Source organism: Ostrinia nubilalis, chromosome 21 (assembly GCF_963855985.1).
Source record: "Ostrinia nubilalis chromosome 21, ilOstNubi1.1, whole genome shotgun sequence".
NCBI lineage: Eukaryota > Metazoa > Arthropoda > Insecta > Lepidoptera > Crambidae > Ostrinia > Ostrinia nubilalis.
Window position 1 is genome coordinate 12,712,658 of NC_087108.1, and position 121,896 is coordinate 12,834,553.

A 121,896-nucleotide genomic window follows, 5' to 3' on the forward strand; every position below is an offset into this window, starting at 1 on the left:
ACACTAAACTTAGCTTCACGCCTCCATGTTAAATTAAGAATATCAAATTATTTTACATCCATAATTCGAGTTGACAGTTTAAAGAAAAGCAATTATTTGCAGATCGTTCGTGTTCAAGGAATTGTTATCGTAGATAGAAATTAACGAAATAATTCCATTGTAAACTAATCAGTGCTATCTCAATACCGCAGTGTATGATGGAAATATATTCAGTAAATACTTTTCTTGTTGCTATATTTATTAATCGACTTGTATTTGCTTAAGCGTCAAAATTTTCAGACATTCTCGTGGCTAATTAACTTGATATATTCATAACTACTAGATAATACTAAATAATAGTTATCTAGCTAACCTACAATCAAGTCTTGACTAAACTCAAACAATGATAAAAATGTCAGAGGTGGATTCAGTTGGACATATTTCCATGGTAAGGATCCAACCCACAACTACACTCATTATTGGGTTTGAAAATGAGTCTTCTTCCTCTAATTTCAGTATGTCTATACACTGACGCATTTTATTATTAGTCGCCATTTTAAACATAATTTATCCTTATGTTTATTGCATTAAAGTCGAAAATCTGGGAATTCTAGAGCTGATACCTACTTAAGTAAATCTTTTTAGCTTTTATAATTGGTTTTCCCATTATTATCAGAATTATAATTAGGGTGATTAGACATTTTAATTAACTTATAATCTGAGATTTCAGCGAACAAAAATTACGCTTAACTGTAAGGTAATTTGTTATTTCCGCGATATTTATTATTATTTCACACGGTATGATGTTTGCCGGTCACACGTGTGTCAAGATTTGCCAACATTTTTGTACAAATGTTTTTCGGAAAGTTTTAGTTTGCATTTTCAACTTCCCATAACGCATTCCGGAAATATTTTGGAAGAGCTTTTGCAAAGACAAAACACGTGACAGAACTGAACGATTCAACAGATTCTCACTTAGTTACACAAAAGCTTTTGTGCATCTTCGCAAACAGAATAATACAGGTCCAGCATAAAACTAAAAATCCAATAAAGCTCCTCGCTCTACCACATAAGATTCTGCAGATAGAAGCGGTAGTTGAAGACAAAACAAAATCGCAAATTGCACTGATCGCGCAGATAAATTGAAGACAAAACACAATCGTAAAACGTGACGAATAACTTGTGCCTTCTGCATAGAGTAATAGAACGCCACGTTCTCCAAATAAACAACTTGCGCCCTTCTGTCAAATATAACAAAGCTTCTTTTCGGCCACAGATCGGACAGCTAGTAGAAGACAAAACACAATCGCAAAAGTTACGAATAACTTGTACCTTTCTGCTTGAAAAGAAACCCTCGATCTCCAGATAAACAACTTGCGCCCTTCTGTCAAATAAAACAAAGCTCCTTTTCGCCCACAGATCGGACAGCTAGTAGAAGACAAAACACAATCTTAAAACGTGACGAATAACTTGTGCCTTTCTGATTGAAAAGAAACCCTCGATCTCCAGATAAACAACTTGCGCCCTTCTGCCAAAGCCAATAACCCTCATTTTCGCCCACAGATCTCGCACCTAGTAAAAGACAAAACACAATCGCAAAACGTTACGAATAACTTGTGCCTTTCTGCTTGAAAAGAAACCCTCGATCTCCAGATAAACAACTTGCGCCCTTCTGCCAAAGCCAATAACCCTCATTTTCGCCCACAGATCTCGCACCTAGTAAAAGACAAAACACAATCTTAAAACGCCACGAATAACTTGTGCCTTTCGGCTTGAAAAGAATCTCCAGATAAACAATTTGCGCCCTTCTGCCAGAGACAATAACGCTCAATTTCGTCCACAGATCGCGCAGTTAGTGGAAGACGTGCGCCGCCTGCAAGCGTCGCTGGCGGCGCTTCAGGACGCGCACGCGCAGCAGCTGGCGCGGCTGGAGGAGCGGTTGGACGAGAAGAAACAGCACATCGCGCGGCTGGAAGCGCGCATCGACGCGCAGCGCGACTACGACGACATCAAGCGAGAGATCAGGTGAGTATTGGACTGGCTGATCTATTTGCACTGCACCATCTATAACCATCACTGTTGGACAAAGGATTTTCACAATGACTGGGCCTGGACTGACCGAATTTAGGCTGTTCCAGCAGCCTTTATTAGGTCGTCGATCCCCTGAGTGGCAGGGAGGCCTGGATAAAGGCCTTTCCCAAGGATTTCTGTAACGACTGGCGCTTTCCAACCTCCACCTTCAACGTCTTAGTTCATCAAGCGGTTCAGCGCATCTTCGTTGCGTGGTCGCCTCTCGAGCTCTGTCCCAACATCCATCTATTCTTCTATTCTACGCTTAGTTAGGTATACCACTTTGATTAGGCCATCAAAGAATGTAGAAATGGCTACAGAGAAAGAAGGAACTACATAGAAGCTTGATGTATCATCATATCCTAAATACACGCACACAACACACATTATTTGCCTCGACACAATGAAAAATCCTTCGGAACTATTAGATAACCCTCCAATCTCCTAAAGATTATTTCATAAGCACTTGTTCTTGCAACTGTCAAAAACGGATTTTAAAAAAATGCTCACGTTTAATTACTGACATGTAACTAATCGTGCTAAGACAATATTAGTAGAAAACGAGCAGTAATCAACATCTAAGCATAGAGAACTTTCTTCGCCCCTGTAGTCTGCCAACAATAGCGTTTGCGTTGATAACGCGCTTATCGTGCGCGCACGCAGCGAAAGCGACGCGTGTTTGTATGGCAGCCTTCCGAGGTATTGTTTTGATACATGACTCAGTAGTTCAGGGTATAGTTTCTACAATTTCTACACGTTCAGGATTTTTAAGAAAAACTTTCAGACAAAATTTTACAGAAAAAAGGAAATCTGATTGAAACCACTAACAATAATTAATTTTGACATATTATGTTGGGGCGTAGTGTGCCTTAGACGGGCCCCGTGTCATCTTGGGGGGACTAAAGTTAAAGGTCAAGATCAAGGAAGCCCTATTCATTCAAAAAGGCACTGTGGGCCAGAAGCCTCGTATCGTTGATAAGGCAGATATGGCGGAAGCTACGCAAACCTTCTATTCTAGATCATTATGCTTAAATAAAATTGTTTTTGATTCTAACTCAGCCTAACCTCGACAGCTATTTGCTAAATGAGTATCTCTGTGCGTATTTATTAGAGTCACTGCCCCTCTATCCAAACACTGACACAATAAAAGTAATCAAAAGATCCAGCAATGAATCACAAACGCAGCGGCGCTTGTTGACAAGTGCGTTTGCTTTGGTTTCCTCACACTAAGGGCACGCTGACACGAGAAGCTAGAGATAGTCAGTTCAGAGCTGGTAAAGACATTGCAGCTTGAATATGACAGATGGTAAAGAACTAGCCTTTGTCCATGACTTCGTCCGCTAAAATTTCAATAAAAGTAGCCTTACTAATTAGTCTATGTCTAGTTAGACAACAACATTACAATTACAAAGTTGCATTAAAATCCGTCCCATATTTTAACGAACTTCCACATAACAGACCCATCTTCAAAGAGAGAGTGTGCTTAAAAGAATTGACTCAGAACTTGGCAGCAACTTGACGCTTAACAACAGTAGATAGAAAGCCAAGTCACTTCTTTAATGCAGAACAAGAGATTTGAATGAGGTAAGTATCTGACTGCAATCGCACCTGATGTTAAGTGAGATGCAGTCATTCGTTTGGCCCCATAAGTGCCTATTCACTCTCACCTTGAAGAAGCAGATAGTGTAGTCACTGCTGAATGCACAATGTCGCCAGTGTGCCCCCGCCCTAGCCAGGCCTCGGCCACATTCAAGGCTTGCCCAACCGCAAACAATGTAATCTCGGAGGTGAACGACCTGATAGTGATAATGTTATCAGCACGTAAGCTTAGTGTGTTCTTACAGTCAGCAGGATTGACGAGTAGGAAGCATTTTCTTTACTCTACATTATGTATTGACAAACATTACTATGAGGTCTCACAGTGCGCGTGGACGCACAGAGAGACACACGAACCAATCACAGAGCTCTATTGAACGCTGTGCGTTCGATTTGCTGCTTTACTTAAGCAAGCATCATTTGTGAATACGGGCGTTAGTTTTTTGTTTTTAAAGCGAAAAGTGACTCTATTTTCTTTAAACAGATGAAATTAGCTGTCTTCTGAAGAACATTACGTTTTTTAACAGATGTAGAGTTCTTGTAGTCATGTTATAACTTAATTGCATAGTTCAAAGAACGCTTAGACAATGCCCTGACATAATATTTATGTGTTCTCCAAACAGTACCAAGGACTTGTCCAAAAGGACGTCTCAATCGGCCGCGCACTCGCACATAAAACTTAAGAAAATACAACTCAAAAGGACGAAAAGGATGTGGCGGCAAACACAACACGTTTAATTGACTCAAAAACTGATGCAAGCTGTGAAAACAGGCGGTGCGGCTTTTATCTGTTAAGTACCTCGTCAACGACAATCCATGAAAAGACAATCAATCTCGGAATAAATAGAGATTTAAAATCACTAAAAGGACACGGAAATTATGTAGTTTTTCAATCGGCCTCAAAAGCAATTTATCGATTCCCAAAAATTCTCGATGACGTATTAATTTCACATAAAACCCTTCCCGAACGCTTTGGGGGTCCGTAATTTTTTTTCTACGCTTTTTTTGCGGCGGTACACTTATGTCACTCCCACACCGCACTCGCGTCTACACGCTAAACGATTCGAGATACGGAATTTAGCATCCACCCCCGAGTTTGGACAATCTATTGATACAGAATCGCTCCCTGAGAACGTTTAGCTTTTTTTATTTTTCTTTTTTTATTTCCTGCCAGTGGGAAATATAAATACGTTTATCGGGGGAGACTTTTTGCCGGAATTAAAAGATAAAAATTTATCGGCTTGGGAACGAAACTAAAGATTGTGAATGGTGTTGATTATTTAATTATTTATTTGAATTGATAAGAAATCGAATAGTTTGACGATTTCAGCTTTCTTTATAGAGTCAGGTGGAGATTAATTTTAGTCGTAAGTGTCGTAACAATAATGGCCTAGATTTCCAGTAAATTGGATTATCAGAGGCTTCAGGATGATGCATCTATTGTTGCGCAAGGAAGTTGACTGATCTCCCCTTATCGCTGATTACCAAACTTCGGGCAAAGACTTATAACTGTGGGAAACTATATCGGAGGCTAATATAGGGTTTCGTAAGGATACTCAGAATGAAATGACTCTATCAAGGTGGACCGACGACGTCATAAAGGCAAGAGGCGCTAGATGCAGGCCGCTACCAACCGGCCTTAGTGGAAATCATTGGGGGAGGCTTGTGTTCAGCAGTGGACGTCCTGTGGCTGAATGATGATGATGAGATGAGTCTATCAAAGTCGCATGATTTTGTTATACAAACTTTGTCAGTCTATAACTTCTATACCCCATTGATTTCGACATGCTTTCGGTGAGGTAAAATGTACTCTATAATGAAACTACTGATACCCATTTAATCCTAATCGATTCTGTTTTTTAGGGACTATCTCTTTTTTATTTTATTTTAAATTAAATTAGATCCTCCTAGACTGCATTTCACTTAACACCAAAATACCTGCCTGGGTATACATAAAAAAGATACCTACCTACTTATTTAATTTTTAACAATAATTCCTGAAATATTTGTAAGTATCATGATGATAGGAATAAATCCTCGAACAACGCCGCGTGTCTTCACTACAACAAATCTATACCTAAATAGACAAAGCCAACCATTTCTCCTAATAGAGACATCAATGAGCGTGCTAAATATAACAATGACAACACGCTGTCCATAGTTTAATGTGTTATTTTTCCCAAAATGGCGGCGCGTTTGAACTACTTCAAAGGGCGCGACATAAAGTAACGCCTGGGCAGCATAAACAACCCGTTGGGATGGCAGTTTATTATCGATCTATTGGTATATAACTATAGGTACGCTTAATTTAGTTACCCTTATGTCCATACTACAAGGTTCGAGACTATATTGATGACAAGGATGCGTGGTCAGTTCAGTCTGCACATATTTGATGTACTTGAATTTGGTTATTCTTACCGTTAGATAATTCCTGGTAATTAGGGATGACTGAGTTTGTTCCGGCGTTTCTTCTCAGCACTTGCCATATGTTTGTCTCGAAGCGCTGGTAGGGCCCAAAAGATAAGGAGACATGTAAAGTGCCCAGAGCTACCTTTTCTTTTTTATTATTGACTATATTTTGACGTTCATAAGTGCCACTTGTGGTCTAGACTGAATAAATATTTTTTAGTCAATGCCTGAGATATGGGAGCGGCACGCGAGGGTGTTTTTCAGATGTCAAACGAGACACAACAAGTATGACACTTGAGATATGCTTCAGATTTGTATGCTCTGTCACGTCGTAATGTCAAAGTCACTCCTCATCCCATGCTGCTTTTATAACTTACACCCGTATTCACAAACATCACTATGAGGTCTCACAGTGCGCGTGGACGCACAGGGTGACACACGAACCAATCACAGTGCTCTATTCAACGCTGTGCGTTCGATTTGGTGCTACACTTAAGCAAGCATCGTTTGTGAATACGGGTAGGTATTAGTCACTGATTGAGTTAAGCACTACACTTATAAATTAGTAACTATAGCGAATTGTAATAGAAAGACAATCTACTTACCAGTACTAACTGAACTAGTCTTGTCTATGCTCGGTAAATAACCGACAGATGAAGGTGACCGTTAATATTGTCGTTGAATTGAGTTTATGGCAAAAGCTCAGAATTAGGGATTGCAATTGCTGGATCCAGCATACAGCAATCCAGCTGGATCCAGCGCCTTTTTAAACATGCTGGATCCAGCATACATTGCTGGATCCAGCGATGCGGATCCGCAAACGTATAATTTTCTATTGCTTAGTTTCGAATTACCGCCATTTTCAAAACGGCGCGGTGACGTTGCCGTTCTGTTGTTTTGTGCGTTGAACGGCGCCTCTCCGAAGTTACTGGTTACGTTAGTGTGATTGAAAAATCCAAAAAAGTATGAAGAAGCCGTAAAAAAAACTGTCTATTTTCCTTTGCCAAAAAAAATGCGATGCGACAGGAGATGAAAACTTTGTATAAATTAAAATATTGTAGAGCCGGTGCAAGAAGATAAAGATATCATGGAGTTAGAAGAGAATGGTCTAAACGATGACGCAGAACTCGTGAAAATTACTTTAGAGCAAGAGCTTGAGATGGAACTTAAAAGAGAGAAGGAGAACTTTAACAAACAAAAGCCAAAGACAAGTGGTCAATTAGATTACGAAAAGGTACTGAAAAAAGAAATGAGCGTATATGAGGCAGAATGAGTGCGAGTGAACATTTATCTATGGTGTACCTATGACTATTTAATAATCCTAAAACCGACCAGTGTGGAGGCCGAAAGGGCATTCTCAGTTCATATGCTGTTCTGTGAGGTTGTCAGTGCAGAATATAGATAAAATTTGTTTCCTAAGGTCTTACTTCCAGAGGATTAAAAAAAAGACAATATGGTCTCTTGTCGTCAGATTTTAAACTGCCTAATTATCGCAGAAGATTATTTCGGATTCGTAACTTCTATTGATACCAAAAATTGATTGAAGACTAAATTACCGTCCTTTTCGTAGTTAATTTTATAAGAATTTGTAATGGTGCGTCCACACTGGGCGAAAGGGCTCCCGCGGCACGCTTGTCATCCTGCTCACCCTGCTCTTGAGTGAGTAGGATGTCGAGTTTGCTACGTGAGCCCGTTCGCCCAGTGTGGACGCACCATAAGACTGTTTGTCCTACTGATTAGACGTATTTCATAGATTATCGTAAAAATTACAATAGGTAAATATAAAAATGAATCGCAAAATGTGTTGGTAAGCGCAGACCTCAACAACGCCTGGACCAATTTTTTTTAAATGTTCGTTGAAGTCCAAGGATGGTTTTTACGGCGAGAAAAATTCGAACAATGTCTGGGAAAACCCTAAAAACAGCCCTTTTTTCACACGGGCGAAACCGTGGGCGAAAAGCTAGTTACTTAATAAAAAAAAGTCTTAAAAATGTCGTCTTTTTATTAACGTTCCACATTTTGCTGGATCCGCGCAGGATCCAGCTGGAATCAGGTCAATCCAGCAAGAATCCAGCTGGATTGAAAACGCCGCTGGATTGCAATCCCTACTCAGAATGTATTCGTAACTTTGTTATTTCATTGCTGTTATAAAAGTATCAATCGCGAAACAAAAAGTATCACATAAACGACTTACTCATATCGTTTTTGTATCACTGTCATTACAACATTCGAAGAATTAATCCGACATCAAAACTAGCAATTTCCTCGAAATCCTTCGACAATGAGTCAGATCGCCCCAATCCTGTCGTTGAGGTAACAACTAACAACCGACGAAATATTATCGGCCCACACGGCAGCCTGATAGAAAACAAGCGAACACAGTGGGGGTGAGGGTAGTAACACCTCGAGTCGGACGGGATAAGGCCAAGCAGAAGAAAAAGAAGAATATTAGCATCTTTTACTAGTTTAGCACATTTCTCTCTGCTATCTTTCTTCAGTTTCTGCTACAGGCTAAAAAAATATAGCCATAGGCAAAGAAAACATAGCCACAGACTAAGAAAACATGGCCACAGATTAAGAAAACATAGCCACAGATTAAGAAAACATAGCCACAGGCTAAGAAAACATAGCCGCAGACTAAGTTAACATAGCCACAGACTAAGAAAACATAGCCACATACTAAAAAAACATAGCCACAGACTAAAAAAACAGTCACAGACTAAGAAAGCATAGCCTCTGTGGCTTAACGAAAACTAGAAAACTTTTTAGTTTTCTTTTTACTCGACTGCACCAGAATTACCTATATTCAGAAAGACTGGGTTTCAATTAATGGTGCCTTGGTTTAAATTTTTTTATAGAATCATTATAGAGTAGTAGAGTTTAATTTTCATCTAATCTTGCCTTGGTTTCGCAACAATTTGTAGAGTAATTGTAAATCTGAGTTGTAGAATCTTCCCAACTGGGCCTTCTGAGCCCACGTCCGTTGCCCAGGCGTGCACAGTGGGAAAGATCCCGCCGTTTCAATTATTGCGGCGCGCACGCGACGGGCAACACTCGGCGGTTCCCATGATTTTTCCCTAAGACGCCACTAATCTGCGGGATTGCTTCTAAACAAACCTCGGGGTAATCCGATCAAATTGTATTGATACATTCGGGGAAAACTACACAAATGTAGTTAATATAGAGCTTAGATATATAACATTGTTAACATCAGCTCATAGGTCGATAATTCATTCTCTTTTGAGTTACCTACTTACTCTTAAACTCATAGATCGACAGCCCTTTATTAGATAAGTTAAAGAACAAAGAGGTTCCATCAAGATCTCAAGAATCAACAAATCGATGCGAAAATCGGCTTAACATCGAACCAATAAATCGGAGCGTCCCTACAAACGGTTGGCAGCACCTGTACAGTTTATAGCTTATTTATTCCTCCTAAAGTCCGGATTAAGTTATAGCCAGCCCCCGAGATTAAACATTAATGGGGGTAGATAGATTGATTTCTAGACGATACCGCCCAAAGCTACTCAAATCCGCGTACTGATTAATTTTCGAATTTGAATGTTCCCGAACGACGCTCTTGGCGGGAGTTTTATGTGACAATTCGAATTTGGAACAGAGATTTGAATTGATTAACTTTTTTTTTGTTTTGATAGAGTCGAATCTTAATTTGTAGTATGCCAGTACGAATTATTGTATAGGTTTGCGTTTGACAATTGAAAAGGAAAAAACAGATAAAACAGATGTTTTGTATGCTGTTCTTTGTTGGATCTGTCGTAATTATGTTAATATCTAAATTAAACATTCGCCTCTACTAATAGACAATGTACATCGTCCTTTACGTTAATCGCATAAAACAAACATTATTAAAATGCAGCCATTCGTTCGTAAATAGGCATGTTTACATACACCATGTGACAGTTTTACATTCTTTATTTGAATCTGTAAAAGTTTATCTTCAAACGAATTTCGAAAATGTTTGCTCTCGTAGTCAAAATTTAAAAAGGCAAATAGGGAATCAAGAGCCGCTTATCTTGTGTTTAATTAGCTTCTAAGCACACTGGATTTACATATTTCCCGAGAGCGTAAACACAGGACTCGCCCATATAATATAATGCCCGGAGCCACATATTTGCCTCCTATATTATATCAATACGCGGTCCTATCGCGGACACCTGTCTCCATTTGCTTAGGCGGTGTTTGAGTTACATTTAACGAAAGTTTAGCCCAACACTGTCACACACAAATTATCAACTAATTTACGTACGTTCTCCGGTTTTTTGACGCCATAAAAAGAATGCTCGCTCCTAAGCTTTTTACAATGTGTTGACACGCCGCATACAAATTTGAATAAGAATTCTGAAAAATCCGTTTCGGTTATTTGATTTTTTGAACGAAGAACGTTTTGAGATTGGAACGCGGGCGTTGGCGAGTGGCCGGGCGTACCGTATTGACCGATCGATCGGTCGCGATTGGTCAGCGCGCGGTGGGCGGGGCCTTATCGACGGCCGATGATTGTTGATAGATAATGCGTTCCGATTACTGGCGTTCGAAATTTCAAACTTCGAATGTCTTCGTGCAAGAAGTATCTTATCTTGACGATGTTTCGCATCTTGATGGACGGATACGAGTTGTTCTTTTGTTTTAAATTTTAAAATAACTGAATTCTATGCGGCCAGCATTCAAGTGGACAGCTATCTAACTAGTGAGCTTTTCTTAACACAATTTGAAACTGTTCCTATCATAGTTATGATTGAAATTCTAAATTCAAACCCCAAATATAGAGCTCATACATATTTCAGGAGTGGGCATCGAAAATGTTTAATTAGCGGCCCCCCTGAATCAAAGACATATTTCTGACATCGGGGGTGTTCGATATAATCATTACGAATTCCGTCGGAGGAGGAATTTGGGAAATTAATCGATTCCTCTTCAAAGGGAATACTTTTAAACTCCGAGTGCCTGTTGCGGGGCATCTGATATTATGCATATTTTACGGTGTTTTACGAATTATGTGGGCTCTGGGCTCCCTTACTCTTTGATGACTGTGTAGGTGATTTGAGAAGTAGCGCGTTGCAAGTGTTCAAAACAAATTTTTATTTGATTCTTATTGCTTTCAAATAAATAAATATCCTTGGATTAGACACTACGCCTCTAGTCCCAAACTAAGCAAAGCTTGTACTATGGGTAGGTACTAGACAACGGATATAAACATACATAAATACATACATAGTAACACCCAGACCCATCACAAAAATTAAAATTCATCATTTCAATTTCTGCCCGGCCGGGAATCGAACCCAGGACCTCTCGACATAGTAGTCCGTTCTGAACCACTACACTAAACGGCCGACAATGAAGTGAAATAAAATCAAAATACAATGTTTAGTAAAATTTAAAATGACTTAGGACTAAGATGTTTATTTCAATTTCAAACTAGGATTCAACGTTCACCGAAGCGTACGTATTAAATATAAAAATGGAAAAAAAAACACATTTAATATCGACTCTACTATTTCATTATGTTAAAAACAAACATAAATTACATAAACTATTTCTAACATTTTCCTATAAACTTCCCCATAATTTTTGTAAGGACTAAGGACCAAGTTTAAGCGTGATCTTGGTGGTGTATCTACTCAAGTATACTTCAGTATAGCGTTCAGAAAGTGTGTCACATAGTTATGTTTTACCGGAGTGGGTGAGGGCATGATAGCCCGAGTTTTAATAGCGAGGCACAGGGGAGCTGTGGAGTGGCTATGGCTTATAATATTTTACAACATGGAATCTGAGATTAGACTAATGTAAGTTAGTTTTCTGTTGGTAAAGTATCTGGACAAAATATTGTTTCTTCTTCGTAAATAAGTAAATCTATGTCCTTAAGTCCTTATAAGTACTCTATATTCAATCGAAACCAGGAAGATAATATAAGAGCTCAAGGAGAATATAGTTAAATTCTCAGATAGAGCTCAAAAAACTTTAATGAAATCACAATCATCATGATATCCAACATCCTCGTTGTGAACGCTTTTGAAGAAGAATACTATGTGATAGAATAATAAGTCACTCTAGTTAGTAGAATCCTTCTTACATACAATATACAATCCGTTTAAAGTAGTGGTAGAGCAAGCTATGTATATTTAGGACGTGTAGAAGTACCCTGGAAAGGGCCTATGTGCTGAATAAAATATTTGAATTTGAAAGGCAGGTCAGTATAAAATGATAACCTTAGCCGTATTTCTTATTACTTTGACTAAATTCCAAAACTTTACTCTTTATGTCGACTCCACGCCTCCTTTAGTCCATCTGAAGCTAAAAGCATCTTTGTCTTACCCAAAACCCATTTTAAGGCTGCACCTGAATCCTTCATGAGTTCGATCAATTAGACGCGATCACGCTTGACGCTTTTACAAGTTAACTGTTAACACGTTCGCTTCTACAAGTTAACACGTTCGCTTCGGTTTTGGTTTCACGTGAATTCGTTATGAGTTTGTATTTATTAGGTTTGCGGTACTTTTGAAGTTAGGACAAGATTGCTAGATTATGTTAAAAAGTTTAATAAGTTAATATACATAATAGGAAAGAAAACAGAGTCACAAATGAATCATAATTACATAAAAGATGTGAGCTAAATCCTTAATTTGAACAAGAATAACTACATTAGGTAATTTATCTTCTATCTAGTCAAGTAAACCTTGACTATTTGATACTTTTACCTAAAAGTAGACTTATGCCCGTTTTGACTATCAATCCCTAATTTTTAAGTGACCCCTATGAAAACAAAATTCCTGTTATGTGTTACCATAGGGGTCACTTAAAAATTAGGGATTGATGGTGAAAACGGGCGTTAAACCCTAAGCTATTCTAACCTAAACATACATTTTCTTAACCTAATCATAACAAACTGTGGATTTTAACATCAAACTTTCATGTCATTCTTTACATCATTCACTTTAAATGTTCACAAACCCTTTTCTCCAATTCAAATGTCAATACAACTACAGATACAACTACAAAAGTAGCACAAATAATCTCATAATAACAAACCTAAAACCTACTTTCAGTTATAATTTCTAAACCAATATAAACCACCAATAATGAACCCCATAACCCTGATACTTTAAGTCCCGGAATCTTATCGAATACAAATTAAGAGACTGTCCCGATATCCCATAAAACGTCCCAAAGAACCGACGTAATCAAGGTGACCTTACCTTAATAAATTGAGCCGGTGAATTGATTAAAACCATTTCAGGTGAATTAATTAAGTATCTTAATTAATAGGATATCCCGTGCCCTTATTGGCAATATTCCTTTCATAAATTTATTGGGACGCCCTTTGAGATGCGGCCTCTGATAATGACCCAAAGGTATTTATTAATAACTGTACTTAGTTAATTAATATGCATTTTGTATCAATTGTAACATTTGTAACTTAATTGCAAAATCTGAATAATGATTTGTCAAAAAAATAACTTATCAAAAATTCCTACATCAAGAAAACCTCTACTAAAACACCTTACGAATATATAGGGTAAACCGTATAGCTATTGCCCACTTAAAGATTTCAAACACATTGAGATGAAAAATTAAAGAAAGCATTTTAATTATCGACCATTTATGACTTTTTTCTTATAACTCAATAAACTGTTAAACAGAATTATTAAGAGTTTTTAGTTAAAACTTACGTAACTTAGAAAATATTGAAATAAATTTAAAATCCTCCAAAAAGTACAGTCATTGCCCATTACTTACACTAATTGCCCACATCAAAGCACAGTAATTGCCCAGTATCTTAAAACAAAATAATCAATTTTAAAATGACAAAATAGGCTTTAAATAAACAAAACAAAACATTAAACTTAAATTCTAGTAATACAGTCTTCAAAATTTCAAAATAAATTGCGTTTGGCTTTATTAACATATTATCAAATATTTCTTGAGCTGATGTTGATGAGGCAGAATCGGTAGAGACAGAATCATCTACTTCAAAACATAGATGACGCAAAAATTTGAATTTTATATGAAAATTTTATATGTATTTATTTTTTTATCTCCTTTGATATCAGTTTAAGTGGTTGCTCAGATTGTTCAATTAGCTGTTGGTTATTCTTCCCTAAAGTTGTATCTATTTCCTTACAATTAACATTTTCACTAGTAGATTTAACGTAGGATTTTCATTTTTTGTATTTGCGTTTGAATTTTTATCAATTTTTTCAAGCCAAACCATATTTTTCAGCAAATTTATCTTGTAGATAAATTGTTGGATACATCTTGTACAGCTTCGATCGCTTTTTGCAAATTTTCTATGCTATATTGAACTTTTGGAGTCTTTGGCATACTGAAAATGAAACATTAAAAGCCATTTTAATATTTATGCCTGTAAATTGCAAAACAAGTCTAGCAATGAGCAACTTAAACAGTGCTACTGCATGGTGGCAACACTCTAATAATAATTGCCCTGGGCAATAACTATACATTAACATATGGCAATAACTGAAATGATGGTGGGCAATAACTAAAAATATACAGATTTACGTGCGGTGATTACCCACCGTTAAAATGACCGTTAGAAATCAAATTTTATCAGTTATTTTCATTGATAATGGAGAAAACACTTATAATTTCATCATGACTATACACCATTAGTTGAATATTAAATAACTTGCAAAAAAAAATTAACCTCTAAGCAAGTAATTCCTTCGTAAAATTGTTAAAGTCTTTACCTGTTTGAGTAACATTTTCACCCGTCTTGACAAAATCCGCCATAACTGTTTTTTTAGTGTTTCCTATTGTAAATTTTAAATCTACTGTACATTGATCTCGGAGCCATCTACTTAGTAAATTCAAATCTAACTAGAGTGATTCAAAGTCAGCACCTGACAATATTATTCTTAAAGTGGGCAATCACTACCGGTGGGCAATCACTCTCTGGTTTACCCTACGATGTTTTAAAAACATTTAAAATAATGAATATACAGTAAATACCTCACACCAATTACATTACACTAACTACACCCCCAACTTATACGCATAAGTTAATAAACGTATTGGTACTAAATAACTACTAATAGTTGAACAATCAGCCTTAATTACGGCATTGTTAGCGAAAGACCCGACGCGTCGGCCAACCCGTCGCAAAACAAACGACTATCCGGGCCCGAGTCGGCGTATGTCGGCGAAACAAGCGAGCATCGGGCTCTCGGTGGCGCGATTTGTCGGCCAAGAGGCGGAGTTTGCCGACTAGTCGCGCCGAATATCGATTCAATACAAGATTTTCACACCTCCACAGTTGCACGTTAATTACAATTTAATATATCGCCAATTAAACCGTTGATCGGTATAACCCGGGCGTGTTCGGAGGTCGCAGGTTGTCTAGTGATGCTGGAGGGTGTGTATTTTGGGACAGAAATGCAATAATTTATGTTTGGGACAATGTAAATAGCTTTTGTGGTGCCTAGGAGAACGCTGAACGATTTCAATCAATCAATCAATCAATCAATAATTATTATAAGTGTCCATCACAGTGATATGAAAAACAAGAAAAATAACAAAAACGTAGGAATTTCAAAAACTAAGATCTGAGAGACAATGAGACCATTTTGAAGCACTTAATGATTTTAAGCTTCAGTGTCCTTCATATTCCTTTGGAAACCTAATCGAAAGCCTACACACACAACTTGAGAAAAAGTTTTTTTAAAATACACATAAGACAGTTTTACACTACAACCTAATATTGAGATATATCTATAAATCTAATGAAAAGCAATGTCCCACACAATCGGGACACTTACAGCCACAAACGTTCGCTCTCGGTCGACTGATCGCAGATACTGTTAGCATAGCGAATGCCCCAGGCGATGCTCACAGGTAGCAATCGTCTGCAACTGCTGGATTGCAACATTTCGCCGAATTCACAACTTTGCGACGTGCGCGATCAATTTCGATGGCAGTTAAATTTGTGCAGTTTGTATCAACGTGTTGTTACTTCGGGCGTTTGTGAATAGATTTGTGTTGGGGAACTTTATACACATTTAGGGACTAGTGTCCGACCGAAAATAGTTTTACGACCGAAACCGAAACCGAAAACGAATTTCGGCAACGGTGTCTCTTTCGGCCGAAACCGAAACCGAAACCGAAATTTCCTTACAAGGCTCATATTTTGAGGGATAAATAAAGAAATGCGAAAATGCACTGCCTGAAAGAATCGCACAACCTACTCCGACTACATGACTAGCCGCGCTATGGCACCGGCTGGGAAGGGGTATCTTTGTTCAACAATAGCTTCGAAAGTAATAGACGTAGACTAATAAATTTACATGCGTTTTGTAGAATAGCTCAAATGCTAATAATACAATGCAAATAAAACATACTTTAACAACCTGGTTTTTCTTGTGTTGGAAAATAACTGAAAAAGAAGTGAAAAATGTCATGGTTTTTCTACTTAAATCCATTCCTACTCCCTTAAAATGTATGAAACTTGTGTCTGTTTTCTACTTTACTAATAGATCATTTTATCAGCTATCGCATGACATAAAATATTTGCTCATTAGTGTTAAGGTGCCGGGCACGCAGTCACTTGTTTTTGAAGGAAGAGGTGAATTCTAAAAATTAAAAACTTAAAGCCTAGTAATTTTTTGAGAAATGGGTCAAGCCCCAAATTTGAAGTATTTTCATCGATAAAATTGTCCATAGATCACGCCCTTAAAGTTTGATCACTACATGCCCGGACACATTGTATAATACTATAGATTAAGTATAAACTATGATCGTAATGCACATTCGGTTTCGGTCGTAGTTTCGGCAAGTTTGCCGCCGAAAACGAAACTAAACCGAAACTCGTGTTTTTACCGAAACTCAACCGAAAACGAAACCGAAACCGAACATTCGGTCGGACACTATTAGGGACAGTTTAAAACGTTTCATAACAAATTGCTAACTCTATTTTTTTATTCTCATCTTTGATAAGTAGATCAGGTATTGCTATGACCTAACTGACGTCTGAATCTTCTAGCACACTTACACCAACATCATCATCATCAGATCATTTAGTCTCCACTGCAGAAACTTAGCTCTCTAACTCGTGGAACCCTAATGGACGCTTGAGACCGTAGCGTCAATTGATTTCTATTGTCTCGACTCGCTGGTACTTGAAGGGCATTTACCAGAACCATAAGGAAGTTTCTCAGCTATAGAATCCCATCAAGTGTGCAAGCTCTATCTCAAATTCTAACCAGCTCTTTCTTCTTGTTCCAGTATGCTTAGAGCGTTGGACCTCGGAGCGGGTGAGCGCTCACTAGAGCGGAAGCCCGAGCCTCTCCGCTCGCCGGCCATCGCGCCTCCTATGCGCGACGAGCGGAATTCGGCCGAGCGCGAGCGCAGCTCGGAACGACGCGACACCGGTACGTACAAAAGTAAATACTCAACAATGTATCTTCTTAAAGCCGTATACTTATAGAAAAAAACGCAAGAGAATGAAATCATTTTCTGAACTTGAAGGTAACCCATCATGATAAGCAGTGATTTTTATGAGTATGCGGTTTTAGACCCATTGCTTCCAATCTGCTCTGATCACACCGGTATTGGTTCAGTCAGTCTATGAAGACTCCGTCCACTAGTTTCAGTCGACCCCGGCCAGTCCAGCACGCTCGATGTATGTGTATGTCCGTAGCTAGTACGTGTTCGCTTCCTTTTCGGCGCGGAGTACGAGGATTCCCGCGAAGGATCCCTCCCCCTCCCCTCCTCGTGTTCCCGCGTAACCGTGCTTTCACCGCAGGTGCGGAGGAGTGGCCCAGCACGCCGCCGCCGCTCAACAACAACACCACGCACCACAACAACAACGGGCCGCTGCCGCTGCCGCCGCCCAGCCCCTTCCGCTTCGACGAGCACCGGCCCTACCGCTTCGCGGAAGACATGGGGCCGCTGCCGCCCGGCGCGCTCGTCGGCCGCCTCGGCGACTCCCTCATCCCCAAGGGGGACCCCATGGAAGCCCGCCTCCAAGAGATGCTCAGATACAACATGGACAAATACGCCAACACCAACCTCGACACGCTCCACATAAGCCGGAGGGTCCGAGAGCTGTTATCGGTCCACAACATCGGCCAGAGGCTGTTCGCCAAGTACGTCCTGGGGCTGTCCCAGGGCACGGTGTCGGAGCTGCTGTCGAAGCCCAAGCCGTGGGACAAGCTGACGGAGAAGGGCCGCGACTCGTACCGCAAGATGCACGCGTGGGCGTGCGACGAGGCCGCCGTCATGCTCCTCAAGTCCCTCATTCCCAAGAAAGGTACCATCTTACACTTATTTGACGCATTTGTTCATAGCAAACCTCGAGACGACTTCGCTTACGTAATTACTTCAATGCAATTAATTTAATCACGAAATAAACCTAAGCGAAGTTCTCCTCGAATTGCACTAAACGTTTTCAAAATTGGTTAGGGCAGAGCAGTGAGTCTGGCTGTTGACGAAAAATTGATCGCTATTTGTTCCCTAATTTGAATCAAGTTCTTTGCGGAGGTCACGGCTCATTGCTCCTTCTGAAAGGTGCCCAATCTTCCGACCGGTTTGGCGCGTCACCGCTATCGTAATTATCAGGCACCTGACAATAGGCCTCATCAATCAGCGACCGTCCACCAGCCATCTGGGCGAGATATCGCAAACGCTTCACACTGCACGAGGCTCGCTTTAGCACTATTTTTATTTGTTAATTTTTGTTTTACTCCTCACCTTGTCCTTGTCCAGTGAATCCTAGACCTTCCTCGTTTCGTCGCGTGCGGGAAGCGTGCCCCCCGTGCCCCCCGGGGGTGGGGGACACGGTCAAGCGAGTGCCCGAGTCGTTGTATGGCGCCAATTTATCGTTTTAATACGTGCTACTTCTGGCGAGCTCCCGCGTCTTTTATATCCGAATTATTAAGCGAAATTTTTTATATTTTGAAAAGATAAAGCCCGTTCCAGCGCTGCTTTCGAGCGGGTTCTCGTTCCGCATAATATTTATCGAGCTGGGGCAATGGGAGCCGCAGCGCACGCAGCCAAAAGAGGACAGCCGGCTCATTTAGAGCTATGATTAAGAAAACTTGCATCTTACAAGTCATTGCAGTGTGATATGATTTGCCTGTATTTTTGTGCAACTTTTCTGTTTTACTAGCTCATGTCAAGATACTCCACAAGATTATAAGGTATTTACTATCATAAGATTACATTTAAGTTCAACAACCAAGAATGAGCACATTTTACTCGTACACAATGACTCAAGCATCTTAGATCTCTTGAGCGATTTCAAGGCACCGAATCGCGTCTTGCTAACTGAAATCAAAGCTTTTAAATTTATATAGACAAAAAGTGACATTTCCGTCAACAATTAACATCCAAGTTAAAATCTGATGTTTTTTTAAGATAATTTCGACGGAAAAACTTGCGTCTTTTGAACTCAAAACACAATGATCTGGCTGTCCTCTCTCGGCTGCGGCGTCCGAAACGAGCAAGTGTGGCGAACAATGAAAAGTAAGCGGACACGCACCTAGCCGGGCACAATGGCTTAGCCGGCGGACCTAGACGAAACTCAACCCTGTGTCTAGGCAATAAAGACCACGATCCACGCGGCGGCTGCACGACGCCGATTAGCAACGCATTGTCCGAAAGACATTTGACACTTGTGAGGACCTTGGATTCGCAGCTTTGTATGGGGGCTCTGAGATAGAACTGCTGGGTGTAAAGTTAACTATCCTATAGTATGAATAGGCTGTAGGCACAATACGTTGAACTTATAAAGAGATACAGACAAAGCAACGTTTTATTTCATTACGTCACATTTTTAATTTACGTTATTTAATTTTTTAACACCTATGTAGAGTCTTCATCAACTTACTATACTTCCATGATTCCTATTTTATGTCTATTTCTTTATAATGCAATTTAAATTGTAAAAAATCCTTCATAAGGTAACTGATCGCCATCTAATAAAGCAATTACAAAGCGACCGCGCACAGACCCCTTCACCGAATAAGACCGGCGCAGAAATTCGGAGGAATTAAAAAGAGCGGACTCATTGTAAACCGGTGTACACATTAATGACAATGCTGGACAAAGTATAAATCTGTGGAGACAATAGCCTGCATTAGCCTTTGTCATCGATGGGGATGAGCGGATAGATTGAATTTCAGATACCGGAGCTCTTCTTATTTCGGATGAAATTATGCATTTGTTTTTGCGATTAGAATTCCTGGGTATTGTCCCGCTCTTTTGTAGGGTGCAAGCAATAAACATCCGAAAAAAGACTGCTTGAACTATGACTTTGAATGGTTACGCTTTGGACGTTGTTTCGTGTAGAATTGGGTTCGAAAGGGTTAGAAAATAACACTTTTTGACATGACTTAGTTGTCCATTACAAAAAAAGATTCCGAAAGTTTTGGATAACCTATGATTTTAGTGTAGTTTTTCTAAGGAAATTCTCAATCTTGAATCGGACATTCCTCTCGTATGTCCCACTTTCCCGTGTAAGCGTCCGGTAATAACCAGTAATGGCGGGCCCGTCACGCCACCGATAATCAGCTGTAATACGCGCGTGGGAACCCATCACTACGCCTTTGCGCGGTTGACAACTCCAGAAAAAAAGTAATGTCAAAAGTGCGAAACGCACCTTCTTTGTCTATGCTTTAGACGAGAATTAAAAAAGAATCCAAAAGTACGCTACTACCATTTTTTTAAATATAGCAATACTGCCAACTTTTAAAATTTAAATTGAAACTTTTTGTGTTAAGATGGTTTTGTTTAATAGAGAAGCGATGCCAAATCCACAAAAACTATGCTAAAACTGTCTTTTCAATGCTAATTTTAACTGATACAACTTTTAATTGATTTATAGTCTTTTTAGTTCTTTTCAACAACAAATAATGGACATATTGTATGTATACTCTACCATAGAGCACCAGCTCTATCAGTCTCAGTATTAGCAATTGTCTCAGCTTACATTAGAGGCATAGACACAAATTAATTATTACACAACCGCCCACCGGCCGATAACAGCACTTGCGGGCAATTCCATAGACCAGCGGCCGTAGTCTATGGTCTATACAATCCGCAGTATGTCATTTGCGTTGTTATGGCATCGCATTTCCACGGTTTCCCAGTTCCCACGATATATATACATAATGCATGTCGTCCTGTCCGTTTGCGAAACGATTGTACTTCGACGTTCGCACGTGATGGTTTTGAGGTTAAATGACATGTATGTGTTTTCTGTTACATACAAGTTACATTGTCGGCGTGGACAAACGAGTGTCTCAACGGATAATGGGTAATTTTTCCCCAAACAGTTCAGCACTTTTCTAATTTTCAAGCAAACGCCATTTCAGCTAGAACTATAAAAGCATGGAGTACATATTTGAATAAAGAATGATAAATTGCTTTAGTTATCCAGGTTGAACTTATTACCCTGAATTGGAGTAGAATTATGACAATATCATAACACAATATGACCGCATAATACTTAATGACCGGCAAACAGCCCCGTCCCATATTAATTACTATATCTCATCGCGTAATTACAAAAACGCATATCCCTATGCGAGCCATAGACAATAAAATCAATTACTCCACACGACCGCCCATACAATTTGTTATTAACTAGATCCGAGCAAGAAACGGCGTAAAAACAATTATGAATTAAAGTAGGAGGGATTCGCGGGCTATCAGCGAATATTAACTTTTTTCTGTTGGCAGACATGAGCATTACTTGACTATCGTTTATCGTAATACCCGACGCATGCAATCCTGGCTAAAATGCTAGATTCCATCGCCGGCACTTTAAAAAAAAAGTAATCTTCGGGATGTAAAAGACGATAAAATTTATTTTTCGTAAAATAGGAAAGAATGTGCGTTTTAATTTAAAATGATACTTCCAATAGTTATTAGATTATGGTAATCAGTCCACTTTACGATACATTTCGCTACCTTCACGCACGCGAACACATCATCGATCTATCACCGTATATCAATTTTAATTCCGTTCCGGTACAATAACTATGCATTTTTCCACCCCCAAGCTTCGGTTTAAGTTAAGCGCGTTTTATTTATTCACTTAATCCTTCGGTCCAATTAACCTTAGTTACGGCTGCCATAATTATTGCTCTTATTACTTGCAACACGGTTCAGTGATGAAATGCCGGCACAAGACTTTCGCTACACTCCCCGTGATCGATACTCAATGAAATTCAACCTTATTTCGTACGAACAAACCCCCACATCGACATTTTAGCAGCAAATTAAATTTGCAAACGCCACCATTCATATGACTCGAAAAGACGCGCCATAAATAGATTGGAAACCATTTTAATTAACGTGTCCATTTTAAAATTAGAACGCTTATTTGAAAAAAAAAGCACGCGACTGGCAGGTTTTATTTAAAAGATAACCACTATTCAGCAAAACGCCAATCTTTATTTCGATCGTGACGTCAGCGCGTCAAAATGGAAATGACAGCTGTCAGTTCCGCTTACGCGTTCGGATTTAGTGGGGTCTGAATGGTTTTCAATAGTTTTTCGTGAGGTGGAGAGAAATGTTGGCGGCAATATTTGGACAAAGTTGGCCCCTCGGAGCGGCCGAGGCGTGGAAATCTATTTTCAATGGGCACTATCGGCCGGCGCAGGACACGCTTTACGCCCGAAGTTGGGCGTTGCTCCTTCGCCGCCCTTGTAGTGCTCTCGACGAGCGTTAAGCAAATTTTAATATTCAATTGTGCTCGGATTTGTCGAGCGCTTCAGATTTTGTATTAGGACTGCTCTAAGCGATTAGTGTTAAGTGTGCTGATACGAAGTTGGCGAAAACGGTTGTTTTGTTCTGTTCAGAGTTTCGGCGGTTTGATTTTGTATTTTCTCTCTCATTACTGTAAATGGGCTTGTAATTAACCAATTTAGTCCGATTGAAATATGAGTTAAAGACTGGAGAATAGATGGTAAGAGCAGTTGCAAGTTGTGCTTAACACAAGGACCTTTGTCCGTGAACATGCGAACTTATTAAGTACGCAAGCCCCGCGCGAGAGCAATAAGTTATCGACGTGTCCGGCGGCGCGTCAGAAGCGTTTAGACGACTTAAGACCGGCGTTAGGGCTGCACACACTATGGAGCGAAGCGAACTGTCACATAAGACTACCTCTTTTTGGTGGCAAGTGGAGCAATGAGATCGGTTCGGCATATCAGAAAGATAGAGCAAGAAGTTCTTAGTTTACAGCTTTTTCGCAAGCTTTTCCCAAGTGTATAAGCGCCTTGTATTGGCCTAAGTATGTATTGTATAAAATATATACAGGTATATGTTCCATCCTAGACAGCATCTCACTTAACATCAGGTGCGATTGCAGTCAAATACCTGCCTACCAAAAAAATCTTTCGACTCTTTTGACTTAATCTTGTTGTAAATAACTATACGCTTAGCATACTCTACATCAGTCTTTCCCAAAGTGGGCGATAACGCCCCCTTGTGGGCGCTGCAGGCTTAAAGGGGGGCGGTAAGAGACCCAGAAAAAAAATCGGGACGTTGTGTAGAGGTTTGGGAGGCGTCATTTAGTAGGAGGACTCTTAGACACCGACTGAGCTCGACTCTTGACTACAAAAATGGGGGGCGCTAAAAAATAATTTATTCTCAAAGTGGGCAGTAGACTAAATAAGTTTGGGAACCACTGCTCTACATAGAGTCATCTCAAGGTGTAGCAGACCTATCGTCGTTACATGCCTATTTAGCGTCTCTACAATGGCTATCAATGTGATTTGTATTTCTAAGGTTGTTTGTCGCTCCGCTTAAAATCGCTACGACAAAGCCCTAAGCCAAATTCCGAGGACATAACACTCCATCGAATGCAGAAACCTCGGCTAACTTTGGAAACGATTTCGGAACGCTCGCTCGGAAGGACATCGGACGCAAATTGATTTCGGCTACCTAAACTTTGAATTGTCTTATCTGGGATAAGTGAAGGATGTTACGCTGAAACTCTTTAAAACTTGCATTTACAGTCATTCAGTCAGTCTCTTTTGCCTGAGAAAAGTTCAAACACATATCAGTCTATTCTGATTCAGTAACTCAATCTTATGGCTCTGAGCAGATAAAACTCTCATTACGATCACAAGCGAGGGTCTGGCAGTCTGGCATGTCAATTAAGGCCGGGTAGCAGAGAAAATGGCGAAAATGAGGTTTTCATTTTTCATTTTTGAGGTACTAAACAGTAAAATTAAAGGCTAAGATTTTTATTGGGCATAGTTGAGGATATTTTCTAGGGCTATTAACGGATGGAAACACGATTTGATGAAGTTGACTCGATAGAATAAATTCCCAAAGTTACCTCTATTCGTTTTCTAATTATGGTTTTATTTTTAAAATAAGCGATTTGAGATTCTAAATCTTTTACTAAACTAAAGTTCAGAAATAACTTGAGGGCTTTTAACGGATGGAATTTTTATATTGCGTCTTATTTAGTTACTATGTTAAAAAATGTGGAAAAAATCGTCCATGACGGCTTGGACAATCTCAATCAGTCGCGCGGTGGCGCTTACGGAGGACGGACGCGTGTCAGTTTTTTGGACGTGACAGTTCGCGATTTGTCAATATTTTTGACAATGATGACTTTGATGAGTCACAGTATAATAATATCAGTGTTACTGGAGAAAACTAAAATATTTGATAATTAAGAATTATCAATTTTGTCTACCTATTGAAATTTAAATCGTTCGCATCCTTTTAAACGAAGACTCTACTCATGATACATAGTAAATTCCTTAAATTAAATATGAGACAAAACCAATGAGTTAAAATTACATATTAATAGTACCTACATACAATCGTCTTGTTACACTTATTAGAAGAGCACACTGATACATATAAATAATAAAAAATTAGGTCAGTGGGTCAAATATAGGGGCAGCTGCACGTCACTGAAAGACGATTCTGTTTACTCGGCATCTGGGCTGGAGAACATGAACCCTTGTTTACAGATGCAGATGTAAATGGAGTTATAACTGGACAAATTTTACATGAAATGTTTAACAGAAATCAGTTAAAAGACACATACATGGAATACCAATAAGGTTGCGGAGGGAAAGCTACCTATTATAAACTAGCGGCCGCCCGCGACTTCGTTCGCGTGGACCTTGTTTTACCCCCGTTAGATATTATCATGTTGATAGATGGCGTTTCACGGCTTCCCCTGAATGAATATTTACGAACGTCATACAGTAGTTTGTCCAGCGCTGTAGATTTTAACCAATGACGATAGGTAGATGGCGCTTTTTAGACACGTCTTATTTATTTATTGAAATTTGTTTGTCACATATCGTCATAAGTTAGCCTATATGTTAATCTGGGTTATAAACAATAATACTATAAAGTTTCAACAAAATCCGTACAGTAATTTTTGCGTGAAAGAATAACAAACATCCAGACATCATGACATCCAGACATCCGAACTTTCGCCTTTATAATATTATAGTAGGATAGGATATTCACAATCCAAACTAATATTTACTATTTAGCATTTACTTACAGTAAATATATTAGTTTGGTTTTCACAATCGAACGGGTGCGAATCGACCCGTTTGAGAACTAGTAATCGCATACTACTAGTTAAAAAAAGAGTCGATTCGCACGCGATTTTAATACTTCTAATACATCCGGGCGAAACGCCTACTAAAAAAAAATATTATTGAAAGGGGACGTTTCGCATATTCGTGCGAAGGAAAATCGTGCGAAACTACTACTAACCCAATAGGGGGTAATAGGATGTGTTGGTAAAATATGATCAGTTAAAAAAATAACACCTTATATAAAAACCGAAAAATTCTTATTCTTATATTATTCTAATTATGTAAGAGCATAATTATTAAAGTCGAAGTCAAACATTCTTTATTTGTGTGGACCTATATTAACGAGAGATTACAAGGCGTCAAATATATCAAGAAAAAAATTAAAAACTATTATAAAGCTAAATTTTGCTCTCATGGAGCCTTTACCTACTCTGACAAATCAAGACTTAAAGAAGAAACTAATAATAAAACTATTTAACTGTCCTGCAATGAAAAGCTTGATCGGGTACAACACCTCAAGTTATTTTAGAACTTGATTTCATTAAGGGACTCTGAATATCAAATCGCTTAGGTATCTAAAGTCAAACGATTCTGAAATGTCAAGTGGCATAAAGTTGGGACTAATAAATAACCCATTAAGATAGTAGCGCCCTCCTGTCAATGACATACCTGGAACGATAGAGTATCGGACAACTAATAAAAATGCTTTGTCCTAAATGACTGACGGATATCGTAGAGACCTGAAAGTTGGAAGGTGTGTTCTTTGTATGACGTAGGCATCCGATTTTCCGAAATGGGGTCAAGAAATGAAGGGGGTGAAATAAGGGGGCAAAGTAATAATAATAAATATTTTAATAATAATAATAATAAATATTTATTCACTTAAACAACCCAGTAATTTACAATAATATAAAGTAATTAGTAAAATTATGTTACTCTAGGGTTAGTTTTAATTTTTAGTGTCACAAAAACTTGGACCCCTGACCCGGAAACTAGTAAAAAACTGTATTATCAGGGTCAGTGATTCCTCAAACGGATTTAATAAAAAAAAAACACAGGACAGTGTTTAAACAACCAGGAAGTGGGTTACTGAGTTACATAAAAATTATTAAGATAACTAGGTATACAAGGAGGGAAAAGATAAAAATAAAAACAAATCATTAATTACCAAGGCCGAGCTGCACCATCCTACCCTGACTTTGACGAACGTCAAAAATCTGTCAAACTCCATACAAAAAGCACTGGTTATTGTAACTGTTACGGTCAAAATAAGGTGGCGCAACCAAGCCCAAGTATACATGAGAGCATATATTTGTTAGTGTGAATGTGTTTGTATGTGTGTGGTGTGTGTATGTGTGTGTGGTGTGTGTATGTGTGTGTGGTGTGTGTATGTGTGTGTGTGTATATGTGAGTGATGAATACTACGTTCTTTTATTTATTTATTTTAGAAGATTTTCGGTGTCTGCATAGGATAGGTTCTGGAGATATGTTGTGGCATTCTTAACCACTTCATATCTATTTAAGTTGTATATGGATGTGAATTTATGCAGTGTATTGTACAGTTTACAGGAAAGGGCATCGCACTGGCGTTTTGCAAAAGTCGTTCTACAAATTTTTAGGCTACAAACTTTGGTAGTAGAGCGTCTCTGTGAGAGAATGTTTGCATCAAATGGAAGAGTAGCGTGCTTTCGCAAAATGCACCGAAGAACATACAATTGCCGTACAGACAGGATCTGGCACTCCGCATATAATTGGTTAGTGGGGTATTGAATATGCTTCTTGGTCATTATTTTTAGGATGGCTCTCTGCGCTCTTTCTAAGTTTAGCATAACAGTTCCCCCAGCTCCACCCCAAATTGGGATACAGTATGACAGAACCGACTGACACAGTGCAAGATACACCATTTTAACGACTTCGGGCTCAGCCAGGTGTCTTATTATTTTAAATATGTATGTTAGTTTTCTTACTCTTTTTTTAAGGGCTTCAATTTGATGGTGCCATTTTAGATTGGAATCAATAAGGATACCAAGGTATTTAACATTGGAGACAATACGAAGGAGGGGGCAGTCACATTTATGATTGGGTGATGAGCAGGTATGTATCACAAGGTTGGATGCTTCCGGTGGTGCAGACGTAGTGGAGGTTATGGAAAAGGGGAGGACCTGCGTTTTCTCAACATTCAGCGTAAGTAAATTTTTTGTAAGCCAATTAGATACAATTTGTAGTGCATTTTGTGCAGACTGCCTGGCACTCTCCCAGTCATCACCATACACCACGAGTGCAGTGTCATCGGCATACACGTAGACACCGCAGTTTTGTATATTAAGCTTACATAATTCGTTGACGTAGATTTGAAACAAGGTAGGCCCTAGTATGCTTCCCTGTGGGACGCCATAACCGATCTTCTCCAAATCGCTGACATGTGAATCGATTCTAACGCACTGTGTTCGATCCAGGAGATAGCTTCGAAAAATGGACAGTTCACGACCCCGGATGCCACAACACTCCAACTTGTTTATTAGAATGGGAATGGATACCGTGTCGAAGGCCTTGGAGAGGTCAAGGAATATTCCAAAACATTTATTTTTATTGTCAAGTTTGTCCACAACATCACTAGTTAAGCTAGCGATAGCGTCTTCTGTGGAGATGCCTGCTCTGAACCCAAATTGATTTCTCGCTATTATGTCGTATTTATCTAAAAATTTAACCAGGGAATTATTAAGAACTCTCTCCAAGATCTTCGACAGGACCGGTAAAACCGAAATCGGTCTATAATTAGACACTGCTCCCCTATCTCCTTGTTTATATATGGGACTAACAACTGCTCTTTTCATAACCCCAGGAAATACCCCGGTACAAATAGCTAAATTGCACACATGCGTGATCGGAGGAATCAGGACATTTCTGGAGGATTTGATAATAGATGGGGAGATTCCATCCCAACCAGGGGCACAGTCATCGCGGAGGGCACAAACTATGCGTTCTATATCAGCATGGTCAACTTCAAGCAAGGCCATGGAGTTAGGTTGAGAAACTGTTGCTAATGCGGATACTGTAGTAGATGCAGTTATCTTAGACGCCAGATGACCAGCCACGCTAGCGAAGTATTTGTTTATAGAGTTTATTGCAGCATGAGGATCTTCATGTACGTTGAGAAGGGCACTTGGGGGATCCACCCGTCGGGTGGAGTTTGTAACTTTTTTAACTACATTCCACATAGCCTTCGGATTTTTATTTGCCTTGTTAAACTCGCTTTTATAGAAGTCACGTTTCAGTTTATGTAAAAGATTGTTGAGAAAGTTGCGATATCTGACATAGGTTACCTTGTTAATATGGTTGTCTGGGTCTCCGCGAAATTTTTCATGGAGCTTGTCTCTATTTCGCATGCATCGAAGTAGACCAGGAGTGATCCATGGCTTCAAAATTATTTTTTTTCTCGGGGTTTTTATTGTTTTGGAATGAGCTTTTATGGTGTTACTAATCTTAAGGACTAGTTGTTCAGCGGCCTGGTTCACATCCTTGGCACACATAATTGGGGAAAAGTCGGTTTCATCAAGGGCCTTTTTTATAGCATCAAAGTCTACTCTAGTTGCTGTCCGGAGTGGTCTAGAAACACTGTGTGAAAGCGCATTGTCAATGCAGAGCATAGTGGGATAGTGATCAGTAATCGGGGAATCAAAAACAAGAACCTTGGATGCTAAGTTCGTTCTCAGAAGAATGTGATCCAGGCAATTGTTTGCCCTGGTGGGAAATGTGTGAGTCGGTAGTAAGCCCAGGGCTGTCACAGAAGTAAGGTAATAGTCAGAACGCCTATCCGTATTATTGGCTTTGATATCGATATTGATATCACCTAATAAGGCGATATTTTGAAAAGATTCTAGGCCAGACATTAAACTATTCAGACTAGTTATGAAGTTGGTTATGTTTGAGAAGGATGGGGATCGGTATATACCTATAAGTGCGATTTTTTTATCAATAGCGCAAACCATACAATTTCCATCTTCAAAGCTGGGTTCCCATACAGTAACATGTAAATCCCGCTTGGTATAGATCACAACTCCGTCGTTCTGTAGTTTGTTGTGGGAAGAATGATATGAACTATAGCCGTCAAGTTGCGGTATCCCAGTCGAGTCCTTTAGCCAGCATTCGCTTAATATAATGATATCGGTATCAAGGTTCATAAGACTAAGAAAAACTATAAATTGATCGAGGTTTTTATTTATACTCCTAATATTAGCGTGTATAATTTTATAATACTTGCACGGATCACCTAAAATTTGGATACATTCATTTGGTGAACACTTAAAGGGGCTAGCAACGTTAAACGAGTCCAGTTCCTTTGTTACATTATTTAAATCGAATTTTGTTTATGTTTCTACGAGGATCTTGCAATGAAAAGGGGACCTGGGACTCAACTTGAACCGATTTAAAGCCAAGTATATAATCTTTTCTAAAAGTCTTGTAATAGAATAAATGGTCAGACTTAGAAGTGGTAAGTAGCATTTTAATGTGCATAAGATGTGTATGTGGTGTATGTTGAATGTTTGACATTAAGTGTAGATAAATGTATAATATGATTTGATTAAATTGTGTGTGTGTTAGTAAATAATGTAGTCGTTTATTTGGATATTTCTTTGTGAAAAAATATATGTGTGTTTGTTGTGTGGTGTTGGTTCTTACGATATCCTCTAAGATAAAACTCGAAAATAGTAGCACAGGTAAACTAAATACTAGTCATTGTTTGGGTTCTAAATCACGTAGGCACTGTGGGGTTCTGATTAGAATTTGTTTCGTTCCCGGATCCTTGCGAAGAAATATCCTCGAGCTCGACGACCAACAGAACATATATCCCTTCTGCTTGGCATAGACACGGGCTTCAAAGAACAGCTTTTTCATCGATGGTGACAGGTGTTCATCAACGTAAACGGGTTTCTTGTCACCAGGCAGGCCAATGTGCTGGGAATTGAGCTTGTCCGCCGGCTTCCTCGATTTGTTGAAGTTGCGAACAGAAGTCAGTATGTCGTGTTTCGAATGTACCCGGCTAAATTCTACAATAATATTGCCATGGGAGCCAGGTTTAGAAGGTCCACGATGGATATCTCGTACATCCTCCGACTGAAGGTTGAAGTTTATGGCACTCCCTATTTTGGATACAGTACTGAGGAGGTCAGCAGTAGTCTCTTTTTCATTTTGGGGAATATTACGAATCTCAATAGTCGAGGAGCGAGTCATCCGCTGTAGCTCTTGGATTCTTCCCTCCAAGGTAAGTAAATAGTCTCGGTTTTCAATTTTTTCCCTTTCCAACGTCTTTATTTTGGATTGCATTTCTTCATACTGCGTATTTATAAACTCCAAGGATCTCTCAAGTTCTTGATTTGACTTTTGAATGTCGGAGCATTTTGTCTTGACTTCTGTTATGTCAGATACGAGCTTTTTAAATATGGAATCTTGGTCCGACTTCCACTGAGCAAAAGCAGAGTCTTGTTGAGTCTTCCATGAACTGAGCATGTCTTTAATTTCATTCGTGAAAGCTGTGTATCTATCGGGTTTATCCGGTGAGTCGGTACACAGGCGCTTGCTCCTAACCGACACGTAAGATCTTTCAAACTCCTGGTCCATTTTAGAAGGAATATCAGATTCTGACTGTACCTGTATGTTTGCAAGTGAGTTAGATGCATTAGGTGAGCGTTGAAGTGGCATTTTATCGTCCTAGGTGCACCGCAACAATTTTATTTCCACACGAACCGAAAAGTTTGTATGGGACAGTGATTCTTTGGTTCAATCTACTTGAAATTTTGCTTAACAATTCCTTAATATTATAATTTATGACAAACGTGTAAAAGGGGTAGAAAGTTATTTTGGGAGTCTTACTGCTTTTGATTTAATTACTTTTTATTTTTACAAGTGTTTGAAAACTCCATGTCAGATTGCAATCAATGTCAAGTGAAATCTCAAATTGAAATGTCTCAATTTCAATGAGGCTCTGCATTTATTCCTAGAATTCCCCTAACACCGTCAAATTACCCTTTCGAATTCAAGACAGTGCAGTTTCCCATCAAAATCTGCTTCGTAATGACTATAAACAAAGCTCAAAGTCAAACTCTAGCGACCTCTGCATAAACTCCCATGAGTGCTCAGAGCGGGTGCCTGCGGCAGGTAACCGCGTGTGATGCTCATAGTGATTTTCAATACAGAGCCCCGTACATACGTTTTACATAAATTATGGAAAGAAAACACCCAGACCAATACAAAAAAATATGTATGCAATTTTAGTATGATATTTTTATTTATTAATAAACAAAAAGACTGAACAAAATTGATGCGTGTACTGATTAATGTAATTAACCACATGCAAAGTTTCGTGAATTGCAACAACTATAATTTATTATCCAAGCTCTAAATAATCGCTACTAAGAGTAACTGATCATAAAATGTTTTTCCAATCGCTCAAGCTCCCGAGGACCTAACGATAGGTCGGGTGACGTAATCTTGAAAATTCCGGAAGGTCGGGTGACGCCACGACTCTTTGAACCGTGTTTACTTTGGCAGTTATATTTTATATTTATTCGATTCTAAAATATATTCCCAAAAATTCTGAAAGTTGTTTTAATTTGTATCACTTGGATATGATTTGTATTAGAAAGTGCTGTGAGTGTGACGCTTGAACGGAAGGAAGTCAACCTAACCTAACCAACTGGTATTTCTATACTGTGTAGCCGCGAGAGCTCTTTGGCGCGCTGTCTACGGCGAAGTATTGCGCGCGCAGATTTTGACAGCGCGAAATACCTACTTTAGCAGAAATACCAAGCCTTAAAAAGAAATTGAAAACGTAAGACGTAACGACATTCACACTGTCGCTGTCACATCCTGTAATTAAAATAATTCAAATTTAAATGTGGAACAATGGAACCTTCCGTTGGTTCCGTTTTTATTTCAAATCAAATTGCATTCTGGAACACAATATTCCGCCTTTGTTCGAATCGTCCAGCCAATTCCAGATCGGGTGAATGCAACTGGCTAGAGGCAGCCATTGTAGGCAACCTAATTATGCTGGTTCGTCATTTTCTCTTTATTAATCAGCTCTATTTTCTTCGAGAGACAATATAATAAGCTTTATTTGACAGAATTGTCCGTTTTGTGTTCAGTTTCACATCTTTACATACAACTGTCATGTCAGAAACTATTAACCATAGATAAAATCTTTCCATGGCCAAAAGTTAAACTTGAAACTGTATGTAGAGTTAAAATCAACAAATAAACCTTTAATAATTTCTTATCTGGCATTGACATACAAAGGGTCTTTTTCGTTAACAAAATAAATCATGTGAAACAAAGCCTACACGTTTTCCTACGAAACACGAGCTACCGCATCATTATTAATAATGTTAATCAACTATCAAAGGGGCACGGTTTTCGACATGTCGAAAATAAAACAGGTCAATCCCTCGTAAATCATAAGTTTGGGGGATAATCGCGTAATAATCGGCGATACGCCCTAATGGCCGACACAGACCGAACTTTCGGCTCGCGCGTGTTTTGTTTACTCCTGTCAGCGGCCGAACGAGAGGCACCGGCTTTTAACGGCCGCGCGAACTCACTTAATTGTAACCCTAATTAACACTGTAATGTCTTTAGAACAAGACATTTCCAAACTCGAAAAGTGGACCATAAAAATCGTGTACCTAAGTGGTTTAAAAACAAAAACTTTAACATTACTGATGGTAAAACATAAACAAGCAGCGCCATCTGACGCCTAATAGCGCAACTACTGAAGCAGAATCCTGCTCCATTTATGACACTAACGAGTCCACCCGCATCATCGCCTTATGAAATTACGATCGCTTTTAATTTATGGCGTAATTACTAAGGTATTATTACAAACGACAAAAAATTAAGCGTCTCCCACTTAGAAAGCGTTTGAAAAACTAAACAGCAGTTTAAGTGCGTTTACGCTTTAATAACTTGAAAAAAGGTATCGTGAAAAAGGCTGAGCATTCGCGCAACAATGTCCTGGCGACGCCATCTGTCGGCGGGTAGCGGCACTAGGGTCAGCCTCGCGCGGAATGCCGCGGCCGCTTTGACGGCTTCCGACGAAGCAATCAGACCTCTTTACGGGAACATTTATGTTTATAATACCGTGTCTCATTATATACTTTATGATTTTATACCTAACCGACTGTTCGAGATAATAATACCTAAGTAATTGTTACGGCTCACCGCGTAAACGACCTGCGCGAACGAGACGCACGACACGCGTCCCTCTCGTCTCTATTTTTGTTGCGGTAATTACAGTTTTTATTGTTTACTCGAATACTTGGATATCTTAACATTTTTTGTGTCTAATATTGGAGGTTACAGAGATTAAGTCCATAAAAACAAAGTCAGGGATATCGGGCGTGACGAACGTATCTAATGGAACATATTGACATTGAAGCGGTTTGAATGTTTGGCCACGATTTAACTATTACACAAATAAATGTCTTTTTAATGTTGACATAAACCTCTTCGGGTTTCATAAAAAAGTAATCACAGTTAACCATAACCATTGACCTTCAAGTATTTCCGCATTAATCGAGCTTTAAAAAATTAATCCCTTAAAAATAATTGTTTTCTGCCCTGAAATTGATCGCTTCAGTTTTAGAACGCGGCTGTACGCAGCTTATGTCTTTGCCTAAAGCACGCAATGAAATGTAACGCTTTGTCTATTCCCGCGCATTTCCGTCGCAATTTACTTGAGTCCCGAAATAAAACAATTAATTAATTCGCGGAGGTGTTGAATTGCAGCCGCTGGACTTGCATTATTATTAGATGCTGGCGCTAGGGTTCGCGGATTAAGGACAATGACTTGGCGGACATTCCGCGATGACAGATCGAAACCACGTCATTGTTGCAATAATAGCTAAAGACTTACTTCTTTTGTCCAGTAAAGAAAATACAGGAATAAGAGAGAATTCTAAAACTGAACATTTTTAGTAACGGTTGTTAATTAAGACTGTTTAATTTAATTCTCAAATAAATATCTTCGGGTAGCCCTAAAATTCTAGAGCACGACAGTCAAATATATTCTCATCCTCATGCATTCTGTGTAAATGCAACAAATTTATTATTGCGCTAGAACAAGGGCGCGCGATCGCGATAATTTAGCGCGGGCTTATTTTAGCGGCTATTAACCGCTAATTGTCGGGGGCTCTCAAGGCGCTTTGCTCCCTTTACTCAACCCAATAAACTAAACTTTGATTCAATGACACTGGAACTGTTTCTGGCAAATTTCGAGAAAACCCTCACAACTTACGCGAGATTTATTGTAGACAAAAATTACACTTGCAGTTAAATACCAAAGACAATTGCATCGACCACTCAAGCCGCGTCAATTTGGGCGCGAACTCCGCCATTTTGTTTACACCAAGCTAAACTGTTTAATATGATATTAAGTGCATCCTGACATATTATTCGTCGTAATTAATAGCGCGCGTTTCCTTGCCGAGTGCGGGGAGTATATCACGGATCTGTCCCGCAGGATGGCTTGTTTAAACTGTCACATCGGACGCGATTTGTGACCGGCCATTTTACATCTTTGCTCCCTGTCTTGCATAATTAGTAAGGATTTAATGCGAGCTATGAAGGACTCGTTGTTTCGCCGTGAATTCGCTTAAGGTGAGATTTATAATGGCGGGGAAATTATTAATCGGTGACCGCAGTGCACGTAATTAAAATGCGCTTCGATAGCCGCCTCGCCTTATAGTTAATTAAAACTGTTTATTACGTCACGTGGACGTTATTTTCCTACGTAGAATACAATTGAGCCCGTATAAATAACGAGCTCGTAAATATTTCATTTTGAAGCTTTTGAAAGGCACTAAAGAGATCATTTTATTTGTGAAAGAAAATAGTTTGGTACTGGCTGAGGGGAAAAAGTTGACGCGTAATCAAGATTTTAAATTTCGAACGGCAAAAAGTGGGACGTCTAATTCGAACCATAAAGGCGGTGCGTGTTTTTTTAGTGGCGAAGGCGTCGTTCGCTCGCGTGTCGGTTCGCAATCAATCGCCCACAATCAATAACGCGGGGTGCAAATCAATGCACTAATAACGGGTCGCGGTGAAAAATCACTCCTTTGTCACGGCACCGCTCTCATTAGGCGGTTATTATTTTTAATTTGAAAATTCGAATCAATCAGCCTTCATCGCTCGTGTTTGAGGCTAATAATTTCATATCAGCGACTCTAGAAGGTTGTTGTTAGTTGAAATAAACAATTTATTGTCAGATTAAAACCTCTAACAACCGCTATTTTTCTTCATTTGACAAACGAGACTTCCTATCAATAAATAGCGGTAGTCGCAAAAGTACAAGCGGGTCGCCTATTCCACTAATTAAATGCCCTGTCGCTGTCAAAGTAACAACTTTCTTTTAATTTACTGTCCAATTACTATCTCTTTCGATATCTTTACTACCAGGCAGGTGGTTCGAAATTAATCATCGACATTTAATTTTTGCAATTGAATTATACCTTTATAGAGGCAGCAGGGCAGCTGTGTGTCAAACCAAAGTCTCACATTCTGACCCTCCGCCTGCAATTTCTTCGATAAAGTAATAAACGATGCTCGTAAAAGTTTCACAAATATTTTCTAACGAACGGTAAACACGCGGTCAATAACTAATAATGACATAAAACGGTTTATGGGCAAAGGGCACAGACCTCGGAGGTTTACGAACTATTTTTATGAAACAATTGAAAAAATCGTAACGCATTTTATAACCTTATCGACGCGACTCTACATAAAGCAAAGGGTCTTATCGCGTCAAATGCCCTTTTAAATCACAACCCAACTGCTTTTTTTGTTACAATTTTCTCAAAAAAGATCCTTCTAAAGTTCTAAACATCATTTAACTTTTCATACGCATTCACTTAATATTTCCTCAAAGTAAAATGTAAATGCAAGCAAACTTGATCAATATCGATTCTCGCTTCGCCCGCAGACGATCAGGTGCGACTAACCGCGTTAGCGACTCGTAGTTAGCGAAATTCGGTTATTTCGTTAAAAAACTTTGCTATGCTATCGTTAAAAGTTACGCGGATAAGCTCCCACGGGCCGATACGGTAGTGATGCTTGCACTTTCGCGATGCTCTTCTTTTGAATTTCGAATGCTGGTTTGAATTTTTAAAAGAAAAACTGTTCTGTTATTCGAATACTTGTCTATGTTCTAATATTAAATTATTGTAGACTGCATTACCACGTAGTTGTTATTGAAAATGTAAGATTAAAATACTATCCATTATCTTAATTGACAGAGACGAGACGTGCACAAAAATAAGAATAAAGAGAAATAAACTTAAAAATCCTAGACTTAAAAGATTTTCAAATAAACTACGAAACAATTGCAATAAAAAGACAAACATTTGACTGCTCCGAGATTGAAGAGCATGTACCTAATTGAATTACTCCTTTACAAAATAAAACTGGCAGTCGACAGCGAACTGAAAATATTTGCAACGGCCAACTGAACCGTGAACAAAGTCGTTGCAGCACTATGGATATGGCGGTCCTCTGCGGAGCTCGCAAAATTGATTATTGAATCTAGTTACGAACTAGCGACGTCCGCGCGACGAGTGCTCTTAACGTTTTTACCTTTGCCGCGGGGATTTTTGACAGGGACCGAGGGGAAAGACAACATTTTTAATCTATCGAAATTTTTACCAACCCACAATCGCCCTGACTTTTTATAATCTGCTAACTTTTAGTTGAAGGTATTCAAAAGAGAAATCATTCAAATTTTTGAATTTCGAACGGCGAATTCAAATTATGACACTGGCTTCATCTAAGCAACCAAAGAGAAAATGCTTTTGTTTTTTCACGGTCGCACCGTCTCGAGAATCCCCTCGCAGCCTATGACACAATGTAATGCGGACATCAATGATGAGTTCCCAACACGCAGGGAGTTCTCGGACTCCGAAATTGTCATGCATTATCATTATGAGAACGAAAGTACCGCCGCGTTTACTATGTACCGTGGTTTCCTTGCTTCTTGGTACCGACTTGATAGATGAGAAATGAGCGGTTTTCTCAAATCAAGAACTTATGTGACAGTATTTTTTATTACGAAAATACTTTCTATATTTTTATTTTCTCAATAGTTACGGACAAAATGCAAGCGCTTCGTAACTTTCTTTTGTCTCTGGTCAAACTTTGACAGTAATGAAACAAAGGGTGAATCATCAGCCTTATAGAACAACTTGTAACTTGGGCCCTATCATCGCTTCCTCTGGAATCAATTGTGGCCGCGCGATTGCAATCTAGCACGCGATGCCGATCAGCGCACGCACCGGCCGAAGAAACGCACGCAGCGGACTTTTTACCCGAGAGAATTATTGATCCCGAGGGAAGCTTTCCGGGATAAAAAGCTCGTGTCATTACGAACAATAATTTAGTATCTTCTAATGTAATCCAATTAGATTCTAGAAACTATTCAGCTGTATATTTTACAATTAATTACAGCCTGAATGTTTTTAGTCGGGTATAATAAACCAGAAAATATTTCTTCAACGTTTAGCCAAATAATGAGAAACGCAATACTCATTTGTACGTTTCATCGCTACGACACGTTAGCACCTAATTTTACCAGTATGCCTTATGCAACTATTTCTTTTACCCCGCATTTGCAATTCAAACGAGGCGTTTTTTCCGCGGCCGCGACACTTTCGAGCGGCCCTGACGTCCGCGCGCGACGGCGGCGCGCATGCAAATGACATCGATCTGCCCGTGACGTACGCGCGCGTCTTACCCCTTTCCGACTACCCGCCACCACCTTGATTTACAATCCCTGATACATTACCCTCACAATCGGACCTAATTATATAGCCAACTTTTTTTCACTCTGTCACAGTGACACGATAATTTAGGGCACCACCCCCTTACTTTCCAAAGCCTCTGAATATTCATACGGCAATAGCAATCAATAACAGCTACAAAGAAATAGTTTTCGCGTGCGCGCACGCGATATAATGTCGCATAAACAAATAATTTCACCGTTTTTATGTTGTCCCTGAATCCACAAGTTCGCTGGTGTCCCCGCCATCGGCGATGCCCGATAATAGTTCCGTGACCGGCGCACATTAATTGCGTTAACAGTTTTTACTCCAAACTGGCATCCATCAAAAATGCACATCGTAATGATGAAGCTTTGAAAGAAAAACAATTGAATTCAAATGGTCGAACACCGTTTCCTATTCAAACACCTTCTATTCCTATGGTTTTTACTATAATTGCTAAAGCACACCCAATACTTCGCGGGAGCTTCCCGCCCAGCGCGGCCATTTCAAGTGACGTCTCACAAGATGGCGAGTTGGCGCGAAACGAGCGCAATTTTTGACAAAACTCCGGGGCACGTATCGGTAATTTTGAACGTGCGACACACGGAATAACAAAATGTCTGCGAGAAGATCAAAGGCATTAATAGACGTGTGTTGAAATTTATCGACGTCTCGTGTGTCGAGTCGAGGATGAATTTGGAATAAACTAAATAATTGGTTATCGCTGTCCGCAGCGCGCGGCGCCTGACGCACATATTAATTTGTTTTGATCGCTTATTGGCATAACGGGTATTCTCACACCCGAATCCTTCGATTACAACTTTTTATATCGCTTCATCACGCATTCAGGATCGGTGCGCACACTTCCAAACAACATAAATTAAAAGTTTTTATATTTCGACGTGCCTATTCAATATTAATTGACAATCTGTTGTAACAAACAATTCCCGGAATGAACTGAGATTGTCCGTATTTTCATAAAAAGCTAATAAAGTGCTTAAACTTCGACGTTTTCTCTTTTTACCGAGATCCGCCTTGCGGAACCATAATTACCTAAAAGCTTAATAGAGATCGCAAGTACCAGTTTAGCCGGACATTTAAACTGAGCCGGCAATTATAACCTCAAATCACGTTTGAAGGATTATTGTCTAACGTCATTACGCCGAAAGTTGAAAACATTATGGTCATACGAGATACAATCAAAGTGCTTTGGCGGCCATTTTGTGGATTTATTTAGATCACGTCGCCTTAGTCATAATGGCGGTTTCATAAAAAATCAACTAGCCGCGTAAGGACCGGCTGTCGTACTGTAGGCAGGTCGCGAATCGGAACGTGGGAAATGAATGACAATGACATTTCGAAATCGAAGGAAAACTGTTTATTTAAACCTACTACTTAACATGTATTCGAAATATAAAGTATTCGAAAAGTAAACGCTGAACATCATTTTGGCCAATAAATTGGAATCGATAAAAGCGACAGCTTTTTCAATGTGAAATTATAAACTGGACATTGGCTACGCTCAAAGCTCTGAAAAAGGGGAACCTACTCGAAGCTTTAAGAAAGAGTTACTACCAATAAGTTGTATTATTTCCTAAGTACTTTATTTGAAGTAAGCTCTATGATGCAAGCTTTCAGACTGTTAATAAGTCTGATTTCAAAAGTTTCCGCAGGCCAGGCCTAGGTACTCCATCCTGGAGAATTCACCTTCGAAACAAGTAGCTTACTAATTCCAGGCGAGCTTGCACAAAATTACAGCACACTAGCATCGTTAGTACACAAAGTACCTACTTGTGGAGTGCTCGCACGCAAACCAGAGAAAGGCGTTGCAAATTCAATTAACGTGACGACACATCGTGTAATTGGTAATACACTGACATTCGTTAATTTGACGTGTAAAGCCAACATTCGATCACCTAGCACGTAGACTTCTCTAGAGTTAAACAAGCGATAAAGTTTATAGACACGCTTGAAACGAGTAAACAATTTACGACCGAAACGTCACGTGATCAAAAAAGAGAAATAAATGAAGAGCGCCACATCTTTTCAGAAAGGGCTGAATTTCAATCGAAAAGCTTATTAATAGGTATGGTATGCAAACCGCAAGTGCGTCCAAAATACACATTTTCCGAGTGACACCTTAAATCCGCTTTTAATTACCAATAAATAAAATTCACTTTACATACCGATAAAAGCTGAGCGGTTCGGAAAACAACTTTAGTGCACAGCATTATGGTTTTTATTGTCGATTAATCAGGGCCTGACTTTGCGTGATTCGTCGCATCTAAAATTAACAATATCAGAATAAACTGAAATCGCTAACAAACTGTCGGTTTTAAAATAAAATTTAAGGAGACGATAAACTCTTTGTGATTCCTGTAATAAGTAATAACGTTTCTTTTCTTGGAGTTATTAAGAAACCGCAGGGAAATTGGATATTGCTGGAAATCGTTTGTTGAAGCCACGTTACAATTTGTTTGGATAAGGATAAGGCACAAAAAACTGTCAGCAAATCAGCAAATGAAAATACATGCAACACTCACCATGATCAGCATCACGTAGTCTCTCCAATGCAGTATCAGTCACCATCTAAAATAGAAATATATAACTGTATTGTAAGTCACAGAAACTTTCAAGGTACAATTTAGGCAGTACTGTCTCTATAGGAATCAAAGTTCTATAAACGACTCAAGAAAATTATCAAGTGATCATAGTCTGATAGCTTTCTACAGAAACATAATTAAGTACAGGTGAACACTTCGATAATAAGTGTGACCTGAACCTTACAGGAGATAAAGTATTCACGGTATAAGTGTTGGATTTCATGCATAAAACGGCTGTTGTCTTAAAGGCCGCCATTTTGTTCGGCGATTATCGTTTCGCAGATAAGATGACGGAATGGGGCCGTCAGCTGCTGCATTGTTTGTTCTACGCCAAATTCTTTCGGCAGCCAATAAATACGTTGATATGTTTACAAACTAGCTGAAATTATGTTTGTCACATCAAGTACTTGGCATTTCAAGAAATCTAAATAAGGCCAGCCTCAAACCTCACCTAATTAGACAAAGGCATTTACGAAACCCTATAACCTTAAGCACTGAACCTAATTATTTCTTAGCCACAAACGAAATGTGAGCCATAAAACTAAAAGCTGAAAACAGATCAAAAAGCGAGCGCTATACATCAGCCGCATAACTGCTGATCCGAGATATCCTTACTAATTAAGCTGGCAATTAAACAAATGCACCTCATCAGCATCAAGCCGTTTCATTGTCTACAGACAATATGTTGACAGGATGAACGGCAGCATGGCGGAGTAACTCCCGTTGTTTATGGCTGCGCGCGCGCAGGATTACGGGCTTAGGCGACGAGTGGCCATGCCCATTCAGCGATTATCTCTGAAGCTATTCATCGCTGCGTTTTAATGACTCGCCTAATTTCAATTGTCTTAAATATAACCGTGTATTTATTACTTGGCAAGAGTTTAAGGAGGGCGCAGCCGAATGAGAACAGCTAACACATGGTTGCAAAGATGTGGACGAATTATTATGCATTGATTGAATGATTGATAATGCCGTTCGCGTAGATAGATCACTTTGAATTTAGCACACTGCTTGATCATTTAATATTTTATTTCATAGAGTTAGAATTAACTAAGTACATATTTTTATTCTTGTAGGTGGGTGATTCCCTGGTTATACTCATTTAAATTCATATTCACGTCTTGTCAGTCAATACGTGTTTAAAATATTTAATAAACATTAAAATGGACATAATTATCCTACTGCTAACGCTAAACATAAGACACAATTTCGACAGTTTTCACCGCCATTTTCCTTGATAATCGCAGTTTTAACGCGGACACGAAACGTCCTGGCCGTTTTGTTTTTGTAACCTCCAGTTTTGGATCGCATCAAGTGTGCGCACGCGCCTATTCAGCTGCAATTAAAACGCAGCGCGAGTTCAAATATTGTTGCGATATGACAGTAACGGCCCGACAATTGCCACGCCAATGTCGCCCTTATTGAGTTCAAAGTGACTAATTAGATTTCAAGATGGTATTAACATGGTTACTTTAAACCAGACTTTGTCTTAAGTTAAATGATCGCCTCAAAGATACGTCGGTTTGAAGTTAGTTATTATAATCCTGAAAATAAACTTGTAATAAAGCCAAAGACGCTACACATAGAATGTCTAGGTGTTGCAAAAGTTCATGAATCAACATAAAAAAGTCCCTAGATTTCATGAGGTCTATTGATTTGAAAATCTTTTTTCTATCAGGAAAAATAATTGTCATGTTCTTTACTCATACTACTATTGGGAATTCCCTAAACCGTTTTGATTCAAAACGACTTTCATCTGACTGAGTCATTCTATACAAATACTAGCACATTTTTTGATATCCGGAAGCTTAGTCTACATTACATACAGACGGTGACACGTCAAGCCAAACACTATGAGGTCTTCTGTAGTTGTGATAAGTTCGATAATGCAACAAAAATGTATAGTCTGATGTCTTTTCGACTTCGTTACTAAGGCTGAGTTGCACCATCATACTTTAACTTTGACAAACGTCAAATATCTATCAAAATCCATACACAAAACACCGGTTATCATCATAGTTACGGTCAAAGATAGGTGGTGCAACTCAGCCTTAGTGTGCATTCTTAAACGTCCTTTAATAGCGTAGTTCTATTCTATTCTATGTATAGTTAAGTCTAGCAGTTCCTTTTCCATGTCTAACCGTTTCTCTTCTTCCAGTGGGAACAAAAGACGGCACCGGCGCGAGCTTCGGCCGACCTGAAGGGGAGGGTGACGAGAGACTCGCGCACATCCTCAGCGAGGCCTCGCACCTCATGAAGCCCTCAGCACCGACCAACGACGACTCTAGAAGCAACGAGGACTCCAGCTCGCCAAGGACGCAGTGCCCTTCGCCGTTCTCCAATAAGGTTGTTACATATTCATTCTTTTCTTCTTCTTTTTCGTGTATTTTTTCTCGTTGTTTTTCTGGGTCTTTTCCCATTTCGTTTGGGCTCAGCCTTCGGTTCTAAGGCTACAAGACATTCATTACTGTTAAGTTATCAAACACTAAATACATCTGCATTTTCTATACCGTATGATATAAGTAGGTATTAATCGTTGAACAACAATTTCGATACTTCTAGAGTTCCTCAATTTACTCGTAATGGTTTTTGTCATTCTTATGAATAATGTATATGAGTTTGTGTCTTGAATACACACAATGCCGAATCGGTGACTCAAAAGTCAACGATTAGGGAAATAATTATGAGGAAAACATTCAGACAAATCTTTCACGAGTTACGATAATTCATCAAATTAATGTTGTAAAGAAATATCTTAAATAAAAACTTTCTTTTTCCAGGACTCGAGTCAAAATAGAAGACTGAAGAAGTACGAGAACGACGACATCCCTCAAGAGAAGGTGGTCCGCATCTACCAAGAGGAGCTCGCCAAGATCATGACGCGCCGCGTGGAGGACATGCGCCACAGCCGCGACGGGTTCCCCACGTAAGTTGCTCAAAAATCAATAGATCATTCAATCATCAACATAAAAATGAAATGTTTCCAATCTTTCAAACGAGAACAGCAAATCTTGAACTAAAGTGTAGCGTGTTTCCTCCTTTTTTCAGCGGCGGGATGCCGCCACACATGGAGCGGCCGCCGGAGGACATCCGCATGGCGCTGGAGGCCTACCACCGCGAGCTGGCCAAGCTGCAGCCCGGCGGCGCCATGCCCAGCCTGCAGCATATTCAGGGCATGCCACCCTTCCCCAACCTGCTCGCCCTCCAACAACAGGCCATGCAGCAAGCCCAGAACCAACACATGAACGGCTCCGGCGCGGTTCAGGATCTCTCACTACCTAAAGATAAAAATGCCAAAATGAATGGAATGACTGATAGCGATAAGGATAGACCAATGGACGCCGAAGAGGCTATAAGGCATGCGGGTAGCGCGTTCTCGTTAGTGAGGCCGAAGTTGGAACCTGGACAGCAATCGACGGGCTCGTCGGCTTCCAGTCCCCTTGGGAATGCGATTTTACCGCCGGCGATCACGCCCAACGACGATTTCAGCAGCTCAGCGGCGGCGAGTCCACTACAGAGGATGGCTTCGATCACGAACAGCCTCATCTCCCAGCCGACCAACCCGACTCATCACCAGCCCCCGCAACGATCGATGAAAGCCGTGCTTCCCCCCATTACTCAGCAACAGTTCGACCTCTTCAACAATCTGAATACTGAAGATATCGTCAGAAGAGTGAAAGAGGCGCTCAGCCAATACTCCATCAGCCAAAGATTGTTCGGCGAGTCAGTGCTAGGACTATCCCAGGGATCAGTCAGTGACCTACTGGCGAGGCCGAAGCCCTGGCACATGCTGACGCAGAAGGGCAGGGAGCCATTCATCCGCATGAAAATGTTCCTCGAGGACGACAACGCTGTCCACAAGCTGGTCGCGTCGCAGTACAAAATCGCGCCGGAGAAGCTCATGAGGACTGGAAACTACAGCGGAGTACCTCGTAAGTATTTTTCATTAAACACGTCATCATCTTATAATGACACAATTTCTGTAACTGGATAGTTAACTAATGATTTTCTTTTTGTCTCCTTCCAGCATGTCCGCCAAACATGACCAAGCCGATGCCCCCGACGCAGAAAATGATCTCAGACGCGACGTCCCTGCTCAGCAAGATGCAGCAAGAGCAGCTGCTCGGCCCTGGCCACCTGGGCCACCTGGGCCAGCCCACGCCGCTGCTGCTCACGCCGCCCGGCTTCCCGCCGCACCACGCCGTCACGCTGCCGCCGCAGCACCACGACAACAACAACAAGGAGCGCAAGCCGCCGCCCCCGCCGCAGCCGCACCACCCGCCCGGCGTCATGCGCAGCCTCCACCAGCACATCTCCCCCAGCGTGTACGAGATGGCCGCGCTCACGCAGGACCTCGACACGCAAACCATCACGACCAAAATCAAGGAGGCCCTCCTCGCCAACAACATCGGCCAGAAGATCTTCGGCGAGGCCGTGCTCGGGCTCTCGCAGGGCTCCGTCAGCGAGCTGCTGTCCAAGCCGAAGCCGTGGCACATGCTCAGCATCAAGGGCCGCGAGCCCTTCATCAGGATGCAGCTGTGGCTGAGCGACGCGCACAACATCGACCGCCTGCAGGCGCTGAAGAACGAGAGGCGCGAGGCCAACAAGAGGCGGCGGTCGAGCGGCCCCGGCCAGGACAACTCCTCCGACACCTCGTCCAACGACACCTCCGAGTTCTACCACTCCAGCTCGCCGGGCCCCACCTCGGGCGCGCCGTCGGCGAAGAAGCAGCGGGTCCTGTTCTCCGAGGAGCAGAAGGAGGCGCTCCGACTCGCCTTCGCTCTCGACCCGTACCCGAACATGCCCACTATAGAATTCCTGGCGACGGAACTCGGCCTGTCGACGAGAACGATAACGAACTGGTTCCACAACCACCGCATGCGGCTAAAACAGCAGGCGCCGCACGGCCTGCCCGCCGAGCCGCCGGTGCGGGACCAGTCGTCCGCGCCCTTCGACCCGGTGCAGTTCCGGCTGCTGCTGAACCAGCGGCTGCTGGAGCTGCAGAAGGAGCGCATGGGGCTGGCGGGCGTGCCGCTGCCCTACCCGCCGTACTTCGCCGCCAACTCCAACCTCGCAGCGCTCATCGGCCGCGGGCTGCTGCCGCCCGACGACCACGTCAAGGACCAGAGCGGCGGCCTGGACCTGTCGATGCCTCTGAAGCGCGAGCCCGACGGCGACGACTTCGAGGACGACGACGTCGAGAGCAACCTCGGCTCCGAGGACTCGCTCGACGACGGGGAATCCAAGACTGAGCCGAAGGCGGCCTCCACGCCGGCGGGCCGGTCGAGCCGGCGGAAGCCCGCGGCGCCGCAGTGGGTCAACCCCGACTGGCAGGACGAGAAGCCGCGGAATCCTGACGAGGTGATCATCAACGGTGTTTGCGTGATGAGGAGCGACGACTTTCGGAGGGAGGCGGAGGAGACCGTGCGGGTGGAGCCGGCGCCGGTGGCTCGGGACGGGTCGCCGGCCGCGTCGCCGGCGCCGCGCACGCCGCTCACCCCTCACACCCCGCACACCCCTCACACCCCGCGCCCTCCCCACACGCCGCCCGAAGACGTGCTCTCAGAGGACAAGATCAAGACCGAGACGGAAGACGACCGGTGGGAGTACTGAACGGGCGAGTGAGTGCGTGATCGCGACGGACGCTTATTTATTGTTAGCTAGTGAGGCCCGACGGCTCGATGCGAGGCCGGACACTCTGTACATACCCTCGGGCCGAGGAAACTTTACGATACAAAATTGCATTTTGCTTTAATTTTTTAATGTAGAAACGAGGCGTACCCTGTTAGGTACAAATATCTGAGGTACTTGTTAAGTTGAGGCTCACTTTGTGGATTCGATTGTTGTAAATAAATATACCAAATATGTATCGAAGCGTGTGAGCCGTGTACATACGTAGCCTAGGTGTAAGATACGTTGCGATAGGGGTAGCAGGTCATTATTGTTAATGAAATTTTAAAGTGCAATCTGATGTTAATGTAAGCTATGATCTATATTGACCCCAGTTGAAAAGTATTATTATGTTTATATGAACCGGTGAGGTTTAAAATATTATTATAATCGGGTTATAAGTTTATAATTAAATTATGAATGTTTATTTTATACTATAGTATGTTTTCTGTGCATTATTTTATAGCCGATGGGACCGCTCAAGTTTGTGATGCGACTGCTGCGGCGTCGCCTGCACTGTATTTGTTTTCATTTCTATTATTTTATATATTTTTAGAAAACGTACAAATTTAGAGACAAACGTATACGTTTATAACTGCTTGTGGTTATAGTTTTTATTTTATTTTAGCAATAAATTTGCTTTTAATCTTATTTCAGTTATTTTTATTTTATTTTCGCTTTCTTCCCTTATTTCCTTCTCCTTAGGGTAAAGTAAATTGTACATTATAAAGGAACCATACTCCTTGCATCGAGTTGTACATAGTCGTACTGTCTGTATATATCTAAGGAGCCGTGTAGGTAGAACGTTAGTTACCTAAGTAGGCGAATAGTGACCCCCAATTAAACTTCTAAACGGTATAATTCATGGATAATCCAAAGTATTGTCAATCTAAAGTGTATCCAAGGAAATGTATCTAAATTAATCTCCATATGTCTGTAGCTTTAGGCCCAAATATTTCGGAAATTTAATAAAAAGACAATTTGGATAATTTTTATTCGGGAAAATGAGATGACACTCTTTCTATTTACAGTTTTAGGAATACCGAACTTCATACATATCGATGTTTATATAACGAATAAGCTAGCCTAAGTTAGAGTGTAATAGTCAATATTAAATTAAAATATTAGGCTGTCTAACAGTTGTCGAATCTTTTAATTTTACTCCAAATACCGTTAAGGGAAATTTTTTAACATTTTAAATAAATATTAAAGCTTCCAATATTTAATTTTATAGACTCATTTCATAGCTTTTGCTTTCGAAAGAATATTATATGTATATGAATATTATATTGTTGTTTATATTGTGATAGATGTCTTGGATATTTTGTACGAAATAGTTATCATTGTTTAAAAAATCACACTGTTAGAGAAGTAAGTAATAGGAAACGATCAGGAGGTGTTCATTCGTTAATCACAGAAGAAACGCTAGAAATGTCTATAAAAATTGCTAAGAAGTAGCTCGGTATACTACCCAATTTCGAAAAGAACTGAGCAACGTTGTAGAGCCAAAGGAAAATTATTTTGATCTTGTTTGAAGGCCAAAGATAGTCGAAGATGTTGTGCTAGAGTGAAAAAGTAATTTCGGTCATAAAAACATACATAAGTCAGAGCATATTTTTTGTGATAACAGTGGGGGTCTAGACAAAGTGCAAATTATAATCGCAAACCAGTCGAAAAGTGGTCGAAAAGTCCCTTTTTTGTATGGAGTTTTGACGGATTCGATTTTCGATTCGATCAAAAAGTGCGTTTTGTCTAAGGGGGCTGCTCACTTAGATCAAAACGAAACAAGAAAACATACAACGCCTAGCAAGCGTTAGCGAGTGTAGAAAGCTTAATAGCATCCTGTCTAGGAGTGAATAAGTATTTTACGAATTATTTACGAAGATAGAGTTTGTTGAAGTACTTACAAAATTTCCAAACGTCTTGTTATTCTATTATTCTACGTACTGCAGCCTGTATCTATTGATTGTTACGTCTGGCTCTACCTAGTGCCCTGTACATAAGTAATGTAGCTCCATAGACGATTATCATACGTTATCTCCATTATAATAATGATAGAATTAATTATTATAGCGGTAATTATTATTGTTCATATCATAATAATAACGATGCTGACACATTGTCTTCTTTCCGAACAATTTCTAAAGTTATTAAATTAAAAATAAAGAAATTGCTAATCAGTGGTTTGTTTTATTCAGTAAGCGATAATTTTAAGTGAGAGCTTTAACAAAGATCCGATGATATTTAAAACAATACTTAGGACCTACTAAAATACAACAGCAATACCAAGATGAACTCGAAAACTTTCCAGCCACCCACCTAGAGAAAAGCGACGATACAAAAATAAAAATACATACTCCTAATACAGGGTGTTAGGTAAATGGGTATATGAGCCGACACTAGCCCATGTTAACATGGGCATATAAATGGTATGGTGAAGTCAGAAAATTGATATCTTCATTTTAATTATTTAAATTTTCATACAAATCGGATTTTATAAAAATTATTTTGTATGACAATTAAAAAAAATAAATGATGATATCAAATTTCTGACTTCACCATACCATTCATATCCCATGTTAACATGGGCTAGTGTCGGCTCATATACCCATTTACCTAACACCCTGTACTATAGATAAATAAATAACAAAAGTGACTACAAAACCTGTAAAAAACTGAATTACTTACCTAACCTACATAAAATAACAACTGAAACAAAAGTTCCGTGAAATGTTATTTCACTACCTACACCCGTTGGAAACCTTGGGTTCGAATCCCAGATTGTAAAATGTCGAATCACCGAGAAGGCAGGTAGGTACTGCCAGTACATAGTTAGGTACCTTAGATTTCTAAGATAGTTGTACGCTACCTAGACTCTATGATTTGAACAGGGCCGCGCCGACCGCCGGCAGCGCCTGTGTGCGGAACCTATGAAGCGCCTCTTTTCTAATGAATCGTCATAAAAAAACGAATTTAAATTATTTTTAACGAATATTTTAATTGTTAATTTTGACTAAAATAAATGTTCTTCAGTTTTACAGTAGGTACTTAGATAATATTATCATAAGTGTATTAAAACTGAAAACCACTTAGGAATTAGGATACTAAATAGGTAAATCCCGTTCGTTCTGCTTGCCAATTACTACGAAAAAGAAAACTCGAACTAAATTTTTACATGCTTAATACAAAGAATTGTATATTTAAATATTAATAACAAAGAAGCTTACTTGTTTCTAATCATAATATTATACTAATATGACTATTACGTACCTACCTATGCTATGTAAAAACAGCAAGAGTCTAACTTTTTTTTTATATTAGTGCTACTGAAATGCACTTGCAACTGGTGCTAACAAGAATACTTTAATCATACTTAAATTATAATACAGGGTGTTTGGCGGAAGATTAGACATACTTCGTGGGTGTATAGGTAAGGTCATTTTAAGAATACAAGTTCGCCCATTTTACCCTAAGTGGGCTATTTTTTTAAATTTATATTTTTGTTTTAATTTAATTTTTTCCGAAATTTGACCTAAAAACTGCTTTTTTTTTCTCGCGTGTTTTCAATCGCTTTTATTATTTCAAATTAATATCGAATATGTCTTAAGTCAAGTAAAATAAATTTCAGATCCAGATAATGATTGGATAGCTAGTTACGAGCCGCCAAAGTTTAACAAAAGTACGAACCATGATAAAAAAACTACTTGGAATTCTATTTAAAAAAAAATTAAAGATGACAGTGAATTGCCAATGATCTTAAAAACATCTCTAGCTTCTCTTCTTTCCAATGATATTATGTCACATGTAGCCTAATTAGATGTTGAAATTCGTCAAAAATTCAAAGTTTAGGGAAGAAAATGGAACAGTAATACAAAAGTTATCCATGCAAAGTAAATTTAGAATTTTTTTACTGTTTTTTCTTCATAATGTGGTTATTATTTTTAAATTAATTTTGAAATAAAACACAAAAAAATTAATGAAAATGAGTATAGCAGAAAATATAACGATGCTGGAAGAAGCTTTGTATGGATAACTTTTGTATTATTGTTCCATAGTAACGGAAAGTTTATTTTTGTTTAAAATAAATTTGTCGTTCCAAAGTAAAGTTATGCAAATCGCTCCTTTTCGTTAATTTATTTTTGCGAACATAACTATTTACTTACTTCAGTAGTTACTTACTTACTTAGTAGCTCACTGGGTAAAATGGGCGAACTTGTATTCTTATAATGACCTTACCTATATACCCACGAAGTTTGTCTAACCTTCCGCCAAACACCCTGTATACTGTGGTTTTGGCTTGGCTATCTCGTTCGTTAAAATCCCCGTGACGGGGAATCCCCGGGACCCCATCCCGTTTGTGTCGCAACTCGCACGCATCGCATCGGGTTGCGTTCATAAACTCACTCATAGTCATAAAAAAATTGTATTACAAACTCGGCGCCTCTACGGTTCAAAATATGTAACTAGTACTTTATGGTTCAAAAGAACTGCCGCCGTTTTGACGTTGAGCTCGTAAGTAATCTATTGGCTCTGTGCACGATTACAGCGCCAACTAGCGTCCACAACTTTGTGGGCTCTGTCACATTGACATTTAGGTCGTATATTTGTGAAAAAATATCGAAATGAAAAAATAACAAATATTTTCGACTAATAAATTGTTGTAATACCACGATTTGGGTGGAAAAAAGGTTTTGAAATCATTTTGGTCATTCAAATCAAATGAGGTAAGTCCAAAAAGTGTGTTTAATTTTGATTGTGTCAGGGTTTGTTTACTTCATTTATAGTTGTAGTTTTACAGTAAAACAAAAAGAAAAAGCTACTTTTACGGTTTCATTATATAACAGTAAATATATTTAAATGTTCCTGTATCGCTAGTAATAAATTAAATATCGTTTTCAGATCGAAATGAGTATTGTTTTGAAGACCGGGTTTGTGAGTGTTATAATGTCAAATTCCAACCACAAACCGTTTTTAAAGGAAAGTTGCTGGTATTGGCTGAACAAGTCCCGAGATGTAGAAGAATTAAGAACAAAACAAGGACAGATTTCAATAATTCACGCTCTCATCATAAGGCAAACATCTGTGCACAACAACTACTGTGACTCATTTTTGTACTACCACGTTGTATAGTCTAGTTATTACCAAATTGTAAACGGCTATTAAACCAGCCCTATCGAAATACAGTCCATTCTTTTATTTAAGTTCCCAGTAGGACCCTTTTCATGCGATTAATTAATGATATTAAAATGTGTTATGTAGAATCGCTTTGCCATTGACAGATACATCTGATGACAGAGCTTACATTATTTCTACTTTTGACCACCATGAGCGCTGCGATAGATTATGTTTCCCCCACCTAGTACTTCGCACCCAGCGAATACTTATAATAAATCTGTAGAGGTCAATTCTGTACATTAAATATATATTCAAAATAACTACCAGGGGGTGATTAGTGATCGACACTGATGCCAAAAATGCAATCAGTAAAATTTTTGTCTGTCTGTCTGTATGTTCCTTATAGAAACAAAAACTACTCGACGGATTTTAACGAACTTTGGTACAATTATTCTTCATACTCCTGGGCAGGTTATAGTATACTTAGGAATTCCCACGGAAACGGGAATTAGCGGGAAAATCCTTTTGTATAAAAAATCAAAACCGCTTAACCGCTTTTTGGCAAGCAGGTACCTTAGTAAACTTAAAACTTAGTTACAACAGGATATTGCAAAATTCCCACGGGAGTAGGCGGGAATAAACATATGTATGAAAAAATCTAAACCGCGTAAGATAGATGAAGGGGGTAAAACGGGATCCACGCGTACGAAGTCGCGGGCGGCCGCTAGTGTAAACTAAACTAAAACCCTAAGCGTAAAATGAAACCATAAACGTGAATCATAATAAACATAAATATTGAGAGACTTGTTTAATAAGCGTATTATTTGTTTTGTTGCGCTTGCGCATACTGTACCTACTTACTTATCGATATGTACTCCATTTAAAAAAAAAATAGGTGGCAGTAGCGGCGCGGCGCCCCTATTGTCTTGGCGCCTGTGTGCGCCGCACACATCGCACACAGGGGCGGCGCGGCCCTGGATTTGAATGGCATGAATCCAATATCGGTCCCATTAAAAAATGTCAGTGGCCTACGGCTCGGGCTCAAAGTTTGGACACCACCAGACAGAGTTGATGACCTCAATTTATAGTAATCGACACGTCTTATCTGTAAACTGTCTAATTTACCTACCTAACTAATCCTATATTATCTGTGCTAATACCTAAGTCATAAGAAACGAAACAACCAGGTGAGAAAACTAAGACCAAACTTTATTAAACAAAACAACGAAATAAAGACAACAACTTTTCAATCGACTTCCTCAATGACGGGGCCGTCGCTCCCGCCAGCGCCGCCGCCCCTGCGAGCCCCGCCCGCCCCGGCCCCCGCCCCATGAAGCTTCTTCATCAGCGGAGCGCACACACTGCTCACCTCCTTCAGCTTATCCTCATACTCCTCCTTCTCCGCCAACGAGTTAGCCTCCAACCACTTCAGCGCCTCCTCACACTTTCGACGCGCCTTCCCACAGTCAGGCTCGCCCAACTTCCCCCCGCTCTCATCTACCGCCTGCCGCACCCCATACAAATACGTCTCCAACTTATTCCGAGACGCCACCCTGTCTCTTTGACGGTCATCCTCATCCTTATACTTCTCAGCTTCAGACAACATCCTGTCGATCTCAGCTTGAGATAGTCTCCCTTTGTCATTCTTAATTACGATGTTCTTACTCTTTCCTGTGCTGTTCTCTTTAGCAGATACGTTAAGAATACCATTAGCATCCAAATCAAAGGTGACGTCAATTTGTGGAACTCCTCGTGGAGCAGGCGGTATACCGGTCAGATCGAAAGTCCCAAGCAAGTTGTTGTCTTTTGTCATAGCTCTTTCGCCTTCGTAGACCTGAATGGTGACGGCAGGTTGGTTGTCAGAGTACGTGGTGAACGTCTGCGAGTGTTTGCAAGGAATCTTGGCATTACGTTCGACTATTTTTGTCATAACTCCTCCAGCTGTTTCAATCCCTAATGACAGAGGGGCAACATCGACAAGTAAGACATCCTGTATCTTTGAATGACGTTCTCCACTAAGAATAGCAGCTTGTACTGCAGCGCCATAAGCGACAGCTTCATCAGGATTGATTGACAAGTTCAGTTTCTTGCCATTGAAGAAATTTTGGAGCAGGCTTTGGACTTTGGGTATACGCGTTGAACCTCCAACAAGAACAATATCGTGGATGGAAGTCTTGTCCATTTTAGCATCCTTCAATGCTTTTTCCACCGGTTCCAGTGTTATTCTGAAAAGATCAGCGTTGAGCTCTTCAAACCGTGCTCGGGAAATACGAGAAAAGAAGTCGATTCCTTCATACAGGGCATCAATTTCAATACTTGCTTCGGTGCTTGAGGATAGAGTCCGCTTTGCTCTTTCAGCTGCAGTGCGCAAGCGACGAAGAGACTTTGGGTTATTCTTTAGGTCTTTCTTGTGCTTTCTTTTAAATTCATCAGCAAGAAAGTTAACCAGTCTGCTATCAAAGTCCTCGCCACCGAGATGAGTGTCTCCAGCAGTAGCTTTCACCTCGAAAAGTGATCCTTCGTCGATAGTAAGAATGGAAACATCGAAGGTTCCTCCTCCAAGATCAAAAATGAGTACATTCTTTTCTCCCTTTAAATCCTTATCAAGCCCGTACGCTAAAGCAGCGGCAGTAGGCTCATTGATGATACGCAAGACATTCAGCCCTGCAATAGCGCCAGCGTCTTTAGTTGCCTGTCTTTGGGAATCATTGAAGTAAGCTGGGACGGTAATGACTGCGTCTTTCACTGTTTTTCCAAGGTACACCCCAGCTATCTCTTTCATTTTGGTCAGAACCATGCTGCTGATCTCTTCTGGCGCGAACCGCTTGGTTTTACCTTTGTACTCGACTTGGATTTTTGGTTTTCCGCCATCATTGATGACTTTGAATGGCCAGTGTTTCAGGTCTTGCTGAATCTTAGGGTCGTCGAACTTGCGGCCAATAAGTCGTTTGGCGTCAAATATTGTGTTGCTTGGATTGAGAGCCACCTGGTTCTTGGCTGCGTCGCCAATGAGGCGCTCGGTGTCGGTGAAGGCGACGTAGGACGGCGTGGTGCGGTTGCCCATGTCGTTGGCGATAATCTCCACGTTCCCATGCTGCCACACTCCCACGCAAGAATACGTCGTCCCTAAGTCAATTCCAACCGCTGGCATTTTTGTATTTTATAGATTTTATCCGCAATGAATTTTTGTTTCGCAATAATTTGATTATTTTGACTTAGATATTTTTTTCTAAAAATCTAATCTGTTGACGTTATTCATAACTAACTGCCAGTAATAAAAGCTATCCTCTGGTATATTATTAAAGCAGTTTCCTTTAAGCTCTGTATTATTTAATTAAATCAAATTATAATTCAAAAATATTTAAATAAAGTATTAAAACATTTATTCCTAAAGAACAATACAACGCTATCATTGTTAGTGAAATTTAAAAAAAACCAGATGACATTGACAGGTTTATTGACTTTGGCACTTGACAGCTGTGCTTGACAGTGACATTGACAATTATTTATTATTCTTTGTGAGATTTGAGATTTGCCTGCAGTTTTTAAAATTTTCCTTTTAGTAAAATAATTCTTTTAAACCATCAAATTAAAGCATTTGCAATAGTATAGTTAGCTGCATAGTACACAGCTAGGTGTTTAAACAAATAACAAAATTCAGGCATGTCAACATAACCTTTAAAAGTACTGTATTTTTGATTTTATAAAAACAAAGAACAATGCGGTATGCTCAGTTGGTTGTGGGCCCTGCAGGCAGCGGTAAAGTAAGTTAGCTAGTTGATGTAGCAAAAGCTTGTTTCAAGTAGGTACTATTATTCTTGATATGCTTTGTTCAAACATACAAACTTGTATGTACAGTGTATTGCATATCAGACTATATATTTTTGTTGCTAAACAGCACCTAATACAACTTCTTCAGATGTAGCATGATGTGCCATGACCTATCCTTGAAAACGTAAAAGATAAACGCCAAGAAAGCTCGACAGACACTATATTTTTATGTTTTCTCAGTCTACCTACTGCTCCACCATAGTGAAGCATGCGAGTGATACAAAGCGCATCGTGGAGGTGGTCAACTTGGACCCGGCTGCAGAACATTTCGACTACGAGCCACTCGTGGACATCCGAGAGCTCATACACCTGGATGATGCTATGGAGGACGATGAACTGCAGTTTGGGCCTAATGGGGGCCTGGTATTTTGTATAGAGTGAGTTGCATTTGGGATTTAAAGTTACATCAAGACTATGTTCTAACATTGTTGACACTTTAAAACACAGATTCCCATCCTTTTTAAAAAAGAATAAGATTCACAATCCTGCAATGATCCTTCCTGATGATAATATTCATTGGCAGCATGAGCATACCTAAATCTGCTTAAATTGTCACCTTCTACCTTCCAATTTATGTTTTTGAAAGTGTCCTTCATTCAATAACAAATCGAATATAAAGACTAACATGATTCTTTTTTTCATTCAAATAAAAAATTATCAGCTTTTACTGCTGAGCTTTCACATCTAAAAATGTTAACTTTTTTGGCATTATAAATACCCACAAAAATATCAATCATAGTTTTTTTTTTTTTTGCAGAACCTTACTAGAAAACTGTGATTGGTTAGAAGAACAGTTAGGGGATGTGGACGATGACTACCTGCTATTTGATTGTCCTGGCCAAATAGAACTGTACACACACTTACCGGTGATGAGGCGGCTGGTGGACCAGCTGCAGCGATGGAACTTCAGGATCTGTGTAGTATTCATGGTGGATTCACAGTTCATGGTGGATGGTGCTAAGTTCTTATCAGGTCCTTGCTGTTTAAAGTCACACTACACCTTATCACTTCACTACACTGTAAAAAAAACACTAGTCTTTCAGTTCCATCCACTTTTTAAGTTTATGCAAAAGTTTTTCACACAAAAACTGCAGTTTGCAACTACCCTCTCACTATCAAAACCTACACACAAAACTTTTTCGTTCGTTAATCCCAACTAATATTATAAATGCGAAAGTAACTCTGTCTGTCTGTTACGCTTTCCCGCTTAAACCTCGCAACCGATTTTGATGAAATTTGGCATAGAGATAGTTTGAGTCCCGGGAAAGAACATAGGATAGTTTTTATCCCGGTTTTTGAAACAGGGACGCGCGCGATAAAGTTTTTCTGTGACAGACAAAATTCCACGCGGGCGAAGCCGCGGGCGGAAAGCTAGTTCAAAGATATACCTAACACATTTATCAAATTGTCATAGTACCTACTTGTGATCCACCAATCTCAATATTTTCGTCAACTTCTTGCACACTTTAAACTAACGAAATTACTTTTACTTGCAGGCACCATGGCAGCTCTCAGTGTCATGGTGAATCTAGAATTGCCACATGTAAATATCCTGACTAAAATGGATCTGCTTAGCAAATCAGCCAGAAGTCAACTGGATGGGTTAGTATTATTTTAACCAATAGGGTACACTTCCTAGTCATTTGAGATACTTTTTATATTATGGTGTTACTACGCGCCCCATAGATTTGACGCGGCAAATTTTGGGGGGTGTGACGTCATCAGGTCGCGAACTAAGTTTCAATTCAAAAATCGAATTCTAGCTAAAACCAACGCGGGCGCACGCATGCGTGTGTATCGAAAAATAAGTATTTTTCTATACAGAAAACGTGTTTTTGCAAGCAATTGTTTCTTTTATTAGAAATTGTGAACTAAAGTAAAACCAGGCCTGTTCATCTCCGCGAGTTTACATCGAAAATAAAACACGCACGATGGCCCACCTACAGGATACTATTCATACTATTCGACAAGGCCTCACATACGAGCGAACATTGACTCACGCACGCGTATTCTTGAGTATGATGGAAGAAAATGAAGAAAATAGTGTACTAAATTACTGTGCAGTATTTAACTGCCTAAATAATATAAAAACACAGAATGTACTTTTTTAAGTTGCCTCAAGACACTGAGAGGTAAATAAGTAGTTAATATTATTCATGCTAAATCATGTATTTCCTCCGCCATTTTCCGCAGTTTGGCACCTCACGTCACATCATTTTAGCGAAGTCAGCCCTATAGCTTCGGCGCAGTGCCGATCACAGGCAAATTATTACACCATATTGTTAATGACATTGAGCATACATTTTTTTAAATACCTTCGCGAAGTAAAACTTCTGTACGTAGTACTTATTATTATTCTGTGGTAAAACTAACAAGTGTATGACGTAAAACTTTCAACTAACTGAATTTAGATAAATATTAAAATACATTTTATTTCTTACAGTTACTTGGATCCAGACCCGCACATTTTGCTAGCAGACATGAGAAATGCAAAGTCGAAGTGGCACGAGAAATACGCCAAACTAACAGAAGCGATTGGGGAGGTCATAGAAAATTTCAGCCTCGTCCGGTTCTACCCTCTAAACATAAAGGAGGAAGAGAGCATAGAGAACATTCTGCTGACCATAGACAACATTATACAGTATGGTGAAGATGCTGATGTCAAAATAAAAGATTTTGAGGAACAAGACCCTGATGATGCAGATGATGATTGAGCCAATAAAGTACTTTTGATAAAAAATAATTTGTTTTTTTCTTTATTGAAGAATATTCTTACATTTTGAATTTGCTGTAACCCAGCCTAAAACCTAATAAGACAGAATGAAATAAACATATAATACAAACATTATTTATTACAGAAATTGATATGCAACTAATGTGATCAACACAATATCATTAGACATTTCATAATAAACAGTAATTCAGGAACAAAGGATAAGAGAAGAACACATTCAGGGCAATTCAAGATTCGTATCTTTCCTATGCTTAACTGAGAGAAAATATGAATAAATACTTGGTTTTAAGCCTTCCTCTATGTTGTCAAATGCATATATTTAAAATTTATGCGTAAGAATGGAAAAAGGATTATTTACAAAAGCACAATACACAGCAAGACAACTGATAGGATACATGTAGTTCAGGCGTCTAAATAATTTTAAACCCCTTAACAAAAGTTATACATACATTCTGTTTGTATAACTGCGTAAAGAGGAAATAGTATGCTATAATAATATGACTCGAGTCATTTAGGCAATATTTTAGTCTACAATTAACCACATTTACTATGGCAGTAACATGTATTATTTAATAATAACTTCAAATCAGTAATTTATAAGCCCAATAAATGACTTATCATTATTACAATAAAATATTTGCTTATTTTGGACATCATAATAATAACTTATATTACATTCACCCCTTGATTCTAGCAATTTGGTGGTAATTCAAAAGTACAGTCGACAGCAGCAGATCAGACTATACAGGCAACCTGAATAAACTCCGGCAAACGTCACTTCGACACTACTGAATATCGACATGACTTTACTTCGACACTACACTGACAAAGGCGTACTGTCGAAGTAACGTTTGTCGGAGTTTATTTAGGTAGCCGACTATAGATTTTGTTGCAATATAGTACCTATTTGAACTACATAAGATCGGCCTGCGTATAGCTTGATTTCGTCTGTACACAGGGACATAAATACAGGATGAATATTCAATATCCTAACTCCTCAAAAAGATAACAAGATACTTAATTATAGATTCATATCAATACATAGGGGTTTACTCCCAACGCTGGGACGTTATGTCACCCTTCAATTCTGCTCCTTTATCAAAAATCCTACACATTCTTATAATTAGAATAACAATCTATTTTCCTATGTATGTTATACATATTAATTGTCACTAAAACATAAATATTACGTCAAGTCTTTCCACTTAGAGCTGTAACCACATCAAAGGCCGAAAACTTAGTTCACTGGTCACACGTACACAACACGAATAAAAAGTGCATTGAGAGAAAGTAAATCAATAGTCCACTTTTCGCCTTCTAAACTGAAAGTAGAGTTATTTGTACGCTACTGATTGTCTGAGACATTCAGGGGAGAGCTCACAGCAAAGAGAAGTTGGATTCAGTGCGCAAAACCTTAACGTAGGCGCCAGCTATAACATTACACCTCGTATTAAGCAACTACGCACAAGACGGGTTCCACTCAAGCATAGACTCAAGTCTAATGAACTGAGTGGAAAATCTAGTGGCGTTGCTAGTGGAGTATACGCTTGATCGGTTACAGAGTGAGTTACGATCAAAATGGCGTCGACACAGATTCGGGATCTACCCTCATCACGCTTTGCTTGAGTCTCGACGTGCTCTATCATAGGGCAGGCTCATCAGGCATGTCCATATACGGAAGGGCTCATGTAAGAGGTACTAACTTACTAAGATGTGGAAGTCCATGTGATAGAGAATCGGGATCTACCCAGGCTGGCAGCGTTGACTCGTATTCGTATCCCGTTATAGGGCAGGCTCATCATACGGGAAGGACGCGTTATCGGTGATTCTGAAGACAATCTCATATAGAGAGGTTATGTACAATGGCGCCGATTAGAATCTGGATCTACCCACGCTGGCAGCAGATTCTCGGCGTGTATTACAATGCAGGCTCGTCTGGCATGTCCATATACGGGAATGGGGCGTTATCTGTGATACTGAAGACGTAGTGCGCGCATCCGAAGGCCAGCAGAGCGCCGTGCGGTAGCAGCGCCGAGCCCTCCCACGCACCTTCCGGGGTTTCCGGCTCTCGCTCGGGACAGTGGCACGAGGACGATTCGGAGTCCGACATCGGGAGTGTTAGGGAGCCGTTGATCCTGGAACGTTACAACATTACTTTTAGTCCATTGATTGTATTTACTAGAGGTGATAGCTTTACTCACGCACTAGCTACAGACGATATTCAGGAAGTTTACAATTATTTTTACTAGATTATAGTGAATATTTCGAAAGCTAATGGACGTCTGTCTTGGAGAATAAAATGTCAACAGCTCAGCGCAGGAGCGACCCACGCAACACACAGCCATTGGTCCAACCAAAGTTGTATAGGTACTATCGGGGACTCGGACGCCTTGACACCTTAAGGACCTAAATTGTTTGCACACACACGCTCGATTATGCTACGCCCCTGTTCATTAATATTTCGGGTCTAAGCAGCGTCGGCGCTCCACTGTAGATGTTTGCCCTAGCAAACCAAGCTCTATGTAAAGCGTTTTGGATTGAGTATTGCTTACCCGCATCCGTAGCGCTCGCGGGACTACTTGGGTAGAAGGTTTGAAAGGAACAGTTTGGCAACGTCGCATTTTAGTCAATGTGAATCCCAATAAAGAATCGCTACAAAACAGTGTGCAGCCCCCCTAGTGTCCCACCTGTGGGCCGCCCTAGTGTCCCACCTGTGGGCCGCGTGCGGGCGCCGGCTGCCCAGCGGGAGCGGCTGCGGCGCCTGCTCCTCATCCAGGCGAGGCGAGGCGGCGGCCGCGTCGCAGGTATAAAGGACGCCGTTGACTAGTGTCCCCCACTCGGAATAGTTGATCAGCTCGAAGTGGCGTGTCACCTGATGAGAACAATGGTATATTAAGGACCTTTTTACACAAGTCTCTTGTACTAATTTTAAAACACGGGGCTCAAAATTTACTGCCGGTAAACCCAAGAGATGCGATCTGGAGTGAGGAATTGCACACCATTACGGATTGGTGCAGAGGATGTGGCACGAGTCCACAATTTTACCTACCTCGGGAGCGTCGTGTCAGAGACTGGAGGTACCGAAGAGGACATCACTTCGCGCATTGCCAAGGCCAGAGCTACCTTCGCACAACTTCGCCCCGTATGGCCACGGAAACTGACCCGAAGGGGCAAAATCAAAATCTTCGGGTCCAACGTTTAATCCGTTCTGCTCTATGGGTATGAAACGTGGAAGGTCACCGAGGTCATCTCACACCAGCTGCAGGTCTTTGTCAACCGCTGCCTTCGCCGAACATTGTACTAATTTTAAAACAAAATCCATCATCCAGTAGCTCAGAGTGAAGAGCAGTTGTCCGGCAAGCGAAAGGTCGTGGGTACGATTCCCGCCTTAGGCAGTTCGATTTTTTTCAAGTTTTTCATTTATAATTTAAGACAAAAATTCTATAAAAATATCCGATCATACGCAAGTTGAACTCGCACACCACGGAAAAATTGGACGTGGTTATTAGTCTTCTTTGCCGAAACCACAGTGTCTAATATTTCGTGTCAGCCAAAAGAAGACGTCTACTGCTAGACGATCTTGCCACGGATTTCCATAACGTCTTGTCCTGCTTGCTCCAAATGCTTCCCGCAACCATCGCTAGATCGTCAGTCCACCTCCTGTAATATCACGAGTGTACCTCATTCATGAAGATGGTAGCGTGGGAGGCCGGATACAGCGTCCCCCGGGTACAGTGTTTTCGCGTCCTATACCTCGTTCATGAAGATGGTGACGTGGGCAGCCGGGTACAGTGTCCCCTAGGTATAACGTCCCCTTGTCCCCTGTACCTCGTCCATGAAGATAGTGGCTTCAGCGGCCGGGTACAGCGTCCCCTGTGTATAGCGTCCCTTGTCCCTGTACCTCGTCCATGAAGATGGTGGCGTGGTGCGGCGCGGCGCGGCGACAGGCGGGCAGGCGCAGGCCGCAGCCGCTGTCCGTGCCCACTGTGAGAGCAGCGCGCCGCATCGCAACGGGGCTCCCGGCTAGCGCTCCCATGCCGTCGCTGAAACACGCGACATACAGGTTAAATAGCGCAATAGCTTTTTTTTTTATGTGACAGGAGGCAAACGAGCAGACGGATCACCTGTAAGTGATTACCGTCGCCCATAGACACCCGCAGACCCAGGGGCGTTACAGGTGCGTTGCCGGCCTTTAAGGTGAAGATACGCTCTCCTCTTGAAAGCTTGCAGGTCGTATCCGTCCGGAAACACCGCAGACGACAGTCCGCTGATTTCAACCTCTTTAAATTTTATTAAGATTATAATGGTACCACCAGTAACATCCTGAAAAACGTTCATCGGGTCACTGAAAATGCGTGAGCGAGCAATGATGTTATTTAGCGTCTTAGAGTTACTCTGCCATTGCGATAGGGTTGACTGCTGCAAGAAGCTATTTTTATTATTAGTATATTTTTCTTTCCACATGGATTTTCTTTATAATGGGTGAAGAACACGCGCGCCTACGGCACTCACTACTCGCTCGTAAATTCTTGGTGGATTAAACCCACCGGTGGACACGCCGCGCGCGTTTTGAGATGGCCTGCTGACACTGTCACTCGACAGACTCTGAAGTCACTGACCAAACGTGAGCAGTGGTGAGGTATAGAAAATGTACGTGTGAATTTATATGTTCGTTCGTAAATGTACTCACTGTGCAACAGGACTAAACGTAGCTCGCACATAGGCGTCACAGGGCGGCACGGGGGCGCCCCACACAGTAGGGCGGTGCCCTGGTAGGCTAGAGCGCGCCCCGCTAACGGCGCATGTGTAGTAGATACATGGGTCTACTCACTGCGCAACAGGGCTGAGTGTAGCTCGCACATAGGGTCATAGGCGTGCCTGAGACTATGCCTACCTACTAGAGCAGACCAGCTAGTAGGGCCACGTGTAGTAAATGCTTGGGTCTACTTACTGTGTACGTAGTATTGCGGCCGTACGTAATACGTAGTAGGGCGCGTCCTGCTAGAGCCGCGTGTGTAGTAAATGCCTAGGTCTTCTCACTGCGCAACGGGACTGAGTGTAGCTCGCACATAGGGTCATAGACGACACTGGCTCTTGGTGCCGGGGGCGGGCTCCCTTCCCTACTAGAGCGGACCAGCTAGTAGGGCTTGGTGTAGTAAATGCTTGGGTCTACTCACTGTGCAACAGGACTGAGCGTAGCCCTAACATACGCGTCACAGGGCGGCACAGGCGCCGGCGGGGCAGGTGGGGGCGGCGGGGGCGGGGCGCCCCACACGGCAGCCGCTATACGGCGGCGGTCGGCGGCCGACAGCAGGGCGGACGGCAGGGCGGCGCTCCGGTCGGCTAGAGCGGACCAACTAGTAGGGACGTGTAGTAAGTGCTTGGGTCTACTTACTGTGTACGATGGCCGTACGTAGAACGCGCCCTACGTGTTCTGCTAGAGCCGCGTGTGTAGTAAATGCCTAGGTTTACTCACTGCGCAATGGGACTGAGTGTAGCTTGCACATAGGGTCATAAGCGTCATTGGCGCTTGGTGCCGGGGGCGCCCTCCCTGCTAGAGCAAACCAGCTATTGCCGCGTGTGTATAGTCTGGTCGCTTAGTACGTAGAATATCGTCCAATGACCCCAAACTACCCATCCTTATCGCTCGCGCGTAATTATATTGCTGTCGCGATTGTGCGACAGGCTCGCAGTGAGTGTGCGAACGCGACAGAGACCCGGGCTTTAGTAGATACATGGGTATACTCACTGTGTAACGGGCCTAAGTGTAGCTTGCACATAGGGTCATAAGCGTCATTGGCGCTTGGTGCCGGGGGCGGGGCTTCCCTCCCTGCTAGAGCAGACCAGCTAGAACCGCGTGACCCCAAGCTATCTTCCCTACTAAAGCAGACTAGCTAGGGCCGCGTGTGCAGTAATGCTTGGATCTACTTACTGTGCAACAGGACTGAGTGTAGCCCTGACATACGCGTCACAGGGCGGCACAGGCGCCGGCGGGGCAGGTGGGGGCGGCGGGGGCGGGGCGCCCCACACGGCTGCCGCAATACGTCTCCGGTCGGCGGCCGACAGTAGAGCCGACGGCAGGGCGGCGCCCCGGTCGGCAGTAAGGCCATGTGTAGTAAATGCTTGGGTCTGCTCACTATGCAATAGGACTGAGTGTAGCTCGCACATAGGAGTCATTGGCGCTTGGTGCCGGGGGCGGGGCTCCCTTCCTTGCTAGAGCAGACCAGCTAAGGCCGCGTGTGTATAGTCTAGTCGCCGAGCACGTAGAATGTCGTCCGATGACCCCAAGCTACCCATCCTTACCGCTCGCGCGTAATTATATTGCTGTCGCGACTGTGCGACGGGCGCCCGCAGTGAGTGTGCGAGCGCGACAGAGACCGGGCTTTAGTAGATACATGGGTATACTCACTGTGCAACAGGACTGAGTGTAGCCCTGACATACGCGTCACAGGGCGGGACAGGCGCCGGCGGGGCAGGTGGGGGCGGCGGGGGCGGGGCGCCCCACACAGCAGCCGCGATACGACGACGGTCGGCGGCCGACAGTAGAGCCGACGGCAGGGCGGCGCCCCGGTCTGTTAGAGCGGACTAGCTAGCGCCGCGTATGTAGTAAATGCTATACTCACTGTGCAACAGGGCTGAGCGTAACCCTGACATAAACATCACACGGCGGGGGCGAAGCGCCCCACACAGTAGGGCGGCGCCCTGATAGGCCAAAGCGCGACCAGTTAGAGCCGAGTGTGTAATAAATGCCTGCGTCTACTTACTGCGCAACAGGGACAAGCGTAGCTCGCACATAGGCATCACAGGCGGCGGTAGGCAGCTGATAGCGGCGCCCTGGCCGGTTAGAACGCAACCATCTAAACTCTGATTTTTAATTCGACGGAATTTTGACATTTCAGAAGTGTTGTCAACATTGAAACATTCCCATTATGAATGGAGAGCATTTTCACAAATTAAAAAATAATCCTTTCTTGAATTTAAGGTTTCACTTGAAAAACTAAGGCTTAAAAATGTACTGATCATTTCAAAATGGTTATTTGAATTTTTATTATCATATTTTTGAAGTTACAAAAACAGTTGGGAAATTATTTTTCTATTACTGGACTCCCTGGTCAATAATCCATGGGTTACAAAACTTTTTTATGAAAATCCTTTTGTTAATAAAATCTTAGCTTCATAAAATAACCAATTTAACAAGATGCCAATTTTATAATCCAAGTTGATTATGACGACGATAATTATTATTGATGATCAATACATATTTTCGTTTATGATAATATGTTGTTTTACTGTGTTAAAACACGTTTTTTTCTATTTAATCTCTAAAATGTACATAATAATTAGTGTACATTGAATTGACAAAACAAAAAATAGTTCATTCTTGTAAGTTGTACTTGATGAAATTTCATTTCATATTATTATTTATTAATAATTCAAAGCAAAAAAGGCTTATCACATCTGAATTGTCAAAAAATGACAGCTGTCAGAATTCCGTCGAATTAAAAATCGGACTATAGTGTAGTAATGTCTGGGTCTACTCACTGCGCAACAGGGCTGAGTGTAGCTCGCACATAGGGTCATAGGCGTGCCTGAGACTATGCCTACCTACTAGAGCAGACCAGCTAGTAGGGCTACGTGTAGTAAATGCTTGGGTTTACTTACTGTGTACGTAGTATTGCGGCCGTACGTAGTAGGGCGCGTCCTGCTAGAGCCGCGTGTGTAGTAGATGCTTGGGTCTACTCACTACGCAACGGGACTGAGTGTAGCTTGCACATAGGGTCATAAGCGTCATTGGCTCTTGGTGCCGGGGGCGGGCTCTCTTCCCTACTAGAGCAGACCAGCTAGTAGGGCCGCGTGTAGTAAATGCTTGGGTCTACTTACTGTGCAACAGGACTGAGTGTAGCCCTGACATAGGCGTCACAGGGCGGCACAGGCGCCGGCGGGGCAGGTGGGGGCGGCGGGGGCGGGGCGCCCCACACGGCAGCCGCTATACGACGACGGTCGGCGGCCGACAGTAGGGCGGACGGCAGGGCGGCGCCCCGGTCGGCTAGAGCGGACCAGCTAGAGCCGCGTATGTATAGTCTAGTCGCCGAGCACGTAGAATTTCGTCCAATGACCCCAATCTACCCATCCTTATCGCTCGCGCGTAATTATATTGCTGTCGCGACTGTGCGACGGGCGCCCGCAGTGAGTGTGCGAGCGCGACAGAGACCGGGCTTTAGTAGATACATGGGTCTACTCACTGTGCAACAGGACTGAGTGTAGCCCTGACATACGCGTCACAGGGCGGCACAGGGGCCGGTGGGGCAGGTGGGGGCGGCGGGGGCGGGGCGCCCCACACGGCAGCCGCGATGCGGCGGCGGTCGGCGGCCGACAGTAAGGCGGAGGGCAGGGCGGCGCCCCGGTCGGCCAGGGCGCGCCCCGCTAATGCCGCGGCGACGGCGCGGCGCGCGCGGGCCGAAATGCCGCAGCGCGACCACGAGCCTACGCAGCCCTCGCCCCAGGATATCTAAAGCATAAGTTCAGTCGTAAGAGGCTACACATCAAACAAAGAACGGGCAGCAGCGCTCTCTGAAAAACATCAATCTTTTAAACTGCGATCTCCAACCCGCCTGCCAAGCGTGGAGATTATGGCAAAACCCTCCACTATAGTGGAGGAGGCTCATAGTCCAGCAGTGGACTGTAAAGGGCTGTTGATGATGATAATGATAAGTACTAATTAACGCATTGTCCCAAACCAGTATGTATTTAGCGCCATCTTTATGCAACTGTTTGTAAAGCACCATCTATGGTCAACTCCACGTTGACGTGTTACACGCGTTTTTTCGTCCTTAGGCTATAGCTGAAAATCAGTGGTTTGCTTTTAAGTAAACCAAGTACTGGACTATTGCCGTTTTGCGTTGCTGCGACACACATTTCTGTATAAAGTGTGTACCTATATTATGTGTCATAATGGGTTTTTTTTCTTTTCATACCATGCCATGTGGTATTGTCCTGAGGGTACTATTTTATCCTACCTTCGATACTTTCTGTTTGTAATGTGTATCCCATCAAAAACAATACTTGTCAAAAAAACCAAGTCTCGCAACTCAGTTGTTCTACGGTAAAAAGTTGTGAGATCCATGTAATACCAAGTCTAGGCCAGGAAATCTTTAACGTTTTACATAAATTATTGACTTGGCCATCGCACTAAATAATTTAATTTACATGTGTTTTCATGAGTTGCGAGACTTGGTTTTTTTGACAAGTATTGTTTTTGATGGGATCTCATTTCTTTTTGTATTTTGTAAACAGTTCTACTTTTTTCCTTTTCGGTACCTTCTACTTATTGTATGTATATCTAACCAGCAACGAATTTTCTTAAAGTCCTCTCTCTGACTTATGAAATTTTCTTATTTATGTAGGTAGCCTTCCGTTTTCTCTTTTCCGGTTCTACTTCTTGAGCTGAAAACTGGACCGAAATTGAAAAATGTTACTCGACTTGGCGGGGACACTACCGTGTGCCTTTATATTTAATTTTATATGATATTACAAACTTATTTAGGTAAGTAGTTAAATATTTATAAAACTGGACCGAAATTGAAAAATTTTGCTAGACTTAGCGGTTGCACTACCGTGCCGTAGTAGTCCCGTGTAGTTTTTCCTTGATTCATACACCAAACACTACTTATATTCCAAATTTGAAGCTTCTAGGTCGGCTAGAAGTGCCTTAGAATTTTGATGATCGGTGAGTCAGTCAGTCAGTCAGTGAGTGACAAAATTAAGAAACTTTGACCCGTTATAATTCTTAAACTGCTGGTTCAAATTGAATGAAATTTGAAATATACCGTGTCTTTACAATGCCTGCATGGATACTGAAAATTCAGTGTTCTAGTTTTATCCACAAGATGATACAGGGGGTCGAAAATGGCCTGAATTGCTTCGAGAAAAGGATGGTACGGCCGTGCCGCTTTTTTGCTCGACTTGGTTTCTGTTATGCAAATAAACATTTTATCTATGTTTCTGTTATGCAAATAAACATTTTATCTATCTATCTATGGTTCCTCTTCCTTACCGAACTACCGGGACTCCGTGAGTCTAATTCCGTAAACAAAGAACCATAGATGGCACTACACATGTCCGTGCTGCTTTTACATATCGATCGATCGCACGGCCATCCGGCCATCATTACATTCCTATTCAAGACACCACTGTAAACTACTGCGTGTAGAAATACAACCAACAAACAACGTCTCCTGAGTTTTCTTTCCAACACGCATACTTAATAAAAATTACATAAGTTAAATACGTCAGAATGTGTAAATTAATAATATTATACCATAATGTAAATTTTAAACAACCTTGTCTACTTGTTGTTACCTGCTGCAGCTGCTGCCAGGCCAGCAGGCGCACCAGGCGCGAGTCCAGCTTATGCAGGCGCTCGTCCACCACCTGCAACATTATTATTATTATCAGCATATTTTCTTGTCCGTGCTGGGAGCAGTTGAGGGAGAGTGTGAGATCTCTTGTCGGTGTCATTTAGCAAACCCTATCCTACGATGGACTGGAGATTGGAGATTAGCGTACTGTCATCTAGAATCTCTATAAATAAGCTCACTAATGGGCACATCTTCGTTGGTCGATACTGCTGCCTCCTTTGCGACCTAAAGACAACATAAGGCCCTGTACCTGCTTTGAGAAGGAATAAGCACCTGCAATAACTCCTCCACGTCGTCATCAGGCCGCAGAGTGAGCCGCTCGAGCTTGTCGCGCGGGCTCGAAGTCGGACCGCAGAGTGAACCGCTTAACCTATGCGGGAGGGTCAAAATTGGTGTAGATACTTAGCGTCTACGAAAGAGGTTACAAATCTTCCTTGATCGATGCAGCTGCTTCTTTGAGTCATGAAGACAGATTAAAGGCCTATGTCACCTGCAGTAACTCCTGCACATCCTCATCGGGCCGCAGAGTGAGCCGCTTAGTCTATGCTGGCGGGTCAAAAGGGGTGTAGGATCTCTAGGTATTTAGCGGGTCATCCCTGTAAAAGGAGGCTGGAGATCCTGCCATCCAGAACGTCTACGAAACATCTTCCTTGGTCGCTGCTGGTGCTTCTTTGAGACATGAAGACAGAATAAAGACCTGCCCCAGAGTGAGCCGCTGGAGCCTATGCTATGGGGTCAAAAGGGGTGTAGGATCTCGGGTCAAACACTGCAAAAGGAGGCTGGAGATGGACAAATGAGATCACCAATGAGCACATATTCCGTGCTCGATGCTGCTGCCTCCTTTGGGACATAAAGACAATAAGTACCTGCAACAACTCCTCCACGTCGTCATCGGGCCGCAGAGTGAGCCGCTTAGTCTATGCTGGCGGGTCCAAACGGGTGTAGGATCTCTAGGTATTTAGCGGGTCATCCCTGTAAAAGGAGGCTGGAGATACTGCCATCCAGATCGTCTACAAATGAAGTCACCAAGGAGCACATCTTCCTTGATGGATGCTGCTGTCTCCTGCCGTATCAGCCGTATCAATAATGGCCCCCCATTATCATAACATGAAGACAGAATAAGGACCTGCAGTAACTCCTCCACGTCGTCATCAGGCCGCAGCGTGAGCCGCTCAAGCTTGTCGCGCGGGCTGCGGCGCTTGACGGCGGCCGTCAGGTACTCGAAGTCGGACCGCCGAGTGAACCGCTTAACCTATGCGGGGGGGTCAAAATTGGTGCAGATACTTAGCGTCTACGAAAGAGGTTACAAATCTTCCTTGATCGATGCAGCAGACATGAAGACAGATTAAAGGCCTATTTGACTTACTTGACTTATGGTCCTATGTCCCCTAGATGGGGCAGAGGGCGTCCACAACAGTCCTCCATCTCGTTCGGTCTTGAGCTTCTCGCTTGATCTCGCTCCAGGTCTTGCCGATCTTCTTCGCCTCGTCCGCTACAGTGCGCCGCCAAGTTTGCCTGGGGCGACCACGTTTGCGTTTTCCTTGGGGATTCCAATTCAGAGCCTGCTTGGGGATGTGATCGGGATCCCTTCGGAGAGTGTGGCCAATCCAGTTCCACTTGCGGCGCTTGATCTGCTGGTCGATCGGAATTTCGTGGCAGCGTTCCAATAGCTCGACGTTGGAGATTTTCTCGGGCCAGTATATGCCTAGAATTCGGCGAAGGCAGCGGTAAGGAATAAGTACCTGCAGTAGCTCCTCCACGTCGTCGTCTGGCCGCAGCGTGAGCCGCTCGAGCTTGTCGCGCGGGCTGCGGCGCGGCGCCGACAGCTTGCGGCGCTTGACGGCCGCCGTCAGGTACTCGAAGTCCGAGTCCGACAGCGAACTCGATGACTCCGTGTTGCGCTCCATCTGGGAATGAGAGCAACGTGTAAATGTTGAACACTGGATGCCCTTGTCCTTGACCCTATGTTCTTCTGATTAATTTCGGTTCATCCAATGACAGTTTAACTTTCCCCCGGGACATACTTGACCTTCATTGGTTGGGTTTTTATGGCGGTCAAGCTGTAGATCCTGGCTACACAGGAGTTGCAGTGGTGGAAACGAGAGGCGGGAATAGTCCCGAACACTGGATGCTTTTAACCTATTGAAGATCCTAGCCTAGACAAAAAAAATATAGGATTTTGTGTACATAAATAAAATTAAACTTAGTCCATGGACTCTCTAACTCTCAATCAGTCAAGGTAACATGGCAGGGCAGGACAGGTTCAGGCAGATCATATGCATGGCCCTGGTCATTTTTTTCCGTCGGAAAATGCTTTGCGCATAACCATTGACCGATGGGGACAGTCAGTGAGTTATGTGGGACTCTCCTTTGAGACCATTGAAAAGGAACCGCGAGTTATTGTCCTTAAATTGGACATTCATCCGCGGTTTGAGCCCTAGGTACTGGCCTATTGAAAAAGAAGACATTATTACCCTAGGCTCAAATAGCTTTCAGGTCATCTGCAGCGTCCTCCTCGGAGGCAGATACTTTGCATGAAGCCTTGTACCGCTGGGACCTGGGCATTTGCCTAGACTGCCTAAAGGAAATGAAGACCTTCCTACCTTGGGCTCAGGCTCGGATATAGCCTTCAGGTGATCAGCGGCGTCCCTTCATAGGCGGTAGCTTTACGATCATCAGCGGCGTCCTCAGACAGATCTTATGCTTGGGAGCACCCTCGATCACTGCGCACTTTCCAAGACTGCCTAAGATGTTATTACCTTAGGCTCCGGGTCGGATATAGGGCAGGACAGGTCGAGGCAGGTCCTGTTACCTTAGGCTCCGGGTCGGATATAGCCTTCAGGTCGTCGGCGGCGTCCTGCTCGGAGGCCGGCTTGAGGCCGGGCGCGTCGCAGGGACACGGGCCCTCGCCCGAGTGCTGCGGGCAGGACAGGTCGAGGCAGGTCCTGTTACCTTAGGCTCCGGGTCGGATATAGCCTTCAGGTCGTCGGCGGCGTCCTGCTCGGAGGCCGGCTTGAGGCCGGGCGCGTCGCAGGGACACGGGCCCTCGCCCGAGTGCTGCGGGCAGGACAGGTCGAGGCAGGTCCTGTTACCTTAGGCTCCGGGTCGGATATAGCCTTCAGGTCGTCGGCGGCGTCCTGCTCGGAGGCCGGCTTGAGGCCGGGCGCGTCGCAGGGACACGGGCCCTCGCCCGAGTGCTGCGGGCAGGACAGGTCGAGGCAGGTCCTGTTACCTTAGGCTCCGGGTCGGATATAGCCTTCAGGTCGTCGGCGGCGTCCTGCTCGGAGGCCGGCTTGAGGCCGGGCGCGTCGCAGGGACACGGGCCCTCGCCCGAGTACTGCGGGCAGGACAGGTTGAGGCAGATTTTGTGCTTTGGAGCGTCCTCATCCTCGTCCTCTGAGTCGATCTCTTTGCTGTCCTTTAGGTTTTGGAGCACTGAAAAATTAAAAACAAAAGTTTTGTTCCATACCAAAAGAGAAAAATAACCTAGGTGATTAAGATCATTTTGTTTTCTTCCGTCACCATGACGATTGCAACAGTGCCGAAATATCGGAAACTCAAAATTAAGGTACATGGTAGCAATCCCGTCAGTAATAATAATAATGATAGTGACCATGAAAGTTTAAAACAATATATTTTGTTTTCTGTCTATAAGTCCTGGATAAAAAAATAGGTGATTATGAAAACGATGATTTTACTCTTCATCGTGGATGGCGTAAAAAGCCACTAAGGGAGAAATATGGAAACATAGGCCTCCCTAACCCGTTTGTCCAGCACTGCAGTATGGGAGTGTTGACCAAATCAGCCATTTGCCTCATAAATTGGAGACGGTTGTCTATTTGCCATGCAAACTAAATACCTTAAGAGCGTTTACGTCTAGCGTGGCATGTCAAGTTTAGGTAATTTCGATGCTATTTTTATTCACACTAAAATAATTATGACTGTGTGCGTGTTCTCACGCTCTATAGTCAAACCAAAATACTTTGATCCACCATCGTAAAAGTGTGCCAGGCTGTCAAGTGACAGCCCAAAGAAACTATAAAATCTTCAAATCTTCCATCACCGACTCCATACTTATAAATAATGGTATACATTAGTCCTAATCAATAATAAATACGTAAATTCTTTATCAAATAGTAAATTATCAAAGGTTTTTTACTATTTTGAGAATATTTTATACAGCCTATGTTCAGCAGAAAAAAAATTGAATTTTAATGATGAGAGATTTTTTCAAATCGGTTCTATTCAAAACAAACTTTTCCTGTTTACTATTCTTTTTTTATCCGGAAAATGCATAACATTTCATACCCACCAGCTGCGGGGGCAGCTAGTGGGTTATGTGGGGTTCTTCCTACCAGAAGGCCCCCCTACACCCACTAAAAACCTGACTGTTTCTGCCATGATCCATATGAGTGATATGAGGGAACGCGGGACATCGCCATTGGCTGTTGCCTGAAGCATTCGTCCTTAGCCGCCACCAGACACCTCCATGTCTAGCGACCGAGGCCTGTTAGGAAGGGACAGTTGGAGACCATATTAAGCTGTCCTCTTGCGCCCAGGGTGTCGGCGGCGGATAACCGGAGTGTCGGCTGAGGCCTCTCGCTCCCCCTTTCCACTGCTTCTTTCTGTGAAAGAACACTTTCACAGAAAGTAAGCACACTATACCATAAGATTATTTATACCTACTAATGTAGATATTGTTTCCGAAAGCGAGCGGGTTCATTCCGTACCTGTACGCTTCATGCGTTCTCTAGCAAAAGCTGAAAATCAGTGTTCTGCCCTTTTGAGGGTAGTGTTTATACTGAGCTCTTTGCTTTTTGCATCGCTGCGGCACACATCAGTCTGACGCAGGGAACTATTTGAAACGCTAGTCATCTTTATCTTATGTTGTTTTGTCACTTTTGTTATGTTGAAATTATTAATAACCTGTGTAACAAAATACCAGTGGTGTCACCTAGTGTGTTTCTTGACTAACTAACTTTATTTCGATATTGAATTGAATTTCAATAGCAACTATACATAATGTGTGTGTTAAAAGCATTAAAAAAAGTGTGTTACAACAAATAAACAGTTTATCTATCTATCTCACGCCTCTTCCTGATTGGTAGGGAGAGGTCATTTCCAACCGCCGCTCGTTCGCTTAGGCTGGGCACTGTTGGAGCGTGTCAGTCTGCTGCGGTGACTCACGTGCCAAGACTGCAGTGTTAACTGACAACCATCTACAGGCTCTCGGCCTATACGGTGGAGGAATGGCCCGAAGCACCCATGGCCCGGTAGAACCTGGGTCGCCCTTTGTGTGAGGCGATCATGCCGTCGCACCCACTCCTCTAATACAGGCAGAACTGCCTCTATGGTGCGACGTAAAATTTGGCTGACGGCCAGGCGTACCCTTCAGCACTCTGGGGCCTAGATCCTCAAGCCTCTACCTTTTGGTTTCCACCTCTCGTGGTGCACGTACACGTACATTTCCCCTTGGGACCTATGGTCACCTCGCAACTGGCGTCTATTCTCGGTTGTCGACACTAGCTTTGTCGCCACAGAGGATAAATGGCATAAATAATAGCGATTGTCACCAGTGGTGACACATACTTTCCCAGTTGTAGCTACAGGCTTATGGGGGTTATTTGCCAACAACCCACCATATGTTTTACTCGGAATCCTATTCCGATTCTTAATCATTAAGATTATTGTTAGGCAGTTCGAGTCAGGAAATAAAGGTAGGAAGAACACGGTGTAAGGAATAATTATTAGCGGATTGGAAATTATATTTGTAATATGGAGAGCAAAGCGATCGCGGAAGAAGTGTCACGACGACATATTTCAAATCTCTTCAACGGCGATGAGTGAGCGGAGAACGGTGACCGGCGTTGAAGCGAGACGGCAGCATACGTCTTCACGGGTGTGCGAGTGACGCAGACGTATTGTGACGGCCGCAGCACGCATGCGCCAACGATTCGTTCACGTTCCGTCAAGTCGGGGTTGGCCCAATCTCATAGGCGGAAGCGGATCGCTCCGAAATCTAGGGCGGTGGTCCAAGTTAGGAATGTGGCGGATGGCCGCCACAGGCTTTCTAACAACTTAGGTATGACAAATTAGAATAATACATCCCAATTATGCCTAGTGGGGACGTACACAAATATTGACGCAAATGTCATCGTGCATGACATACGTAAAGTAAAAGTCAAGTAAGACCAGATGAATACAAATATTATTAATTTTATTTTGAACTAGCGGCCGCCCGCGACTTCGTACGCGTGGACCTCGTTTTACTCCTTAGTTCGTAAAATCTGTTGTTTGATATCATGTTGATAGATGGCGTTTCACGGCTTCCCCCGCATGAATATTTACGAACGTCAAAAACAGTAGTTTGTCCAGCACTGTAGATTTTAACCAATGACGATAGATTGCGCTTTTTAGACACGTCTTATTTATTTATTGAAATTTATTTGTCACATATCGTCATAAATTATCCCAACTAATATTATAAATGCGAAAGTAACTCTGTCTGTCTGTCTGTCTGTCTGTCTGTTACGCTTTCCCGCTTAAACCTCGCAACCGATTTTGATGAAATTTGGCATAGAGATAGTTTGAGTCCCGGGAAAGAACATAGGATAGTTTTTATCCCGGTTTTTGAAACAGGGACGCGCGCGATAAAGTTTTTCTGTGACAGACAAAATTCCACGCGGGCGAAGCCGCGGGCGGAAAGCTAGTAGCCTATAATTATGTTAATCTGGTTTATAAACAATAATACTGTAAACTTTCAACAAAATCCGTTCAGTAGTTTTTGAGTGAAAAAGTAACAAACATCCAGACATCCAAACTTTCGCATTTATAATATTAGTAGGATTGTTGTACGTCGCCACTAATGACAATAATTTTTTTCCCATTTATCCTCAGTAGGGACATAGTCAGTGTCCACAACCGGGAATAGACGGACTGCGGATACTATGCGGTATCCACGAATTACCTCAGCCTGTGCCTCAGTGATATCATGCGTTGCGCTTTTTTGAACAGTAGGATGCTCCACGACTACACAGCACTGTGCCATACTCGAGCCCCATATAGGACCATATAACGTGCGACGCAAAAGTATAGTCAGCGACTCAGTGCAGCCGTGCCTCCGAGATTAGGCATCAACCGGCTTAGTGCGCCGGCGCTAGCCAAAAGCTTAGGGGTGAGACGATTCAAGTGACCGTCAAATGACCACTGTCCAACTAACTACAATCCGAGGTACCTACCGCAAAGTATTTCCGACTGTAATATGGCAGAGCATTCCTATTAACTATTCTGTAACCACCTATTTATGGCAAATAAATTATTAGTATTATTCCTCTTTATAATATTAGTATACATGTTACAGGAAATGTATGAAATCCGTCATTGTATACAATTCCTAGGAATTGTGTATTATTCCTAAAATCACCCGGAAATGTGTGATGTAAATTATATTGGACACATTTCCTAGGAAATTCACACATTTCCTAAACAGCAATCGGAAATGTAATATTATAAGATTTCAATGAATACGCTTGGACATGCGGTGCGAGGGGAGGGTATTGCATCATCTGATAACGCGGGGTCTCTATCGAATCGCCAAATTTTTTGTACGCCTAATTGTCTATGGCACACAAATTTTAAGGCTAAAATTTTTTTACACAAAATTATTTTTATTACCGAAACTTTTTTTTTCCGAAACTTAAATAGCGCTCGGCGGCCGCTACCGCGGCAGCTGTGTATGTGTAAGGTCGCAAGTCTAACCTAACCTAACCGAGACTTTGTTATCCAGCTACAGGAGTACTAAAACCTTCATTCCAATAATTATGTAGTTTAATCAATGAAATTTTAGGCGTACCGAGGGGCATCCGATCACGCGACCGCGCTAGTGCCGCTTAGTTTTATACATTTCCTAATACAATATTGGAATTCTATAAAATTCCTAGGAAAAGTATACATTTCCTAGGATATGTGCGTATTAAAAAATCTCTGAAGCAATATTTTATACATTTCCTAAATGGCTTTGGAATTGTATACATTTCCTAGGAATAGTATACAATTCCTAGAATTCATACATTTCCTGTAACATACATACATACATAACTTGCTGTTCCAAATTTTCGTCATTCGTTTTCGTTTCATCGCTAAAAATAACTTAATTTTATTTTTCATTACGTCTGAAATAGAATTTGTAGTAAAAATAGACTGTAATGAAAAATAATAATAAAATATTTTAATTACCACGTGATCGCAAAATCTACCACCAAGATTTTGCGGATATAGCCTGACCAGGAACATAAAAACCCTGGCGTAGAGGCGCGTCAATTGCATTTGATAGTGCAATACTGAGTACAGTCGTACCTGTGTTAAATTAATAGGCTAACTTTATGTATCAGGATTCAGGATTACGGGCTAATTTGATATTTTCATAAATTAACCAAAAAAGATGACATAGGTAACCTGGTTTAAATTAATTAAATGAAACCATCAATCGAGCTAGTAGGATTTATTTTATTATTCATCAATAATCAAATTCAGAACTTGAATATTCAACTGCAATGTCTGCTCATGAACACTTCAAACTCGGTACTTCTTTCCCAATTCCATAAAATTCAATACTTACAAAGTGACAAAAAACTTTAAAATAGTTAGTTAAAACAAACCACAGTTAATTTTCATAGTGGACTGTACTATACGATAAACATGTCAGTCAATTTGACAACCTTTGTCGGAAACATTATTCAATGAAAATATTGTCCGAACCCTTAGTATTTCTCTTTGACAAATACTTTAACACATTGTGAACCACTTTTCTTTCACGACTATAAAAAGTTTTTAGCAATTTAATTCACAAAATCAATGGACAACACGCATAAGTTGTAATATTAAGTTAAATTATGACTTAATTGAAAGTTTAGATCACACACATTACACTAGTTTTTATTTCACCTCAATCCATCCAGTATTACCGAAGATAGAGCCTCGAGAAGTTTACGGACTTTTTAAAATTTTCAAAAATTTCCAATATTCGCGCGTGACGTCACAACATGATTTTGCAGCCCCCGCACGTTAACCCATTTACCACTTTTTGTCTTTTTCCAACTAAAATAAAATTTTACCTAACTGACAACTGTTGTTAGTTGTCATCGTTCAATCACATTTCAAACTAGGCGCTATAAAAGTAACCATTATTATGCCACCTATTGCCAATTTTGTGCACTATGAAGCCATTTTTACATTTATGCACTTAAATATAAATTTTCTGGAAAAATAACCAAGTTTGTGTCTCTGTGCTCAATAACGAGTAAATACCTAGTCCAGTTATATTTTGTTAATTTTACTTGGAAAGTTTTCCGGAATTTTTGAAAATACACGCTGCCGGGTGCACAGTGTGTTATGGGACTGTATAAACGGACATTCTCATTGATTTGATGAAACGTATAGAGCTCAGTTATACAAACATGATAGTAAAACTCCCGTTTGAAAATTCCACGTAGTTTTCGCGGTATAATAATTCAAAGTTACCTATTTTTTTACTTCAAAATTATGCAAAAATATTCTCACTCGTTAACTAATAACATTTAATTCAGAATTGTTATAATACTTCATAGAGCTCTTAAAACTACACGTAATAAGCGTATTAAGTGCTTCGTAAACGCATTCAGTTAATTAGGAAAAATGATTTTAGTGATTTTTGTTTTTATTTTTTTTCTCAATTATACCTTAATATATGCAAACATTTTTAATTGCAAGATATAGTCTGATATTTAATCTAATTGTATTAATAAAATCAGCTTTAAACTCCGTGATATATTTGAGAAAAAACATAAAACGTCTTAATAACATTTTTACGAGTCTAGGGTCGACAATTTTGGAAGGAATAATTCATGTCTAAAAAGTTTCAAATCCCGCCTGTTATGTGCATAGTGTTGAAGGTTCTAAAAAGTCACATTCACATTGTTTTTAACCGACTTCAAAAAAAGGAGGAGGTTCTCAAGTCGAGTCTTTTTTCTATTTTAACACTCTTATATTAACTTAAGTTGTATGTAAGTAACTAACTAAAAAAGTATGTAAACAAATCTAGGAAGTCGAATTTATCCTACCTTTAATAATTTTCTCATCGATTTGAAACCTATAATAAATCGAATGTCAATACAATAGTTTCGTACAATCGAGCTGATGATATTTAAACATCCAAAAGAAATATTGCTATTAAAAAGTGATGGGAAATTTACAATTCTATATGGCGCATATTTTCAATTTGATTTTCCTCAAATATATCACGGAATTTAAAGCTGATATTTTTTATACAATTAGATTAAATATCAGACTATATCTTGCAATTAAAAATGTTTGCATATATTAAGGTATAATTGAGAAAAAAAATAAAAACAAAAATCACTAAAATCATTTTTCCTAATTAACTGAATGCGTTTACGAAGCACTTAATACGCTTATTACGTGTAGTTTTAAGAGCTCTATGAAGTATTATAACAATTCTGAATTAAATGTTATTAGTTAACGAGTGAGAATATTTTTGCATAATTTTGAAGTAAAAAAATAGGTAACTTTGAATTTTTATACCGCGAAAACTACTTGGAATTTTCAAACGGGAGTTTTACTATCATGTTTGTATAACTGAGCCCTATACGGTTCATCAAATAAATGAGAATGTCCGATTATACAGTCTTATAACATACTGTGGGGTGTCCTAAATGCTGAAGTATAAAAAATTCGCGTTGCTGAAGTATACTTTTTTTTTGTCTTGTTTGTTTCTACATTACATAATTTGTATCCTACTATTATTATAAATGCGAAAGTTTGGATGTCTGGAAGTTTAAAATAAAGTAAAGTAATGTTTATTTCTCACCAACATAACAGATAATATTATGATAACAAACAATCAGGAAAAACAAAAAGTAAGAATGTTGGTGGGTTGATACCTGAACTAGGAAGATTCCTGTGTCTCAGGTTTGTTACTCTTTCACGCAAAAAGTACTCAACGGATTTTGTTGAAACTGTTTAATATTATTGTTTGTAACCCAGATTAACATATAGGCTATAATTTATGCCGATCTGTGACACTAAATTTCACGCGGGTGAAGCCGCAGGCAAAAGCTAGTCGTGAAATAAATAGGAAAGTTTAAGGTTCTGAAACGTGGTCGCTTACTATGGGCCTCATAAGAAGGCTCAAGGTCACCCAAAGGGTAATTGAGCGGGCTATGCTCGGGGTTTCCCTGCGTGATCGAATCAGAAATGAGAAGATCCGCAGGAGAACCAAAGTGACCGACATAGCACGCAGAATTGCTAAAATCAAATGGCAGTGGGCGGGACACATAGCTCGTAGAGACGATGGCCATTGGGGCAGAAAATTTCTTGAGTGGCGACCACGGGCTGGAAGACGTAGCGTGGGCAAGCCTCCTACTAGGTGGACCGACGATCTGGTAAAGGTCGCGGGAAGAACCTGAATGCGGGCAGCGCAGGACTGTTCATTATGAAAAACCTATGGAAAACCCAAAGGCCTCTCGCCTTTGTCCAGCAGTGAACGTCATTTGGAACGACGAAATAGGAAAGAATGTAACTATCAAAAATCTTCTCTAAGGCAGCATTTTTCCAATTTCGCAACGAGCGCGGCAATCACACTTAACTAACAGACTAACAGAGAGCGCGAAATCTATTTTAATCACCAATTTTCAAAACTCACGGAACACTTTCCAGGTAACCACGTTAATTTGTACCAAACGACTGGACTATAACTAAATTGATATAAAAATTTGGGTACATCTTCTCAAAAACAAAAGAACTGGTGCTAAAAGGGTTAAGTGACGTTTTGACATTTGTAGAGGGCCTTGTAGAAGGGGAGGCTATGGTGCTGAATGTGGATTAACTCGAGTGTCATAGTAACTTATTAGACTGCTAAGCTTGATGATAAAAAGAAAAATATTTTATTCAATGTACATAGTCTGGTCATAAGTTCTGTCATAATATGATAATAACTTTTGAATTTTGAATGAAGCTTTCAAAAACATTTTTTACTGAATTAGAATTAAAAAGAAAAAATGTGCGGTAGTTCGAATTTTATTTTATGTGTAGTGGACGCATAAAGAAGTCCGAACTGTAGTTGTCACGTTGCATTGCTACGCGCCTAAGCAGATTTTCGTTGTGCTGAAAAAATTTAGTTTATCTTTTCATTAAATGATAGGTGTACCAGAATCTCAAATCAAATCAAACAAAAATATTGGAAAAGTGTGTCTGTCATATGGCAAATGTCTATGGCTTTATTGTCACCTGTCAACGTAAATCAAGTGAATTGTCAGTCGCTGCAGAAATTTTTTAATCTCTTCATGCCTATTTGTTATTTTTGTGAAAAAGTCGAAAAAGCTCAAGCAAGTCATATTGTTTTCAATGTGTATTGTAAAATAAGGCATAATTCAAAGTCAATCTTTGATTTTAAAGCGCGTCGTTGAGTTGACAGTAAGTTGGAGTGAAATTGGATACATTTAGTTTATTACCTAACTGCGTCAGAAGGAGGGTTTTTTTAAATATTATTCTTATAATAGCTGCTTTATCGGGGGTTTCAGGTGTACCTCACAAATTGGTGCAGAGGAATGGTGAAAATGTTATGACCATGTAAATAAAATTGAAAAAGATTTCATCAAGTAAGATGTAAGATAGAATAATTGAAATGGTGGAAGAGCAATTTATAATAAATAACTCTTTATCTTGATCATCTATTGAAGAAAAGTGAAATCCTTGGAATCGTTTTCTAGTTCTGAATGAAGTGATTAGTTATAAGTATGATACATAATAAAATTAGTTACATAAAGTAATATACGATTTACTTATTTTTCAAGACATTTTCCTATTATATTACTGACGGGATTGCTACCATGTACCTTAGTTTTGAGTTTCCAATATTTCGGCACTGTTGCAAGCGCCATGGTCACGGAGTAACTGAAGAAATTAAAACCAAACATCGTTCAGATGTGCGTTCAAAAGACCTGAGATTTAAAAAAATCCCACGTTTTGTTTAAACAGTAAGCGAAAAAAAAGTGACTTGAAAATGGAATACAAAATGATAAGGTATGGTAAATGATAAGTCTTTATCAATGAAGAAGCAGAAGTTCAATTTCATGTGACCTCCATCTAGGCTAGTTTCCATCGTCACTCAAAGTTTGTCTGCGGTCTCAAATTTGGGCTTAATTGAGGTATTTTTTGGGTGAGAGGCATAAGAGCTAATGCCGTTTTATATCAAAAATTCATACTTAGAGGTAATCAACCAGGTACAAAGTATTTCCGTGTATGTTAGTCTGCCACTCTTTAGTAAGTCCCGAAATCCCCGCTTCGGCTCCCCTACTAACCATTCTAACCATTGTACACAGATAATATCTTACATGCAGCTTTTCATGTTACTACGTCACATTTTCTAAATCCGCGCGGAAAATCGCGCCTAGCGGAAGAGCGCACTTTGAGCTTGAATATTTCAGTCATTTTTAAAGATATCAAAAAAGTAAAAATACAGTATTCATTCTAATTTTTTGTAGTTTTTTTTTGGCATCTTCAACAAAAATTGTGCGCCATGTCCATTGCACACATTTAAAATAAAGTTTGTTTACACTTTGACAGTTTAATTCTTGACATGCAAGGTGACATGTCAATGAAGTTTTCAGTTACTGTTGCCAGTAAAAGAAATTAGTACCATTAGTTTTCCGCAACATGGCGAGGGTTTTTATGTTCCTGGTCGGGCTATACACTATAAAAGTCCAGCTACCTGTCAAAGATCAACGTACGCGTGACACATGTCAGCAGATCACCGAGCGACGTGACCTCACTCTGGAACGCCTCGAGGCGGACTGAATTTGAACGATTCATGCGCGGCGTTTTATAGTACTTTTCAAATACTCATAGAAAAAAAATTACAATGAATTATTTTAAATTTCAAAGTAAATATTTTAGATAAGATATTCTTTTATTATATTAAGCTATTTTTGTGTTGAATAAAGGAAGAATATTGGTGAAAAAATCACTTTGATTTTTGGGTATTTCACGTTTTTTTAATTTGTGATTTCTTATTGTAAAATGCTTAAATCTAAAAATTTTCTCAGATAACTATTTGCCCAAGGATCTATGCTATAGGATATAAATGTTTGTTAAATCGTTTTCACAGTATTTTTATAAAAAATTCAGCTTGTAAACTGACGCTAAAGTGGAAATTTACAAAACCTGTGTGGACTTATCTTGATAGAATTCTTGAATACTAAACTAATCGCAATATTTTCTCAATTAAGAGCCATTTTACATTTTCGTGCAAATTTCTAAGATTTTGGAAGCATGAATTACTATCTTAAGCAACACCCAGAGATTATTTAATTACTGCGAAAGATAGTTCAATCCTTGTTGTTGACCAATAATGTAACGGATTTACTAAAACTCTTTTGATTAATTCTCAGTGCCCCATCTCCCACAACCATTTTACGGAAAAATTGCCGCAGACTCAATTTCAAAGTCCTGTATCTATTATTTATGCTCGTATAATAAGCTTAAAAATATATAGAAATCATCGGACATATATTCTTGTAGTCCAATAATCAAACGGATTCTTGAATTTCATTACCATTATTGAGTAAAATCTAAAAATATTTTGGCAAATTTTTAAGATTTACGTCACATTTTGATCGTGATTTTTGGTTTTAATACACAGCAATAACAGCAATAAAAGTATCCCAAAATAAAGAATATTCATTGGAGAATTGATTTCCACAGTTATTGTTTAAATATTAGTAACTACTTTGTCAAAATATTGATGTGAATATCAGTATAAATTACAATGCGGAAGCCGACATTGATTAGTACGGCGCGAGCGCCCGTCAAGGCAGGACCTGTGTCATTTTTCCCGCCATGACGTTTACGTGTGTTCGTGTCATGAAGCGGAGATTTATACCGCGACCAAATACTTTTGATACTATGCCGGGAGGTCCGTTTTGAGTCGGCCGTTTGGTGGTTCGAAACGGACTAATATGCCGAGAGGTCCCGGGTTCGATTCCCGGCCGAGCAGAAATTGAAATGATGAAATTTAATTTCTTTGACGGGACTGGGAGTAACTATGTATTTATGTATGAATTTAATTTAATAAATAAATTATAAAAAATGTTTTAAGTACATAGTATATCCATTAAGCTAGCACCCTTAACACAAGCATATTAGTTGCTTATTTTGGGACTAGATGGCATTGTGAAATTGTCCAAAGATTTGTTTATTTATTTATCCGCTTTGAGTTTTGTTTCGTGAAGAAGAAAAAGAACCGTTTTGTTTCGAGAGGGAAGTTTTGTTGTTAAATCAATAGTAATAAAAGAGGAAAGATTTGATTATTTGTTTGTTTGAAGGCAATAGGCTCCGAAAAGAAATTCTTTCACTAAATGTTTCCTATGTTGGCTATAAAATATTTTCAAAAACTTTACTCCAAAATCTTCGATAATTGGTCGTTTAATAAATAAATTAGATAACATATTAATATTTTTTTATTGTTTCCAGTACGATTTCAGTACTAGTTTTTAGAAATTCTATGATTTAACTAAAGTGTTATTTTATGCATAATTTATTAACTTCTAAAATATATTCCCTATTGATAGATGACGTGCTTCGTATTTGGTTAAAAAGGTGTAGAATGTTATTTTGAAGATAACTTGCTTCCATAGAGATATAGAAAGATGCTAAGTAATGCGCTGAGTTCGAAACTCAGTGTCAAAGAAATCAAAATATGTGCTCATTATCCACTGCGGTATCAGTATTCAACGTTCGAATAATCTTTAGTAGTATGCAAGCAATGTCTGTTTACATTATAACGTCGCTGCTGTCATCATTGCTATCACAAGCAATATGTTCTGTTTTTGGGCATATTGTTGCGACACCGGCTCCGCCCCCTTTTCACATTTCCCTTTAGTTTCTGTGATCTGTGCTTGCTTCGAAGTTGATATCAATTAAATATTCCTTAGTGCTTTTGATTTAAATTATTTTTTTTATTTTGACACGTGTTTGAAAAATCAAAAAATAGTCAATAATACAACAAATGAAAACGAAACATTGCATTGCAAGTTGCAATGTTTCAATATTGATGAGGAGATTCCATTGGAAAGTCTGTATTCATTCCTAGGATTCCCCTAACACCATCAAATTCAAGAGAATTCTAGAGAGTGCAGTTTCCCATCTCATGCTTAGGGCCACGGTTTAAAATAGCGTGGTTGCATAGAGCCTGCAACGGGCAACCGCGTGCGCTGCTCATGCTAATTTTCGATACAAAAACAAGTGTTGGCTCACGAGTTTTAGCGGAGTTCCATGTGGTAGCGGGAGTAGACTTAAGGGAAATCTATGCTTCTCCGACGGCCAGTTGTAAGTTGTATGCTCCAGAGTGTGCACACAATAGCCTGGTGATTTTAGCACCCGAAGGAAATGTTTCAATTTTGTTGTAGAAAGATATCATAATTTTGTAAGTATTCAGATATTTAAACATACCTAATAATTTGTAGGTTTTATATTAAAAAATATTATCAAATAACAAAATTAATAATTTCTTAGAATAATTTAGTTTTATTAGAACCAGTTTCCACTTCTTCGCGGAAAAAGTCGCGGGCAAAAAGCTAGTATGGAATATGTAGTATTGCCCGCGGCTTTACTCGCGTGAAATTTAGTTTGCTACAGATCGTCATAAATATATTGTTATTCTGGTCGACGCCAGGGATGGATGAGCATCGCTGTCGCTGGCGACAGGGTCTTCTGGTTAAGGGTTCATGACGTAGTTCTCAGGCAAAATGAAATCCACTCATAGAAATTAATAAACTTAGTGTATTCACGAGAATAATTACACACAGCACTAGAGTCGTATCGGAACTGAGTGAACCAACGGTCTTGCGATAGGAACGTCCGACCCGAGTGATAGTTGAACACAAACTGCCTAGTACTGCTGTACTGTACTGTAAAGCTTCATCAAAATTTGTTCAGTAGTTTTTGCGTGAATAGAACCCTATGGAGTTTGGGCTTGTGTAATTCGCCTTGACGAATACTTCGTCTAGGTAAATGATATCCAGGGTCCGATGATGGAGCTGCAAGGGGGCAGATTTTTTTTCACTATGTGACTGTCTTTATTTTGTACTTAATATAATATATTTTACATATTATACCTATTCGTGTTTCATTATTAATCGAAATAAGTATAAAAATCTTTAAAAGACTAAATAAACTCTATTAAAATTTTAAATTAATTTATCATGTTTTAATACCTTATTCTACCTTAAAATTAATAACTTATATCAAGTCTTAATACGGTCACGGCTCAAGATTTTTTTGTCCATTTCGGCGTTCTTTTTACTCTTTTGTCGTTGCGTTGACAGTTTGTAGCTAAATTCGCGCGGAATATTTTTGTGAAATGGCTCTTAACTATTTAGACGACGAAATTGCCTAACTATTTATGCCTATAACATATTTGTAGTATTACTGGTTAATGATTGTAACGAGTTGAAAAAGTACTGTTTTTGCGCCAAACGGCGTAAACGCTCTTAATGACAACGAGAACGATGGATCTGTAACTCTAGATGTCAGAAGTTAACTAGCATTTAAGTGGTTGATAATTCATTCTAGCTAAAGCCTGGTCCGTGAGCACGTAGAATTTTGTCCAATGACCCCAAGCTACCCATCCTTATCGCTCGCGCGTAATTATATTGCTGTCGCGACTGTGCGACGCGCGCCCGCAGTGAGTGTGTGAGCGCGACAGCAACATAATTACGCGCGAGCGATAAGGATGGGTAGCTTGGGGTCATTGGACAAAATTCTACATGCTCACGGACCAGGCTTTAGAAATAATTGGCACTGACACGCAGTTTATTTACTAACCTCTAGCACATCGCGTATATTCTCTTCTGGAAGGCAGCAGCGGCGGCGGATTCTTGTAGTGATACCGCACCATGTCTGGTACCAACACGCGCCCCTTTATGCCCACGGGGACCTTTATCCTGCCAAGGGGAGAACAAGGGGACATTCAATTACTAGATAATGATATGTTGGGCATAGGTTTCTTTACACTCTTGACATAAATGTCATCGTTGAACCACATTTATCTGCGTAGGAAAGAGGACAAATAGGGATCACGTTAACAGTTTTCACTGTCCTGGATTTTGTAAAAGGAGACTAAAGGACAGGCCTTCCCAACCCATCTAGATGGGTTGGCTAGCCAACGTGAAGAGTGAAGACCAAACTTTCCATTCGCCTCTCTCTGGTAAATCACAGTCGTGCTTCTGCAATGGATACTGAATTATCTTATTTCTTACTATGCTTGCAGTGGTGATGTCATTATCATCATCATTTCAGCCATAGGACGTCCACTGCTGAACATAGGCCTCCATTCAATTATTTCCACAATGGCCGGTTGGTGGCAGCCTGCATCCAGCGCCTTCCTACTACCTTTATGAGGTCGTCGGTCCACCTTGTGGGTGGACGTCCTACGCTGGGCTTTCCGGTACGTGGCCTCCACTCCAGATCCTTGCTGCCCCATCGGCCGTCAGGTCTGCGTACTATGTGACTGCCCATTGCCACTTCAGCTTGCTAATCCGTCGGGCTATGTCAGTGACTGTAAAGCCTGGTCCATGAGCACGTAGAATTTTGTCCAATGACCCCAAGCTACCCATCCTTATCGCTCGCGCGTTATAATAATTATGTTGCTGTCGCGACTGTGCGACGGGCGGCCGCAGTGAGTGTGCGAGCGCAACAGCAACATAATAACGCGCGAGCGATAAGGATGGGTAGCTTGGGGTCATTGGACAAAATTCTACGTGCTCACGGACCAGGCTTTAGTTCGTTTACGGATGTCCTCATGCGCATGATGTGGGACCCAGAATGCTCCCACGTGTGTCGCTGTGGCACGTACCTGAAGGCAGGTCGTGCGCTGCGCGCGCGGCGGATGAAGTCGGTGCGGATGGCGTGCTGGTCCACAGGCCCTGAGAACTGCTCCCACAGCGCCACGCGCTCCGTTGCAGAGATCGAGCTTACTAGCTTCCAGTCCTGGTGAGGACAAGTTGTATGTGAGGTTTTAGGCTATGTTGACAGCATGATTAGAAGTACGATAACTTTTTTATAATGCAAACAGCTAGGGACTAGAATTCGCTGCCTGTTGCTGTCTTTCCTGAACACTATAATCCGGGCCTTTTCAAGGTGAGAGTGAATAGATAGGCACTTACAGGGCAGATATGTACCATTCCAGACTGCATCTCACTTAACACCAGGTGCAATTGCAAGGCACCGCAAAAAAAATCTTTATTGCCTTGTGCTAGAAACTATAAACGCTAATAGAAATGCTAGCTTTAGAAACTTAACCTGAGGCCAATGTATAATTGAGTTTTAAGCTACATGTCTGAAAAAAGCTGTATGTTTCTTTAATAACGATAATTTAATATCCTCTAAAATGTAGCTGAAAATCCGGCTCGAAGGACTAAAAAACAAAAGACCAATATATTGAAAATCTTTGCGAGGAACCTTTATGTAGCATACACTATAAGGGGGATTAGGGGGAGAATCTTGAACTTTGCTAGCTTGAATTTTAAATAACTAAAGTTGATTTAAAAAATACTTACAATATACTGTTCGACGTGATTAGGGCACATCCAGCGGCCCGTAGGTAGCGCCGTCAGAGGCGGGTCTAGGCAGTCCTGTGGATAAACAAACAGAACATTTTTATTAAAGAACACAATACAATAACATGGATATTCTTGCATATTGTGAGTAAGAATGATTGCTCAGCAGTCGGTAGAGCAACCGAACTATGCGTGATGATTCATTTACATAAGTAGCAACAGCAACCGTAAGCCACTGATTTTGTCAACAGCAAATTTAAAAACACTGTAGCTAGCATTTCTATGTGTTGTAATTCAGGAGAAAATATTGAATCTGCCAATCAGTTGACTGAAAACTGTGCTGTCAAGATGACACTGAGTGTCCTTATTGTGGAAACCCAGTGAGAAGAGGTTTCTTTATTCCACAATGAGGAAGCTTGGCCTGCATTTCACTTGATGGAGAGTGATGATCAGGCCGAAGGTGGTAGCGAGGATCGTCCGGAATCTTCAATTTCAAAAATCTTGGTGGTGGAGATATGACTGCTTTTTACCCGACTGCGCCATGAGGGTTATTCTTATTGATATAATGTGACATGTGTGTGAAATGAGGAGATCCGTACACGAACTAAAGTCGCTGACATAGCCCGACGGATTAGCAAGCTGAAGTGGCAATGGACAGGGCACAAAGTACTCAGAACTGACAGCCGATGGGGCAGTAAGGTTCTGGAATGGAGGCCGCGTACCGGAAAACGCAGCGTGCGACGTCCACCCACAAGGTGGACAGACGACCTGATAAAGGTAGCAGGAAGGCGCTGGATGCAGGCCACCACCAACCGGCCATTGTGGAAATCATTGGGGGAGGCCTATGTTCAGCAGTGGACGTCTTATCGCTGAAATGATGATGATGACATCATACACATAACCACAGCAAGCATAGTAAGAAATAAGAACAGCAGCGGGCAGCAATCGCACTGCAGCAGCGGCCGCAGCCCCAAGCGTCACTGTCACTAGCGACAGTTGCCGGCAGTAATGTAATGTGGCACCTGGTGGAACAGCAGCGGGCAGCAGTCGCACTGCAGCAGCGGCCGCAGCCCCAAGCGTCACTGTCACTAGCGACAGTTGCCGGCAGTAATGTAATGTGGCACCTGGTGGAACAGCAGCGGGCAGTAGTCGCATTGCAGCAGCGGCGCCAGCTTGCAGGTATGCTGGCACACGAAGCACAGCTTGGCCGGCAGCGGCACGCAGCCCCAAGCGTCCACTGTGACAAGGGACGAGTTGCCGTTCTTGCTCCCCTCTGGAAAGATTTTATTTTACAAGTTAATCCTGATTGAAGTTGGTTACAGTTGATTTGTGTTGCTTATGAGCTGTGTGCAGCATACAGTTGCAGCAATTTCAACACATAAGTGACATTCGACCAATAGGGATGATGACTGGGTAATGAAATCGAAATTGTAATTAGTCCGTCAGGCAGATAATAAAAAAAATTTGGACACCTTTTTTAATGTTTTTCATAATCAAATAATTACAGTATTATATCGAGTTGAAAAGTCGCGTGACGTCACTTTTGAGTAAAAAATCTACTCAAGCATGACGTAACGCACCATTTCAACTCGATGTAGCACTATTATTATTTCATTATGAAAGAAAATAAAAAATATGAGTCTAATATTTTCTAATTATCTGTCTGACCGACAAATAATTGAAATTTTGTCATCTAGCCTATTGGCGGCCACTCTTATTTGTATGGTAGGTAGGTAGTGTAGGACTGTAGGTACTAAAGGACATAGTGCATAACACCAGTGACTGTGTTCAGTGGCCCTTTTTGGGGAACGGATTAAGTAGACTTTATGTGATAAATTATTAGAGTTTTGGCAGTTATCGGTAAGATAGCCAGTTCCTCCGTGGCTGAGGATTCCGGGTGAAGCTCGCTTCTACTTTCGGCCTGATTGTCACTTACCATCAGGTGAGATACAGGCCAAGAGCTTCCTCGCTGTGAATAAAAAAAAATACCTTTCTCCGTGCCCGGGAACACAAAGGGTATCTTCATTTCATTGGGCAGCTGGAACTGCCTGGGGTTCATGACGCGAGCGGCTCGCACCAACACCTCCATAGGAGTGAGCTCCTTCTCCGGTTCCTCTTTCTTTTTCTCATCTTCCTCTTCATCTTTGCTCTTCTTCTTGGCTGAGTTTGTGCGGTTGTTGCGTAGGGACCTAGAAGGAAAAACTATTTTTTAGACAAGAGCGAGTGATTGGGATAAAGATGTGAGATCTCATTGAAATCATAATTATCAATAACCAAAGTTAATGATTCTAAGCTACAATCATGTCATTTCTTAGGGCATATGTAATTTGTGGCTTTTAGATTCTCAGATACAGTGCTCAATGGCAGCTGGTTATTACAAGAACAACTTCGTTCATTCGTTCATTTCAGCCAAATGATGTCCACTGCTGGACTAAGGCCTCCCCCAAGGTTTTGCACAATGAACGGTCCTGCGCTGCCCGCATCCAGGCTCTTCCTGCTACCTTCACCAGAACGTTGGACAACAACAACTTACTTATCCAAAATCACGAATTTGCACATTGGTACAATTCCCGGTAGAACATAATTGGTACTGATTCAAATACTGAATATCTGTATTAACATATTTGTTCTGCAAATAAAATCATTTGATTTGATTTGTGTGACTTAATAGAACATGTAATTGAGAATGTTACTAGGTATGCAAAATCACTTGAAACCTATGTTACAGTAAAGCTTTTACATATACAAATACATTTGTTTTTATTTCATTCAAAAATACCAAGTAGTTATGATTTTATAGGCATTCAAAGTTCGCTTAAATATCGAGTCCCGCCGACGGTCACGTGACCCCGCGTGACGTACATTCACAGTGTCCGCTCACTAGACAACGGATATAAACATACTTAAATACATTTTTTTTTTGTAAATACATACTTATTATACATATTAACACCCAGACCCATCACAGAAATTTAAATTGAACCAAACCCAAACTTGATGCGATTTTGTCGTTTTATTGCGAATTTGCACATCAAACAGAGAATGGGCAGCAGCGCTCTCTGAAAAACATCAATCTTTTAAACTGCGATCTCCAACCCGCCTGCCAAGCGTGGAGATTATGGCAAAACCCTCCACTATAGTGGAGGAGGCTCATAGTCCAGCAGTGGACTGTAAAGGGCTGTTGATGATGATGATGATTGCGAATTACCTTCCAGCTACATCATCAGACCCTGATTACTATATAGAATTGAAGTACTCATCAATACAAAACGAACGAGCCCAAACTCGATGGATTTAAGTCGTTTTATTATAGAGTTCCTATGGCCACCTTCCAGCTCCATCATCAGATCAGCTCCATGTCATCATAATATTGCATGGTCATCCAAATCACATGTGTATGCAAAATTTCAGCTTAATCGGTTGCCCGGAAGTGGGTCTTAATTCAGCTTGCAAGATTCCACCCATACAAATATGAGCCAGTCACTGTACTATGACGTCACGCGCATAAAATGGCGGGCCGGCCGCCGCCCGCACTTTTAAAATTCAATATCTTGGAAACTAAATGACCTATCGAAATAATTCTTTCATGTGTATTTTTTATTTTTAACAGGGAATAGAGAAAGCTAAAAAACAAAATTAGTGAACATTCTTCATTAACATACCTAGTTTTCTTATCAGTGTCAGACTTAGAGTCTGCAGGTGAGTGCGCACGGCTGCCTCGTGCACTCGCAGGCTTCTCAGCATCGGTGGCATGGCACTCACGGCACAGCCACTGGCCTGCCGGGATGTCGTTTTCGTCCAGCGGTGGGTCACTGTAACCAAAGGAAGCTTATTGCACATGCACACTGACATAAATCCATCTACCAGACTAAGATGCTGGCTTAAAATATTATCAGTGATTTTAAATGTGAAAAAAAAGTGATTCTAAAATGCCTCAATAAGATTTACGCCCGATTCCCATATTCAATCCTTGTCCAAATCCGGATTACAACTGTCAAATTGAATTCAGTTTCAGATTATATTTCCAAAATTTTTGATGCATTTACACTTTAATATTGTTTAAATAATCTTATAAACAATATAAAAATGTAAAAACATCAAAAACCGCAGTTATTTGGCCAAAAACATATTAAAATTTGACAGTTGACAATCCAAATCCGTATAATTTGGATTAGGATTAAATATAGAAATCCAGCATTAATCATAGAGAACATCTAAGAACTGCTGTCCAGGTACTGAATATAATGGTTCAGTGGTCAGCTGGTACGCCTGGTACCATTGATTGAATCCTACAGAGATCCATGTTGTGTAAAAGAAAAGTAAATAATAACTACATATTTTTATTTATACAAAAGCTTAGTCAGTAGGGTCATTTCGCCCGTTCGCGTCCATTTAGTGCAGTTGGCAAGTTTGACGGCGATAATAAAAATGCCCCAACACTCATTTCTATGACAAATTTGTGTAATGTATTCATTATATATTCTATTTTAAGATTAACTTTTAGTTGTATTAGAAACATCTTGCGTTTTCTTTTAAAATAGACAAACTTCAGAATTAGGCGTTATACCCAGTTTGCGTCCACAAAATCCAAATTGCGTCCACCCGTGGACCATTTAGCGTCCAGCAGCTTAGAAAAGGAATATAGGGGTGATATTTTTAAGAATTAATAAAGAAAGATTGTATTTGAACAATTTCTTTATTTAACAATAAACTTAATTATTAAAAATCAACATTATCATCATTTAAAACTCACTTTAAAAAATAAAAATAATTCTTCTCAACATTGGTTTAAGTAAAAAATTCTTTATTTCTGGCTAAACATTTTTCAAACAATTTTTGACCTGGACTTGACTTGGACTGGATCTTTGAAATTATTTTTAAACTCTCCGTCTCGAAGTATTTTTTTAACAGTATCCAACAATTCTTGCTTTTTACTGGAAATCCACATTTAGAAATGTTAAGAAGTCATTCAACTACTTTTGTATTATTGTTCCATTTTCTTCCCTAAACTTTGAAGTTTTGACGAATTTCAATATCTAATTACTACATGACGTGACATATCATTGGAAAGAAGAGAAGCTAGAGATGTTTTTAAGATCATTGGCAATCCACTATCACCTTTAATTTTTTTTAAATCGAATTCCAAGTTGAAATTTTTATCGTGGTTTGTACCTTTGTTAAACTTTCGCGGCTCGTAACTAGCTATCCAATCATTATTTGGATCTGAAATTGAATTTATTTGAATAAAGACATATTCGATATTAATATCAAATAACAAAAGCGGTTAAAAACACGCGAGAAAAAAAAATTAGGCAGATTTTAGGTCAAATTTTGGAAAAAATTAAAAACAAAAATATCAATTAAAATAAAAGTAGCTCACTTAGGGTCAGATGGGCGAACTTGTATTCTTAAAATGACCTTACTTATACACATTAATATTAAACAGTTAGTTTTAAATTTTTTTTATAAGCAAGTATTTAACGAAAACAGTGGACGCAATTTGGTTTATTATTATAGAGGATAGGTATAGTTTGCGTCCATTGTGGACGCAAAGTGGAAGTTTTGTAAAATCGATGTAGTAATTCGCGTCCACCTTATTTTATTCGTTAAATATAAAAAACATTACCAAATTCTTAATAAACATTATACCTTTTTTCATCATTAAACTGTAGAAATAGCTATCTATCCTAAAATTCACATAAAACAATATAAAACTTACCATCAAACACGCCGCTGCACACTAATTTTTATCTAAACATGCAGCGCGTGTGAGCTTCCTTGTTGAACAGCCGAGACTAACTATTTTTCTAAACAGGAATGGTTGGACGCACAGGACTTTTGTCTATGTGTGCGTGCCTCTTATACATTGACGTATTAGCGGTAATGACTTTTCGTTTGATTGGTGTGTTAGTTGACTTGTTTTCGAGGATTTTTAAAAGGAGATCGGCAAAATGGACGCGAATTGGGCGATGGACGCGAACAGGCGAAATGACCCTATCTTTAATTGCATCCAGTTCCCAATCTGCAATTTGACTATTCTAATCACTTTTACTGGTTGTACTTGTTCGAGGAGTGTGCCTCTCCACACAACTCCTGGGAGGTTATTCAATCATAATAACGCCACTTCAATACTCACACACACTTTATTATTAAAATATTATCAAAATCTATTACATATTAAATATTAAAACATTTACAACTGAATCTATCGAAATTCAATAATACAATGATACAATGTCACATTTTCTTGCTTTTCAACACCTGTCATTATTTTCAAACTTTATTCTAATGCTGTTTACTTTTAAAATAAAACCTGCCAGCAACATGTCATCTCATGATAAAATTCTATATCCTAACATCCCCTCTGAATTTTATCTTTATATAATCATATAACAACTACCTATCTACTCCTTAAAACCCAACTTAACTAACTTACCCAATACAACCATACAACAAATATACTTTTGAATTAATTAACCTAAACACCTTACATAACTAACTTAAAATTAAAAGGACATCATCCATTTTGGTCCAAAATCAAAAGTGCCGGCCAAAAAATAAAAGTGCTGTATTCTGATAGAATACGTCCGCCTTAGCATTTATTACTATGGCACCAAAGCTGTAGCACCACTGTGCATCGTAGTATTTGAGCTCTAAAAATATATGAAACGACTGACTTTGATCTCAAATACTACGATGCACAGTGGTGCTACAGCTTTGGTGTCATAGCAACAAATACTAAGGCGGACGTATTCTGTCAGAATACAGCACTTTTTTTTTATTGGCCGACATTTTTGATTTTGAACAAAAAATGTATGTAAAATGACGTTTACAAACACATTAATTAAACTTATGCATTTTTGAATGGGGTTTTAAATGACTATTAAATTGAATTGCGAATATTGCGGTTGATGAAAACAAGACATCGATAGATGGACAAGTAGAATGAATAATTAATGAGCTAACAAGTTGGTCGCTGGGATTGCCCTGGATTCCATGGTAGAGGCACGAAGTGTTAAAGGTCAGTGAGATGCGAACTATATAAATCATTCACCCGCGCACACCGACCGCGGACACTCACACTGCGTGTGCTATAATATTTAGTAGCTCAGGATATTGCGGGGTGCTCGTATAAAAGAACCCAATCGACCGTTGTTTCGTTTTCTATACAATGCGTATTTTATATCAACCCAGTGCCAGGCCTGGCTCACTCCGCGCGGTACATCCGATAATTACCTACAGCGAAGCGCCCCGCCGGCGGGTATTATATCAGTCGAGTGTCACGCGCGCGCCCGTCAGGACGCTGGCGTGCGTTGTAGTATGATTATAATTCTATGATCGAAGTATTATTTAAAAATGGACATAAAGTGAAAGAAATATTGTGCGGCGTTCGGGTGTTTAAATTCGAAAAGAAATCTACCGGATTTATCTTTTTTTTTTCGCTTCCCAAAGATGCTGAAAGGTATGTTGGCCATGTAGGTAATCAATAATTCTTAGGATAGTATAGGAACCTAACCTACTATGACTACTGCTCAGAATGCGTTCGTTCGTTTCAGCCAAATGACGTCCACTGCTGGACAAAGGCCTCTCCCAAGGTTTTCCATAATGAATGCATACTTACCTACATACGTACCTCATTACAAATAAGTAGATTAATTATTTTTTCACTAGACAGCAACCCTAACAGCGTAAGAAGAGTTCAGAGGCACGCGATAGAAAGAGACAAAACTTGTAGGTGAATAAAATTGTAGGTACGTAGTGCTGTGCGAGCTGAATTCCACTGTATCGCGTCGTAGCAAGACTCGCATTTATTTAAATCGTCTTGCGGAGTAATCCTTCTGTACCTGTACTATTACTTATTCTGTGCCAGTGCACATTGGCCTGGTTTAGGAACTACCTATCAGTTCTAAGAACGAATGAGCAATTTCATACGTAATCGTTGGATATTCGACAGATTAAAAGGACATCATCCATTTTGGTCCAAAATCAAAAGTGCCGGCCAAAAAATAAAAGTGCTGTATTCTGATAGAATACGTCCGCCTTAGCATTTATTACTATGGCACCAAAGCTGTAGCACCACTGTGCATCGTAGTATTTGAGCTCTAAAAATATATGAAACGACTGACTTTGATCTCAAATACTACGATGCACAGTGGTGCTACAGCTTTGGTGTCATAGCAACAAATACTAAGGCGGACGTATTCTGTCAGAATACAGCACTTTTTTTTTTATTGGCCGACATTTTTGATTTTGAACAAAAAATGTATGAATCGTCGATGAATTTTAGATCTCAAATACTCGACGCACAGTGGTGCTACAGCTTTGGTGCCATAGTAACAAATGCTAAGGCGGACGTATTCTGTCAGAAGACAGCACTTTTTGTTATTGGCCGACACTTTTGATTTTGAACAAAAAATGTATGAATCGTCGATGACTTTTAGATCTCAAATACTCGACGCACAGTGGAGCTACGGCTTTGGTGCCATAGTAACAAATGCTAAGGCAGACGTATTCTGTCAGAATACAGCACTTTTTTTTGTTGGCCGGCACTTTTGATTTTGGACCAAAAATATATGAAACGTGGATTATGTCCTTTCAAGTTAACTCCCAAAAACCTTATATTCTAATAAACCTACATAATTCGTCACTTCACAAATGTCCACTATGTATCACTCACTATACATTGTCTAAGTCTCAAAAACTTTGTTCTATCCAGTGGTTTAGTTAAAATATCAGCCAAATTGTCTTTAGTAGGACAATAATAAATTTCTAATAAATTTTTATCTAATTTCTCCTTAATAAAATGGTATTTCACATCAATGTGCTTGCTCCTCCTATTTAAGATTCCGTTTTTAATCAAAACTATTGCTGATTGATTATCAACAAACAATTGTGTTTTTGGTAACTCGCCTGTCAACTCATGAATCAGACTCTGAATGTAAAGCAGATCTTTTATACACTCGGCTGCAGATATATATTCAGCCTCAGTACTAGACAAAGCAGTTACTGACTGTTTGCGAGAACACCAGTGAATCGGACCACCACCATAAAACACTACAAAACCAGTCGTGCTCTTCCTAGTATCAGGATCACCTGCAAAGTCTGCATCACAATATGCTTTTAAACTTAGATCGCTACCACGAACATATTTTATACCACTGCTAACTGTATTTTTAATATATCTAAAAATGTTTTTAATATTTGCAAAATCATTCAAATTAGGATGTTCCTGATGTCTACTACAATAACCAACATGAAACGACAGATCTAATCTTGTTTTGTTCACTAAATACAACAACGAGCCGATTAATTGCCTATAACGATGCACATCATCATCACCACCTTTCCCCTCTTGATGTGTATCTATCAAAATATCTGGATGACTACTATCTTTTAAGCTTTTGTATTTAAATTTATCTAAAAGTTGATTTATATAACTTTTTTTCTTCAATTAACACATCAAAACCTATAAACTTTTCAGTTTTATCAAATTTCCGCATTTCAAATTCCGTTTCTAATTGATTTATTATTTTATTTAAACATATCTCATCCTTACCAATTAAAATACCATCATCTACGTAAATTGCTAAGTATATATTTTTATTTTTATTATGAAACACACATGGATCTAATTTCATTTGTATCAATCCCAATTTCTTCAAAAATTCCGTCAACCTCTTATTCCACATAAGTGGCGCTTGCTTCAACCCGTACAAACTTTTCTTTAATTTACACACCTTATTTTCTTTGTCCTTTATGTTGTATCCTAAAGGTATCTCCATAAAAATATCTTCATTTAATTCCCCATATAAAAATGCTGTTTTCACGTCGAACTGCTTTATTTTAAACCCTTGTTGAGCTGCAATAGCCAACAACAATCTAACACTTGTTGTGTTTACCACTGGACTATATGTTTCTTTATAATCAATATTATACTTTTGTAAAAAACCTCTTGCCACTAATCTAGCCTTATATCTTCCACCAGGCTTTATTGTAAAAATCCATTTACTTGATATTATTTTTCTATTTCCTGCTTCCTCTCTTCCTACAATTTCCCATGTTTTATTCTTCTCTAAAGATTCTTTTTCTTCATCAATTGCTTTCTTCCATAAATCTTTATCAGCACTACTCAAAACTTCCGTAAAAGTTAAAAACGAACTCTCTAAATCATAATCCATTAGCCTAGAAGGTAATCTCCTCTCTCTATTTGGTAAAATCCTTAAACCATCACTGTCTTCAACAGCTGAGTCTTCTCTAACCTCCCCTCTCAAATTTATATTTTCTTCAATACAATCTTCAATATTCTCAGTATTTCCACCATCAACTTCAACATCTTCAACTCTATCTTCAAAAACATCAGTAACTCTTTCTTCATAAACACCATTATCTTCAACACCATTTCTAATATCTTCATTAACTTCTTCATTACCAACACCACCGCTTATAACTTCATCACAAGTATCACCATCAATATCACCATTAATATCACCATTAATATCACCATTAATATCACTATTAATATCACCATTAATAACTTCATCACTAATATCAACACTAATTTCTTTAAATAAATTATTTAAATCACTTGGTCTCACTTCCCTATAACACGTTTTTAAAAACTCACTAACATCACTCTTACTATTATTAAACGTTACATCTCTTGAATAATAGATTTTAAAATGTAAAGGATCCCATATTTTATATCCGTTATTAGTATAACCTACTAAAAGCCCTTTACTGCTTCTTGAGTCAAGTTTATTTAACTGAAAATTATTTTTAAAGTATGTTAATGATCCGAAAATATTTAAGTGTTTTAAATTTGGTATTCTATTAAACCACATCTCCGCCGGTGTTTTAATGTTTACTGTGTTTGAACATCTGTTTAATAAATAAGCAGAAGTTAAAACCGCTTCACCCCATAGTTCATGTGGTAGCTGCATATCAAAGAGTAAAGCTCTTGTTCGTTCCATTAAGGACCTATTTAACCGTTCAGCTTTACCATTCAGTTGAGGAGTATACGGAATTGTATAATCAATATTAATACCTTTGGAAATACAATAAGTTTTAAATTGGTTACTGGTGTATTCTCCACCATTATCACATCTGAATGTTTTAACTGTTGTGTTAAAATGATTTTCCGCCAAATTGATAAAGTTTAAAATTTTAGAAAAAGCTTCGCTCTTGTTTTTAAGAAGAAATACTTTAACAAAATGTGTATAATCATCTAAAAATGTAATAAAATATTTGTAGCCATCCCATGTTTCCTTTCCAATAGGACCACAAATATCACTGTGAATAATTTCTAAAGGTTTAGTAGCTCTATGTCTAACAGTTTTAAAAGGTTTTCTACAAAGTTTAGATTGTATGCAGACTTCGCAGATGTCTACATCATCTACTAAGTTTCTATCTATACCTAAAACAAGGTCTTTAGTCTTGTTTATAGGTACATGACCTAAGGCACGATGCCAGAAGCCTTTAATAAGGAATGTTTTGTCTGACCTCGAATGCACGACTGACTTTGACATGTCCATTGGCAGTTTCATATAATAAAGGCCATCCTCTCTGCGAACTCCTGTCTGCTTACACTCAGAGTTCTGATCCATGATTTGGCATTTATTTCTGTAAAATTTAACAATATAATTATCATCAGCTAATTTAGACACAGATAATAAATTCTTTTTAAGTTGGGGTACACATAAAACATTCTTAAAATTAATATTGTCTGTATAAATATTTCCCATGGTGTTAACTGGATGTATGTTTCCATCAGCAGTCATAATTCTATAATTTATGTCTTCTTTGTCATTCAGATAATTTTCAGACGTAACAATATGACTACTGGTTCCTGAATCCAGGATGAAGTCCACAGTTGTTTTTAAAGGAATAAAATTACTCACATGCTGATGTTGCTGTAGACAGAATTTCGTGTAATGAGAATTATGCTTGCAGTACATACAGTTCGTTTGTTGACTGCACTCCTTATGTTTGTGTCCGAACTTCAGACATCTGAAGCATTGCAGGTTATTATTTTTCCATCCACGATTTGCATTCATATTCTGCCGACAATACTTGGCAATGTGTCCTTTCTTGCCACATTGAAAACAACTCTTGACTACAAATGCGTTGTCATTTGTTTCTATTCCTGACGTAGACGGCGTCATTTCAGGTTTTTCCAAATTTTGATTTTTATTTTCTTTTCGCATAGTAAGTTCTAGATTTATTCTTGATAGTAGATTTATTAGTGTTTTTTCCGAAGTTTGGGTTGACTCCCACGCAGTTCTAAAAAAGGCAAATTTTTCTGGTAAGCTTGATAAAATTTTAATCATGATTTGTTTCTCGTCTATGCTGTAACCCAAATTTCTTAATTTTATTGCTTGATTTTCAATTTCTGCTATGTCAATCATCAAATCCGAATTTGAAAATTTGAATTTGTAAAATTGTTCCAAAAGTTGACAAATCTGTGTATCTTCATGTCCTAGAAATAATGTGTCAAATTTTTGTAAAATTTCTTTTGTTGTATTGCAATTCAATGCATATACAACAAATTTATCACATAATGAGTTTATTATGATGTATCTTGCTTTTGCATCCTTTCTGTTAAAATCCTTATTGCTCTCAGCATTATTTTCCAAAACACAATCTATATCTTTCGCTGTCAATAACAATATCAATTTCTTCTTCCAGTTTGTATAGTCTTCTCCTTTTGATAACGTTGATAATTTAAAATTTTCTTCCGACATATTGTTATTTTAAAATTTTCCAAAACAAAATCAGGATAGATCTTTCACTTTCATTCTTCTTATTCAAGAGATAATTCTTACAGCCCTCTGGGTTCGTACGCTGGGCCCATAACCTGTTCGAGGAGTGTGCCTCTCCACACAACTCCTGGGAGGTTATTCAATCATAATAACGCCACTTCAATACTCACACACACTTTATTATTAAAATATTATCAAAATCTATTACATATTAAATATTAAAACATTTACAACTGAATCTATCGAAATTCAATAATACAATGATACAATGTCACATTTTCTTGCTTTTCAACACCTGTCATTATTTTCAAACTTTATTCTAATGCTGTTTACTTTTAAAATAAAACCTGCCAGCAACATGTCATCTCATGATAAAATTCTATATCCTAACAGTACTCACTAGCATCCAAGGTGGAAGCTCGCGGGACACCGATCGCAGCAGATCAAATCGCCGCCCTCCCCGCACGCATCGCAAGAGTCGTGGTTGTGGCCCTTGCCCGGCCTCTTGTAGTACGGGTGCTGCGGCTTCTTGGGCTTTTGCGCATTCGGCTCCTCGTCCGGGGGCTTTATCAACGCCCTGATGAGCTAAAACACAACCAAAACCGTTCATACCAAACCACTTAGCATCCTAAAATGGCGCCACCAATAACTCTACACTCACCGGCATGAGCCCACCAGACGTATCCAGATCATAGCTAACGTTAGACATTGTTTGTTATTAATGTTTCAGACCGCGACTATAACCTTTTGGAAGCAACAACCAAAGCCACAACCGATTCGAAAAAACTTCAGCGTAACTTGTGCTTGCTTATTTTGAAGTACAATTTTCACACTTGTACAGATTTATTTCTCCATGTAATATTAAGTTCAAAACTTCACAGGTGTTAGAATAGCAATTTTAACTAATTTTCATTAAAATTGCTGTATTAATTCGACAATAATCTGCATCACGGGGTGGAAACGCCATAGAGTTTGACAGCTCCATAGAGAGTGAATTTTTTTGACAGTTCCGAGAGGAAGTGACTTTTTTTATAGTTGTCCTTTATGCGACAATGGCAATGGTCTTTTGCGTGTCTGGAATCAAGTTAGTAAACATTTTCGAATTACAACTTCAACTTTTATTTATAAATTATTTTATTGAATCTATTTGCATTCTATAAATGAAATGTTTATTTAAAAGTATATTAATTCAAAGTCGTAATTTTCACTTTAATCAATTTAGTTCCGTCTCAAGTCTACAACTGCGACATTATTAAAAAAAAAGCGTCAAAAATTTTCATCGAAAAAACGTGTTTTTCTTTAAACAAATTTTATCTAAAATCAATAATTTCTCAATCAATATTAATAAGAACTACATGTGCATGGATTGCCAGTTGGATTGATGTTTGTTTTAAGAAGAAATTTCTCTCAAGTAAGATATCCACTCGAGAAAGGTTATTGCAGCTTGCAGCAACATCATGTTTTATCAAGTATTGAACCACACAAAGGATTAAATCTTCATTACAATATCATTCATAACTCCATTTAAATCAATGGAAACTAAATATGGATCGTTTCATGGAGTAACAACATACTTTGAGAGTTTGGACCCAAAATACAATACACGTAGGTACATTGCAGGCATAGATTGCAGGACACAGTGAATGATGATACGTGTTTTATACAGTGAATCTAAGTACCTATTTGTTTCAGGTTAATATCGAACTTATAAGGTGTTAAGCTGCAATTACAATAAAAGTGCTTGCTATGGAATCACCGGTGCTGATCATTATTGTCAACTGTTACTTAAAATCCAGATGAACCAACCTTTACTTCCTATTCAAATAAGTTTAGAAGAAACCTATATAAGCAATAAAACCAGACCAAGAATGCTTGATTACAAACGATGAACTCATTTCATTTGCAAGTTATGCCATGACATAAATGCATTAAATTAGGAAGATTTGTATTAGATGAATATTAACTTCTGTTGATAAGAACATTTATTTTGGTAAGTACCTTTAAAATTTAAAACACCCTCAAAATGATTCTAACACTATCCTCTGTTTTCGACTAGGATCAAATAAAAGTTAATTATTTAATTACAGATTGGTGGAATCCAGATTCTGTGAATGTACATGTAATTGATTGACAAGTACACATTTGACAAGGTAAATTAATTTTATTTAACAAAGTAGTGCAAATCTAGAAACAAAACAGACAGTAAGATAGGTATGGTAGATAAGACAGATCACTTGTTCATCTGCTGTACTCTTTATAATATTAGTGTAGAATGTAGATGATGTAGGAGATTACAGTCTTACGGTGACATGCGCATCTTTTTGCTCTTAATTTACAAATATTTCATATATTTTACAGGTGGTGAGAAACGTGTAGATCTGGCCTGCTTACAGTGGCTATTGGATTGGACAGAACCAAAGTGACAGTGAACGTGTGAATTTATGGAGAACATTAAAAACTATTTTACTATAAGTCATAACGCAACTTATTTTGTATGAGTTACATACAAATGTCAAGCCGTGAGTACATTATGTAAAAACTAAAACAATGTACCTACTGTAATCACAACAGTAACTGTAATCTTTTAAAATCCAATAGTTTTAATGCTTATTGATTTTCGTAAACAAAATATTTCATGTTATATTTCATCAATAAAGTTTCATTTGATACTTCAATAGTTTTATTTTTAACCGCAATACATGAAAAGGAACGGATCATGAAAAAGTATGACAGGTATATTTAATCTGTGGGCGGCAGACGCCATATTGTATTCAGCGCCACCTACTGGACAATCTAGCTCGGTACCAGTTTGTTTATCGTTTAACCAATACTAGGGCCGTTTCCTATCTGTCTTTAGACATACTCTCTAATCTGTGATCTGCATTTCTGCAAAGGAAAGGAAACGAAAATCAAAAACCTCTATGTCAAAAACTACAGACAAAAAAATACACAGTGATGCTAGTGATGCACATTGCACCTTCATAATTCCTATTTCAGTCTAGAAACTATTCAACTAGCTGACAAAATATTTTTTTGGTTGCTAAATTTTTAATAAATGGGATTTTTATCTTTATTGAGAAGTGGTTTGAATACTTTTCTTTTGTTTTGTAGAAATACTGTTCTTATTGCTTAATGTCGTCGTCATAACCCACCCACAGCGACGAAGTCCTCGGGCTCGCGCTGGTTTTCACACTGAAATTATTATGTGAATATAAAATGAGAGAGAGAGTGTTTCATTAATCTTCACGTGCAGATTAAGTTTAGTTACAATACTTGCAACTGTATTATTAATGATCTCTTTTTTAAACCAGTTATTATTTAATTTATACGCAAAAAGATCGGCTAGTAGGTATGATGAAAGGCTGCTTTTGAACATTTTAAACAGCACCGGAACTGAGCTTTTTAATTATTTGTATGAAATTCGTTAAAAATAATTTCATGACTGAACTAAAGCGATTTTCTTTATGAAACGTTATTATGTACTTAAAACAAAAGTATTGTTAAGATAGACATAATTATTATTTTACAATGATAAATCGACAACTATTTAAAATGTAACTGTACCTCACTAGTGAAGCAAAAATGCCGGGATTGATTTTGACATCTTTGACAACTAAAAAAAAAAACAAATAAAGCACAGAGCACACTGGCATACATTAATTAGGTAAAAATTAGTCTGTGATTTAACCGTAGCATTATTTTTTAATGTCCTAAACACAAAAATCCAATTATTTTTACAAGCTTTTTTTCTTAATTATGGTGCTGCTATTAAAAAAAATTAATAAATACAATGGTAGAATTTTTAATTAAAAAGTGGTACAAATCTTAAAAAATTGTGCATAAAACAATCCGCACTAAACTTTTACCCCCTTACTAATAAAACTTACACGCTCGTTGAACAGTGTTTTAAAGTGACGTTTAGTATGGAAATGTCATTTTAAAACAGTGTTCAACAACTGTGTAACTTTTTATTAGTAAGGGGGTTAATGTCTCTGCCCCTTACTAATAAAATTTACACGCTCGTTGAACAGTGTTTTAAAGTGACGTTTAGTATGGAAATGTCATTTTAAAACAGTGTTCAACAACTGTGTAAACTGTGTTTTTATTAGTAAGGGGGTAATGCCCGTTTTCACCATCAATCCCTAATTTTTAAGTGAACCCTATGTAAACAAAATTCCTGTTATTTCTTACTATAGGGGTCACTTAAAAATTAGGAATGGATGGTGAAAACGGGCATTAGTCTCCAATTTATAAGTGTCCTCCTTTGTCACGTTTGCAAAGGTTGATCTTTATTTTCCCCTATACAAAATTAAGGGTGCTATGGTGTTTGTTCGTTGAGGCGAATGAAACGGATGAACCAATTTGGATGCGATTTGTGTGTTTTAATCCGGGCTAACTAATATTCTATATTGTCATCCTAACCTAACGACAGTTGCGCTGTTTTCGAAATTAATAAAAGTGCTATTGAACCTAAGGAATACCAATGAATACTTGTCAGTTTGATACTAGAATGCTAATGGAATTTTGGTAATAGATATTTATAAAAAATGAACGATAAAAAATAATTTTAGTAGCGGGTAGAGATGGGTAGTGGCTAAAAACCCATTTCACCCGATTGGGTTAAAACTGGGTGATTTGGGTAAAAACCCGGTTTTTACCCATTATCACCCATTCTGGTGGGTAAAAACAAAAATTGCGGTTTTTTTAAAATGAGAAGTAGTATTCGTTGCTAAGGGGGCGTTATAGTGTTACGTAATGCAATCTGGGGGGAGAGGGGGTCTTGAAAAACGTTACAATGCGTTACAGGGGCGGAAGGGGGGTTCGATATCAAGTGTTTAAGCAGAAGTACTTTGTAGTTAGTGTTGTTATTTGTAACTTTATACCGTAATGTCCTCAAAGAGAGAGTTTGGCATCACCAGCTGCAGCTTCTTGGCCTGTAAAAGCCTTATGCTGACAAACCAGACCAACTGTGCCAAAGTTATATACTTACTCAGTATGATTCCCGTTGACTGCTGAAAACTGGAAATTACAGAACGTGACAGTTTTTATTTAGAACTAGTTTTTGTCACAGATCGGCATAAATTATTATAGCCTATATGTTAATCTGGGTTATAGACAATAATACTGTAAAGTTTCAACAAAATCCGTTCAACAGTTTTTGCGTGAAAGAGTAACAAACATCCAGACATCCAAACTTTCGCATTTATGGGTATTTCGCCAAAAATGGTCAATTTTTCCTAATTTCCTTGGTACGAAATATATTATTGTTTTTAACTATTTTTAGTTTACCATTGTATTAAGTAGCAAAAACTAAGCTAATGTATCTAAAAGGGGTGTCATAATTCGTTTTAGAAATAAAGTTATAAGGTCATGAATTTTTGGTAGCCAAGGAAATTATTATAAATATGTTTTTCTCTAAGTTTTCTTCTGTGGTTTGCTTTCTTTTGTTCGACCCATTTTTGTGTACCTTCGCAAGCAAACATACCAATGAATATTGTATCATTACGACCTTTTTACACAAATAAGGAAGATAAATTCAGTAGATTGAGTTAAGAGTTAAAAACAAGTTGTTCTACAGGGTGTTAGGTAAATGGGTATATGAGCCGACACTAGCCCATGTTAACATGGGCATATAAATGGTATGGTGAAGTCAGAAATTTGATATCATCATTTTAATTTTTTTAATTTCCATATAAAATAAATTTTATAAAATGCGATTTGTATGAAAAATAAAACAATTAAAATGAAGATATCAATTTTCTGACTTCACCATACCATTTATATGACCATGTTAACATGGGCTAGTGTCGGCTCATATACCCATTTACCTAACACCCTGTATATCTATTCTGATACCCATTTCTTTAAATGTAAATATTAAACTTATTCCAATAAAGAAATACTCAAAATTTGACTTTACGCCGAATTAAAAATGGTCTTTTATAATTTCCTAGGCCATTTTATGCCACGGAAAACAAGGAAATTAGGGCCAAAGAAATTAGATTTATGCCTAAAAGACACCACAGACAAAAACCTATTTACCCTATGCATTTACTATTTAAATCATGGGTTTACCCCTACAGACACTACATCTGTTTAAATAAACAATAAAATTAATCCATTGTTTAGCTACAAAAAACCGTCCAAAGAAATTGACTTTTTAGTAAACAAAAACCCAAGGAGGGACCTACTTATGCGATTTGTCGCGAAACTGATCAACGAAGTACTGTCCTGCCTCGATGGCCTCTTGGGACGAAATGGCCGAGTGTAACGGTGCAGTGCATTACATTCTAAGTTCTTTCGTTTCGTTACTACAATGGCCGAAAAGAAGACCCAGGGAAATTATACTTTTGACTCGGACAAGAACTTAACTTCACTTTATTTCCTTCCTTTAAGTATTTGACATTTAAAGATTTTATTTTCTGATAGCCAAACGTTTCTCAAATATATAGAGAGTGCTATTAGAATGAAATTACGCTTCAATTTGTTATAATGTGCCTTCATTTTGGCAAACAACAGTAGTGGACATAACAAGGAAATTAGAAAAACGACTTTTGATTAAGTTTTTCTACGGTATTATTTGTAGTTTCTGCTATTGTAATAGCAAAAACAAATAAAACTTTTGATTAACTTTCCCATAAAAATAGTTTTATACATATAAATATAAAAAAACATGTGTTCGCCTGCCTGGACACAGAAAATTTACTGTTTCGGCGAAATACCCTTATAATATTAGTAGGATAGTAGAAAGTAGGATAATTATGTTAAAAAAGCGAAGTAGTTAGCTAACCTACTTGTTAAATCATTAAAAAAACGTTAAAGTGATTTTGCGAAGCAATTTTGGAAAATAACAGTTACTATAATACTGTCACGTTTTGTTTATTGTTTTTGAGTAACGCAGTAAAGAAAACTAGTTTTCCTAATGGATGAAGGCTTTATAGTAGTAAATAGTGCTAGATTAATGGCAACAAAGGCTGAGCGGAAGTTGCCATTTCTATGACGTCATGGGCGGAGTTTAGTTGAAGATCGAATTTGGATTCGGTTGGCGGGCGCGGCCATCTTGGTGAATTAGTGACCTGGCGATTCGGTTTTAGTTAGTGAAAAATCATTTGTCATCCACAATGTCGGAAAGGGAAGATAATGTGTACAAAGCTAAGTTAGCCGAGCAGGCTGAGCGCTATGACGGTGAGTACTTATTTTTGTTATATCTTTCGTAGTAAGAGGAATATTCTATCATAATTTCGCCGACAGTTGAAAGACGATTTTGTGATAGTCTGGAAAAAATCTAGATCTTGACATGTAGTTCAGCCCATACTCGACCCTTTTCTTGTAGGAAATAAGTGGAATGCATTCATTTATTCGTATATTATTGGCTAACTAACGAATCAATGGCATTCGTTAGGCTTGGTCAGCGATCGATGCGTCATCCGCCGGTGGGATGCCCTTTACGTTTTTTGTACTGATTGACTGTCTAAAAAAGCCTTAACAGGCCCTCTAATGCATTGTCCAGGCGTAATGTTACATGTTTCAGTCTTAATCATGTAGGATTTTGCAATTAGTTCTCTGTGAAGTAATTTATCGATAAGAAATTTTGTGTCATTCATTTTCCCATCCCAGGGAAGTAAAATTGCGATCGATGTCATTGAGGTCGATCATGCATGTCGTACCTTGGACAAGTCACTTGCTCAGAGGCTGCGAACATTCCAGGCTCGTTGGGAGTCTCAAATAGCGAGTCGCCTCGCTCGCTCCTCTCACCTATTGTTCGTAATTTAGCACCACGAGAACTTACCTGTGAACCTCTCGTGTTATCGCTTTCATCTTGGAAATTAAGATAATGCATTCATTGTAGAGGTTATAATCAGTAATTGTCACACAAGTGGGGTACTTTCTTTCTCTAGTATAGAATGTAGGTGATATTGGACACTTGAACTTCTTAGTGGGTGAGCACGACAGTTCAATGACCTTCTTTCGCGTATGAACATTGAGCTGATGGACACACCTACTTTTCTGTCATGATAAACCTACTGGGTATTGTTTTACAGCCATTTGTGCATTCAGCTGTCATAATCTACTTGCCCTGTCAAAGGCCCCTCAAGTACAGCTGTGCTACAATATTCACATGTTAACTCATGTATTAGTTTAATCTGCATGTTGTGCAATGCAGTAGTATCAAGATGTCAGATTGAAGTCTTATGACAACTATCAAATGCTGAACAATTCAGCATGGCACAGTGTTTTCCTACCTCAGTGCAGAATGTTAACAAAAATGTGCTATCAGAGGTCTTTTGTGTTTTTTACTGGCCCTGGCTCAGACAGTGTGAAATAGAAGAGGTAAAAAATGTTATACTCAAGGTCTTTAGAATGTAGGTTCAAACAATTAACACAACTAAAACTCACTGATTATTCATCAAAATGATCTGATTCATGTTTAATTGGACGTCCTGAGTTGCTAACATTCTATGATATTACTTAATTATATTTTAGTGTAGATAGATTTGTATTTCTTAATTGGGTATGGGTATTTTCCCATTAAAATACTCTATTGTTGTTAAATTTATATTGCAGAGTGAGAATATGGACTTGTTACTATGAAAATAACCTATAGAAAGGGAAAAATTGAAATTTTATCACAAAAAATGCAATGATGTCAAATAATGATCATTCCAAGAAGAGAATCTAAATTATTTCAACATAAATTACATGAAATGTGGATAACTTACTTCAGGCATAATATCTGCCTAAGAAAAATCTAAGCACAAGGCTAAGATTTCTTATGAAACAAGAAACTTAGCTTGCACTAAACATTCTGCAAGAAATATGTTACTGAATTTCACATGAAACTTACATCATCCTTGTGAATGATTTCAGAAATGGTGGAGGCGATGAAGAATGTTGCGTCTCGCAACGTATCGGACAATGAGCTCACAGTGGAGGAGAGGAACCTTCTCTCCGTGGCGTACAAGAACGTTATAGGGGCCCGGCGCGCCTCGTGGAGAATCATATCCTCAATCGAACAAAAAGAAGAAACAAAAGTACGTATTAGTTCGCTTTTACTCAGTATTCCTTTTATTTGCATGTTCAGTAAAAATATTATTGAAAGATGTAAATGGATGGACAGATTTATTTTTAAGTTAATTTAAGCTTTACCTATTTTATGTTAAGTTTGGTGATTTTCCCATCCCATTATAAGTTTCTTCTACATCTTTGTAGCTTCAATTACCCCCTGCATCTATAGTATTTTAATTATGGTTATGATTTTCGATGTCACCCCCAAAGTACTCTCTGTAAAACAGGGGGTTCTTCAAAGTCAAGTGTGAAAGTTTGTGAATACAACCCTCCTATTGTTACAAATGTCCAAGGGTGACAAAAGCCACATTCTATGTCGGCAGATCGGGAGCCTTCAGTAGTAACAAATACATAAGAATCAATACCATTTGCTTGAATATAATCAAGCCTACTTAGCAATGATGTATGTGGCCTATGTGGGGCGTGTCTTTGAATGAACTAGATTTTCTTAATTTCATCTCAAGTATAGTTTTTCCTTCAGATATGTTACAATTCTCGATTGACGAACCGCGCTAATACCTAGACGGGCGGGGCCGCAGACTGAGTCTAGTCTTCCATATTTCATACTGGGTCAAAGACAATCTGTTACATAAGAACCAGTGACCCGAATCTCAAGTGCCTACCTATGACCTTAGTTATGATTCATCTATGAATCATCAAAGGAAAGTGAGTGTCATCTCTATAAAAATATGCACAAACAATCATAAAGTTATTTTCTTGTGAAATAGCTTGATTTTGTTGACCACAGAAACAGGAAGTGTAAAACAATAAAATTCTTCCTGGAGTGGCACAGAGGCTAATAAAAACTAAGTTATTTAGTGTGTTTGCATTTTGAGGTTTTTCAATTAAATATTGATTAAAAATGTCTGCAACATTGTATCTGTAATCGTGTGATTCCCCAGACGTTCGCGTTACCGTTAAACAATTTAATCCGTAACAGTGAAACTGACAGTTTTTGTTGGTCCGGCAAAAAGAGGTGGCCTAACGCGCCGTGCTGTGAGTGAGTCATCGGCCATTACCTCATTACGACACTAGCTTTACCTACGCGCTGCTGCTAGCAATCGAGCTGCTGACTCGCCATATGCGAAGGGTTAAGTACTTCGAATGTGAAACGAACAAAGAACTTGACTTACACACAACCATCTCCGTATATATGGCTTAAGTCCATCTATTAGCATAAAACCGTATCAAAATCCCTCCAGTTTCTGAGATTATCCTAAACAAACTTGAGAAGTTATGAAGTGATTTGAGAACCCTTTGAAAAAAGATTTGTTTTACCGTAAAATCCCGAATATTGTCTCATGATGGCCGTTCGAAGTAGATACTTTCTCATCTTTACGACTTGCGCAATGTAGCTTTTGAGTACTTTGCGTGAACGATCACGAGCTAAATTGAACTTAGATTCCTGCCCCAGCCTTAATAACCGCTCAGGTTTACGAGCGGGCTAGAAATAAGCCCCAATTTCGGCCATTGACGATACATCGAAGTTCGCCTCTTTAGAAGCTAATGGCTCGCCATTTAACGCCTCCGTTTCCTTGGAACTTCTTATGAACTTCCTGAGGAGTTGGTATCTCGATCGAGCGAAATCTTAGTTGCGTAACTTCTCGCTCCGGCGGACTACGCGCACGCGACAGAACAATTTGTTTGATGTCACAGGTTATGTGCAAGCGTTATGTACACAATTTTGGGGGAATTTTAATTAGGTTATCAAGCTTATCAACACTCCGTTTCGGTGCTTAGGTTACGTTCCGTTTCGTGTTAATGTGCGCACTAGGGCCTGGACAACAGATAAAAAGATGCGTAGATATTGTCGCATACCGAAGTGCCGAATGCCGATAGGCGGGCGTCAAGAAACTAAGATAAGAGTCATTCACTCCGATTAAAAACGTTTGAGGTGAACTTGAACAAGCTTTGATTGTACATTTTTTGAATAAAACCTTGAAGTTCTTGATAAAATTTTTGGGAATTTCTATAACCTTTCTTCAAGTCCGCATTCTAGGTCTAGTTTGAGGTCATTGATAAAAATTACGCGCACGTCAATTATAAAAATAATTTGTAATAAAAAGGCTAATTAAGATATTAGTATGTAGATCATTGCACTTTCGTCCGGCCGTTAATTGTTCCGGCGCGTTGACATGGAGGTCGCTCCAAAAGTGGCGTTTTGCATAATATCGATCCTCCATTCATTATTATATTAGCCGTGTATTTTTTATCGATTTCAATGTCGCGGTGGTTATCGCAAATAGGGCAAAGAAAAATTGTCCCCTCGCAATCTAGCGGCAATAGTTTTGCAGACAAAAATTATCTTGTTTACAATAATGTTGTAGTTTAGGTAAAAACACTTGCGCAATTTACAACGTGTCGCCGCGGCGTCTTTCCATTCTATACATAGCCAGAACGCAAGGGTGTGAAACTAATCGAGTATAGTTTGGATGTGACTTTTTTTACTAAGCTCCTCCAAACTATACACGACCAGTACGCATACGCTGCGTACTGCTCGCGTATACTTTGTAGTGACTTAGGTCAATTATCTTACTCCAAAATATACATCGTCAGTACGCATACGGACTAATCATGTATGTATTGTAATAAGTTCGCGATTACAATGTATACGCGAGTACTTAGTTGCATGCTCGTCATTTTGACTTATTTACCTCTCTTTCTATTGCATATTAATTCATAACTGCGTGTCTACTTTAAACATTGAATCAATTTCGACACGTGCCATTGTTTTGATAAAGAGCTTTTTGGTGTTTCATATTCTGCCATAGAAAAGATATTTGTTTTGGGGCTGAATAACTCTGAAATTAAGAATTATGTATGTGAAAATGATTTTTGTTCTTGAGATAAAAGCTTATAAATAAAAATGAATATCCCTGGACATTTTACACTGCGCTTCTAGTCCCAAACTAAGCAAAGCTTGTACTATGGGTACTAGATAACGGATATAAACATACTTAAATACTTTTTTTGTAAATACATACTTATTATACATAGAAGACACCCAGTCCAATACAAACAAATATCAAAATATGTTCATGCACACAAATTAATGTTTGTACTGTGCGGGAATCGAACCCGCTACCTCCGGAACAGTTATCCGTTTCGAACCACTACACCGAACGGTCGACAATTTTAGTTAATAATGCACGTTTAACTTTCTTCATTCACTCTCACTAATAAATAATTGTTATTTAATTTGAAATCTACCTAATCAATTTAATTTCAGAAACCACTTACATTAGTGTTATAAATCTAGATTTATTATAATAATATGTAGATTCAGTAAAATAATAATATTTTATGTAAAAATTAATGAATTTAAAAATGGCATCACCGTACGTGATCTACATAGGTAGTTCTTATTTCTAATCTCGAGGACAAAGCACGAGCATAATATCTAATAAATGTAATAATTTTAAATATAATTCCATATTTTATTAAATCAAATAAACTAAACACACTCTAGTCAACTGTAAGTGGTGTAGTATAGTTTGGAGCGAAGACGGAATCCATCCACGACACAAACTATACACGATCAGTACGCAAAATTCGTGTATAGTTCGTAGTGACCGACTTACAAAGAGACACTCCAAAATATACACGAGCAGTTTCCTATGGGTGCGTTCTGGCCATGTATAGAACGGAAAGACGCGTCGCCGCGAAACTAGTCCAGCGTGTACAGATGGCATAATATGAAAAACATTAATACGTACATGCCTTGTCACAGCTACTCTTGACTATTTTATTATAACGTCGTCACTAGCATAGTGGTGAGGTGGTGCGAACAATAAACCAGCTGGATATTCCGCACTTAGCTTTTCATTGTTGCTTAGAAAAAACTTGGAGGAAACTACGTTGTTTGCACTGAAATATTTAAATGGTGTCGGTAAAAACTATAACGAGGGTTTTTCTGTAATATTGTGACATTAAAAAGTATGCTAGTGTCATGGGATATAACATAGTTGCTTTCAGGGGCGTGGTCAAGGCTAAACTAATCCATTTGTATGTAGCCGACGAATACTTTTACTAGTTATAATAAAATAATATTCAGAAAGAGCTTGGAAAGACATTATGCGACACAGAATAAAATTGATAATTATTGTAAACAGGTTGGCAACCAGTTCCGATAGATTCTTAACTCGACGCCTAGCGACAAATGTCGAAATTGATAACGCATATTAAATATTTAAACAGAAAGGTCTGGGATGACTTCCGCTGCGATATCTCGCGCGTCCTTGAGTAAGGAGTCGCTCTCCGCACGTTGGGGGCCTAATTCTGTTAGTTTTTTCCTGTTTTATTCAAATAGTCTACATCTCATGTAAATTTCATGATGGAATACATAATATAGTGGGATGGAACTGCGCTCAACAGATGCTACATCTGAGCTAGCTTAAAATTATGCTATTTTTTCAAATAGGGTTGAAAATTGGGTCACATAGTTGCATTCCATTACTAACTCAATGGAGAAACATTCTAAAAAGTATTAATATTAATAGTGTTATCGGTTTTGGAGATTAGAAGTCCTTTGTTAGGTTCCGATGCTGGCCGTAAATTGAGGTTTTCCGAGAATGTGATGTATGATGGACAGTTAACCAATAAGCGTTAACTAGATTGCTTTTGGCTAGTGGCTACACAGCAGATGCATTTAAATTAGTTAGCAGCTTTACTCGGCCTTTGAGATGCAATAATCTAATCAGGATAGGGGTGGGGGCTCCTTCTATTTATAGTCGATTTAATTGTACAGGATGATAAACACACCTCTGATTCACGGCCTGTCTGGGTAACGGTGTGCAGAAGCCGCTTATGGATCACAATGGGACTGCAGCGGGCTGTAAATAAAATACACGTCAATTTGACAAAACACATCTCAGAGTTATTGATGTAATTGAGCTTTACATTTGTAGCATTGATAAAGTATTGTATTCCGATTTCGGCCGATGACTCTTAGTTTTTATCATGCTACTTTTATATGACGCTATCGAGAAGGGTATTCTAGGTGCATAGGAATATAATAAAATAAATAATAAATCTTTGGACAATTTCACACAGCGCCAGCTAGCCCCAAAGTAAGCAACTTAATGCTTGTGTTATGGGTGCTAGCTTAACGGATATACTACTTATATACTTTTTTTTTTTTTAATACATAAATATTATACATAGTCACACCCAGACCCGTCACAGAAATTAAAATTCATCATTTCAATTTCTGCCCGGCCGGGAATCGAACCCGGGACCTCTCGGCATAGTAGTCCGTTCTGAACCACTACACCAAACGGCCGAATATCAAGTGAACTTGTTAATTACACATTCTACAAAAACGTGTTACATGAAAACTAAGAAATAATATTATTATGCATTTCAAAATTACTAAATGTAATATTTGAGTGTTGCCAATCACCTGCCTCTTGATTGATTTACTATTTGACGATCAATCAATCAAAGACGAGGTGGGGCGGATCTCACACGAAATTACGGCACCTGCTGCAAATGCGGGTTCAAATCTTGCCAGAGGCACATTTGGGTGTGATATTTAGTAAAAAATATATTTACCTTCTTGAATTTCATGTCGTAAGATATTGATAGATTACATCAGTTTCGATGTACAATAGTGTTACCACGACAACTAAGACATGCAGTGTACACACGATATTGAGAACTCTTTATTGCACGCCGAAATACTACCAAATTAAAGAATACAAAATTGAAAGTGTACAATACAATAACCTATCAAACTTCAAGCAGTCGCATAAAACCGCGAAATAATTGATTTCTATTGTCTCGATTTGTGCGGTTTCTGTGTTATATCTCCCACTACACCGTTTTAGCCCCTTAGGGGGTTGAATTTTGCAAAATCCCGTGTTAGTGAGCACCTACGTTCTAAATGAAACCCCCATGCAAAATTTGAGACCTAGTACTTGTAGTTGATGAGATTTCGTGATGAGTGAGTGAGTTAGGGACCGTTCGCTTTTATAGATATTTCGCATATTTGAACGCAATGTTTATTGCAGGGCGCGGAGGACAAACTGAACATGATCCGAGCATACCGCAGCCAGGTGGAGAAGGAGCTACGTGACATCTGCTCCGACATCCTCGGCGTGCTCGACAAGCACCTCATCCCCAGCTCACAGACCGGCGAGTCCAAAGTCTTCTACTACAAAATGAAGGTAGGTTCACAATCCACACCACACCACACCACAGCAAGACTTGTCTAGGCGACTACACACCATAGACGTCTCATCCCCACTCAGTCCACTACTACAAGACTTGTCTAGGCGACTACTCGAACACCTCATACTGGCGAGTCCAGTCTTCTACTGTAAAATGAAGGTATGTGTCCTGCCCACTACATCACTGCAAGACTTGTCTACTTGTCTAGCCGACGACGACTCACTTCGACCGAAACACGGTGCTTACATGAAGTAGGATAGGACATTTACCTCATAAAGGTAGTGGGAAGGCGCTGGATGCAGGCCGCCACCAATCGGCCATTGTGGAAATCATTGGGGGAGGCCTATGTTCAGCAGTGGACGTCCTATGGCTGAAATAATGATGATGATGATTATATGTGGGTCCTATCCAACTACACTGAACTGAACTAGTGACAACTGTATTTACAGAAGGAACAGACCAGTAAAGAACGCACTAATAATCACAGGATTGTCAATTACTAGTTCTGCAGCTGCTAATGATTGTGTAACGCGTGGAGATGAGTGTCTGACAGTCGATAGATCAACATACTCTGAAATACTATTTTATATTCAGCCTCAGTGCTCTTGTCGCGAAACGAATTTAATATTTATCTTAGTAAAAGATAAGATTACATAACGTCGTCATGACTACAAGATTCAAGAGAAACAATTTTGTATGCAAATGCTGAGGAAGTAGTTTTTACAGTACAAACATCAAATAACTATCGCTGTATGGACTCTAGGACACCACCTGCGGCGCAGTCACTACAAAATCGATAAAAATGCGCACAGGACTTGCAAAACTGCAGTCTAACAGCAAGGACACATAAACTACTACACTGCACGCCAACTATAATATACTCTATTGACTTCACATGCTGAATTCAATGAAACAAAAGTTTTCCTTCAAATAAAATTTTGATTTCCAATATAACTTCTGGTGTACTAATCGCCTATTTAGATAGTTAATTGCTAGCCCCAATATTTTACTTACGTCGTGGACATAATCACAAAGTTACACAGACTTGCAACTTATCATGGCAGACTCATTAACATACCAAACAAAGTTATCACTGTTTGACAATGGTCAGTTATGTGCAGTTGTAAAACTTGAATTGGTCTGCCTAATGAATTAGTTTCCTCATTGACCGTACCTCATATTAATATCGTTTTCCTGTATCATCATGAATACATTTCTGTTGCTGCTGGTATTTATAGATTTGCTTATGAGAATATGCTAAGTATGATGAATAGATCTGTGCATTTCACACCCACTGCATTGCACTGAGAGTATAAACTATACAAGAGAATTATAAAACGAAGCGCTACTACAAGTACAGTGAAATTATCTGTTAGTTTATTGGACTAACTTAAAACTAAAAACTGATTAACTTAAGTCTTAATCAGATAGGCCTATGTCCAATGAAGTGTGCTGATTTGATTACTTTCAAGTAAAATGAGTCTTCTTTCATCAGAAGACTGATGAGTGTTTTGTTATTGCTATGCCACTATTTTGTCTTGAAGGCGTGATTGTAACGCTGTGGCGTAGTCATTCATACGTGGTCTGTTTATCTGTTATGTTGATGCATTTGCATATTTTGTGAATGCCATTATATTCCGAGTGTAACATTGTATGGTATGGTTCCAGGGCGACTACCACCGGTACCTGGCGGAGTTCGCGACGGGCAACGACCGCAAGGAGGCGGCCGAGAACTCGCTGGTCGCGTACAAGGCCGCCTCCGACATCGCCATGACCGAACTGCCGCCCACGCACCCCATCCGCCTCGGCCTCGCGCTCAACTTCTCAGTAAGTCCGAACACCGCCCGCTCACCCCGCGCGACCCACTGACCGACATAGCGGGGGGACGTGACCCTCCGCGTATCACACTCGATCAACTTTTTATTTTTGTGGCGCTATAAAGAGTTATTGTGGCACCTTTTAATTTGACCGGTACCATTTACCTAATAATATAAAATCGTCTACGTCTAGACTTATTCATTCGCGCTAAATTAAATATGCACTATAATACGATTCGTTCACCTCGACCCATTTAAATCAATTATGCAAAGTGTCCTCGTACAACTAGGGGTTGTGGACTTGATTGAATACTTGAACTAGCTTAGCCTTTATTGCCTTCGGGCTGATTGATTTGGAATCGTTTGTACCTGAGCATTGAAGCTATCGAGCTCTACGATATTGAGGTTTTTCTCAAGGTCAGGCGTGGCGTAGTTAGTGTACACATCGCGCGTATTTGCCTGTCAGATAGGCGAATATGGCGAATTCCTCTGAGTCAGCGTCAGCACGCCGTGACGTCATGCGGGCGGATAATCCGCGCGATTACCGCGGTCGCGATCACGCACGTTACGCTTTATGACTGTCTAAATATGATTACAATGGAGACAAGTTCGGTAGGATTATTTAGTAAGGAAGATGAAAAACTAGGCACATAGACAAACGTCACGTTTCCACCACACCATACACAGGAGAGGAGAAAACGCTTATTAAATACTATCGTGAAACTAGGCAAATGCCGGGAAATTACGTGTAAAAAAGCTCATAACATTTTTAATGCACATTCAAAATTGTTTACATTGACGTTAAACTGTATTGTTAACGTTTTTCTAGCACATTTTCTTTCAATAAAATTCACCAAGATTAGTTTGATGTTTGAACCTTGGCAGCTTTTGTTTATACAGTACCTACACACAGATGATTTCAATTTAGTCTAAATGAAGTTTCGGCTATACTTGTTGGCTGTTGCCTATCTGTTAGTTTATACACAGTCTCCGACCCCGAATTGTATCGTATTGTTATAGTTGACATTACAAGAGGGTGCTCCTATCAATCCGGGTCCAATGACAGTTTAACTTTCCCCCGGGACAAACTTGACCTTCATTGGTTGGGTTTTTATGGCGGTCAAGCTGTAGATCCTGGTTACACAGGAGTGTAAGTGGTGGGAACGAGAGGTGGGAATAGTCCCGTATCAATACTGGGTTTTTAGTTCAAATTTTTGCCACTTGACGTTTCAGAATCGTTTGATATTAGATTTTAAGTGCCGTCCCAAGACCTCACGATTCCTTTCCGTTTCCAGGTGTTCTACTACGAAATCCTGAACAGCCCAGACCGCGCGTGCCGGCTGGCGAAGGCGGCCTTCGACGACGCCATCGCCGAGCTCGACACGCTGTCCGAGGAGTCGTACAAGGACTCCACGCTCATCATGCAGCTGCTGCGCGACAACCTCACGCTGTGGACGTCCGACATGCAGGGCGACGGCGAGTCCGGTCAGTTCATGGGCTTTTTAAGAACGCTTTTATATTTAGGCGGTTTTAGCAGCGCGACAAACGCACGACATGCTGCCGAAAATTTCATATTATATGACAGTGGATGCCTGCCTTCATATTATAAAAACGCCGCTGTCGCGCTTCTGACGCCTAAAAGTCTACTTGCAAAAGTAAAATTTTAGTACTCACGTGCACACACGACCATGTCTTTGCGGCCTAGCAGTCGGAGACTTTCAATGACAGCCTCCGACAATCCGAAATCAAATCTTTTATTCAGTACTTAGACCTTTTCCACGTTATACATGGGCTGGTGCTGTGAAGAAACGGCGGAAGAAACTATCACCTTAGTCACTAGCAAAACACACTTGACGACTACGGACTTAGGCTGAGTTGCACCACCTAACTTTGACACTAATTATGACGATAACCGGTGTTTTTTGTATGGAGTTTGACAGATTTTTGACGTTTGTCAAAGTTAAAGCCAGATGGTGCAACCCAACCTTAGTATTTCAGACTGATAACCTGAACTACAAATTCATTGATTATCAAGTCATCAGTCACATTATTAGCAATCAAACCTATTACTATTTTACGGATTGAACATTAGCAATGTTTGTCCAAAATGTTTGAATGTTGAATTTTCTGTTGCAGGTGAAGCCGAACAGAAAGAACAAGCACAAGACGTGGAAGATCAGGACGTGTCGTAATACTTTTTAACTTCTATTTAAATATAATAAAAAAAATAACTATAGTTTCATATAAGACCCAGCCCTCGATGACAACAGTTGTAAAGGTATTTTCTGCAAATCTCACTATATCGCATCTGGGACATTAAGCTATTTATAAACATGTACACCGAGTAAATTATCAGTTGATATCTCAACACGATGGAGGAATACATAATAACTTTTGTTTATGTATTGTGTCAAATTATCTATGAGTAAATATACATTTTAAATATGTACTTCTTTTGATATATTTGTTTTCAATTACGAAAAAAAATAATGTTTAAGAAAAGTACTTTGGTATTGCATTTTAACTGTATGTTCTTAAGGATGTATCTTAACGTTGCTGATCTCCGGCGTCTCCTCTCGGCGCTACTCTGTAAGGTGGGAACTGTAAATTTTCTAAGTATTTTATACCGTGTTTAACGTATTTAACTCTGTTGATACTTTACGAGCACCATAGCGGCAAAATGTTTAATGAAAATATAGTAATAAATATATATTTAGTTTGGATATAATTATACTACATATGTAAACGTCTTATCATTGTGGATGTCATAGTTAATTTGTATCGTAATCGCATCGTCTGTGTTGATCGGTCTGCACAAATAGGACGCGTCGGCCGCCGTAGCTGCGCTTCAGACACTTGTCGTCGTACCCGCTTCGTTCGTATTACAACTTTTGGAGTATTCACACTTGAATTGCTTTAATTACTTACGAGTATTGTGATAGAGATTTTGTATATTTTAATTTATTCTTTTTTAATTTCGCATGTTCTCGAAAAAAAAATTGCTGTAGCGCTACATCTCTTACGATTTTTACAGGACAAACGGTAGTTCTAAAAGTTGTGCTAGGTTAAGGTTATGCACTTGTAATATTTATTGACGAGCCGTCGCTCGAACATTCCATCTCGCGCGCGCGGCGGGCCCCGGGGGCCGGCGGGGGCCCGGTGGGGGCCCGAGGGCCGGGGGCCGGGGCCCGCCGCGCGCTCGCTGGCACGGTGTGGAGCGAGTGCGTGCCCGAGTAAGATATTAGCGTTATTTTTATTTGAATTTGTAATATTGCATATATTTTGTTAATTTATCCACAAAAATACTGATGCAATTAGCCTTAGTGTTATGCAATATTGATTTATGTCCTACCAACTACATGGAAATTTATTGTAAATGACAGTGTAAATCTAATAATAAAATTCAAAAGTCCATATTTTCGTTTTATTCATAAACCTTTTTTAGAACCCTATTTTCTTCTCTTTCCAAAACACTTCTTTGCATCAGAATAAATTCCGAATTTCTTTATGATAGCTCCATTATAGAATTAAAATTGTGCGTGAGTCGCACCGAAAACTTATTACGTTGGTTAGGCGGTTATCACACTGCGCCGCGCTCCGCCGCGGAGCGCGTGATTTTCATATAAAAAATCACGCGTGCGGACGCGTTGTTAGCACAGTAGATAGCTCATATATCTACTGTGT

At 39.8% G+C, this 121,896-nt stretch overlaps 6 protein-coding genes and 1 long non-coding RNA gene across 7 annotated transcripts; 4 read left to right on the plus strand and 3 right to left on the minus strand.

Moving 5' to 3' along the window:
• Positions 1-1,826: 1,826 nt before the first annotated feature.
• LOC135082550 (homeobox protein cut) lies at positions 1,827-47,343 on the plus strand. The gene is made up of 7 exons (XM_063977349.1): positions 1,827-2,004; positions 17,311-17,456; positions 17,831-18,337; positions 43,181-43,368; positions 43,803-43,948; positions 44,071-44,954; positions 45,050-47,343. Exons 2-7 carry the CDS (start codon positions 17,312-17,314, stop codon positions 46,633-46,635), a joined length of 3,456 nt encoding a protein of 1,151 aa, XP_063833419.1. The 5' UTR covers positions 1,827-2,004; position 17,311; the 3' UTR covers positions 46,636-47,343.
• A 5,710-nt stretch (positions 47,344-53,053) lies between these two features.
• On the minus strand, positions 53,054-55,027 carry LOC135082551 (heat shock protein 68-like). The gene has a single exon (XM_063977350.1). The coding sequence runs from the start codon at positions 54,956-54,958 to the stop codon at positions 53,054-53,056; it is 1,905 nt and encodes a 634-aa protein (XP_063833420.1). The 5' UTR covers positions 54,959-55,027.
• A 297-nt stretch (positions 55,028-55,324) lies between these two features.
• LOC135082554 (GPN-loop GTPase 3) lies at positions 55,325-58,381 on the plus strand. Its single transcript, XM_063977354.1, has 5 exons — positions 55,325-55,571; positions 55,819-56,015; positions 56,396-56,610; positions 57,135-57,240; positions 58,082-58,381. Exons 1-5 carry the CDS (start codon positions 55,527-55,529, stop codon positions 58,350-58,352), a joined length of 834 nt encoding a protein of 277 aa, XP_063833424.1. The 5' UTR covers positions 55,325-55,526; the 3' UTR covers positions 58,353-58,381.
• A 91-nt stretch (positions 58,382-58,472) lies between these two features.
• LOC135082397 (protein enabled homolog) lies at positions 58,473-71,711 on the minus strand. The gene is made up of 10 exons (XM_063977191.1): positions 71,603-71,711; positions 70,533-70,697; positions 68,732-68,803; positions 66,616-66,881; positions 66,254-66,433; positions 64,305-64,508; positions 63,550-63,729; positions 62,274-62,415; positions 61,084-61,244; positions 58,473-60,507 (listed from the first exon to the last, which is right to left on the minus strand). Exons 2-10 carry the CDS (start codon positions 70,695-70,697, stop codon positions 60,291-60,293), a joined length of 1,587 nt encoding a protein of 528 aa, XP_063833261.1. The 5' UTR covers positions 71,603-71,711; the 3' UTR covers positions 58,473-60,290.
• A 177-nt stretch (positions 71,712-71,888) lies between these two features.
• LOC135082553 (PHD finger protein 12-like) lies at positions 71,889-102,100 on the minus strand. Its single transcript, XM_063977352.1, has 9 exons — positions 101,820-102,100; positions 101,559-101,743; positions 92,063-92,212; positions 90,390-90,589; positions 89,525-89,673; positions 88,401-88,475; positions 87,698-87,831; positions 86,668-86,786; positions 71,889-72,225 (listed from the first exon to the last, which is right to left on the minus strand). The coding sequence occupies exons 1-9, from the start codon at positions 101,865-101,867 to the stop codon at positions 71,909-71,911; spliced, it is 1,377 nt and encodes a 458-aa protein (XP_063833422.1). The 5' UTR covers positions 101,868-102,100; the 3' UTR covers positions 71,889-71,908.
• Positions 102,101-103,214: 1,114 nt separating this feature from the next.
• On the plus strand, positions 103,215-103,833 carry LOC135082201 (uncharacterized). Its single transcript, XR_010259369.1, has 2 exons — positions 103,215-103,308; positions 103,517-103,833. It is a non-coding gene; the product is annotated as an uncharacterized LOC135082201 (long non-coding RNA).
• Positions 103,834-108,158: 4,325 nt separating this feature from the next.
• LOC135082555 (14-3-3 protein epsilon) lies at positions 108,159-121,626 on the plus strand. Its single transcript, XM_063977355.1, has 6 exons — positions 108,159-108,343; positions 110,027-110,190; positions 116,236-116,391; positions 118,064-118,222; positions 119,508-119,697; positions 120,349-121,626. Exons 1-6 carry the CDS (start codon positions 108,280-108,282, stop codon positions 120,402-120,404), a joined length of 789 nt encoding a protein of 262 aa, XP_063833425.1. The 5' UTR covers positions 108,159-108,279; the 3' UTR covers positions 120,405-121,626.
• The last annotated feature ends 270 nt before the right edge of the window (positions 121,627-121,896 follow it).

Coding starts and splice junctions, on each gene's coding strand:
- LOC135082397 (XM_063977191.1), bottom strand. CDS start 70,697: ATGGAGCGCAACACGGAGTCATCGAGTTCGCTGTCGGACTCGGACTTC. Junction 66,882..68,731: donor CCTGGCAGCAGCTGCAGCAG/GTAACAACAAGT, acceptor CTTATGCTTTAG/ATATCCTGGGGCGAGGGCTG. Junction 61,245..62,273: donor CCACCATCTTCATGGACGAG/GTACAGGGACAA, acceptor TGTTCTCATCAG/GTGACACGCCACTTCGAGCT.
- LOC135082554 (XM_063977354.1), top strand. CDS start 55,527: ATGCGGTATGCTCAGTTGGTTGTGGGCCCTGCAGGCAGCGGTAAA. Junction 56,611..57,134: donor TGGTGCTAAGTTCTTATCAG/GTCCTTGCTGTT, acceptor TTTTACTTGCAG/GCACCATGGCAGCTCTCAGT. Junction 57,241..58,081: donor GCCAGAAGTCAACTGGATGG/GTTAGTATTATT, acceptor TATTTCTTACAG/TTACTTGGATCCAGACCCGC.
- LOC135082550 (XM_063977349.1), top strand. CDS start 17,312: ATGCTTAGAGCGTTGGACCTCGGAGCGGGTGAGCGCTCACTAGAGCGG. Junction 17,457..17,830: donor CTCGGAACGACGCGACACCG/GTACGTACAAAA, acceptor CTTTCACCGCAG/GTGCGGAGGAGTGGCCCAGC. Junction 43,369..43,802: donor CTTCGCCGTTCTCCAATAAG/GTTGTTACATAT, acceptor TTCTTTTTCCAG/GACTCGAGTCAAAATAGAAG.
- LOC135082553 (XM_063977352.1), bottom strand. CDS start 101,867: ATGTCTAACGTTAGCTATGATCTGGATACGTCTGGTGGGCTCATGCCG. Junction 101,744..101,819: donor CGTCTGGTGGGCTCATGCCG/GTGAGTGTAGAG, acceptor GTTGTGTTTTAG/CTCATCAGGGCGTTGATAAA. Junction 87,832..88,400: donor ATCACGTCGAACAGTATATT/GTAAGTATTTTT, acceptor TGTCCTCACCAG/GACTGGAAGCTAGTAAGCTC.
- LOC135082555 (XM_063977355.1), top strand. CDS start 108,280: ATGTCGGAAAGGGAAGATAATGTGTACAAAGCTAAGTTAGCCGAGCAG. Junction 108,344..110,026: donor GCAGGCTGAGCGCTATGACG/GTGAGTACTTAT, acceptor GAATGATTTCAG/AAATGGTGGAGGCGATGAAG. Junction 110,191..116,235: donor AACAAAAAGAAGAAACAAAA/GTACGTATTAGT, acceptor TGTTTATTGCAG/GGCGCGGAGGACAAACTGAA.
- LOC135082551 (XM_063977350.1), bottom strand. CDS start 54,958: ATGCCAGCGGTTGGAATTGACTTAGGGACGACGTATTCTTGCGTGGGA.